Here is a 106,239-nt window from a genome sequence, read left to right on the forward strand (position 1 = left end):
TAGTCTTTTTTATATATAATATACTGCTTGTTATAACAGTTATGGAGAGGAGAACACAGCTTATATATATTAGCTTGTTGTAGCAGATGCTTTGGCAAAACCTGAGTATATATTGTCAGATGTGACAATAGAATTGTATAATATCTGCCAGATTATGACCAAGATAGGCGAGTAGGAAATAATATAAGATATAAATATATTAGATATAATACAAATAAAACCGCACAAGCAATTGAATGAAAAGCACAAATGTTTGACTGGTGAAGAGATAATATAAAGGATGACTGGCAGTCACAGACATCGATATGCATAGATGCTGTTTGGAACACCGAACGAACGGTAAGCTGTAGTCATATCTGGTAGATAACGACAGAGCCTATATGTTTGTTTTTCATCACCTACAATCCAATAACAAGATTTAATTGTAGCTCATGGGCTGAACGTTGCAACAACTGAATGTTAGTAAGCATGAACTGACCACTATTGGCAGCAGAGCTAATGACTGCCTTGAGCAGAGTATACATACACGTACGCATATAAGCAACCCGTACGCATATAAGCAACCCGTACGCATATAAGCAACCCGTACGCATATAAGCAACCCGTACGCCTATAAGCAACCCGTACGCCTATAAGCAACCCGTACGCGTATAAGCAACCGGAGTAATTTGAATGTTCATTTGTCATATGCACTTAGTAAAGAAACCAATTAAATGCTATTAGAGGAATGCGGCTCCTAGCCAGGAATTGCCAGAAATCTTCTGCGCTATGCATAAATTCACACTTTCCTCTAGCGATGTATATTATTCACCTGAATAGAGGTTAGTTTTTAGTTATCAAAGAAAAAACCTAGTATCCATTCCATACTATTCGTTTGTTAACTTTGACGTGTACAGAGAATGTAATACATGACTGTTTTTATTGTCTTCATTGATCATTATTCTAATGACAATATAATAAATTATCTTCTTTTAAAAAGAGTCACTTAATTGTAATGGAATTAACTTTTTAAATCTGGAAGCAAGCATTTTATTGAAATAGCTAGTAACACGAAGTGCCCAAAGGGCTCCCAGAAAACTAATAGAAAAACAACATCAATGAGATCTGCTGACTAATCTCCTGCAGACTAGTAACTGTTACACACAGGAGACAAAGCATAGGCTCTGGAGCAGTAGGACATACCTAATATATCTCAAACTCAGAGTTTTAAAAAAACACCTATAGTAGCCTATATGTTCCTACAACATAAATAATCCATTCCGGGAGCGTTTACATTATAGGGATTTTATATATATAAAATCCCTATAATGTGATAACATCCCAGTTATCAGTTATCCCTGTAAACAGTGATAACTGTTCATAAATATGATATATATATATATATGAACAGTAAAATACAAATAAATTGCCTAATCCGTGTTCAGATCTGCAAAACTCACCCATTTGAAACCTTCAAAAAGGAAAAAACTGGACTTAACTTTTTAAATTAATGATTATACAGTAACTGTGGTATTATTGGTTTGTATTGTCAACTTTTCTCCTTTTTCTTATCACTCTCACTTGGTTTATGGTCGATGATTGCAGCAATTTTACAATAAGTTAAGGGGAGCACACACCTCTAACGTCAACTTGCAATTATTTGTTCATGTTTTTTCTAGACGGCGAGGTCAATTCTGCAAATTTTTTTTTCATATGTGTACAATAAAATAAAACAAATTGTATTTTACTATAATAACAGCGGTGTCTATCTGTCTGTCGATTCATCTCCAGGATTCAAGGCTAGGATAAAAGATCGCTTTCGACGATACTCTAACTTATGACATTCAGATTGGTCCCATGACATTCAGATTGGTCAACCAATACTCTAATATTTTTGCAACAATTTTGAATAATTGTCTGGCTACTGAATCTCTGCGCTTTATTGACACCACTGACATTCTCCCACGGTGAACTAGACAGCTGCTCGGTTGCCGAGTATATATAATATAGATCTATGTCATCTTCTCTCGCAAGATCGGCAAGAGAGAAGACTATATTTTTAAAGCTGACTATGAGATGCTCATTATTCAAATTGAATTTGAGACCTTCCGCTGACTTAACGCTTTACATTGTATGTGCATACTTTCTATCATTTATTACGTAGTAACAAGCAAAAACTTACAAAACATAAAGACTTTACATTGTGTGGAGTTTACGTTATAGGAGCGTCTGCTTTAGGTTATAACATCAGACCACCAAAGAACATACACTGTTTTTACATGAACTGCTTAAGGTCTTGCATTTCATACACTAAACCTCAATCAAAACTACTAATATGTTGCGTAGGGTGTCTCATCTGAGTGGCAGGAGTTGTCCACATTTTCGTTATAAAATTATTCGTATCGTAAATGCAATAGCTGCGAGTTGGTATGCGAATAGAAGGTTGAACAGCGCTGCTACTTTCAGTTGGCTGTACGCTGTGCAACTGCAAACACTTTTGTAAATTAAACACAATTAAATTTTTTAACAATTAAATACAATTGTTAACATTTCGTGCCAAGGTTGACAGTGAAACGTATTCTCGAGTGTTACTCAAGCATTTAAATAAAAAGATAAAACTTGCTTTGAGTTATATGAGTTCACCAGATATTCAGCTTCTTATTTCAACTTACAATATTCCTCTGTACAAATTCCCAAACACCTACCAAGTTGACTAAGATAGTTACCACTCTGCGCTAAATGGACAGTGAAAATTATGTCGAGTACTGAATAAGTACTTTTAAAGGAAAGTCTTAACCTATAGCTGGATGAGTGAATGTTTGTTGACTGATTTAATTGTTTTTGTTTTATGCAAAATTTTCAACTCGGCCGAACTGATTAAAGTTTCGATGTTTCATTCAAGTTTAACAGTAAAATTAATGTCAAGCGCTGTCGGAGTTTCGTACAAAGAAACAAATTTAATTTTTTGAATTCAACCCAAGTTTGTGCCAAGTTACTTTAAAGTAGGTAGTAAAATATTGCAAACATAATTTCCATTCATGGTGACTTTCCACCAAAGTAAGGTATATGGAATTGTCAATAACTTGAAGGGTTGCATTTGTAGCTTCAAAAAGAGGCAATCTTCAGCTGAAAAAAGGCAGTATTATAATCATACGAACAGCGGCGTACATGACTTTTCTTTTTGCACATGAGTCACGGCTGATGGGGGGGGGGGGGGGCGGGGGTGGGCGGGGGGGGGGGTGGGCGGGTTGGGGGGGGGGGTGGGGGGCGATGGGGCTGGAAGTGATCTATTTAAGGGATTGCTTATGAAGTGTTAGCTAAAATTTCAGTTTTACCCCTATCCAGGGTAGTAATCCAGGGAAGCGAGTCATGGAAACATAGTGATTCACTATGTTTTCATGACTCGCTTAATCCGCATGATTCTCATTCACTATGTTTCCATGACTCGCTTAATCCGCATGATTCTCATAATTCGAACGATCCGCAAGTTGAGTTACTTAGCAATCGAGCGTTTCAATGAACACCTGGCGATGCGGATTTAACACCAGTACTTGACCCCGTAGGTCAAGTATTAGCCTAATTAATGACTATTAATAGCTAAGCAGTCTTGTCACGCTTAGCTTAGCAGCGATCGTTCGGAACGTTGGCGCATTGAGACTGCTGAAATCGAAATAAAAACGACTGAAGCGTGAAAATGTTTTTAATGTAATAGCCAACGATAATCAAATGCGCATTAATCGCAAGTACCGTTTCCATGATTCGCAAGCATGATGGATTCGATAAAGTTTTGCGGATCGCAAAACTCGCTTAGCTTGCAAATTTATGCGGATAGCTTGCGGATTTATGCCGTTTCCATGACGCGGTTATCTTGCGGATTGGCTCTAATTTGCGAATTATGTGGGTCATGGAAACGCAGTGATAATTCGAATGATCCGCAAGTTGAGTTGCTTAGCAATCGAGCGTTTCAATGAACACCTGGCGATGCGGATTTAACACCAGTACTTGACCCCGTAGGTCAAGTATTAGCCTAATTAATGACTCTATTAATAGCTAAGCAGTCTTGTCACGCTTAGCTTAGCAGCGATCGTTCGGAACGTTGGCGCATTGAGACTGCTGAAATCGAAATAAAAACGACTGAAGCGTGAAAATGTTTTTAATGTAATAGCCAACGATAATCAAATGCGCATTAATCGCAAGTACCGTTTCCATGATTCGCAAGCATGATGGATTCGATAAAGTTTTGCGGATCGCAAAACTCGCTTAGCTTGCGAATTTATGCGGATAGCTTGCGGATTTATGCCGTTTCCATGACGCGGTTATCTTGCGGATTGGCTCTAATTTGCGAATTATGCGGGTCATGGAAACGCAGTGAATGACAATTAGTAAATTAGTTATCGACAATAAAGGCGCAAAGTTAATCATGTTCGCACAAGCGGAACCAGGTAAAGCTCGCAATATTCTGCAGGCAGGTGGCAGGCAGGTGAGTAAACATCACGGGCTTTGACAGAGCTAGCCAGATGTCCTTAATTAAACAGGCATCAGCAAGTAGGAAGATGAGAATGCCAGATCCACTAGCAGTCAATTAATGCCCTTATCCAACTGATCAAACAAATATATCACGAACCTTGAGAACAAATTGCAACAGCAGAGTAATTAAACCAAACGAGTTTTAAATGATGCCGAAAGATTTGACCAGATTTGCGGAAGATGAAATCAAAACAGAAAAGTATTGCCAGTGTCAGTGCCAGTGTAGTATATGCTTAACATTAAGCTATACCTTAAATAGTTGAAGTATTGTATCAGCTTCTCAAGCACGTCCAGCAAGCTCACCGTCCTAGACAAGAAGGCCTTTCCGATATCTCCGTCAGCTGTCGACTAGCTTCGCCAGCACTTCGTGATCTTCCGTTAGGGTCAATGCCGTTCTCACGATACCCTACACCTCCCCTTCAAGCTTCCTTCCGGGGTGCCCTCACACCCTCTCTACAAACATAAATACCAACAACCAGCAGTAACTTTGTTTTTTTATCCTTTATTTTATTTATTTTATATATACATATGTACAACTCTATTTAGATGAACCTCCTCCTTAATCTTTCCATATTAATTGTGTTCACCCTCCTTATTTCTCTGGCCCAATCTCTAGTTATATCTCTCGTTGGGTGAACACCATCCCTCAACAGTTGTGGTCTGAATCTATACGTGTGGTTCCTTCTAGTGAAAATTCTTCTATGCATATAGGGGGTTGCCATATTTCTAGCCATATTAAAATCAATGATCAGTCTGTTCTCGACGACGACCATCCCTCTCACCATCCTAGTATACCGTTCATTGTCATTTCTTACACTCCTCTCTCTACTCCTAGCCCTTATAGCTAGCTGATTGTTATAAATGGCAAAGGTCATGGGATAGATTGTACAAATAACTATTATATGTCATTTCTGAACATCCGTATCCTATAAGGCTCATATATCTCATCCAAACTACAATTATTGGGTCTATCTAAACTACACTGTCTTACATTACCCAAATAATTAATCCTACTAAACCTTACAGGCCCTACATGAACATAGATAATAGAACCGCGGAACCTTCCAAAGTCTGATGTTATATATTGTAACGCCTCGCTCCACGTCAGACCAGGTATTGATATAGTTTCAAATGAGGAGTCCTCCAACTCTCTCACAATAGAGTTTCCCAGAACAAAAGTTTTCATGACTGTAACAAATTATAACAGTTAAATAACAACACATTTACAATAATAAGGAAATCAGATAATTATAAATCAAACATCTTTGGAGGTTTCGATTGCCTTCCTGATTTTGTGACGTATACTGGTTTGGGGTCACTCTGCTGTTTACTAGATCTTCTTCCTTGAGGCGAAAACTGTGTCTGTCCTTGTGGTTCCTCCCTTTCTTGCAGAGCTTAATGTCTCAGAAGAATTGGGCTCTGATGTCTTGATATGCATCTATTTACCGGACTGTTTCCTGCCGACAACTCCCTCTCCTGCCTATTGTCACTAGTATGTGTTTCCTGAGTAACCTCTCTATCATCTCCCTGTCCTCTTTCTGTATGGCCTTCATGTGATATCCTTGACTCTTCGGAAAATCCTGATGCTGTTTTCTCTCTTTCTTTTAGCAGTTCTGGAGAAGCCTGCACTTCTTCCGACTCTGTATTCGCTTCACCTCTTCCTACTACGTGAGCCCGATTCCTCCTAAAAAGTGTATCACTGGAAGTTCTAGCTACTACTTCCCTACCTCTAGTAGCAACTACTCGAGCTGGAACACTCTGACCTCCTGGATTATTTATGACCACTGGCTGATTTATCGTTAAATCCGATCTTGGTTTTGTCGCATGTCGTTTGTTATACCACAAGTCTCTTTTAGCTCGAATTTGGGACTCTTTATTCTTCAGCTTTTTTAAGTCAATTCTGCCCTCGGGCATAATGCCCATCGAATTCATTGATCTATTGAACAATAATTGGGCTGGTGAATAACCATTTGACAGTGGTGTGTCCCTATACATACACAACGCTGCTTGTAAGTTGGTATTCTTGTTCATCAGGCCTTTTACTGTTCTTACTGCCCTTTCGGCTTCACCATTACTTCGAGGATAACGTGGCGCACTGGTAATGTGTTCAATGTCCCATTTTCTGAAAAAACTTTTCATTTCTTCCGAAACAAACTGTGGGCCATTGTCACTGACCATAGTGTTCGGAATTCCTATGGTACAAAATAATTCTTCCAGAGTCCTTACGATTACCGATGAGCTGGACGAGTCCTTCAACTCGTGCACCGTAACAAATCTGCTAAAGTAATCTATCACCAACAAATATTCTTTTTCATTCTTTTCAAATATATCCATTGCCAATCTCCACCAGGGTCTCTCTGGTATCGGAGTAGTTAGCAATGGTTCCCTTGGTTTCAACCGAAACTGTTCACATTTGTCACAGTTCTTGACCATTGTTCTAATTTCTGCTGTCATACCCGGCCACCAGACTATCTCTGTTGCTCTTCGGATGCTTTTTGTTTCTCCTTGATGTCCCTTATGTATGTCTTCTAATACTCTCTGCCTTTCCAGCAATGGAATAAATACGCGATTGTTGTACAGAATGATCCCATCAACGTATGTCAGAAAATCTCTAAATGTATAACACGGTTTAGCTTCCTCCGGTAATCTCTTCCAGTCCGGCCATCCATCTGCAATGTATTTACTTAACAACACTCCTAAGTCATCTTCTAGTAGTGTTGCTTTGATTCTGTTTAATCTGTTCGTGGCAATTGGCATAGCTGCTATTATTTCCAATACCATCTTCGAGTCCTTCAACTCGTCTACGTCATTTTCTATCTCTTCTACTGGTGCCCTTGACAAAGCATCAGCCAGGACCAACTTTTTGCCAGGTGTATAAATGATTGAGTACCTATATGCCATCATTCGTAGTCGGAAACGTTGCACTCTAACTGGTAGCTTGGCCAGCTCTTTGTTACCTAGTACCGCTAGCAGTGGCTTGTGATCAGTCTCTATTGTAGTCTCTTCCAGCCACGTAATAGTTGAACTTGTCGCATGCCCAGGCTATAGCCAGGGCTTCCTTTTCTATTTGTGCATAGTGTTTTTCTGCTGATGTGAGGGCCCTCGAAGCATAAGCTACCGGTCTCCACTCTTCATTGACTTTTTGTAGTACGGCTGCGCCTAATCCATAGGACGACGAGTCCGCGCTGATCATCGTGTCGGCAGACAGAGCATATGGAACCAATACTGGGGTATTTGTTAAAATTTCTTTGACATTTTTGAATTGTTCATCATGTAATTCTCCCCATGCCCAATCACAGTCTTTGCCTAACAGCTGGCGTAAATGATGAGTCCTATCCGCTAATAGCGGAGTAAATTTTCCCAAGTAATTGACCATTCCAAAAAAACGTTTCAATTCTGTTCTGTTGGATGGTTTTGGAAAGTTTGTTACTGCTTTGGTTTTCTCCGGATCAGCTCTGATTCCATTTTCGTCAATTATGTGGCCTATAAATTTAGTTTTATTCACTTCAAACTCACATTTATCTGAATTAAGGGTAATACCTGCTTTTTCCAACCTATCGAGAACTTTCCTCAGTCTCGTATCATGTTCTTCTTTAGAGGTGCCGTGAATCAAGATGTCATCCATTTGACAAATAACCCCTTCAAGACCGAGTAATACTTTCTGCATTTCTCTTTGGAATATTTCTGGGGCAGAACTTATTCCAAACGGCAATCTTTTACAAAAAAATCTACCAAACGGTGTAATGAATGTTGTCATCTTCTGTGACTCGGGGTGTAATTCTAACTGCCAATAACCACAATTGGCATCTAATTTACTGAACACTTTGGAGTTTCCTAACTCCGCCAGTGTCTCTTCTGAAGTCGGAAGTGGGTGGTATTCTCTTCTAACTGCTCTGTTCAGGTTAGTGAAATCTATACAGACGCGAAGCTTTCCATTTTTCTCTGGCACTGCGATGCAAGGGGCACACCATTCTGTTGGCTCTTCAATTTTCTCAATTACTTTGAGTCGCTCCATCCTTTGCAGTTCTTCTTCCAGTGGTTTTCTTCGCGCTGCTGCAACCCTCCGAGGGACACTCTGGACAAACGGATCAATTTTTTTATTTATTGATATTTTCACTTTAGTGTCTAATGATCCTAACCCTACAAACATTTTAGAATACTTCTTTTTCCAATCATTTCTTTTAGCTTCTACAGTTCCTACAAACTGTATCAACCCTAACTTTGCTATTGCTGGCTTTCCCAACAATGGTGAAACTAGATTATCTACAAAGTACACTGTTTCCTCAACTTGTCTACCTCCTTTAGACAACTTTACAACTGCCTGACCAATCCACAACCAACTCGTGGTTTCCTGCTCCTCTTAATTTTTTATTCGAACATTTTGTATTTCTAACATATTTTCTGAGTTCCGATGGAATGGCTGTTACTGCTGCTCCCGTATCTATTTTGAATTTAATTATTCGAGTATTTACTTTAATATCTACTAACCAAGCTTTTGACGTTTCGGTGAGTGATTCGGACACTCCATTTAGTCATTCGGAGTTGCCCAAAAACAGACCTTCTAGTTCATCACACTCAACTTCCTCAGCTCTATTTCTGTAGCCTACTTTACAGACCTTAGCCCGTGCCCAATGTCCACGACCTTTGCACATGTGACAAATAGAGTTTCGGGCCGGACATCTATCTTTTGGATGGGCTGGTTTGTTGCAAAAGTCACACTTGGGTCTTTCTTTGCTATTAATGGGTCCATGTCTTTTCTGACTACCAAATCTATCTTGCCGATAATCATCAACTGACCTTGCTTGATATCCTGTCCTATATTGTCTAACTATATCCAAGCTTTGGGACTGTTTGACTGTATCTAAATTTTCCGTACCCATCTCCTGACTTGTCATTTTTGATACCTGAGCATGGTGACTTACATACTGTTTCGCTTTAGTTATGCATTTATTCAGGTCTAGGTCCTCTACGTCTATTAGATATTCTCTAAGTTTATCGTCAGCAACTCCTACAACTATCCTATCCCTCACCATTTCATCACGAATTGTTCCATAGTCACAATTGTCTGCCTGTGATTGTATTTGTGTAATAAATTGATGGATAGACTGAGTTCCTTGCTTGATACTGTTAAACCGCACTCGTTCAAAAATAACATTTTTTACCGGTTCAAAATGTCGATCAAACATGGCTATTACATTGTCTAATGTCTTGGTTCTTCCTTCTTCTGTGGCATGAAATGTGAATTGATTGTATATCGGCACACTATCAGATCCCATCAAGAGTAGCAAATTGGCAATCTGTTGATCAGCGTCCATATCTGAATACTTCTTAACAATTTTCAATATATCAAAATGAGCTTTAAAGACTTTCCAATTGAGTGCTAAATTTTCTCCTTTAAAATTTAATCTTTGCACAAAACGATCTTCTCTACTTTCAGCCATTTCAATTTCTTGTACAACTCCAATCGATATGATTTATAATTACCAGAGTTCCTACAAACTCTTTATAATCGAATTCCTACAAATTCGCTATTAAAACCCCAACGGAAACAATGGCAGCTCAATACAATGTGCTAATGTTAACGACAGAAGTTCTTACAAACTTTCTGATGACTTGAATCTTAAATATACCACGAATTCCTACAAATTCGCTAACTAGGCTTCTAGTAGTTAACTTCTGACACCATGTAGTATATGCTTAACATTAAGCTATACCTTAAATAGTTGAAGTATTGTATCAGCTTCTCAAGCACGTCCAGCAAGCTCACCGTCCTAGACAAGAAGGCCTTTCCGATATCTCCGTCAGCTGTCGACTAGCTTCGCCAGCACTTCGTGATCTTCCGTTAGGGTCAATGCCGTTCTCACGATACCCTACAGCCATGCTTTCAAGCGATTCATACGGTAATCATCCAACATGCACAGATTAATGACAAATGTGCATAATTGTAGTTAGATATCTGTAGCTGACCATCTACTTGACTAACTAAAAAAGTTAAAGGTTAACTAACAGCCTTGTAAAATTACATCTATTCACTTTCAAAATCATTGCTGAAAAACATAACATCACAGTCATATTGTTATATGGCCTGATATTACATTTTTCAGCAATGATCTTTTTAACTGATAAATGGTTTTTGATTTTGATGTTATAATAACGAAAAACCGGTTTTGGAGACAAAAACACTCGTGACGCATTCTGCCAGCTGGAGGTTATTTGTTCTGCAAAACATAGACATATGATATATATACGAGGTTAATGCCAACGATTAATCAAGGCGAGCACACGAGACGAAACTTCTGCTATGAGCCCGCTAATCTAATCCATTTTTCCAATCTAGTGGCCACGCTACATGTTTTGGTTACCCAACATGGGAGTTAATTCTAACGCAAGGTAGAAGCATATTCTACAAATCCCAAACGTCTTTGTCGTATTTCTGCAGCCCGCATTAACTTTAGAGCTGTGGTTATAGAATCACACCAATCAGCTAGTGGGTATAGCTTATGGAGTGTGCGAGCACAAAACTTTTCCTTCACACAAATAGGAAATTGCAAAAATTAACCATAAAAATTAGCTATTCTCGGAAGTCACTTGTTTAAGACCTTTTTATGCATTCTCTGCTTTCATGAACAAGGACTCTGATTGAACAATTTTTAGATAGTCTTGTAGAAAAAAATGAGCATTGTAGATCTGTATATATAAATCTCAGTGTGTGTGGGTCTGTTTGTCTGTTATTCTGTGATTCCGTGTGTCCAGCTATAGCTATTATGGTGCGTTTACACTGGCCGACACCGACTCCGATTAGGTGCCAATACCCCGACTCAGACAGGTACCTCAGACATTTCACGTATGGGTGCCGACACCGACTCCCCCTTTACATTGCAACGATCAAACGATTTTGGTCATACCAACAGCCAATCACAGCGCTTCGCCGTTCTGACCTTCACCCGACCACGCGAAGACGAGTACACATAAAAATCAACGCGCTTGATGTGGAAAATTATATACTAGTACTACACTACTACTACTACTGCTTCTACTACTACCGCTAGAAGCGACTACTAAATGCCGAGCAATGAATGAATGATGAGGCAATGAAAGTCTGAGCAAAGAACTGTACGTACAGTTAATTATTATTATTATACGTCCGAGTAATTATAATAAATAAAATGAATAATGAAGAAGATTGAATGGTGAATGTATATTTGTGGTAGTAGTAGTGTGGTGGACGCCGGGCCAACACTTTACACTTCTTGTAATTATATGTTTGTATATATTTTATGTCTGTATATATTTTATTATATGGGTTTTCCTTTTTATTCTCTTTTTATTGTTGGCCTTGTTACTCGTTACGCTATCAATTGTCGTCGTTTATGTTGTCATATCAACGCACTAGCGGGCCTAATTCTTGGCCATTAACATTGTTAGCCGGTGTTCTCACTCGGTCCCGTTAGCCGGACACAAAACACATTATACAAAACACTTTTCTCATGATATGTAGTTTGAAAATTAGAATGGCAAATGTTGTTATATATGTTAAATACAAACCAATTTTCTGACCAAAGACTTTTTATTACCTAGGCAACGCCGGGTAGCACAGCTAGTAATAATATATATTGAACTGGCTTCATTGCATTGTTGAAATTCTCCGTGACGTCATAATACAACAACGCATACCATATTCATGTGAGCAGAGTAATGAACTGGCTGTTTTATTCTCCAAGATAAGAAAGGGGATGTCGGCAGCAAACAATTAGATATATAAAACTGGCTGCTGGATTCATAGCCAGAAATATGAAGATGTTAGAAGATGGCAGCTTTTACATACTCAAAGATATGAAGATACCTGAAACTGGCTGCCGACTTCATTCTAAAAGATGAGAAGAGGATGTTCAAAGCTGACGGCCATTTCGATCCACGATGATGAGAATGGGACATTAAAACTAGCTGCCGGCTTCACATCATATGGATAGAAAAGGATGTCAGAAGCTGGAAGCCCAGCGCTGTACCCAAAGAGAAGAAGATATTGTCTGAAACCGGCTGCCCGCTTCTTTCTTAAAGATAAAAAGATGATGTCCAAAGGCAGTGACCGGTTCAACACCCATGGATGATTTGAGGACATTTAAAACTGCCAGCTTCATAGCCAAAAATAAGAATTTATTGGAAACTGGTGACTGGTTTCAGAACCGGTGATGAGATGTTAGAATCTGATGTTCAGTTCCACATCCGAAATCAGGAGAGACATCTGCAAGTAGTCGCTCGCTTGACAATAAATTTCACATTGCTCCACATCATTACTTACAATTGCTGCATGTTTCTTGAAATTTCAGCCATGGTTAGATCTGCAAGTACTTCTAAATGCATGATGTATATACAGTATAGAGTATAGAACTGGGTTTGCTATCAATATGTTTCTTTCTGCATGTGCATTCAATGTTTAAATAATATATGCTTACATTAAACTGATCATACCTTTTCTACCGTGTAGCTCCTATTTACTACTTCAGCACCTTGTCCAACTCAGTTTCTTTCCGTATTCAGTGTACAACCACCAGTTATTTCACAATGCATTAATTTGCTGACAGATCTTAGTAAAACAATTGTGTTCGGCAAAATACAAAATTACACCACAATTTACTATGTTCATCAAAATGCATACAGAGTAATGAGATGCCTATGGTTCCCTCTGGCTGTATTCCATCACAACCGATTTTCAGAATCTCTAACTTTGCATAAAAAGAACACAAATTAAAATATTGCATTGAGCTCTACAGTGACACAGAGAGTTCCAAGATGACATTATGTTGCGCTCTCCTTACGCAGCACTTTGGTGGCAAATGAATTTTGGTGGTTCGTGTCTGGTGGAGCTAAAGTTTTTGTTTTACACGACTTGTAATACTGGCTGTAGTCATAGGACCTGAACTCAAGATTCTTATCTTCAAGCATACCTGTAACATACCAACAGTCTATGAACAATTCATCATATCTACTACATAACATACCTGTAGCATACCACTGGTCTAAAAATAATTCATCATATCTACTACATAACATACCTGTAACATAGCAACAGTCTAAGAATAATTCATCATATCTTCTACATAACATACCTGTAACATAGCAACAGTCTATGAACAATTCATCATATCTACTCCATAACATACATGTAGCACACCCCAAGTCAATGTACAAATCACAAAATCTATTTCATAACACGCCGGTGATATATCTATATACATGTATTTTAACTCATGGATTGGACACTACCTATTTTATATCACCATATGCATAGAGGTATTCTGTGTAAACCATAGTCTATTAGTTAAGTTCCCATGATATCATGTTGTATCAAAGATTGTCACTGTATGGAAATGTACCAGTACATTTAAGAAAGTCCACCAACTTGCTATAGATCTTTGACTGAGGTCTGTCTATATACTATATGATACAGTGATATATATACAACTTATATTACACACCACATGTACCGTGTATAACATACCCTATATAGTCTGTGTTACATACCCAGCACAACATTTTAATAATACTATAAATTAATTTGCATACATAACAATTGATAACATGTTACATGCCGCAAAAAACATATACTAGAAATTCCACTGTCATACAGCCCACGACCAAAGAGATATTGGAAAAAAAGAAAGGGTACTGATGGTTAAGAAATGCAATATTTGCAGTCAAAATGGCACTGCAGTGCAATAGGATAATTGCAATGGTAGCTGTAATGTACTGGGTGTGGGTGTTATTATATACAACAAACAGCAATAATGACAGGAAAAGATAATATGTGTCGCGGTCACAGAAACCATGGTTAAGTCGCAAATCACGAAGTTGAGTTATCCGACTTTGAAGTTGCACCAACTGAATTTATAATATTGGTAACGATTTTTGTAACGCGTGCATATGGACCAATCAAAAAGTGATCTTTCTGAATCTGAAGTCAGTTTAGCCAATAGAAGTCTTCAACCCTCGGAAAAACCCTCTTAAAACCGTTGCTAAGCTAAACAGGAAGTACTGAAAAATGGCGTCCGATAAATATAATCGTTTCTTTTTTGCCGATTTTAAAGATAACTCTGACATTTTGGACACTTATAATCAGTACTTTGGTGTTCCAACTGATGTCAAAAGCAGTAAAAGTAAAGGGAATTACGATGATAATTTCCTAACAATTCTTAAAAGATTATTACATTATTTAATCATAAGAATAATTATTCAATTTTATAGGATTATTATCAGATTTAATTATAAGAATAATTATTCGAATTTCCAAGATCGAAGTATATAGTGACCGATAGTGTGCAATATGTTACTGTTGTTACTTTTTTAAAGATTTTGTTGATGATTTGGCTGTGCCCGATATCGCGGTACTGCCAAGCCGTTTTAAATATCTACAAAATTAAGTAATACATTTTCTTATAAATATACAGCTATTTCTGTGACAACCAGCTAAAATCTGTTTAGATTTTTGAATTCAGCATAATTTTTTGAATAGAAACACAGAAATCTAGATGAATATCTGAACCTTTTGATATTGGTTGCTAGGACGTTTTGAAATGTAAACAAAATTGGGCATTGGTTTTCGTTTTTCAAACTTAAACACCAGTTTTCTCCGAACTATGTTTTCGCACTAATGGTAAACGCGCATTCAGTTTATTGACCATAAAATTTGCTGTAATTAAGCTAGAATCAAATTTTTGCAAAATAACTGAGAATTTTTTCTTCCTGCTAATGTAGATAACTCCAAATCTTACAATCCCGACTTAACCATGGTTTCTGTGATCATGACCCATATGTTTATATCTCTCCCCCTGCAATAGGAGAAATGCAATATTGGCCAATATTAGAAATAAAATGCACTGATATTATTAGAATAACAAATATTATTAATATAGTAATAATATAAAACCAATGCACAATTTTGTTTACATTTCAAAACGTCATAGCTAGCAATATCAAGAAGTTGTGATATTTATATAGATTTTTAGAAAATCTGTACTACGTAGTCATTGTTCTGTAGTCATCCAAACTTATAATTAAATATTGTAATAACCGTATAAGAATCATTAGAAAAAATCATCGTCATTTCCTTTACTTACACTGCGTTGGACATCAGTTAGAATACCAAAGCACTCAAGAGTGTCTAAAATGTCAGTTACTTTGAAATCGGCAAAAACGAAACTTTCATGAAATGATTTCAATACTCCTACGTTAATTACAGAAACCTTCGGCAATTTGACAATGCTATAGACTGGTGAAATGTGCACATTATTTTTCTGTGAAATGCGCTCGACTTAATCGTTCTATTCTTTGTCGCTCGGCTTTTCAATTTCCGGTCTTAACTTTTATTAAACCAAGCTTGTCAAGCGTTTTGTGATGAATTTCAGCCAAATTAATTTGTCTATTTGTGTATAATCCGATCAGATGGGTAAGTTTTAAGATAATGCCGACGGTGTACAAAGACTTGGTAATATATTTAAACAGGCTTATATGTGTTTTGTATCGTTATTATATTTTAACGACTACAAAACGATGGTTAAATTTGTTGATGAGATTTCAAGACACGGGTTCGTCTCATTGTTGATGAATAATTTTCGTAAGTTGTATGCACATGCATTTATCATAAAAACTCTCAAACTTCGCATCCGCTCGTTTGGTCGTGGGATTAGGTACCACAGACCCCAAGTTCCTGGAGAGCCGACAATACGCAACACACCAGAGAAATTATATAGCTATACCTCCTACTTGGCGGAGGTTTACATTTCAGACCAACTAGCGTAATAGATAATGGTTTTTTATGTATTAGCCATAATTTTAGCACTTACAAAAACTTACAATGTTATTAAACTTGTACAACTGCTATACATGGTAATACATGTACATACAGTAGACTTGTACCACTGCTATACATGGTAATACATGTACATACAGTAGACTTGTACCACTGCTATACATGGTAATACATGTACATACAGTAGACTTGTACCACTGCTATACATGGTAATACATGTACATACAGTAGACTTGTACCTTGATTTACAAGCTTAATGCATTTCAAGAGCGAGCTGGTATGTCAATTTTTTCGTATCCCACAGTAAGATTTCATATATAAAACTAGAAATTCCCCTGTCATACAGCCCACGACCTGATAATGGAATAAGTGATAACGGAAAAAAGAAAGGGTAGTGCTGGTTGTTGAAAAAGTAGTTGTCAGCAGGAATTGACAGAGACTACTATCTCAAACCTATGTTTCACAACAATAAAATAAATATTAATTAAAGCTGTAGGCCTAACCTACTATAATGTATGTAATATGCAACAGCAAAAAGGAAATATGTTTATTATATCTCTGAAATCCAATATTAGAAGTAAAATGGCAAGCTGCTGTGCAATATACCGTAAGTCCTTATGCTCAAGCTGCGCGGCTTGTCATTGGGCGCGGCTTCTGATTCAAGGTCATAGACCTTTGGCTAAAGCCAAATTTTTAAAACTTACGGGGGACTCAAGAAGGCTTCTCGATAAATGCGGTCTCTGCTCAGTTCCGTGCTATAACCATAGAATCGCAGTCATGATACACTTTTATGTACGGGGTTTTGGCGACCTACTAGTTTATTTTCAAGGTCATGTTAATGGAATACTTTAGACTAAAGAAGAACTTATCGCTCTAATTCGATATAAATTTGTGACACACGAGTGAGAGATAAGCGGTTGGGAGCGTGTTAATACCTGCTGACATCGAAGCAGATAAAAATCTAGCTGAGACATGGCAAGTAAGTTCTTGATGCAAGGGTTCAAGAATCTTAATTCGGAATTGGAAGCAAAAAAAAATTATTTTCACATGTACTGATGTAGCATTGTTTTCTTATTTAAGATGACAGAGGTATAACGAAACCCGCCTCAACACTCTAGCTCCCAGAGGAGTCATGGACGACAAAACCTCAGTCGTTAGCCGCGGTCTGTGGGCATATGCAGCTTGTTGGTAAGGGCGGCTAGATACCTCAGGTCGCTTGTTGGAGGATTATTTTTTCTTTCGTGAGTCATCTGTTTTTGAGCACAAGCCACGCGGTTTGACCAAGAAGACTTACGGTACACAGTTTGAAAGTTGGTTGTGTTGAATGTAGAATGGTTTTGATAGCGATCTTTAACAGAAAGCAAGTATGAGCATTCACGCGTCTGGAAGTTTTCTGCAAACTGGAGCAAAATGAAAAAATGCTCTCGTCATAAAGGGGCTTTGTAGTTCGGCCCTAGCTTGTACATAAGATGTAAAGAATTTTGGCTAACGTTTTAAATACTTTAATGAAACCTTCGGTAGTTGGACAAAAAAAACATAAGCTGATAAACTGTGTACCACAATTTCGTACCTGTAAATCGGTCTACGCCTCAAACGGTCTGCGTTTATCACAGAAACCTTTGGATAAATAAATTCGAATTATTGTTCTTATAATTAAATCTTATAATAATTTTATGAAATCAAATAATTATTCTTATAATTAAATATTTTTGCAAGATATGAAAAACGGAAAAATATTAGAAACCTTCGGCAATTATACAATGCCATAGACTGGTGAAATGAGCACGTTTTCCTCATGAATTGCGCACTGCTTAATAGTTCTACTATCTGTCGCACAGCTTTATAGGCGTATCGTTGGCCGGTCTTAATTTTGATTATTAAAAAAGCTTGTCAAGTTTTTTATTGCGATTTTAGGCCAAATTAATCTGTCTATTTGTGTATAATCCAATCAGATGGGTAAGGTTTAGGATATTGTCTACAAATAACATAATTGGTAACATATTGGTAACATATTTAAATAGGTTTATATGTGTTTTATATCGTTATTATACTTAACAACTCCATGAAAAATGGTTAAACTTGTTGATGAGATTTCGGTACAAGGGTTTGCGACGGTGTTGATGAATAATTTTCGTGAGTTGTGTGCACATATGCATTTATCATAAATCTCCCAAACAATCGTTTCGCTCGTGTTTGGTCGTGGGATAACTCAATACAAATTAATCCATTCTCATCCTCTCAAAAACCATTTAAAAATAGAAAACTATGATGGAAAAATGTGTTTTTGTTTCAATTCACTTCCTACACACCATGTAACAAATACCTATCTAGTGGTTATAGTCTACAATATAATTGAACTTTTTTATGTGCAGTACTGTATGAAGTTCTTTCAAGACAGACGTGGCGGCTGACGGTCGTTGAAACAGACTTGATGGCAACAGGTTCGTATGCTACAATTTTGTGATGGTACGTAACGTAACATTAATTTAAATAAAATGGATTTAGCTTACTAAATGAAAAATAAGTTTTATTTCTACACTAAACTCTAATTTTGTCTTCGCTTTAATTTTTTATTTTCTTCTATTGTCTTGGTGCTATTTGACTCACTTTCACGTTCACTTTTCACTGGCCTTTGCAAAACATAATTAAACTGATCCGGTGAGAAAAACCGAGCGATATTATCAGTGACTTCAACCAGCTCTTGGGAAAGGACTGTCATATCGATAGACTGAGTGCTCTGAACTCAATCCTTAACTACAGACACTGACAGTGTATTACTATAAATGTCCGAACAAAAGCCACCACCAGTAGAAAACACTCAGGAGTCACATAAAGACGATAAACTGAACTCTGTCCACTATATTGATTATTCAAATTATTCACTTCAAACCAAGAAAATAACTACGATTTTTAAACATGTTTAATTATTATCAAAAGTTGACTTGCAACAAAATTCACATTACAGTTATTTGGTATCAAAAGATTCACCATGTCTTACTCTGTTGTGTTGTATGTGCCAAATATGTGGAAATGTTATTACAAGCTCTTAAAAGCTAAAAAACGAACAGTTAATCGCCGCCATCACGAGACTGCCGTAGATTAGAATCTCTTTCCAAAACAGCTCAAATGGGACGTAGTTGTACAAGATGACTTCTGTTTACACTTTCATGCAACCTCATTCGTCGAAATATTTTCACAAATATACTTCACGCATTCAATAAAATGATGTCTATTGTTCTTACGTGTCTATTTTATCGTCAATGTAATGCTGTCACTTTCAGCACTGATATCTTATAACCTGCCGTAAGAATTCGTTTAATACTTTAACCTTAGCTCGAAGGAGTACATATCATTGTCTGATAAACAAGACGAGCCTGTTGGTCACCTATGATAATCGAAAAATACTGCAGAAATTCTTCGCGAAGTATGGGTCACATGAACAGATTACGACTAGACGATTAGACCAAGCCGAAACAAAACTGTAAAGTTGCGAGCATCTATATTTGATACAAGGTCTTCGGTAAAACCCGAAGTGTTTGTCATAAACTGCTGCTACGATAAGTTGTATATTGAGCCTTTGTATTGCCCTTTCAATTCACGTGAGAACATCTCGTGACAAAACAACAACCAAACTGTAATGAATACGTCATCGAAATAAAGAGATTCCAATCTACGGCGGCTTTTCGTTTTTGAGCTTTTAAGAGCTTGTAATCACATTTCCACATATTTGGCACCTACAACACAACAGAGTAAGACATGGTGAATCTTTTGATACCAAATAACTGTAATGTAAATTTTGTTGCAAGTCAACCTTTAAATGAAAATGAAGAAACTCCAGTGGCAGCGACACCTGTGCTAGAGCGATGCCATGATAGATGAAGCTGCTAAGTAGGAGAGTTTAGTGTACATCTCATACCTGACTCCTTAGCCTTCTCCAGGGCTATGAGAAGCTTTTTATGTTGCATCTGGCAGATTTCTACAAGTAAACACATCAGTCATGTACATTAAGGTTGACTAACACATCAGATTTCTACAAGTGAACACATCAGTCATGTACATTAAGGTTGACTAACACATCAGATTTCTACAAGTAAACACATCAGTCATGTACAGTAAGGTTGACTAACACATCAGATTTCTACAAGTAAACACATCAGTCATGTACATTAAGGTTGACTAACACATCAGATTTCTACAAGTAAACACATCAGTCATGTACAGTAAGGTTGACTAACACATCAGATTCTACAAGTAAACACATTAGTCATGTACATTAAGGTTGACTAACACATCAGATTCTACAAGTAAACACATCAGCCATATACATTAAGGTTGACTAACACATCAGATTCTACAAGTAAACACATCAGCCATGTACATTAAGGTTGACTAACACATCAGATTTCTACAAGTGAACACATCAGTCATGTACATTAAGGTTGACTAACACATCAGATTCTACAAGTGAACACATCAGCCATATACATTAAGGTTGACTAACACATCAGATTCTACAAGTAAACACATCAGCCATATACATTAAGGTTGACTAACACATCAGATTCTACAAGTAAACACATCAGCCATATACATTAAGGTTGACTAACACATCAGATTTCTACAAGTGAACACATCAGTCATGTACATTAAGGTTGACTAACACATCAGATTTCTACAAGTGAACACATCAGTCATGTACATTAAGGTTGACTAACACATCAGATTCTACAAGTAAACACATCAGCCATATACATTAAGGTTGACTAACACATCAGATTCTACAAGTAAACACATCAGTCATGTACATTAAGGTTGACTAACACATCAGATTTCTACAAGTGAACACATCAGTCATGTACATTAAGGTTGACTAACACATCAGATTCTACAAGTGAACACATCAGTCATGTACATTAAGGTTGACTAACACATCAGATTCTACAAGTGAACACATCAGTCATGTACATTAAGGTTGACTAACACATCAGATTTCTACAAGTAAACACATCAGCCATATACATTAAGGTTGACTAACACATCAGATTTCTACAAGTAAACACATCAGTCATGTACATTAAGGTTGACTAACACATCAGATTTCTACAAGTAAACACATCAGTCATGTACAGTAAGGTTGACTAACACATCAGATTCTACAAGTGAACACATCAGTCATGTACATTAAGGTTGACTAACACATCAGATTATACAAGTGAACACATCAGCCATGTACATTAAGGTTGACTAACACATCAGATTCTACAAGTAAACACATCAGCCATGTACATTAAGGTTGACTAACACATCAGATTTCTACAAGTGAACACATCAGTCATGTACATTAAGGTTGACTAACACATCAGATTCTACAAGTGAACACATCAGCCATATACATTAAGGTTGACTAACACATCAGATTCTACAAGTGAACACATCAGCCATATACACTAAGGTTGACTGACACATCAGATTCTACGAAAGCTACACATTAAAATATTACGGCTGACTGCAGTATCACACGGACTTGCGTGACATCAAATCAGTACAGTAGAAGCTACATATGAACCTACATACTTACCTCTATTTATGAAGACTACATACTAAAATTCCCAATTATTAAATCTTTTTTAAGTCGGAAAAAAATTTTTGCTTCGACTTATGAATGATGTTTCGGGATATGAAAGACAAAAAGACCTTTCGTAGTTTGGTTTGTTTGTTTTGTATTTTTTGACCCTTTGCTTCCCATTGGTACGACATAATGTACAACGCATCTCATTCAGTTTTATTTGTTACTGAAAATCAGTAACGACAGTTGTTTTCATTAACTATATAATTTGGAGTTATCATATATCACATAAAAGTAGGATAACTTTTGTCTCCAGCAACTGACGTTCTGTATTTGTCAGTCTTTACCAATGTAAATGAAGCATTCTGCTTGCGTTCTTAAAAACATTTACAGTGCGCTCTCGGGTTACGATGACCAGTTATACGATTTTTTTGCCGCACGCAATGGAATGCAATACAGACGGTTCCCAACCTGCGAACAAGTTACGTTCCGAACGATTATTCGTAAGGTGAATTTGTTCCTAAGTTGCTTCAGTGCTATATTTTGTACTATAATTTATGTCCTATATGGCCTATTATGGCCTATTATGGTCCTGTTAAGGCCTATATAAGTATATTGAAGGTTTATATAAGTATATTTAAGGCTTGTATAAGTAACCTGTATTGGTTTGTACAGAAAAAAATATTTAATAAAATGGAGATAATACTTTGGTGGACGCCGAGCCATGACACTGCTTTTCTTATTTATTGTATGTCTTGTCCTTTTTATTATATTGTTGTTTTAATCGTTATGCTATCACTTATCGTTGTTGTCTTATTTTTTTGTATGTGTTGTCCTTTTATTATATCATTGTTTCACTTGTTATGCTATTGTTAAATCTGATATACTGTCATAACACTATCACTTATCGTCACTTATATTGTTGTCATACCAAAGCACGAGCGGTCCTATTTATTCAGCTTTTTAGCCGGTGTTCTTACCGTTTGCCGTTAGCCGAAACGGTTGATATTATTGTATATAAAGGAGCGCGCTCACTTAGTTGAGCAGAGCAGATAGCCGTACGCTCCTCAGCTAGTGAAATTTCCTTCGCTAATAAAAAGCTGAATGAAACTACACGCACTCTCTTCTCTTTATTTATTAGTCTAGACCGTGCCAAGTAAAGGCCGGCAAATCCCTTTACAATACGTACAGTAAAAATAAAAAAGTTCTTTGCGCACTGGAGATACGTTCACGCACTTATGCACTGCAACGAACTGGGCAGAGAAAGGTGGATGCAGGGTGGTGCTTCTGAGTAGTGCCTACGTGCAGACCTGTTTGTATGTACCGCTGTTCGTAACTCGCATGTTCGTAAGTAGGGAACCGTCTGTAATTTTTTGTCCTTGCCATATGAATCCTATTTCGCTATATAAATTTAGCAGAAATTTTGCTCAAAGTTCAAATTTGGCAGTCGGTGTGCTTATTACATCGAAACAGCAAATATGCCGATATGCTGTTCACCGACCTTCTCACAGCGCCTGAAGCAGATGCAATGACCGAGTTTTCTCAGTTTGACATTCCTCATGTAAAAAGGCATACATGATAATTTTCTTTCAAAACCAGTAGCAAAGTTGGAGTTGCAATCTCTGCAAACAAAACGCCAGTAGTCAGACAACTTCTCTTAACCTGCTAACGACAATCTACTTCATTATATATTAAACAGAACATTTTGGACAACAGCATCGCTTGGGCTCTCTTGGCGAATTAGGTTGAAAAAGGTTTCAATAAGGTCAGCTAAACTTTATAGCAAAAACGAAGCCGGAATGTGATAGGTGATAAAATTTTTGTGACAAAAACTTGAAGATCAGTAAAATAATTAAAAATACATAATAAAACTTAGCTTCAAGTGTGTGTTTTAAATAAGCTAAACTCATTTAAAGTGAGTTCAAAGTTTATGTTTTATGTACGTCTGTTTTGAAGGTAAAAACTCTCTTCGGTGCATACTTCACATAGCGCATTGTAATGTTACATTTTAATGCAGACCATAACCAATAAATACACTAAATAGACTAAAGTTACTGTAGGTAACTATAGTTATTAAGATTAACATACTATTTTGTAACTAATTTTTAATATGTACAGTAAGTACTTGTATAAAATTTTGATAATTCTTACCAGAGGATATTTGCATTATATAATTACTATGGATTTCTATACTCCTATCCAGATTAAAATCGTATGGTAAGAGCGCACTATATTCTGGGCAAGAGAAAAGCAAGACAACAATACAGCGGCCACTTCTTAACCTCCGCTGTCTTAACTTAGCCTTTTCTAGACGAGCAACTCCAAAGGTATACAAAGATATCGGTCGTAGTTTTCATTTGTTATTTCTCTGTTCCTCCCTCTTCCCATATGTAACTTTTCTACTTATTATGTAGGCTTATAATTCTAACATATGTGTGTCACAGGTTTTAACCAGTACATATATATATGTACTATATATGTTACGTATATATATATATATATATATATATATACATATACGTAACATATATGTATATATATATATATATATTCATGCTACAGACAGTACTGTTTCGGCTATTGAAGCCTCATCAGTGCAGCTCAGAGCTTAGGCAAGGGACACAAATCCCATTACCAATGAGAGTTGACTTCCTGCCACGAAACAACTAAGTTGCCTCGCAGACTTTAAGAAAGTCAATGTGCTGGCACCAGAGTGCTCAAATCACAAAAGTGATGAGCATTGCACAAAGGCTAATAGTGCCGCACCTCTCACAGAGTGCTCAACCAAACCAAAGTAAGGGAGCATATACTCATGCTACAGACAGTACTGTTACGGCTATTGAAGCCTCATCAGTGCAGCTCAGAGCTTAGGCAAGGGACACAAATCCCATTACCAATGAGAGTTGACTTCCTGCCACGAAACAACTAAGTTGCCTCGCAGACTTTAAGAAAGTCAATGTGCTGGCACCAGTGTGCTCAAATCACAAAAGTGATGAGCATTGCACATCTATATATATATATATATATATATATATATATATATATATATATATATATATATATATATATATATATATATATATACATGTATATATATAATTTATACAGATAATTATTACGGTATGTGCGAGCTTTGTTGGGGACTAAGATCAAATTAGGGCATTTATAAGGTTAAATCAGTTTCTAATTATGAATTTTTCTACTTATAAATCGGCTTCCAGAACGAATTAATTTGGTAATAGGTTCCACTGTATTTAACAATGTAGTTTCGGAATTTTCCATGGTACATGATTTTTGTTGTCCAAAAAGTGTCCGATAAATTTGAAGTTGATATGACAACTAGTATTACAAATTTGATATGACCACTAGTCTTATAAAGTTGATATGACCGCTAGTCTTATAAAGTTGATATGACAGCTAGTCTTATAAAGTTGATATGACCGCTAGTCTTATAAAGTTGATCTGACCGCTAGTCTTATAAAGTTGATATGACCGCTAGTATTATAAAGTTGATATGACAGCTAGTATTATAAAGGTTGATAGGACAGCTAGTATTATAAAGGTTGATATGACAGCTAGTATTATAAAGGTTGATATGACAGCTAGTATTATAAGGGTTGATATGACTACTAGTATTATAAAGGTTGATATGACAGCTAGTATTATAAAGGTTGATATGACAGCTAGTATTATAAGGGTTGATATGACTACTAGTATTATAAAGGTTGATATAACAGCTAGTATTATAAGGTTGATATGACTACTAGTATTATAAAGGTTGATATACCAGCTAGTATTATAAAGGTTGATATGACAGCTAGTATTATAAGGTTGATATGACTACTAGTATTATAAAGGTTGATATGACAGCTAGTATTATAAGGTTGATATGACTACTAGTATTATAAAGGTTGATATAACAGCTAGTATTATCAAGTTGATATGACAACTAGTATTATAAAGTTGATATGACAACTAGTATTATAAAGTTGATATGACAGCTAGTATTATAAAGTTGATATGACAACTAGTATTATAAAGTTGATATGACAACTAGTATTATAAAGTTGATATGACAGCTAGTATTATAAAGTTGATATGACAACTAGTATTATAAAGTTGATATGACAGCTAGTATTATAAAGTTGATATGACAGCTAGTAGTATAAAGTTGTTATGACAACTAGTTTTATAAAGTTGATATGACAACTAGTATTATAAAGTTGATATGACAGCTAGTATTATAAAGGTTGATATGACAGCTAGTATTATAAAGTTGATATGACAGCTAGTATTATAAAGTTGATCTGACAACTAGTAGTATAAAGTTGATCTGACAACTAGTAGTATAAAGGTTGATATGACAGCTAGTATTATAAAGTTGATATGACAGCTAGTATTATAAAGTTGATATGACCGCTAGTATTATAAAGGTTGATATGACCGCTAGTATTATAAGGTTGATATGACAACTAGTATTATAAGGGTTGATATGACTACTAGTATTATAAAGGTTGATATAACAGCTAGTATTATAAGGTTGATATGACTACTAGTATTATAAAGGTTGATATACCAGCTAGTATTATAAAGGTTGATATGACAGCTAGTATTATAAGGTTGATATGACTACTAGTATTATAAAGGTTGATATGACAGCTAGTATTATAAGGTTGATATGACTACTAGTATTATAAAGGTTGATATAACAGCTAGTATTATAAAGTTGATATGACAACTAGTATTATAAAGTTGATATGACCGCTAGTATTATAAAGTTGATATGACAGCTAGTATTATAAAGTTGATATGACAGCTAGTATTATAAAGTTGATATGACAGCTAGTATTATAAAGTTGTTATGACAACTAGTATTATAAAGTTGATATGACAACTAGTATTATAAAGTTGTTATGACAGCTAGTATTATAAAGTTGATATGACAGCTAGTATTATAAAGTTGATATGACAACTAGTATTATAAAGTTGTTATGACAGCTAGTATTATAAAGTTGATCTGACAACTAGTAGTATAAAGGTTGATATGACAGCTAGTATTATAAAGTTGATATGACAGCTAGTATTATAAAGTTGATATGACAACTAGTATTATAAAGTTGATATGACCGCTAGTATTATAAAGTTGTTATGACAACTAGTATTATAAAGTTGATATGACAACTAGTAGTATAAAGTTGATATGACAGCTAGTATTACAAATGTTGATATGACAGCTAGTATTATAAAGTTGATATGACAGCTAGTATTATAAAGTTGATATGACAGCTAGTATTATAAAGTTGATATGACCGCTAGTATTATAAAGTTGATATGACCGCTAGTATTATAAAGTTGTTATGACAGCTAGTATTATAAAGTTGATATGACAGCTAGTATTATAAAGTTGATATGACAACTAGTATTATAAAGTTGATATGACAGCTAGTATTATAAAGTTGATATGACAGCTAGTATTATAAAGTTGATATGACCGCTAGTATTATAAAGTTGATATGACAACTAGTATTATAAAGTTGATATGACAACTAGTATTATAAAGTTGATATGACCGCTAGTATTATAAAGTTGTTATGACAGCTAGTATTATAAAGTTGATATGACAGCTAGTATTATAAAGTTGATATGACAGCTAGTATTATAAAGTTGATATGACAGCTAGTATTATAAAGTTGATATGACAGCTAGTATTATAAAGTTGATATGACAGCTAGTATTATAAAGTTGATATGACAACTAGTATTATAAAGTTGATATGACAACTAGTATTATAAAGTTGATATGACCGCTAGTATTATAAAGTTGTTATGACAGCTAGTATTATAAAGTTGATATGACAGCTAGTATTATAAAGTTGATATGACAACTAGTATTATAAAGTTGATATGACAGCTAGTATTATAAAGTTGATATGACAGCTAGTATTATAAAGTTGATATGACCGCTAGTATTATAAAGTTGATATGACAACTAGTATTATAAAGTTGATATGACAACTAGTATTATAAAGTTGATATGACCGCTAGTATTATAAAGTTGTTATGACAGCTAGTATTATAAAGTTGATATGACAGCTAGTATTATAAAGTTGATATGACAGCTAGTATTATAAAGTTGATATGACAGCTAGTATTATAAAGTTGATATGACAGCTAGTATTATAAAGTTGATATGACAGCTAGTATTATAAAGTTGATATGACAGCTAGTATTATAAAGTTGATATGACAACTAGTATTATAAAGTTGATATGACCGCTAGTATTATAAAGGTTGATATGACCGCTAGTATTATAAGGTTGATATGACAGCTAGTATTATAAGGGTTGATATGACTACTAGTATTATAAAGGTTGATATAACAGCTAGTATTATAAGGTTGATATGACTACTAGTATTATAAAGGTTGATATACCAGCTAGTATTATAAAGGTTGATATGACAGCTAGTATTATAAGGTTGATATGACTACTAGTATTATAAAGGTTGATATGACAGCTAGTATTATAAGGTTGATATGACTACTAGTATTATAAAGGTTGATATAACAGCTAGTATTATAAAGTTGATATGACAACTAGTATTATAAAGTTGATATGACCGCTAGTATTATAAAGTTGATATGACAGCTAGTATTATAAAGTTGATATGACAGCTAGTATTATAAAGTTGATATGACAGCTAGTATTATAAAGTTGTTATGACAACTAGTATTATAAAGTTGATATGACAGCTAGTATTATAAAGGTTGATATGACCGCTAGTATTATAAGGTTGATATGACAACTAGTATTATAAAGTTGATATGACAACTAGTATTATAAAGTTGATATGACAGCTAGTATTATAAAGTTGATATGACAGCTAGCATTATAAAGTTGATATGACAGCTAGTATTATAAAGTTGATATGACAACTAGTATTATGAAGTTGATATGACAGCTAGTATTATAAAGTTGATATGACAGCTAGTATTATAAAGTTGATATGACAACTAGTATTATAAAGTTGATATGACAACTAGTATTATAAAGTTGATATGACCGCTAGTATTATAAAGTTGTTATGACAGCTAGTATTATAAAGTTGATATGACAGCTAGTATTATAAAGTTGATATGACAACTAGTATTATAAAGTTGATATGACAGCTAGTATTATAAAGTTGATATGACAGCTAGCATTATAAAGTTGATATGACAGCTAGTATTATAAAGTTGATATGACAACTAGTATTATGAAGTTGATATGACAGCTAGTATTATAAAGTTGATATGACAGCTAGTATTATAAAGTTGATATGACAACTAGTATTATAAAGTTGATATGACAACTAGTATTATAAAGTTGATATGACCGCTAGTATTATAAAGTTGTTATGACAGCTAGTATTATAAAGTTGATATGACAGCTAGTATTATAAAGTTGATATGACAACTAGTATTATAAAGTTGATATGACAACTAGTATTATAAAGTTGATATGACCGCTAGTATTATAAAGTTGTTATGACAGCTAGTATTATAAAGTTGATATGACAGCTAGTATTATAAAGTTGATATGACAACTAGTATTATAAAGTTGATATAACAGCTAGTATTATAAAGTTGATATGACAGCTAGTATTATAAAGTTGATATGACAACTAGTATTATAAAGTTGATATGACAGCTAGTATTATAAAGTTGATATGACAACTAGTATTATAAAGTTGATATAACAGCTAGTATTATAAAGTTGATATGACAACTAGTATTATAAAGTTGATATGACATCTAGTATTATAAAGTTGATATGACAACTAGTATTATAAAGTTGATATGACAACTAGTATTATAAAGTTGATATGACCGCTAGTATTATAAAGTTGTTATGACAACTAGTATTATAAAGTTGATATGACAACTAGTATTATAAAGTTGATATGACAGCTAGTATTATAAAGTTGATATGACAGCTAGTATTATAAAGTTGATATGACAGCTAGTATTATAAAGTTGATCTGACAACTAGTATTATAAAGTTGATATGACAACTAGTATTATAAAGTTGATATGACCGCTAGTATTATAAAGTTGTTATGACAGCTAGTATTATAAAGTTGATATGACAGCTAGTATTATAAAGTTGATATGACAACTAGTATTATAAAGTTGATATGACAGCTAGTATTATAAAGTTGATATGACAACTAGTATTATAAAGTTGATATGACAGCTAGTATTATAAAGTTGATATGACAACTAGTATTATAAAGTTGATATGACCGCTAGTATTATAAAGTTGTTATGACAGCTAGTATTATAAAGTTGATATGACAGCTAGTATTATAAAGTTGATATGACAACTAGTATTATAAAGTTGATATGACAGCTAGTATTATAAAGTTGATATGACAACTAGTATTATAAAGTTGATATGACAGCTAGTATTATAAAGTTGATATGACAGCTAGTATTATAAAGTTGATATGACAACTAGTATTATAAAGTTGATATGACAACTAGTATTATAAAGTTGATATGACCGCTAGTATTATAAAGTTGTTATGACAGCTAGTATTATAAAGTTGATATGACAGCTAGTATTATAAAGTTGATATGACAACTAGTATTATAAAGTTGTTATGACAGCTAGTATTATAAAGTTGATATGACAGCTAGTATTATAAAGTTGTTATGACAACTAGTATTATAAAGTTGATATGACAGCTAGTATTATAAAGTTGATATGACAACTAGTATTATAAAGTTGATATGACAGCTAGTATTATAAAGTTGATATGACAGCTAGTAGTATAAAGTTGTTATGACAACTAGTTTTATAAAGTTGATATGACAACTAGTATTATAAAGTTGATATGACAGCTAGTATTATAAAGGTTGATATGACAGCTAGTATTATAAAGTTGTTATGACAACTAGTATTATAAAGTTGATATGACAACTAGTATTATAAAGTTGTTATGACAACTAGTATTTTTAGCTTTCAATCGAGTAATTACCAATTACTTATATCAAGTTCGCAGTCAAGTACCTAGTAAGTACTTATCTCACAGTCAAGTACCTGGCAAGTACTTATATTTCAGGCAAGTATTTGGTAAATACTTACAAAAGGAGAAAGGTATGCTATACTTACGAGTCTTAAATGGAACGTGGATTGTCACTTCATTTGGGGTGAGAAACTGTTTTAATAGCTTTACATTCTACAATATGAAGAGTTATACAGGACGTTGTGTAACCGTCCCTTACCTCAGATAATATTAGAATTAACCGTCAGCACAATGGTTATGAGCTTCCACAGAGCACTTAAAGACTGTGGTCCCAAGTTACAAGGTCAGCCTTAATGATGTAACAATAGTAACTAACTAGTAGGTAATAACTTTCCTGCTATATAAAGTTGCTCTTAATATTTTTGTTTTCATAATCATTATTTTTATTATTACAGAACATGAAGAGAAAATTAAGTCTTCCAATAATAGCACTGGTCAGCCACAATTCTGCGGCGTGTGGTTGGCATCTTGATTGATGGCCAACCAGCGAGAGGACAGAAACAAACCAAGCGGAAAGAACTTACCCTGTAGTCCATTACGAGGTGGTCATCTCTGCATATCGGACAGGGCTGTCCAGTTGAGTAATGGCCACCTCTCTACAAAAGTAATTAATCTTGATTCCACACGGAAATCTTTAGCTGGGACTTTAATTTAATTAGTTTTGTTTAGTTTATAAATACAGTATATATAGTTTATAAATATTGAATGTTAAAAGACACCAACAAACGGTTTATGTCTTCTATAAAAATAACATATATAATTGAAGCTCCATTTCCAAATTAATTCACAAGCCATGATAGTGGCTTGTTAATTAATATGATGAATTAATGCTTGCTTTATGTGAAACCCTACTACCTTAGGTTATGTCTACATATCTCAAGTCTTTGACTTATGTTATGTCTACATATCTCAAGTCTTTGACTTATGTTATGCCTGCATATGTCAAGTCTTTGACTTATGTTATGCCTGCATATGTCAAGTCTTTGACTTATGTTATGTCTACATATCTCAAGTCTTTGACTTATGTTATGTCTACATATCTCAAGTCTTTGACTTATGTTATGTCTACATATCTCAAGTCTTTGACTTATGTTATGCCTGCATATGTCAAGTCTTCAAGGTTTCCGCAGGAATTAACATTCCAACCAACTATCATAATGATTGCATGACTCTATCTAGCTGATGTTTTCAACTTACAACACACGTCCGCCGGGTACGTTCCCTAGGCCGGCCTGTAGGATGGTTGGGACGAAAGTGAAACCAGACTGGTTGATCTCCATACGTCTCAGCATATGCATCACTCTCTAGATATTTTATGCTTGTCTCCACATCTACTGGTGTGTAGGATTGACCTACCAAGGATTGGACCGTGTGACAACATTCATGTAGTTCAAGGAGAATTCAGTTTGCAACTTCATGTCAACAGAAAGGTTTAAGAGAATAATGACCACACTGAATATAATGAGCACACTGAATATAATGAGCACACTGAATATAATGAGCACACTGAATATAATGAGCACACTGAATATAATGACCACACTGAATATAATGACCACGCTGAATATAATGAGCACGCTGAATATAATGATCACACTGAATATAATGATCACACTGAATATAATGAGCACACTGAATATAATGAGCACACTGAATATAATGAGCACACTGAATATAATGAGCACACTGAATATAATGAGCACACTGAATATAATGACCACACTGAATATAATGACCACGCTGAATATAATGAGCACGCTGAATATAATGATCACACTGAATATAATGAGCACACTGAATATAATGAGCACACTGAATATAATGAGCACACTGAATATAATGAGCACACTGAATATAATGAGCACACTGAATATAATGAGCACGCTGAATATAATGACCACGCTGAATATAATGACAACAATGAATATAATGACCACACTGAATATAATGAGCACACTGAATATAATGACCACACTGAATATAATGACCACACTGAATATAATGACCACACTGAATATAATGACAACACTGAATATAATGAGCACACTGAATATAATGACAACACTGAATATAATGAGCACACTGAATATAATGACAACACTGAATATAATGAGCACACTGACTATAATGATCACACTGAATATAATGAGCACACTGAATATAATGAGCACGCTGAATATAATGACCACACTGAATATAATGACAACAATGAATATAATGACCACACTGAATATAATGAGCACACTGAATATAATGAGCACACTGAATATAATGAGCACACTGAATATAATGACCACACTGAATATAATGAGCACACTGAATATAATGACAACACTGAATATAATGAGCACATTGAATATAATGAGCACACTGAATATAATGACAACACTGAATATAATGACAACACTGAATATAATGACCACACTGAATATAATGATCACACTGAATATAATGAGCACACTGAATATAATGATCACACTGAATATAATGAGCACACTGAATATAATGATCACACTGAATATAATGAGCACACTGAATATAATGACAACACTGAATATAATGACAACACTGAATATAATGAGCACATTGAATATAATGAGCACATTGAATATAATGACCACACTGAATATAATGACAACACTGAATATAATGACAACACTGAATATAATGACCACACTGAATATAATGACCACACTGAATATAATGAGCACACTGAATATAATGACCACACTGAATATAATGACCACACTGAATATAATGACAACACTGAATATAATGACCACACTGAATATAATGACAACACTGAATATAATGAGCACACTGAATATAATGACAACACTGAATATAATGAGCACACTGAATATAATGACAACACTGAATATAATGAGCACACTGACTATAATGATCACACTGAATATAATGAGCACACTGAATATAATGAGCACACTGAATATAATGACAACACTGAATATAATGACCACACTGAATATAATGAGCACACTGAATATAATGAGCACACTGAATATAATGAGCACACTGAATATAATGAGCACACTGAATATAATGACCACACTGAATATAATGACCACACTGAATATAATGAGCACGCTGAATATAATGAGCACACTGAATATAATGATCACACTGAATATAATGAGCACACTGAATATAATGAGCACACTGAATATAATGAGCACACTGAATATAATGATCACACTGAATATAATGAGCACGCTGAATATAATGAGCACGCTGAATATAATGAGCACACTGAATATAATGACAACACTGAATATAATGAGCACACTGAATATAATGAGCACACTGACTATAATGATCACACTGAATATAATGAGCACACTGAATATAATGACAACACTGAATATAAGGAGCACACTGAATATAATGACAACACTGAATATAATGAGCACACTGACTATAATGATCACACTGAATATAATGACAACACTGAATATAATGAGCACACTGAATATAATGAGCACACTGAATATAATGATCACACTGAATATAATGACCACACTGGATATAATGACCACACTGAATATAATGAGCACACTGAATATAATGAGCACACTGAATATAATGATCACACTGAATATAATGATCACACTGAATATAATGAGCACACTGAATATAATGAGCACACTGAATATAATGAGCACACTGAATATAATGACCACACTGAATATAATGAGCACACTGAATATAATGAGCACACTGACTATAATGATCACACTGAATATAATGAGCACACTGAATATAATGAGCACACTGAATATAATGACAACACTGAATATAATGACCACACTGAATATAATGAGCACACTGAATATAATGACAACACTGAATATAATGAGCACACTGAATATAATGACCACACTGAATATAATGAGCACACTGAATATAATGACCGCACTGAATATAATGACAACACTGAATATAATGAGCACACTGAATATAATGAGCACACTGAATATAATGACCACACTGAATATAATGAGCACACTGAATATAATGAGCACACTGAATATAATGACAACACTGAATATAATGACCACACTGAATATAATGAGCACACTGAATATAATGACCACACTGAATATAATGACCACACTGAATATAATGAGCACACTGACTATAATGATCACACTGAATATAATGAGCACACTGAATATAATGAGCACACTGAATATAATGAGCACACTGAATATAATGACAACACTGAATATAATGAGCACACTGAATATAATGACCACACTGAATATAATGAGCACACTGAATATAATGAGCACACTGAATATAATGACCACACTGAATATAATGAGCACATTGAATATAATGAGCACACTGAATATAATGACAACACTGAATATAATGACAACACTGAATATAATGACCACAATGAATATAATGACCACAATGAATATAATGAGCACACTGAATATAATGACCACACTGAATATAATGACCACACTGAATATAATGAGCACACTGAATATAATGAGCACACTGAATATAATGAGCACACTGAATATAATGACCACACTGAATATAATGACCACACTGAATATAATGAGCACACTGAATATAATGAGCACACTGAATATAATGACAACACTGAATATAATGACCACACTGAATATAATGAGCACACTGAATATAATGACCACACTGAATATAATGACCACACTGAATATAATGAGCACACTGACTATAATGATCACACTGAATATAATGAGCACACTGAATATAATGAGCACACTGAATATAATGACCACACTGAATATAATGACCACAATGAATATAATGAGCACACTGAATATAATGACCACACTGAATATAATGAGCACACTGAATATAATGAGCACACTGAATATAATGACCACACTGAATATAATGATCCCACTGAATATAATGAGCACGCTGAATATAATGACAACACTGAATATAATGAGCACATTGAATATAATGAGCACACTGAATATAATGACAACACTGAATATAATGACCACAATGAATATAATGAGCACGCTGAATATAATGACAACACTGAATATAATGAGCACATTGAATATAATGAGCACACTGAATATAATGACAACACTGAATATAATGACAACACTGAATATAATGAGCACACTGAATATAATGAGCACACTGAATATAATGAGCACACTGAATATAATGAGCACACTGAATATAATGACCACACTGAATATAATGATCACACTGAATATAATGAGCACACTGAATATAATGACCACACTGAATATAATGAGCACACTGAATATAATGAGCACACTGAATATAATGAGCACACTGAATATAATGAGCACACTGAATATAATGAGCACATTGAATATAATGACAACACTGAATATAATGAGCACACTGAATATAATGACAACACTGAATATAATGAGCACACTGAATATAATGACCACACTGAATATAATGACCACACTGAATATAATGACCACACTGAATATAATGAGCACACTGAATATAATGAGCACACTGAATATAATGAGCACATTGAATATAATGAGCACGCTGAATATAATGAGCACACTGAATATAATGAGCATACTGAATATAATGAGCACACTGAATATAATGAGCACATTGAATATAATGACAACACTGAATATAATGAGCACACTGAATATAATGACAACACTGAATATAATGAGCACACTGAATATAATGAGCACACTGAATATAATGAGCACACTGAATATAATGAGCACACTGAATATAATGAGCACATTGAATATAATGACAACACTGAATATAATGAGCACACTGAATATAATGACAACACTGAATATAATGAGCACACTGAATATAATGACCACACTGAATATAATGAGCACACTGAATATAATGACCACACTGAATATAATGAGCACACTGAATATAATGACCACACTGAATATAATGACCACACTGAATATAATGACCACACTGAATATAATGAGCACACTGAATATAATGAGCACACTGAATATAATGACCACACTGAATATAATGAGCACACTGAATATAATGAGCACACTGAATATAATGAGCACACTGAATATAATGAGCACACTGAATATAATGAGCACACTGAATATAATGACCACACTGAATTTAACGACCACACTGAATATAATGAGCACGCTGAATATAATGACCACAATGAATATAATGATTACACTGAATATAATGAGCACATTGAATATAATGAGCACGCTGAATATAATGAGCACACTGAATATAATGAGCACACTGAATATAATGAGCACACTGAATATAATGAGCACACTGAATATAATGAGCACACTGAATATAATGAGCACACTGAATATAATGACAACACTGAATATAATGAGCACACTGAATATAATGAGCACACTGAATATAATGACCACACTGAATATAATGAGCACACTGAATATAATGACCACACTGAATATAATGAGCACACTGAATATAATGAGCACACTGAATATAATGAGCACACTGAATATAATGAGCACACTGAATATAATGAGCACACTGAATATAATGAGCACACTGAATATAATGAGCACACTGAATATAATGACCACACTGAATATAATGACCACACTGAATATAATGAGCACACTGAATATAATGAGCACACTGAATTTAACGACCACACTGAATATAATGAGCACGCTGAATATAATGACCACAATGAATATAATGATTACACTGAATATAATGAGCACATTGAATATAATGAGCACGCTGAATATAATGACCACAATGAATATAATGATTACACTGAATATAATGAGCACATTGAATATAATGAGCACACTGAATATAATGAGCACACTGAATATAATGAGCACACTGAATATAATGAGCACACTGAATATAATGAGCACACTGAATATAATGAGCACACTGAATATAATGAGCACACTGAATATAATGAGCACACTGAATATAATGACCACACTGAATATAATGACCACACTGAATATAATGACCACACTGAATATAATGAGCACACTGAATATAATGACCACACTGAATATAATGAGCACACTGAATATAATGAGCACACTGAATATAATGACCACACTGAATATAATGACCACACTGAATATAATGAGCACACTGAATATAATGACCACACTGAATATGATGAGCACACTGAATATAATGAGCACACTGAATATAATGAGCACACTGAATATAATGAGCACACTGAATATAATGACCACACTGAATATAATGACCACACTGAATATAATGAGCACACTGAATATAATGACCACACTGAATATAATGAGCACACTGAATATAATGACCACATTGAATATAATGACCACACTGAATATAATGACCACACTGGATATAATGATCACACTTAATATAATGACCACACTGAATATAATGAGCACACTGAATATAATGATCACACTGAATATAATGAGCACACTGAATATAATGACCACACTGAATATAATGATCACACTGAATATAATGAGCACACTGAATATAATGACCCCACTGAATATAATGAGCACACTGAATGTAATGAGCACACTGAATATAATGAGCACACTGAATATAATGACAACACTGAATATAATGACAACACTGAATATAATGATTACACTGAATATAATGATTACACTGAATATAATGACCACACTGAATATAATGACCACACTGAATATAATGAGCACACTGAATATAATGAGCACACTGAATATAATGATCACACTGAATATAATGACCACACTGAATATAATGAGCACACTGAATATAATGGCCACACTGAATATAATGACCACACTGAATATAATGACCTCACTGAATATAATGACCACACTGAATGTAATGACCACACTGAATATAATGAGCACACTGAATATAATGATCACACTGAATATAATGAGCACACTGAATATAATGACCACACTGAATATAATGACCACACTGAATATAATGACCACACTGAATATAATGACAACACTGAATATAATGAGCACACTGAATATAATGAGCACACTGAATTTAATGAGCACACTGAATATAATGAGCACATTGAATATAATGAGCACAATGAATATAATGAGCACACTGAATATAATGACCACACTGAATATAATGAGCACACTGAATATAATGAGCACACTGAATATAATGAGCACACTGAATATAATGACCACACTGAATATAATGACCACACTGAATATAATGAGCACACTGAATATAATGAGCACACTGAATATAATGACAACACTGAATATCATGAGCACACTGAATATAATGAGCACACTGAATATAATGAGCACACTGAATATAATGACAACACTGAATATAATGAGCACACTGAATATAATGATCACACTGAATATAATGAGCACAATGAATATAATGATTACACTGAATATAATGACCACACTGAATATAATGACCACACTGAATATAATGACCACACTGAATATAATGATCCCACTGAATATAATGACCACACTGAATTTAACGACCACACTGAATATAATGACTCAAAGACATTGTTAGAACAGAAGTGCCCTTCTCCTTAAATTTCTAACATTATTGATAACAAAAATGGAAAAGCTTAAAAAATATATATACATGCGCATAGCTAAAACGTAACACAAATTGACCATTACATGTAGACTCTCACTACAAGTGCACCATGACCATATATTTACAGCCAGTGAACTCCTATACACACTAATAAAGAAGCAACTTTTTAAAAACAACCGGAATGAATCTCAGCTTTTTGCACCTACGTTTGTCTGTCACTTCAGTTGACTTGTCGACTTCATCCTCTTCAGTGCAATATGAGTGCCTCGGTTGGTAGGATAAGAGAGTACCACGGCTCTCTATAGAATTCACCTAAACGAGTAAAACAGCCAAGGTGATGAGAAGCATAGAGTAAACTCCAGCACCCAGGTCTAGCACTACATTGTCTCTCATTGAAACCCCTTCAAGATGTGGTCGAACAATTGTTTCTATCCACAATGCATGTCTTTCACCTAATCCAAGAGTAATTCATGAAAATATCAAAATATCGCTAATGTTTTGTAGTATGTGCACATCATCGCTTTTGTTTTGTAGCGCATGTGTGGTGCAGGCCAACCAGACAAGCCAGCTGGGCTCACTAACAAAATTAGCCAGCCGGCTAAGCCATCACTAATCAGCTGCACACATGTCAGCTAAGAGAGAAAGCTAAAGCTGACTTATCGCGGTTAAAGCCGGCTTATCACAGCTAATTTCGGCTTATCACAGATAAAGCCGGCTTATCACAGCTAAAGCAGTTTATCATGGCTAAAGCAAGGCTCATCACCGCCAAAGCCTGCTAATAGCAAGTGGTAGGCAACTCTCATCACTTCTCATTGTTTATAAGCGGATTTTTAATACCCGGGCAACACCGGGAAGCACACCTAGTATTTATATACAGTATTTGTGAAAACATATCAAGACTTATACTTTGAAACTGCTTTGGTTCTTTGTGGAGTAGTAAAAGGTTATGGCAGCTCCTTTACATATGCACACCGTCGCTTATATTTTGTAGTACACACATCATGGTTCATGTTTTGTAGTACACACATCATGGCTCATGTTTTGTAGTACACACATCATGGCCTATGTTTTGTAGTACACACATCATGGCTCATGTTTTGTAGTACACACATCATGGCCTATGTTTTGTAGTAACACTCATCATGGCTTATGTTTTGTAGTACACACATCATGGCTCATGTTTTGTAGTACACACATCATGGCTCATGTTTTGTAGTACACGCATCATGGCTCATGTTTTGTAGTAACACTCATCATGGCTTATGTTTTGTAGTACACACATCATGGCTCATGTTTTGTAGTACACACATCATGGCTCATGTTTTGTAGTACACGCATCATGGCTCATGTTTTGTAGTAACATGCATCATGGCTTGTTTTGTAGTACACATATCATGGCTAATTTTTTGTAGTACACACATCATGGCTTATGTTTTGTAGTACACGCATCATGGCTTATTATTTTGTAGTACACGCATCATGGCTTATGTTTTGTAGTAACACGCATCATGGCTTATGTTTTGTAGTAACACGCATCTTGGCTTATGTTTTGTAGTAACACGCATCATGGCTTATGTTTTGTAGTAACACGCATCTTGGCTTATTATTTTGTAGTACACGCATCATGGCTCATGTTTTGTAGTAACACGCATCATGGCTTATGTTTTGTAGTACACACATCATGGCCTATGTTTTGTAGTACACACATCATGGCTCATGTTTTGTAGTACACACATCATGGCTCATGTTTTGTAGTACACACATCATGGCTCATGTTTTGTAGTACACACATCATGGCCTATGTTTTGTAGTACACACATCATGGCTCATGTTTTGTAGTACACACATCATGGCCTATGTTTTGTAGTAACACTCATCATGGCTTATGTTTTGTAGTACACACATCATGGCTCATGTTTTGTAGTACACACATCATGGCTCATGTTTTGTAGTACACGCATCATGGCTCATGTTTTGTAGTAACACTCATCATGGCTTATGTTTTGTAGTACACACATCATGGCTCATGTTTTGTAGTACACACATCATGGCTCATGTTTTGTAGTACACGCATCATGGCTCATGTTTTGTAGTAACATGCATCATGGCTTGTTTTGTAGTACACATATCATGGCTAATTTTTTGTAGTACACACATCATGGCTTATGTTTTGTAGTACACGCATCATGGCTTATTATTTTGTAGTACACGCATCATGGCTTATGTTTTGTAGTAACACGCATCATGGCTTATGTTTTGTAGTAACACGCATCTTGGCTTATGTTTTGTAGTAACACGCATCATGGCTTATGTTTTGTAGTAACACGCATCTTGGCTTATTATTTTGTAGTACACGCATCATGGCTCATGTTTTGTAGTAACACGCATCATGGCTTATGTTTTGTAGTAACACGCATCATGGCTTATGTTTCGTAGTAACACGCATCATGGCTTATATTTTCTAGTACACACATCATGGCTTATGTTTTATAGTAACACGCATCATGGCTTATATTTCGTTTCAACCTCTTGCTGTATGCTGATGACAAACATTTACTCTTTGTTTGAGGTAAAAATGGGTTGATTAATATTTGCTATAAAAGTGCCCAAATATGGTTTTAAAGTTCACAACAAAAAAGTTATTCATGTTTGATGCCTCTGGTCTTTCAGATTGTAAAATAGACTACCACCGATGTTGTTTATACTGTACCGTGGTAAGAAGCATGTTAATAATCACCTTGTTTTCATTTTTCAATTTAAAATGGTTTTCATCAATAATGAAATTCGTTGGACTTTGATAAAATTAAATTTTTAAACTGCATCTCCTTTTAGCTTTGTACCAATGGCTCACAACCTGTGTTCTATTGAGCCCCAGGGATATGCTGAGGCAGTCTCACCAGTTCAAACAGTGAAGAGTTTGAGTGTACATTTATAACTGATTGGACTCAGTGCCTCTAACAAGGTTAAACCAATGCTACACAGAAATTGTACCTAGTTTACTATCAGCGTTCGGTAATATATAACTATAAAATCTGCCTCTTTTTTTGGGTAACAGCTAGACAAGGTATAAGTAAACATCTGCAAATGCAGCTTCGAGTGGTTCTAATGTTATTGTTCAATGTTATATGCAGACAGCTTGCAGTGGTGAAATAATAACTACAGTAACAATAGTTTACAAGAAAATGGTGTTGGAGACAGTAAAGGTCATTCAGTTGCTTTCCAAACAGGCTAAAATATCAATGTTTTCTGTTGAGTGTTTTTAATAGTTGCATACCTCTCAGAAAAATCCCTCAGCTAACGTATCGAATGAAATATGGACAGGTATTACAGGGTTTTTGATCAATAGTAATAGCCAGGCCTAAACTCACAACTAGTAATATTAGCCAAAATCTATTGGAGTTGTTTCATTAGATTTTTACTAACAACTAAAACAGACTCAAGTTGAAGGACAACTGAATATATCAAGCCTGATAGTTGAAAAGATTAGCTGCCCACAACAGTGAGTATTAAGGATAAATTACTACCTACAGCACATCACTATAAGAAGCAGACTTGAGGGAATTCAATGGCCAAGTTGTACATAGATCTATATAAACAGCTACACCTTTTACAATTTCATTGCAAAAGCCATGTTCCTTTTGGGTTAACTTTGTTTCCATCTGAATTTAAAAAAAGTGTAAAACAAAGTGAACTTAAAAATACGACCTAAGAGAGAAGTTTTGAAGCTATAATTTAGTACTGGCTTTATGTGTACAAAACCTTCTCTATACGAAGTTTCAGTTGTAGGCATCCTCTTCTTAACTTAGGTTATAATTTTGGCTGCCTCTGCTAGTTATATTTCAATCATTACAATGTATTACTATTTAGTAAATATAATCGTGGTGTATTATTGCATTATTATGTTAAAGATGGCTTCCAGAGTACAATAAAACCAATTCTAGGCACATTATAAAATACATGTATGAGATACCGAATGATGTTGACCACTAATCTCTTTCATGACTGATGGCTGTTTACTTGATGACAGTGCCTAGACATTAGTGCCAATGCCGTTCAGCTTCTATACAGTTTTTATTTAGGTTACCAGTTATGGTTTATAGTCCGAACCTCGACTGGTTTGAAACTCGACGAGTTTGTATATCGACAACGGTTGGCCCAATCTCGACAGCAGTTTTACTATTTTACCATCTACTATTTTCATAGTAAATGAGCGATTTATATGTAAAAGACTTATTTGCACAAAAATATCTTGTGATCCATTTGATGCAGCACTCCCCAGCTTATGTAGGCCTAACAATATTTTGCCCAACCTAAATATAGAACGAATGCTAAAACAAGTAACAACCATAAATATGGTTGACTGTTATGCTAGCAAAATGTTTTATTTGAAATCTAAACTTCAGTGAGTAGCTTTGATTTTTATTTTTTGAAGTGAGGATAGAACTGCAAAAAGACATTTATTATTTGTTGAAGATTAAATTATCGTAAAACTGCATCAGCCTTTGTCGATGTTCGGACCAACCTTTGTCTAGATTCGGACCAACCTCTGTCGAGATTGGGACTTGTCTAGGTTCGGACTTGTCGATGTTGGGACTGTTTCCCCCAGTTATACGAAAGTGAATAAAATATTGATTTCATATATCAGAATATGGCTTTAAATATAAGTAAAGTGATACAACAGAGCAACTAGGTTTTTCATATATATGCCTATTTGTCTACATACTTTTCAAATTTGTTAAATGTTTAAATTACATGCTCCTACGTAGCTTATTCGCAGTTCAGATGCAATGCAAAAACATACAATGGTCTAAATGGTAAAATTCATTTATTGTCACCAAAGAAAGGTAAAAATTTGAAGTTTAATTCTGTCTTTCTCCCACGTTGCTATACATTTTATAACAAAGAACCACATATGCACACTACAACACATTGCCAAAAATATATTCCCTTGCCAAACCTACCATAAATTCTTTGGCTCTAATTGCAATCTTTAATTTTTAATATTTTTACACCGTATTGAGTTATTAATGAGCAACGTTGTGTCAACTTTCTACTGAACCAACTAACTATGCTTACAACAGCAATATTTGCTTTTCTATAAACAAAAAACCTCAAATTCATTAATATTTCAGCAGAAACATTACGGCAAAACAGAATATTTTGTCTTAGGCATCCCCATTATGCAAACTGCCAAGTTGATTCCGTGCAAGGTAAACATTTCGACATAGTTCAGAGCACCATTTTAACATTACACTGAGTTCACGTAGCAATATGAGCACTTACAAACAAAGCTCGACATGTTTAACTTTGGTGTACACATGTCGATATCAGAGTATATGTAATGTAGTAAAGTACGTATGTGACTACAACTCTGTTGTGATTACCTGCTTATGTTCTTGGAATTTAATAAGATGTAAAGCACTCATGCGAGTTGAAAATGTTGTATAACAACTTGTTTGAATTACAGAAATATCAGCTAGCAAACTAGCTGCTCTAGCACATCTTCTCGCAATAACAAGTGCCATTTGTTTCTTGTAGAAACGAAAATGGTACGACAGATCACGTTGCTACTTTTGGTGTAACGGTGAAGGGGACAGCCCATGTTCCGCAGGCCCTATGTTCCGCAAGGCCCTATGTTCCGCAAATCGCTACGGCTCAATCAGTAAATTTATTGCTGTCTAGACGTTGCGGACGTAAAAGTGACTGATGATTCGTCTCAGCACATTAGCTCTGCCGATGTTTCTCACGCAAGAATACAATAAACAAGTTTATGTAGGAATGCGTACTGTATAAGTTGTCCAAGCGATTGTATTATAATTAAATTAGAAAAAACTAAAGCCTGTTTTCTGATTATTTGATTTTGTAAATATAATCAAAAAACGTATATTACTCGTTGATTGTTAATGAAATCATCAAAGCATATCTTCCTCACTGAATAATAACATCTATAAAATCATGGAGGCCTATGCTCCTCATTCAATATTGCGCAGTATACTCGCAAGGGCTGATGTTCATCACATAATATTTTGTAATGCACTCAGTAAGGTATATGTTTCTCACTCAAAAATATTACAAATATAATTCTATATTTGTAATTATTTTATTTAATATAATGTGATTAAATTTATAATTACAATATATTCTGTATTGTCTGTTGCGTGACGCCGAACTGTCTTTATTGAACACACCAAGATTCATGCGCAATATAAAATAGCACGCAAACATGAGTATAATACAACATTGTTGTATTGGAATACTTCAAAAACAAGATACCAGCAGGGAATGTAAAGAGACATTAAAAGATTAAACATCAATCTTGGAAACTGCTGCGTCAACACCACATCAACACCGCCAAAGGAATTTGGAATACAATTACATCTACCAACCATGACCAAGCACAACCAAAGATAACTGAGCTTACCCTGAGTCAGCACTTTTCCATTACATAACACAGCGCCAATCAATGTTATGCAATCCCAGTTTCAAGATACAGATATAGCGCTAATCAGATGACGGCTCAGAGACAGCGTTCCTTCCAGTAGACTTACTCCTACAACACAAAGATATAATACGAACATTATACGTACCATCCTCAGGCTATCCTGAATGCCTATAAAAGCTAACAATTTCTAGTAGCTCATCCTCTTTTGACAGTGACACTTGTAGACGTACAAGCCGAGCTTAAGAGCAGATACAGCTAGCTGTTGGCGTAAGAGATTATCTTTACTTAGTTCTATCGCTTTCTATCTATCTTATATTTTAGAATTTTGCTACTTGTGTATTAGGCTTTGGTTCATAATAATAAAAGATATTTTGATTGCTATACCAAACATCTGAGAGTTAGCACAGTTGAGGCTTGCACAAAGATCTGGGTCAAGTTCCATACTCATACTATTAGCAACCATTGAATAAACAATTAGGCTTACCTAGCCTAATTAACCACAACAAGCATAGTCTAGATTGAAGTAGAACTTGTGGTTATTAATCATTGATGTTAGTGTGGTATTCAAGTAAGTCAAATTACCTGAAAAACCATATAACATTTTTGGTGGAGGTGCCTTATCGGTCACCAACCTTTCGCATAGCTAAGTGGGTATCCCTCAAACGCTTTTAAATCTTTCGTAACACTTTCATAATATTTCGTAGCGCTTACCATAGATCTAACATCTCCATCTTTATTCATATCTGGTTGCTTGACTATCTAGAATATTTTATTTTGGTCACTATATTCTACTGGGCAGGTAGATAATTAACATATCTATTGTGGGACTAATTACAAAGTCCATGTTAGCTGAGGTTTGGTGACTAATCTAGGTATATCTTTTAGCCAAAGCATAACCTTTCGTAACACCTTCATTATACTTGCGCAGCGCTTAATTACAGCCTATATTGGGATTGACCACCCACTTACATACTACTTATAGGCTTGAGGATCCTAATCTATTTTAAGAAAATCTGAGGTCAGATTTACATTTGCCTAGGAGAAAACAACTAATTCATAATTTCTGACTGTTTCGGTTTGCAGGGAAATTACAATTACATATACGCGTTCATTTTATAATTTCTGACTGTTTCGGTTTGCAGGGGAATTATACATACCTTTATCTACCTTTCTGACTGTTTCGGTTTGCAGGGAAAGCATAGATCTGTTTAAACAATTTAATAAGCCGCGCGCCTTCACTTTACATTGCCATAGTGTCCATAATTTCTGACTGTTTCGGTTTGCAGGGAAATTACAATTACATATACGCGTTCATTTTATAATTTCTGACTGTTTCGGTTTGCAGGGGAATTATACATACCTTTATCTACCTTTCTGACTGTTTCGGTTTGCAGGGAAAGCATAGATCTGTTTAAACAATTTAATAAGCCGCGCGCCTTCACTTTACATTGCCATAGTGTCCATAATTTCTGACTGTTTCGGTTTGCAGGGAAATTACAATTACATAGCCGCGTGCCTTTCATAATTTCTGACTGTTTCGGTTTGCAGGGAAATTATAGCCGCGTGCCTATAACTTCTGACTGTTTCGGTTTGCAGGGAAGTTATACATACATAGTTCACAGCTGAGCACTGTTATCACTATACTATATGCTTCTGACTGTTTCGCTCCAGGGCAAACATAGATCAGAACTTCATACACGTACAATTTCACACATTTCTTAGGACACTCACTACCTTATCTACCTTTCTGACTGTTTCGGTTTGCAGGGAAAGCATAGATCTATTTATACATTGGCAACTTCTTATGTACGTGCAATTCTGCAGATTCATCCAGTCACACGCTCACACTCATTCTACCTATAACTTCTGACTGTTTCGGTTTGCAGGGAAGTTATACATATTAGTGACTGTAGATACACAAGAGCTCTAGGTTATTACACCTAACATTTACATACGTATAAGGCCTAACAATAATAATACACCGGTTATAAATAATTTACACCAGCTTGACTTATAGACAAGCACACTACCATCAGAAACTTAAAACTCGAGTATAAACTTTCAGTTAAATAATAATATAGTGCACAAACTACACAACTCTAGACATATTTCAGACAAGATACTGAACTGACAACTGCTAACTTATAACAGCGATTGACTGCATTTATATGCTTACAGTACTAATCCTGTACATTTTATTACGCTGTTTACTTTTATATAAACGTGACAGACTCATACTTGCGGTTGAGCTCCAACCATTTGGAAAACAACCCTCTCTATATAGAATAACTTTCTTGTTGACAGACATAATAGACTATCTTTTCTTCGTTACTTACTCGATACTTGTCTTAACATAAACACGATTTAATAATTAAACATCTGTCAACCACATACATATAAGAATATTCATAAATTTTAGAGCTCAGTACTCATAGGTTGCATATTAGCTGAGTTTGTTGTAGCAGACCAGATCCTACACGCACATATCCTTCACTACAACCAGGAGTCAAACCAGCAGCAACTATATAACAACCAAAAGGGAGCAGCCAAAGCTAGCGTTGAGCTACTCCCGCAGCTTGTATAAGCTAACCCAAGGCAACACAGCCGGACTGTAGAATGCCAAGGAAGAGAACTAATAAAACACCTTCTACGACAATAAGAAGCTTGAGAAGCCGAATCAAAGTTCCGGACCAGAGCCCACGAGGTGGACAACAAGACTCGGCTACCTCCGGACCCCGAGACCAGAGCCCACGAGGTCAACAACAAGACCCGGCTACCCCCGAACCACAAGAGCAGTGCCCACAAGGTGCGGACCCAAACGGGGACGACTCCGATAATTTCATAGAGTTCGACCCGTTCGCTAACGGAGCACCAAGGATGGCTGATGGACAACTGCTATTCCCACCACCTCGGGCCGGACCACCTGTCATCGGTATAATACCCAACACTGATATCATAGAGCCATACAGGGAAGGAGATAATTTTGAAGATTACCTTGAACGATGGGAAATATTGATGGCTCCATACAACTACGACAACAGACAGCTAGCACAAACTCTACCTGCTAAACTTGTTGGACCAGCATGGGAGTCCTATAGGAACGTCATAAAGCTTAAGCCAGCTTACGCGATAGATTACAACTCCTTGAAGAAGGAGCTGATATCTGCTTTTCGAGTCGATCAACCACTCCGAGAGAAGAACCTATGGAACATCACCCAAGGGAAGAAGTCGATTAACAATTTCTATTCCGAGATTGTGGCTGCAGGTCGATCAGTATTTAAAGATTTACCGGAAGTGAATCGCGACCAGGTAATAAAATCCGCATTCATAGGAGGCCTGAAGGAAAGCTATCAGAGATCGATCCTAAAACAAGAAAACATCAGTTTACAAGAAGCTCTAAAGGAAGCAAGAAACCTGGAAGCCATAGATATAGCAGTGACAAGAAATAAGACGATGAGTGTTAACCAAGTAGACACTGACTCCCTCGCACCATTAACAAGACAATTACAAGGATTAACCATGATAGTGAACGATCAGGCAAGACAAATAGAAGAAAATGAAGCAGAACTTTCGAGAAGAGAGAAACCATCAAGGAACTACCGAGTGGAAGATTTTGAATACTACGAATAGCCACAGTTCTCACCTACACAAATGGAACAAAATTTTGGACTAAACGGATTCTTTTTTTCAAGAATTAGCTTCACTCGGACTACGATTAAACGGAACAATACTAGACGAAATTTCACGAAAAATTTCTTCAACAACACGACACATATACCGGACTTTTGACAAGCTATAGAAGAAGTAAAAAAAAAAAAGTTCACTAAAAGAGAGTACATCCTCCATCAACACGACTAACCATCACATACTAATCATTTCTACACAGCATATCTGAGAAGAATAACTCACCACGTCAGAGATAACAGCGATCAAAATAAGAAACAACGGAGAAAGTAATGGCATGCTTAAGGTGGCATGTTTATTCTTGGCTTGTTATCTAAGAATGCTTACGGAATGCGAAAGTCCAACGCCAAATTAACACCGCGTACAGTCAAGCAATACCAAAGAACTTATCATTGAAGCTAGCCAGCCAACACAGCGCATGCCAATATACAAGCTCCGCCCATTTTCCAAATTCAACAGCTACACAAATTTCCCAAGCGACTACCGGACAAGATCGAATATTACCCACTTGCAGTACGCCTATAATCAACCCAAAGCCTGAAACCATCAGACCATAACAGCAACGTAAGTATGCGTTACTGCTACTAGCCTTTGGCTAGTAGCGCTTGCAATAATAATTATTCACGCTCTGACGCTAATAGTAACTGATCACTAGTAACTTGTCATAATGCTCACCACATGCTAACATCTATATTTCCTTGACAGGTACAGCGTGCCGTATCGTTTTTTCTAATCTCAGATAGTGGCTGATTGATTACCTACTTTGATCAAACGCATCATCCATTCGTTCATTTAACCTTGAAAAAAAAACTAAATGTAGCCACTGTAGAAAATAAATGGCGTGCTAACTTCATGTAATGAAAATTGACTTTTGAATTTTTTAGGATAGACTTTATTGTGAAATAGACACGGCACATACCAGAAAACGAACTCATTTAAAACTGTTAACTTCTATTGTGACTTCCTATTTTTTTAGGATAAGACAGGTTAGTGATGAACACAGATGTTTGGAATTTCTTTCTGTAGGTAGCTCCAGCATTGGAGAATGAAAAGGTTCTTACACACAACTGAGTCATGCATATTATAATATTTATTTTGAGATTTTAGAATTGCAAAAGGCACGCCAATTTTTTTTTTGCTACAATGTTATATGAAGTTTCTATTTCAAGATTTAGCTTTCTTTCCTGACCATGAAACCAATGACTACTCGCCACTTACAACCACCCATACGTACCGACATACGGGAGGACCCGTTTACTTTGCCAAGGGAGACGCAATACAAACACCAGTACAATAATACGCGATCCCGAAAGGACAATTGACACTCGCATACACAAGGCAAACTAACAACCATTTACTTCTACTACTAACACATACCTTATTGCTCTGAAAAAAAAAAATTTTTTTTTGCTCCGCTCTTAACATCTTTATGGTTTTGGTTTTACGAATTATTATATAATTTTTTTTTAACTCGGGTATATGGGTTTTAAATATCTTAATTCTAACTATAACTTTATAACTTCATTTTATATATTCTGCTTATTTTACTACCGTTATGCCAACAGCAACGTTACTACGGAATACCGATATGAGGACATATCGTTCTTTAACAGCGGGAGAAATGTTGTATTGGAATACTTCAAAAACAAGATACCAGCAGGGAATGTAAAGAGACATTAAAAGATTAAACATCAATCTTGGAAACTGCTGCGTCAACACCACATCAACACCGCCAAAGGAATTTGGAATACAATTACATCTACCAACCATGACCAAGCACAACCAAAGATAACTGAGCTTACCCTGAGTCAGCACTTTTCCATTACATAACACAGCGCCAATCAATGTTATGCAATCCCAGTTTCAAGATACAGATATAGCGCTAATCAGATGACGGCTCAGAGACAGCGTTCCTTCCAGTAGACTTACTCCTACAACACAAAGATATAATACGAACATTATACGTACCATCCTCAGGCTATCCTGAATGCCTATAAAAGCTAACAATTTCTAGTAGCTCATCCTCTTTTGACAGTGACACTTGTAGACGTACAAGCCGAGCTTAAGAGCAGATACAGCTAGCTGTTGGCGTAAGAGATTATCTTTACTTAGTTCTATCGCTTTCTATCTATCTTATATTTTAGAATTTTGCTACTTGTGTATTAGGCTTTGGTTCATAATAATAAAAGATATTTTGATTGCTATACCAAACATCTGAGAGTTAGCACAGTTGAGGCTTGCACAAAGATCTGGGTCAAGTTCCATACTCATACTATTAGCAACCATTGAATAAACAATTAGGCTTACCTAGCCTAATTAACCACAACAAGCATAGTCTAGATTGAAGTAGAACTTGTGGTTATTAATCATTGATGTTAGTGTGGTATTCAAGTAAGTCAAATTACCTGAAAAACCATATAACAACATCTCTCCTTCCCAACAGTGACTTAAGTGCAACGGGGATAATAATGGAACGTGTATGAAAGCTATGAACTGAGAAATAACACATCTAATACCTTTATCTGAAAAACCAGTAACATGACTCTACCGACGTAGATACCAATTCGGTTTGGAATATAAGTGAGATAAAATAGCATACGAGCCAGCTTAAGACATAAGCATGATAAAGGAGTATTCTCAAATGAGTACATGAGTATCGGGGGGGGGCATGTGGGTAGGAGTCAAGAGGTTACAGGTCAAGTTTTACTGGAGGTTTTACTTCGCGGCCAGAACGTGTCGTGTACTGGGGTACATCTGACTTGATGGGTGTATTACAACCTGCCTGGGGACTCTCTCTAGGCTCAACAACTACTTGACTAGATGAACTCAACTCACTATCCGGGACTACCTGCACCAGACTTTTACGATTACGCCTCAACTCCATGCCGTTAGCATCTCTGAGAACATAGGACCTAGGGGAAGTCGCCTGAGATACTTTGGCCTCTCTGTTTAAGTCTCTGATAACCACTCTGTCTCCAACCTTAAGGGGAGATAGCGGCACTGCTTTATGTCTCTGATCGAAACTGATCTTTGTCTGACTTCTTCTGTACTCCTCTCTTTCCCTGACTACAGACCTCTGCGGTGTCTGAGGGTCCAGCAACTTAGACAAGATGGGAACTGTGGTCCTGAGTTTTCTACCCATTAACAGCTCTGATGGGGACATCCCATTTTCCAAGGGTGAAGACCGGTATGCCAGCAAGGCCAGATACGGATCAGATTCCTTCTTGAGCAGCGCCTTAACCGTTTGAACTGCTCTCTCCGCAGCACCGTTTGCCTGGGGATGTTTTGGCGAGCTAGTAACATGCACAAACCCGTAAGACGAAACAAAATGCTTGAACTCTGAACTAGAATATTGAGAGCCATTGTCTGAAACCAACAGCTCTGGGATACCATGTCTGGCAAAAATACTACGCAAGTGATCCACAACTTCTCTACTACTGAGTTCGGACAGGGGGGCAACCTCCACAAACCTAGAATAGTAGTCTACTAGCACAAGATACCATCGGCTCTGGTGGTAAAACAAGTCACTGCCTAACTTCTCCCACGGTCTTTGGGGAAGTTCAGCTACCATCAAAGGCTCCTGGACTGTGTTGGCATGTAATCTGCAGGTATTACATTGACGCACCATCTCAGCGATCTGTTGGGATATTCCGGGCCACCAAACAGCCTGCTTTGCTCTAGCGCGGCACTTGGAGACTCCCAAATGACCTTGGTGGAGGGTCCTTAACACGCCAACTCTTTCAACTTGCGGGATAACAATGCGATCTCCTAAGACTAACAAACCATCTTGAATAGACAACCATGCTCTGGACTCAAAGTAGGGACGGAGAAGGACATCCTGGCTGGTCAAGTAAGCCGGCCATGACGTCTCAACAAACTGTATGACCTGGGACAAAACCTCATCTGCTTTTTGCAACTTGGCCAACTGAGCTAATTTTCCACTAGAAGCGAACATCTGATGGGCTTGTTTAGCAACAAGTTCCACCTCTTCAACAAAACACACTTCGTCAACTGTGGGCAACGCTTGAGAACGGGATAATGCATCTGCCAAGGTGTTGTCTTTCCCTGCCAAGTACTCGATCACGTACGAAAACCTCATCAGACGCATTCGAAATCTTTGAATGCGTGCTGTCAACTTGTCCAACTCGATGGTGCTAAGGAGTGGGATAAGGGGCTTATGATCGGTTTGAATTCGCACTGTCATACCCGTGATGTAATCCTTGAACTTGGTACATGCCCACACTACACCAAGTGCCTCCTGCTCTATTGTGGCATATCGTCTTTCAGTATCGGATAAAGAACGAGAGGCAGTTGCTACAACTCGTTTTGTACCATCAGGCTGAATCTGGAGCAATGCAGCCCCGATGCCATTTCGACAAGCATCAGATTGTACTATTGTTTCAGCTTTAGGGTCATACGCTGCAAGAACAAATTCTCTAGACAGTTCACCCTTGATCCGGGCAAAGGCTTTACTTTGGGAATCACCCCAAAACCACTGAGAGCCCTTACACAACAGATCTCTCAAGGGCCTGGACATTTCTGCCAAGTTTGGGGTAAATTTGCTAAACTGGTTAGCCATGCCCAGAAAACTACGCACATCTGAGACATTTTTCGGTGTAGTGAAATCCTGAATACCTTGCATTGTCTCAGGACTAGCTCTGATGCCCTCTTCCGATATCACGTGACCTAAGAACTTTATGGAGCTCTTAGAAAACTCACATTTGGAACTGTTTAACGTCATTCCTGCCTCCGCCATACGCTTCAGAACCAACCTCACTCGCTTATCATGTTCATCACTGGTGGAACCCCAGATGCAGACGTCGTCCATGTGGACAATAACTCCTTCAAGACCTGAAAGAACCTGGGAAACAACTTTGGCGTAGATCTCGGGACTAGAGGACAACCCAAAAGGAAGTCTATGATACGCAAACCTACCAAAGGGGGTCAGGAATGTAGTAAGCAGCTTGCTTTCCTTAGACAATGGAATTTGATAAAACCCGGAGTTAGCATCCAATTTACTGAATACCTTCCCACGACCTAGCTTTGCCAAACTAGCATCAACATGTGCCATAGGATACACTTCCCTCTTTACTACCAGGTTTAGTCGTGTATAGTCTACACAGATGCGAACTCGATTGTTGGGCTTGGGCACTACCACCATCGGAGAGCACCAATCCGTGGGCTCACTTACTGAAAATATAACTCCACAATCAACCATCTGCTTTAACTCATACTCTACTCTGTCTAACAAAGGGTAAGGGACAGACCGCGGCAAATTTATTGCAAAAGGAGTGGAACCCGGTTTCAACCTGACCTCAACCTCTTGACTCATTCTACCCAGCCCTGAAAACAGACTAGGGAACTCAGATTTAAACCTGTCAAAAGAACACGGTTCTGATACATAGTCAATGCTAGTATTACATGCAATCAAGCCTAGATCAACACATGCTTTTCTACTAAGCAAAGCTTTGTTATGCGCTACCACATAGAGTTTCTCTACTACCTTGCGATTGTTTACATACAAAGTGGTTTCAAACCATCCTAACACAGGTATTTCAGCATTACTAGGGCCAAACAAGGATTTGTCTGGTAAGTTCAATTGCACTGATCCACACAATTTACGGGGAATAATGGAGACATCTGCACCTGAGTCCAGTTTGAAGCGTACAGGTATGGGTATTTTGTCTACTTTCACTGTCTTAGTCCATTCAACATCAGCGGTCCGGTCGTTGATTTCTCCGAGGAAAAAATGTCCGGGATTATCAGAGGAACCTCTACTACTACTCGGCTGCTGATCCTGTTCCTCCAAGGCATGTACTGCACTAGGTTTGGATTTACATAAACGAGCAAAGTGCCCCTGCTTGTGGCATTTGTGGCATGTTGCATTCATGGCCGGACATTTTCCGAATGTGTGGGAGTTATGACCACATCGCCCACACTGTCTCACAGATGCTTGACCCGTTGGAGTTTTGCTACTACCACTATAAGTATCAGGTTTGGGTCGTTGCTGAGTATCACGATTATCGGTACCGCGCTTTACTGCATCCACTGCTTTGGTGTCACCGGCAGTTGCGTTTAGTTCACGTACGTTTCTATCGACTTGCTCGGCCTGTCTAGCCATTGCCACAGCTGTACTTTCAGTCAGTTTCTCAATGTCCATCTTCTGCATCTCTCTGCTCAAGTCCGTGTCAGTAATGCCGACTACCAGCCGGTCTCGTATCTGCTCTGACCGTTTTTCGCCAAAGTCACACTTGTCAGCGAGCTCATTAAGAGCACGTATATACTGTTCCACTGACTCACCCGGCATTTGGTCACGCTTAAAAAACTTCGCCCTTTCAAATATCACGTACTTCTTAGGAGAGAAGTACTGGTTGAATCCCTCTAGCACTTTCTTATAGTCCTTTTTATCGTCATCTGAAAGGCCTAAGCTGTTGAATATACTTTCGCTAGAAGGTCCCATACAATACAGCAAACTGTCAACTTGGACCTCTTGTTCATCTTGGTCTAGTTTGGAGATATTACGATATCTGCCCCACCTTCTAGACCACTCTGCCCATTTTTCCGGGAAAAAGTCGAACCCATCAGGGGGGTTAAATTTCGGCATCCCTCGAAATTAATTTTCACAACGCAAGCACAATTATTTCGTACTGACCACCATGTTGCGTGACGCCGAACTGTCTTTATTGAACACACCAAGATTCATGCGCAATACAAAATAGCACGCAAACATGAGTATAATACAACATTGTCTTGTATATAAACACTGCATATAAGTCTTGCCGTGAAGCAATTTCTGTTAGCTGCCAGTATGATTTTATTTTGCTACTTGTAATTACCCTCTCTACATAACCGTTTCGTTATTTACATCTGACAATCTCACCTACAGATGGGGAGTTTCCTTCTCATGAAATATAATTGAAGATATTTATTTTTGCCTGCAAATAGAAGCGCAAATAATATTATATTTGATATCAATATTATTTCAATGAAGATTAACTAACTACAAATATAATCATGAGGACCTATATTTCTCACTCGATAATAATATAAATATAATGATTGAAGCCTAAGTTTCTCACACAGTAATAGTATAAAAATCATCATGAGGACCATGTTTCTCACTCAATTATTTTATAAAAATAACCATGATGGCCTATATTTCCATTTCATATTGCGCAATGTAGTCAAAGGGCCTCACTCGATATTGTACAATACACTCGCTTCGGCCTATGTTCCTCGCTTCGTATTGCGCAATATAATCAAGGGGCCTATGTTCCTCACATCATAATGAGCATATTTTACTTGCTTGGGTCTATGTTCCACACTTGAGATTGCGCAATATATTCAAAGGGCCTATGTTCCTCACATCATAATGAGCATATTTTACTTGCTTGGGTCTATGTTCCTCACTCAAAATTGCGCAATATAATCAAAGGGCCTATATTCCTCACTTCATAATGAGCATATTTTACTTGCTTGGGCCTATGTTCCACACTTGAGATTGCGCAATATATTCAAAGGGCCTATGTTCCTCACATCATAATGAGCATATTTTACTTGCTTGGGTCTATGTTCCTCACTCAATATTGTGCAATATACACAAAGGGCCTATGTTCCGCACATCATAACGAGCATATTTTACTTGCTTGGGTCTATGTTCCACACTTGAGATTGCGCAATATATTCAAAGGGCCTATGTTCCTCACATCATAATGAGCATATTTTACTTGCTTGGGTCTATGTTCCTCACTCGAGATTGCGCAATATACACAAAGGGCCTATATTCCTCACATCATAACGAGCATATTTTACTTGCTTGGGCCTATGTTCCACACTTGAGATTGCGCAATATACACAAAGGGCCTATATAATTCCTCACATCATAATGAGCATACTTTACTTGCTTGGGTCTATGTTCCTCACTTGAGATTGAGCAATATATTCAAAAGGCCTATATTCCTCACATCATAACGAGCATATTTTACTTGCTTGGGCCTATGTTCCTCACTCAATATTGTGCAATATACACAAAGGGCCTATGTTCCTCACATCATAATGAGCATATTTTACTTGCTTGGGTCTATGTTCCTCACTCGAGATTGCGCAATATACACAAAGGGCCTATATTCCTCACATCATAACGAGCATATTTTACTTGCTTGGGTCTATGTTCCACACTTGAGATTGCGCAATATATTCAAAGGGCCTATGTTCCTCACATCATAATGAGCATATTTTACTTGCTTGGGTCTATGTTCCTCACTCGAGATTGCGCAATATACACAAAGGGCCTATATTCCTCACATCATAACGAGCATATTTTACTTGCTTGGGCCTATGTTCCACACTTGAGATTGCGCAATATATTCAAAGGGCCTATATAATTCCTCACATCATAATGAGCATACTTTACTTGCTTGGGCCTATGTTCCTCACTTGAGATTGCGCAATATACACAAAGGGCCTATATTCCTCACATCATAACGAGCATATTTTACTTGCTTGGGCCTATGTTCCACACTTGAGATTGCGCAATATATTCAAAGGGCCTATATTCCTCACATCATAATGAGCATATTTTACTTGCTTGGGTCTATGTTCCTCACTTGAGATTGCGCAATATATTCAAAGGGCCTATGTTCCTCACATCATAACGAGCATATTTTACTTGCTTGGGTCTATGTTCCACACTTGAGATTGCGCAATATATTCAAAGGGCCTATGTTCCTCACATCATAATGAGCATATTTTACTTGCTTGGGTCTATGTTCCTCACTCAATATTGCGCAATATACACAAAGGGCCTATATTCCTCACATCATAACGAGCATATTTTACTTGCTTGGGCCTATGTTCCACACTTGAGATTGCGCAATATATTCAAAGGGCCTATATTCCTCACATCATAACGAGTATATTTTACTTGCTTGGGCCTATGTTCCTCACTCAATATTGTGCAATATACACAAAGGGCCTATATTCCTCACATCATAACGAGCATATTTTACTTGCTTGGGCCTATGTTCCTCACTTGAGATTGCGCAATATACACAAAGGGCCTATATTCCTCACATCATAACGAGCATATTTTACTTGCTTGGGCCTATGTTCCACACTTGAGATTGCGCAATATATTCAAAGGGCCTATGTTCCTCACATCATAATGAGCATATTTTACTTGCTTGGGCCTATGTTCCACACTTGAGATTGCGCAATATATTCAAAGGGCCTATATTCCTCACATCATAATGAGCATATTTTACTTGCTTGGGTCTATGTTCCTCACTCAATATTGTGCAATATACACAAAGGGCCTATATTCCTCACATCATAACGAGCATATTTTACTTGCTTGGGCCTATGTTCCACACTTGAGATTGCGCAATATATTCAAAGGGCCTATATTCCTCACATCATAATGAGCATATTTTACTTGCTTGGGTCTATGTTCCACACTTGAGATTGCGCAATATATTCAAAGGGCCTATGTTCCTCACATCATAATGAGCATATTTTACTTGCTTGGGTCTATGTTCCTCACTCAATATTGTGCAATATACACAAAGGGCCTATATTCCTCACATCATAATAAGCATATTTTACTTGCTTGGGTCTATGTTCCTCACTCGAGATTGCACAATATACTCAAAGGGCCTATGTTCTGTACTAGGAGTAGGGCAATTCTACTTCATTGTATTCTATACAAAGGACAATGTTTTAATTGCTGATTATAGTTTCAACATTTATGCGTTTAAATGCTACCCTTAGTAGTTGAATATATTGGTGAAACACGAGTTTTATTCAAACCGCAATTTCGTGCTACTTTTTCATATTAAAAATTTTTTTTAACAACAATAGCATCAGAAGATGCAAAAATTTTTCTCAGTTTTGCAAAAATTTATGTGTTCTATATGAAAATTTGAGTGCTTTTATGGTTAAACTGAGATTTCATGGATCCATGTCCTAATCTGTAGATCATCTTGATATAATTGTACCTGAACGCAAAATTGGACTATGTAGTTGTACATGGTAGCTAGCCTTACAACTTGGCCTTATGAACGACCCTATCCTTCGTTTTTTTGTGACGTCATTCTATCGTTGTCGGCCATCCTTATAGACAACTTTTATCGTTAAAAACACCAAGCTTCTGCGATGGATTTTTGAAAACGGTTATTTTGTTTGCAATTTTTTATTATAGTGTGAAAACAACACAAAAAATACTATTAAATAAGAGAATGACAATCGTTTTCTACAAATATGGCGGCGTTTTCGTGAACAAGCGCGTGTGCAAACAGGGTGATGACGTCAAAACAACGATGGATGGCATAGGCTCTACCATGAGTGTTTTAAAACAATCTTCATATATGTGAAATTGTTAAAATAAACTGGATATTCGCGTGTTAAGAAGACTACCACATTAACCAAATTATTTGCAACAGAAAGATAAACGCCAGATGCATATAAACATGCATAAAAAGGCGTAATGATCTGCAGGGCAGAGTTTGTATTTCTCAAAATGTAATTTGGAGCCAATTTATAACACTTCACTCTCATTTGTTTTCAAGGCTATCAACTTTAGCCCTAGAACTCAATTAATTGTATACATAAATTAATTGGTAAATGTTTCTACATCTAATAGGCATTGTGACTCACAACATGTCATTGGTTGCGTCATTAAAGTTGATTTGGTTGGACAAGCCACACATAATTGCTTATGCTGTTAGTCTTTTAAATACTCTAGCCGAATGAATTGTTTGCAGGTTGGCAGAGTGTGACGTGATGCTGATTGATGAAATCAGCATCACGTCGGTCCACACTTTATTGTCATTATCTGCCATAATGCCAGATATTAAAAGAAATTCCTTGCCTCTAGGAGGAGTGCAGCGCATATTTGTTGGTGACCTCTTTCCTCTGGCTCCAGTTGCCAATCTGATCAATGGAGACATTGGCGAGCCTATATATAAGCATGTAAACATTTCTGCTTATATTCCTCAGAAAGCGAATTTAGTTGAGGTAGCATACAACTACTGACCACATCATAATGTAACCCAGTATTCTGCACTAAACTTCAATACAGTCAAACCTCAGCACTTACAGTAAATTCTTTCCAATATTCAGCTTTTTTCAAAATTCTTGTTGAAGCAAATGTTCTTACGAGAAGACATTTTTATTTGTTCAATTATTTTTTGAGCAAAAACCTCATGTAATTGGAATGCTGTTGCAAATAGTAAGAACAAGGGATATGATGTTAGCCAATGCTGTTAGAGAGACAAGTGATGGTTCAGTTTCGGCAGAAACCATGGAATTCTTGAAGTCCAAATGCAGACCTCTTCCATGTTCCGATCGAGACAAGACCGTTTTGTATGCGCGTAATTTTGATGCATGGGCTCATAATATTGCTTGTGTGAACCGATGGTCTGGGAAAATTTCAAAATATCTGGCTAAAGACTCAGGCTCTAAGGAAATACTACGCAGAAGCCCTGCTCATGAGGTGTGGCTACCGTATTTGAATACCGCAAAGTTAATAGTTGGTCTGCAGCTTTTAGCAGCGAAATTTTTGATTGTTTTATTCTAAGCAGCATTTTATTATTCAGTATTGCTTACATAATATGTTACGTAATATACTACATAATATTACTTATATAATATACTTACATAATATTACTTACATAATATATTTCTCTGTTTAATTGTTGTTCTGCTGCATTGCTTGAAGTGAGTTATCTTGCTTGTTGCTCAAAGTTTTTTGTTTACAATAGAAATATTTAGCTCAAATACATAAAAACTACCAATGAAACAGTGTCCTGTCTCCATGCGTATGGACAAAATAAAACGATGTAAAACAACCTCCGAACCAAACCTATGTTGGTTCGGCCATCGTGTGCCCACGACTTTATGGTACCCCGTGACTCAGTTGTTTAGCTTTTTTAGTTTATAATCACATTGTTTTGTTCGTAGTTTCAACCCCTCACGTCACATGACTAGCGGCTGCAGGTCACAGTTGCCTCTGTCATTAGCGTTTGCACTGACAGTCCACAAAGCCCAAGGAATTACGCTTGATATTATTGAAGTATGCTGCAACAATATGTTCAAGCCTGGACAATTGGCCGTAGCTCTAGAACTGCAAACGGGCTATGCATCCGGAACTTCCATCCTGAGCACATTGTACAATCCTCTGCAGAAAATTTGAGCCAGCTATCTAGCATGAGCTCTAAAAGCATAGTGGATGACTGTAAATGCTGCAACATGGTCATCTCTTCTTCTGCTTCATTGATCACTTATGACTCATTGGATGCCCTGGAAGAGTCTGACAGTTTGCTATCAAACCGCTAGAATGAGGAAATGGATGAAGTATAAAGTAAATGGGGGTAATTTTAAAATATTCAATTCACAGCATATTTTATTGCCCGCCAGTAGCTATTTATTGTTCGTTTTCCCTGCTCCAGCTGTCTCTTGAGCTTTTGAATCTGTTCCTCTAACTTCTATTATTTTTTCCGCCTGCGAACTATCAGTTTCTCTGAAATGAAAGTTATTGCATATAAATAAAAATGCATTTAAAAAGCATTTTGGGGTTTGTTATCGGTTCCACTATTCATATATATGAATAGTGGAATATATGAACACCTTTGTAAATTTGCCTAATTAAATGAGATTATCCCCCCTTATCAAGCTTTAACTTGGCTGATTATTATCCTATTGAATTCAGACTCGCTGTGTGCTTGTGGTTTGCGATAGTAATGAGTTTTAAAATATTTTTTACTTACATTTCTCAATGTTATCCATTGTTGTAGCTTGGTAAATTCTATGCCTATAAGAAATTCTATTTGACGCATACATACATATATACATGTATATATATACATGTATATATATATATATATATATATATATATATATATATATATATATATATATATATATATATATATATATATAGGCGGCCAATACAGAGTCGCTAATCATGCAGCCCAGGATACACATTTTTTCAGTTACACTTGGTAAATTCTATGCTTATAAGTAATTAAGTATTAAGCATAAATTGTGTCATAGAGCAATTATTGCTCTATGACACAATTTATACTCACTCAGCAATACAAATTAATCATCATGTCACACAAAGTCTGCCAAAGAAAGTAGATTACAATGGTAGTTCCCATATTCAGCAGCTGCTGCGGCTTGTTGTTTATACAATACTTCTTCGTCCTCTAAACACGAAATGAGAAGCTATATCGAAGGGTGCTTTTTCCAACCATGCATTGAAATGACTGTTCCAGGCTAGGCATTAAGGAAAAACACTTTGCTGAATAAGCTTATAATATGATTAAGCTATACGAATAATCTTTTTCAACCCAAAATTTTGGATGAAAATCGCATACAGTTTTTATTTTAACCTTGTGGAAGCTTGTTTCTGATTTACAGCAGATTGCTGTTAGCTCACTAGCCTTTTAGGATCTTAGCCTAAATACTGACGACTGCGCATTCGCACTGTTGTCTACATAAAATTTTATATGCACATATGCAGTAAAATATTTAAAAAAAAATTTTTTTCAAATATGAAAATCAATTCTTATCCATATAGCTCGTGTTCATACTATGCATAGTTACTAATTAACAAAATCTTGATGGCACGAGCATTGTGGATAAATAAAAAACAATTGTTTATGGTTGTTGAAGACGAAAGGCTTTCCAGCAAAAGCCGTTATTATTGAAACCCTTTCATAAATAGCAAATAGCAAATAAGCCAAATAGCAAATTTAATGGCGACGAAGCATGCACTTGTCTACGGATTCACAAACACTCATATTAATGATAGCTCAGCATATAAATGTTAAAGTTATTTCACAGAATTACCAGTATCAAATATCAGCGAAGATACCATATATATTTCTACTGAACATGCTTAGTACATCACTTTCAATCATAATATGGCAGGCGCTAATGTTATGCTGAACTACTACCGATCGGTTTTAAGTTTAACAAGTAATATATTCGGAAAACATTAGGCAAAATATTCCAACTGTAAATTCTAAATAGACTATAGATATGCACTGTTTGTTTTTTTACTACCTCCTGAGCAGCCCACACCCAATTGAGAACAGGCAATGCTTAACTTTTGTTTTAGCATGTGATCCATTCACAAACAATATCATAAGTGAGTCAACCAAAACCTTGTTTAAAACATGCCGATGAACTCTATTTATCATATCGAATAAAAAACTTTTGAAAGTTATATTTTTTTCGGATAGCAAAAATCGATACAGTTATAGTGCTTCTAAAATATTCTGGAATAGCGGGGTGATCTTATACATGAGTAATACTTATAATAATACAATTTTTGCCTTAAAAATGCCTATCCACTTGTAAAGAATTGCCATTTATACTAATGTAAGCGTTCATTTCATATATTTTTGTAAGATTCTATTAACCAAATGATTACTCTATGTAGAGCTAATCTTCCAGGCATAGAACTACATTGATTACTATAGCATTAAACAACTTCTACTGTAGTTTGCTTATTAATCAGTAAAATACTTTCCACTCTTGATTTGATCGTTAGTCCTATCACCACCATTTTTCGATAACCAGGTGTATTAACTTTTAAATAACTTTTTAATGCGCACAATTGCTGATCAGCTTTTGTTCAAATGTTTATCATGTCAAATAATATTCAAATGAAATTAATAAAATTGTATAACAACAAAAATCTACCTTACAATATTCATATTAATTTAATACAACTTACTCAATGCCCCGATCACGTGATGTGGCGAAAAAGATCCTATACTTGAGAGTGTTTGTACGATCTCTAGTCCATTACAATCTTTATTGTATGCCAATTTCAAACCAAAAGCTGCAACCTTTCAAGAAATACTTTGGGTGGTGTGAAAATAGCACCCACATACTTCTACATTGGGCCCTGCTGCTTTTATTGCTCGTGCAGACTGATCTCAAAGTCGCAAACAACCTCAAAGGCACTGAATTCTTCAGTGCCGTTGACTACCTTGAGCATCTACAAATGTATACAGTAAAGCCTTAATGCTTTATTATTTTTACTTGCCTTTTTATTTTAATTTGCAAAAAGAGAATGTTTTGAAAAACTCGACCTCATGTAATGTCATTACTTTGTGTGTTGAGACAAACACTTACTAAAAATTTCATGGTATGTTAAAGATATTGTACATAGCGGTGATGATAAACCTTATCAAAGTAAAAAAATTATTTTAAGAACTTAAACTTCTGACTTAAATTATTAAGTCAGACAATCAAACGGAGCAAATGTTTACGACTACATGTATATAAATGTGGCTGCAATAAGACACTTTTCTGACATACCCTCCAATAGCCTTAATTTTTATGAACACAAATAATAATGTCACAACATAACTTATGCTCAACTGCTGCTGGGCACAAGGAAAACTAAAAAAGTGAATAACAATTCTCAGGTTGATAAGCTGGCAGTTGTCAGTCCTGAATTAGTGCCCATATTCCCCCATAAGCCTGATTTATTCTGCTGGCTACGTGTTCAGTGGGATGATCAGTATAGGTGCTTTTATAAAAACACCATAGGCATAAGGAAACGGCTATCTACAGCCATCTCCTTTCTCGGTGGTCCCTGATGATCAGACTCAGAGTTACAGAGCCTGAGTGAGTATGAGTTGGCTGAAACATACCACATATTTATTGTTGCTGCGAGCATAACCTTCTGATGTGAAATATGATCTTTCAGCTTTATGAACACCACCCAGGGAGCCTGCATAAGCAAAGTTGAAATAGAGTAGAATGACAAACAGGACTCCCTGAATAACCTACATTTATAATAGGCCTAACATCACATAAGCATAGGCCCCAAACATACTTGCTGGTAGTTGTAAGATAAACTGCACCTCTTTGGTCAGTTGCAAATTTTTCCAAAGCTGCTTAAAATGCGCTGTTGATGGCTTGGTAGCAAGTAAACACAAATACATTATACATCGCTAAATTCAAAATCTCATCACTACTTGGAATACCTCATCACGCTATGGTTAGAATGCAATAAAATTGAATTTCCTGAACGTTCCCAAACCCAAGTTCCCAAAAGTTATTGATTAACTTTAGCATCATAAGGTTTCACCACAGGTTTCTGTATTCTAAAAGGAAAGAGTATAAATGTATTACTCCAAAATTTGAGTCTTGAGGTCATTTATAAAGGCATGTTTTGTATAATGCCAGAAAAAAGGTTTTTTTCTGTATACAGTATACATAACTGAATTGTCAGTTTCAGCATGGCTCACCCCAGTGAGCAACAGCGAGTTGTTTTACGCGAGAACAAGCAAGAAAAATCCGACTGGGCAGAGCCAGACATAGGGTCACACACATAGGCAATTTTTTTCTACCTTTTGTGATCATAATTTTCTGTCAATTAGTGAGTAAACATGTTCAGACATACAGAAACAAGAAAGTTTTTATAATGAAATAATCTCTCATGATGATATGGGGTATGCGAGTAGATTTTTCTGGTATGGTGTGTGACGGGCGGGACAATAGGTCATCTTTCTTAAAATTTTGCTATTCATTCTGAAATAAATTTTGCTTTTCTTTTATAATCAATACAAAAGTAGACTTTTAGCTTAGGTGTTTTTTCCTAACAAATGCAACTTTTTTTTACCATTCGGGTGAGCAAAGAATAGCTTGTTCCGCGTGTCGCAATTTTAGTGCATTTAGTTGCAGCCTGTTCTTCCTAAGCTATCTGAGGTAAAAATCTTTTATCTATAAAACGAGATTTGGCGAGAATTGGCGAGTTTGACCAGCCAAACTTGCTAATTAGCTGAAAATATAGCTAGTTTCGATTTTATGGGCACATGGAAGTATTTGTGACACGCCGAACAATTTTAATAATATGACGATGTCTGCCTTTGTTTGAGATTTCATTTTGATACCGTGCATGGGAAAACATCGCTGGATATTCCAAGGCAAAAAAGCCAGTTTCTTTGAGAGAAATAAAAAATTAGAATTAATTTACGATGTTTCGAACTCAAAACATGGAGTTGGTCAACATTACCCTACTGATACAAACACTTGGCGTGATGCCCGTCAAATTGTGAGGTAATCTTTGAACTGAATGTGTGTTTTTAATGTATGATTACAAAAATCACATCGCATGGCGAAGGTGTAATAGATAGTATTGAGGAAAAGCATCAAACAACAGGTGCTAATGGCAGTGTACCGGAAAAAAGTATGTCGTAAACTCTGCAGTCATTTGCGAAAGCTGCAACAACAATAACTTCCAAATCAGCGAAACCAATAAAGATATTCTCTATCTCAAAAAATAAGATTACTGAAACTGCGCAAATGTGCAAAGAACCCTGGTCCATGGTGCCTTTAATTCATGGCATTTGATCGTGCCATCACATAGCAATTAAAAAATAGTTATGTTGCTCTGATTGATTGATCCCACCTGGCAGCCAATTCCACACACACAGAGCAGCGAACCTAATCAAGAAGTTACCACAAGAGATACTTCACAAACATTAATGGAGTTTTCACCACAAATGCTGGTCGCATTGTTCTATGACTCTGAAGTCAACACGGGAGAAATTCTCATAGCAAAGGCCAATGAAAGTAGCTGAACTATAAAGTACATGCACAGTGCACGCAAGAAGTTCATGCAGCCAAACCCCAACGACAAAAGAACCACCCAGATGAACTTTCCTCTTAAAGTATCTCCAGTTATTGCACCAGGGGTAACTATCAGGTCACTGTGGTACTTTTTACTAAAAAATGAGAAAATGATAACGGCAGATTATGACGATTTTAAGAAAAAATTGTTTACTGCATAAAAGTCTCACAATCTTTGAATCGTATGTGTCTTATAATTCACGGTTAAATAAAATAAGTATAATATATACTAATTTTAAATTATTAGTTGGTTGACCACATTTATATGGGTAGATGTTGTAACTCCAAATCATGACAATTTGTTGTCTAAATACTACAAAACGTAGAGAAATTCTGGATTTTTCGTAGTGTTATTTTTGTCCCACGCGTCACAGTACCGCGCGTCACAGTTCCGCGCGTCACAGGTGGTAGTCTTCTTTCAAACCTCACAGAATCATTAAACTTGGTCCTAAAAAACAAAACAGTACATATTTTTAGTAGAAGGGTAGTAGAGATATGAGCTTGCTGAACAATAATGTCATGTGTCAAAAACTTCAGAAGATTTTTGCAATTGATCACAAATCAGTTTTTGGTGTCAAATTATGGTTATCACACCAGGTTTGATATTTAATAATTTTTCAATCCATTACATGACAAGGATGAAACCTCATTCAGTGATAGTTGGTGCCAAGTGCTGCCTAAAGCAGCATAAATGACAGCAAAAGTTCACATCTAGGCTGTAAAGTATGCGAGGGAGCATTCCAATGTGCTGCGCCTCACAATCATGCCAAAAATGGCCATGTCTGACTTTATGAGATCTTAAGAGCTTTATATGATCTAGCAAGACTAGCATGCAATATCAAGGAAAAACCTCGGCCATATGACTATTCATGATATAACAGAATGAAGAACACAGATCCTACTGATTGTATTTATATCAGGATTGAGTGACTAACATAGCCTCTTTGAGCATGTTCCGCATTACCAATTGAGGATTATAAGCCCAAGCAATCGAGTGAGAAACCTAGGCCCAAGGGAGTATATTGCCCAATATGAAGTGAGGAATATAGGCCCTTTGAGTATATTGCGCAATCTTGAGTGAGGAACATAGACCCAAGTGAGTATAACATGCTCATTATGAAGTGAGGAATATAGGCCCTTTGATTATATTGCGCAATTTTGAGTGAGGAACATAGACCCAAGTGAGTATAACATGCTCATTATGAAGTGAGGAATATAGGCCCTTTGATTATATTGCGCAATCTTGAGTAAGGAACATAGACCCAAGCAAATAAAATATGCTCATTATGAAGTGAGGAATATAGGCCCTTTAATTATATTGCCCAATTTCGAGTGAGGAACATAGACCCAAGGGATTATAATATGCTCATTATGAAGTGAGGAGTATAGGCCCTTTGAGTATATTGCGCAATCTTGAGTGAGGAGCATAGACCCAAGCAAGTGTAGTATGCTCGTTATGGAGTTAGGAATTTAGGCCCTAGTGAATACCTATATCGTAATATCTCGAGTGAGGAACATAGGCTCAAGCGAGTGCGCTGTACAATATCGAGTGTGGAACATAAGCCCTCATGATTATAATTATATTATAATTGAGTGAGGGACATAGGCCCTCATTATTATATTTATAATAAAATAGAGTGAGAAACAGAGACCTTCATGATTATATTTATATTATAATAGAATGAGGGACATATTATATTTATAATATAAATAACTATATATAGTTATGAGTGAGTAACTATATACGTAACTAGTAATAATATAACTAATTTAGGTAATAAAATATTAAAAATATAATATTGTTATAGTTATAATAAAATAGAGTGAGGAACATAGTCTTTCATTATTGTATTTATATTATAATTGAGCGAGGAACATAGGCCTTCATTATTATATTTATAACATGATAGAGTGAGGAACAGAGACCCTCATGATTACATTTATAATATAATAAAATGAAGAACATATTATTTTATAATATACATAACTATATACAGCTGATAATATAAATAATTTAACTAATAAAATATATATAATACAACATTGTTACATTTATAATAAAATAGAGTGACGAACAAAAACTCTCATGATTATGTATATATTATAATAAAATGAGAAACATAATATGTTTATAATATACGTAACTATACATAGCTAATAATATAAATAATTTAACTAATAAAATATTTATAATATAACATAATTATATTTATAATAAAGTATAGTGAGGAACATAGGCCTTTCACGGTTTTTATTTTTATGCTAATAGAATGAAGGACACAGGCCATCAGGGTTATCTTTATAACAGAGTGTAGACCATAGGCCATCACAATTATATTTATAATATATTAGGGTGATGAACATAGGCCCTCATGATTATATTTATAATATAATAGAGTTAAGAATATAGACCCTTATTACTATATTTATAATATAATCGAATGAGGAGCTTTGGCCCTACTTATTTTATTTATAATATAGTTGAGTGAGGAGTATAAACCTCATGATTATATTTATACAGTATTATAATTGAGTGAGGAACATAGCCTCATGATTACGTTTATTTACTATATCATTTAGTGTAGAGCATCGGTTTTCTTGGCATACAATATCATATGGTGGAACATTACGCCTAGAAGAAAAATTGTATAATATTACAGAGTACGTAACATAGGCTTACATGATTATGTTAATATTGTTATGGAGTGAGATATATAGAGTTTATGGCTTTTATAATTAGAAATGTAGGCTTACATGAACGCTTGTCTATAATTAAATAAAAAAATGAAGTAGCCTTTGAATTTATCTATATTACTTTAAAATAAAAATGACTGAAAAAGATGGTTTTTTTGCGTATTCTAATTTGATAATTCGTGAATTATCACTACTAATTTTTAGTGAACGTTCATTCGTCAGATCTTTTTATTTTCTCTCAAGTTCAGCAGAGCGGTTTGTATTTTCCCAACGGCGTGATTTCGCAACGACGGTTTTAATTTAAACAGCAGTAATTGCATTTGCTTTAGAAGTTGTCTGTCCTTTTCAGAAATTTTATCCGATTTTGCGGAAAAGTGCGGAACATAGGGCCTTGCGGAACATAGGGCGTGCGGAACATAGACCTGTCACCACGGTGAAAGCGACCTATCATAACACAATATTAAAAACTGGAGCCGTTACTGTCATAAATTGTAGTTTGAGAGCATAAAGTGTTAAAAGAACGGGTAGTCAGTAAGTTTTGAAGCGATACGGTTACAATCAGACAAGGGGCAACCAACGAGTCAAAGACGTCGTATACAGATTAAATTAGATGTTCGTTTACACCAGGCCGAACACAGTATGCAGCATTTCACAGATCTTGTGTCGATGTCTTGTGTCTGAGACAAGACAGTTTTTACAACCGATTTCAAGCCGACTTTATCGGAGTTTAAGCAACTCCGATAAATCGGCCTGGTGTAAACGCACCAAGTCTTATGGAGGTTTCGTTTATTAAAGAGGAAACAACTTGACAATATTGCACATGAACGTTTTACTGATTTTTCGTCTGCAATATTTCGCTACCATTGATATAGGAATCAAGTACAATCAACCGGGAATCAACAATTTTCTTCAATAAGGTAGATGGTCAATACCTTAGAAAGTTCTGAGCTACTGCTATAGCAACGCATACAGTCTACTTGCGGCACTAATGAGAGAGAGAAAAATTAGGCGCTACAAAGACAGATTTGTAATTGGCCTTTCTGATAGACCAGTAGCAAACCTGACCAACTTTTGTTGATCAGCTCTGCTTCCGTGGATGTAGAGCTGTAAAATCCAAAATTAGAACGCATGTAGTCTAAAATACGGTAACTCCTGATGTTTCTGAAACATTTTCAACAAAGCCACCATGCAAAAAGAGAGCAAAACCTACTTTGCGATTATAGTGAGTTTATATGGGCTTCTTATCTGTATGAGAAGAGCATGGTAAAAATGTAACTTTCCAATAGAAATACACAAAAAAAGATAGAACAATGTCTATTGTTTTTTTTATATATCTTTAAAGCTACTACCAGCAACACCGCCTTGTGTAATGCTACCTGTTAGACTTTTATAATATTATTACTCTTGCTCTAGCAGTCTAGTGTGCCGTGAGAGAACATCAGGTGTAATAACTATACGCACAATTATTCTAGAATGCAGCTGGCCAGTTGATTGGCGTTAGAGTGTCAGCTTACTATAGTGAAAGTCATCAGTCAGTCAGACATACAGTCATCAGACTGTATGGTACAATCATTTCTCCAGTCTTCAGTGGTGGTTTCAAGCAGACAGATAGACATAGCGCTTCTTATAGTAATGATGATGGGCGCAACCAGCTGTTTATTGTATCGAAAGTGCAATGTGTCATAAATGAAGCTCATCTTTTTATTATACGATTAGCCTTTATAGTTACCTTGATAGCAATATCACTTGAAACCATCTTCCTGGCTTGAAACTGTGTAGCTGAATATTCTAAACTGGTGAAATGTTTAGGTTCAGAGGTCATAGTTTAATGTATCTCGAGCCTGAGCAACTTTAACCAAAGATATACAGCTCAGCAGTGAGTGAGTTGGTTCTAGATGAGTTACCAATAGGCAGTGTGTAATGTAAAAAATATTTTGAGTTATAATCGTTTGGCCATAGGACTTTCATTGCTTCTCTTCAGAGTTTGGGTATTGCTAACACTTTTACATTATAGGTCCACTAGTACAGATGTCTATCAAGGTGATCAATTGGTATAGTTGGTAGTGTTTTGATTCACCAAGCTGAAAGTTTGAAGTTTGAATCCAGTCGAAAGCAATGTTTTTCCTAATCTATTAGCAGAACCTTGAAAATACAGACCCGATTAAACTGTGATAGAGTGACCTTTGAACCTATTTATTTTAAACCTGCTACACATTTAAAAATACAGTAAATGGAGCTTAACTTGTAGATCAGTGATGACTGAAACTCAGACACAGTTGAATTGCGTGCGTCTAATAGATTAGATATACTAAATGACGAGCCGTAACATTTCATCAACATTGAACGACCAATCAGCATTCAGTATTAAAATATGTAAATACTATACAGAGGCCTTCATTGATGATAACTAGGTAAGTACACAATGGCACTACTGTGAGTGATATATTGGTGCAGCTCCTTCTAAGGTAAATGTGAAGTGTCATAAACACTGGATAGCACACACAACCTCCTCAATAATTATGGCATAATATGAAAATTATTCATCAATAAGTAATTGTTAAAGGCAGAGGTTTAACAACATAGCATTGTCAAATAAGCGATGAGAGGACAATCACTGCGAGACTATTAATATTCTAGGAGTCTCAAATACTAGGTCTGCCCTAGTTACTACTAAAACTTCAAACTGCATCATTTTAGTTTATTAATGTTCTGTCATAGCAAGTGCAAACATCAGTAATTTTTACAAAATACTCATACTTTGATTTTAACTGAAAGCTATCAGACAATTAAATTAAAGGCTGATCCAGAACCGATACCGCAGACTAGTAGAAGTGCAAGTGCTATACACTTCTGTTTGTTGGTATTATATATGTATATTTATATGTATTTGTCACGTCTGTTTATATATATATATATGTATATATACTTCTATAATTATATTTATATATATATATGAATAAATACACTGTAGTCATGGAGTTCCTTTTAGTATCGCCAACATCAAACCTCTAGGATGAAGCAGATAATCTCAGTAACTGGTGACAATGACCTTCGGCTAAACTCTAAAAAAACTAAAGAGATAATTTTCATTAACCGTCGTGATAACCCTGCTGTCTACAATCTGGTCATAAACAACTCGACTATTGAGCAGGTGTCAGAATTCACCTAGCTTGGCAAAGTTCTGAACCAGAAACTAGACTTTAAAGCCAACACTGAAAGTGTGTATCCAAAGCTAGCAATAGACTACATCTTATGAGTAAACTGCAGCATCTGGGTATCAACGCTAGTCTCATCACATGCAATAAATCTTTTATCGAAAGTGTTCTGACTTACTATCTGGTAGTTGTCCTCTCCCATCTCACCAATTACTAAGAAGTTATTACAAAGGGTAATAAAAATCAGCTATAAAACTTAGTGGTGTCTCAAAGTTGCAGTCAGTCCAACAACTATATGACTGCTGCCTAGCCATAAAAATCATAAGGTTAATAACATCAGAAGCCACACCAACCGTAGTTTTGACAAAACTATCCTCAAAAAGTCTGTCTACAATAAAAATTAGAGTGAACTTACGCAAACACTGTTTTAGAAGTAGTATAGTGAGAGCAGATCTACACATAATAGGCGGAGCTTAGGGAGCAGGAAGTGACATCACATCAGGATCTGTTTGATTGACAGTTGGGGGGCGGAGCTAGGCGGTGTTGAGTCATGGTGTGAGTCATGGCGATCTGTGTGATTCGTGGTGCGAGTAATGGTGTGAGTTGGTTGGTGACGTCGCGGTGGTGGTGTCGGTGGCCGAGTGGTGAGTCGGGCCGCGAGACGATTCGCGGTTGTATTTGGGATTATCGGATTTCGTTGGCGTCCGGTAGAGGTCGCTCTTCCGTGCCGTTTCGGGGATTGACGGAGAGCTCGGTGGCGACGGGTTGACGGACGGTGGCGGATGGATTTCGAGATCGTCGGAGCTTGTATGTATTTTCTTTTTTTCGATCCCGAATGAGAATGATGTGTCTGCGAACGAATATTCATTTTGATTGTAAACTTCATAAATTCTGAAATTATCCATCGCTGTTATGGTTCCACTACTTTTTTAAAGATAATGTATAAATTGATGAAGTATTATTAGTTAGTGTTGATTGTTACTGGAGCTTCTGAGGAGTCAACTTCCAATAGTATGAATATCGACATTATTTCTGAAAGAACTTCCCAATTGAATATGAAACAAAGAGAGTATAGAAGACCAACCAAGTCTAGATTGAACAGAACTACGTCATTACGAAGATCATCAAGAAAAAGTTCGGTAGTAAAGCGGTTATTCGAATCCAAGGAAAATTATATGGAAGGAGATAAGAAAATTACGTCACATATTGCAACAGTTTTTAAAACCGAGGAAATGCAAGAACCATGGAAATGGATTGATCTAAAAGTTTTGGATATTCCAGCTTCGTTAGAAGTAATACAAGCAAATAAGTCTGAAGAAAATGACAATTGTGAGATTGCATTGCAATTCTTCGTTGAACGTAAGGGAGAGCGTGTGGTATTATGTTCGATCATCGAACCTCAAAAGTATAACATTCCCTCATCATTTCAATGGTTGACACCAGCTCTCATGATATTGGATCGAAGTGAGATTTACATGAACTCTATGTCTTCATCAGGATTAAAACTTTTCAGAATTGACGGAGCATGCAATCTGAAGGAATTCAGAGAGAAATTAAACAAAGATTATAAACTCTGTATATCAAGACAGTAATGAGTTAAGGAAATGATATTATGATTAAATTTTATATAGTTTATTTGATGATATATCATAGGGATTTAAACTTACTATCAATGGATATGTTATTGAATAAAAGTTTTGTATATAAAAATGCTAAAACATAATATAAAAAAGACTATTGAATTTCATTCAATCCCAATTTTCTTCTTCTTTCATTGTCGAATGAGAATGAACTGTCTACAATCAAAACATACATTATTTTTAGTGAGATATAGTAAAAGTAAGACATACAATCAGATTAGATGTACATATACTTATTATCTGTACTTTAATAACACTCCTGATGATCTCTTACTACACTTTATAATAATTGTACATATACTTATTCTCTGTACTTTATTAACACTCCTGATGATCTCTGACAGCACTTTATAATAATTGTACATATACTTATTCTCTGTACTTTATTAACACTCTTGATGATCTTTTACAGCACTTTAGAATAATTGTACATATACTTATTCTCTGTACTTTATTAATACTCCTGATGATCTCTTACAGCACTTTATAATAATTGTACACATACTTATTCTCAGTACTTTATTAACACTCCTGATGATTTTTTACAGCACTTTAGAATAATTGTACACATACTTATTCTCTGTACTTTATTAACACTCTTGATGATCTCTTACTACACTTTATAATAATTGTACACATACTTATTCTCTGTATTTTATTAACACTCTTGATGGACTTTTACTACACTTTATAATAATTGTACACATACTTATTCTCTGTACTTTTTTACCACACCTGATGATCTCTTACAGCACTTTATAATAATTGTACATATACTTATTCTCAGTACTTTATTAACACTCTTGATGATCTCTTACAGCACTTTATAATAATTGTACATATACTTATTCTCAGTACTTTATTAACACTCTTGATGATCTCTTACAGCACTTTATAATAATTGTACACATACTTATTCTCAGTACTTTATTAACACTCCTAATGATCTCTTACAGTACTTTATAATAATTGTACATATACTTATTCTCTGTACTTTATTAACACTCTTGATGATCTCTTACAGCACTTTATAATAATTGTACACATACTTATTCTCAGTACTTTATTAACACTCTTGATGATCTCTTACAGCACTTTATAATAATTGTACACATACTTATTCTCAGTACTTTATTAACACTCTTGATGATCTTTTACAGCACTTTATAATAATTGTACACATACTTATTCTCTGTATTTTATTAACACTCTTGATGGTCTTTTACTACACTTTATAATAATTGTACATATACTTATTCTCTGTACTTTTTTACCACACCTGATGATCTCTTAAGGCACTTTAGAATAATTGTACACATACTTATTCTCTGTACTTTATTAACACTCTTGATGATCTCTTACTACACTTTATAATAATTGTACACATACTTATTCTCAGTACTTTATTAACACTCCTGATGATCTCTTAATACACTTTATAATAATTGTACATATACTTATTCTCTGTACTTTTTTACCACACCTGATGATCTCTTACAGCACTTTAGAATAATTGTACACATACTTATTCTCTGTATTTTATTAACACTCTTGATGGTCTTTTACTACACTTTATAATAATTGTACACATACTTATTCTCTGTACTTTTTACCACACCTGATGATCTCTTACAGCACTTTATAATAATTGTACACATACTTATTCTCAGTACTTTATTAACACTCCTGATGATCTCTTAATACACTTTATAATAATTGTACATATACTTATTCTCTGTACTTTTTTACCACACCTGATGATCTCTTACAGCACTTTAGAATAATTGTACACATACTTATTCTCTGTACTTTATTAACACTCTTGATGATCTCTTACTACACTTTATAATAATTGTACACATACTTATTCTCAGTACTTTATTAACACTCCTGATGATCTCTTACAGCACTTTATAATAATTGTACATATACTTATTCTCAGTACATTATTAACACTCCTGATGATCTCTTACAGCACTTTATAATAATTGTACATATACTTATTCTCTGTACTTTATTAACACTCTTGATGATCTCTTAATACACTTTATAATAATTGTACATATACTTAATATCTGTACTTTATTAACACTCTTGATGAACTCTTACAGCACTTTATAATAATTGTACATATACTTATTCTCAGTACTTTATTAACACACCTGATGATCTCTTACAGCACTTTATAATAATTGTACACATACTTAATCTCTGTATTTTATTAACACTCTTGATGGACTTTTACTACACTTTATAATAATTGTACATATACTTATTCTCTGTACTTTATTAACACTCTTGATGATCTCTTACAGCACTTTATAATAATTGTACACATACTTATTCTCAGTACTTTATTAACACTCTTGATGATCTCTTACAGCACTTTATAATAATTGTACACATACTTATTCTCAGTACTTTATTAACACTCTTGATGATCTTTTACAGCACTTTATAATAATTGTACACATACTTATTCTCTGTATTTTATTAACACTCTTGATGGTCTTTTACTACACTTTATAATAATTGTACACATACTTATTCTCTGTACTTTTTTACCACACCTGATGATCTCTTACAGCACTTTAGAATAATTGTACATATACTTATTCTCAGTACTTTATTAACACTCCTAATGATCTCTTACAGTACTTTATAATAATTGTACATATACTTATTCTCTGTACTTTATTAACACTCTTGATGATCTCTTACAGCACTTTATAATAATTGTACACATACTTATTCTCAGTACTTTATTAACACTCCTGATGATCTCTTAATACACTTTATAATAATTGTACATATACTTATTATCTGTACTTTATTAACACTCTTGATGATCTCTTACTACACTTTATAATAATTGTACATATACTTATTCTCAGTACTTTATTAACACTCCTGATGATCTCTTACAGCACTTTATAATAATTGTACATATACTTATTCTCAGTACTTTATTAACACTCCTGATGATCTCTTAATACACTTTATAATAATTGTACATATACTTATTCTCTGTACTTTATTAACACTCTTGATGATCTCTTACTACACTTTATAATAATTGTACATATACTTATTCTCAGTACTTTATTAACACACCTGATGATCTCTGACAGCACTTTATAATAATTGTACATATACTTATTCTCAGTACTTTATTAACACTCTTGATGATCTCTTACAGTACTTTATAATAATTGTACATATACTTATTCTCAGTACTTTATTAACACTCTTGATGATCTCTTACAGCACTTTATAATAATTGTACATATACTTATTCTCTGTACTTTATTAACACTCCTGATGATCTCTTACAGCACTTTATAATAATTGTACATATACTTATTCTCTGTACTTTATTAACACTCCTGATGATCTTTTACAGCACTTTATAATAATTGTACATATACTTATTCTCTGTACTTTATTAACACTCCTGATGATTTCTTACAGCACTTTATAATAATTGTACATATACTTATTCTCTGTACTTTATTAACACTCTTGATGAACTCTTACAGAACTTTATAATAATTGTACATATACTTATTATCTGTACTTTAATAACACTCCTGATGATCTCTTACTACACTTTATAATAATTGTACATATACTTATTCTCAGTACTTTATTAACACTCTTGATGATCTCTTACAGCACTTTATAATAATTGTACATATACTTATTCTCTGTACTTTATTAACACTCTTGATGATCTCTTAATACACTTTATAATAATTGTACATATACTTATTCTCAGTACTTTATTAACACTCCTGATCATCTCTTACTACACTTTATAATAATTGTACATATACTTATTCTCTGTACTTTATTAACACTCCTGATGATCTCTTACAGCACTTTATAATAATTGTACATATACTTATTCTCTGTACTTTATTAACACTCCTGATGATCTCTTACAGCACTTTATAATAATTGTACATATACTTATTCTCTGTACTTTATTAACACTCCTGATGATCTCTTACAGCACTTTATAATAATTGTACATATACTTAATATCTGTACTTTATTAACACTCTTGATGATCTCTTACAGCACTTTATAATAATTGTACACATACTTATTATCTGTACTTTAATAACACTCCTGATGATCTCTTACTACACTTTATAATAATTGTACATATACTTATTCTCTGTACTTTATTAACAATCCTGATGATCTCTGACAGCACTTTATAATAATTGTACATATACTTATTCTCTGTACTTTATTAACAATCCTGATGATCTCTGACAGCACTTTATAATAATTGTACATATACTTATTCTCTGTACTTTATTAACACTCTTGATGATCTCTTACAGCACTTTATAATAATTGTACACATACTTATTCTCTGTACTTTATTAATACTCCTGATGTTCTCTTACAACACTTTATAATAATTGTACATATACTTATTCTCTGTACTTTATTAAAAATCCTGATGATCTCTGACAGCACTTTATAATAATTGTACATATACTTATTCTCTGTACTTTATTAACACTCTTGATGATCTCTTACTACACTTTATAATAATTGTACATATACTTATTATCTGTACTTTAATAACACTCCTGATGATCTCTTACTACACTTTATAATAATTGTACATATACTTATTCTCTGTACTTTATTAACAATCCTGATGATCTCTGACAGCACTTTATAATAATTGTACATATACTTATTCTCTGTACTTTATTAACACTCTTGATGATCTCTTACAGCACCTTATAATAATTGTACATATACTTATTCTCTGTACTTTATTAATACTCCTGATGTTCTCTTACAGCACTTTATAATAATTGTACATATACTTATTCTCTGTACTTTATTAATACTCCTGATGTTCTCTTACAACACTTTATAATAATTGTACATATACTTATTCTCTGTACTTTATTAACAATCCTGATGATCTCTGACAGCACTTTATAATAATTGTACATATACTTATTCTCTGTACTTTATTAACACTCTTGATGAACTCTTACAGCACTTTATAATAATTGTACATATGCTTATTCTCAGTACTTTATTAACACTCCTGATGATCTCTTACTACACTTTATAATAATTGTACATATACTTATTCTCTGTACTTTATTAACAATCCTGATGATCTCTGACAGCACTTTATAATAATTGTACATATACTTATTCTCTGTACTTTATTAACACTCTTGATGATCTCTTACAGCACTTTATAATAATTGTACATATACTTATTCTCAGTACTTTATTAACACTCTTGATGATCTCTTACAGTACTTTATAATAATTGTACATATACTTATTCTCTGTACTTTATTAACACTCTTGATGGTCTTTTACTACACTTTATAATAATTGTACACATACTTATTCTCCGTATTTTATTAACACTCTTGATGGTCTTTTACTACACTTTATAATAATTGTACACATACTTATTTTCTGTACTTTTTTACCACACCTGATGATCTCTTACAGCACTTTATAATAATTGTACATATACTTATTCTCAGTACTTTATTAACACTCTTGATGATCTCTTACAGCACTTTATAATAATTGCAAAACTAGGATTGTGCTAGGCCATGTTGATATACAAGTGAGCAATGATTATAAATGTATATATATTAATAAAATGTGAGTAAGATAAAAGCTAGGGTTGTGCTAGTCCATGTTAATGTACAAGTGAACAGTGATTATAAATGTATATATAATAATAAAATGTGAGTAAGATAAAAGCTACTCAAGATAGAATAAACAAAGCTAGGAATGTGCTAGTCCGTGTTAATATACAAGTGAGCAGTGATTATAAATGTATATATAATAATAAAATGTGAGTAAGATAAAAGCTACTCAAGATAGAATAAACAAAGCTAGGATTGTGCTAGTCCGTGTTAATATACAAGTGAGCAGTGATTATAAATGTATATATACTAATAAAATGTGAGTAAGATAAAAGTTACTGAAGATACAATAAACAGAGCTAGGATTGTGCTAGTCTATGTTAATATACAAGTGAGCAGCGAATATAAATGAATATATAATAATAAAACGTGAGTAAGATAAAAGATACTGAAGATACAATAAACAAAGTTAGGATTGTGCTAGGCCATGTTAATATACAAGTGAGCAGTGATTATAAATGTATACATAATAATAAAATGTGAGTAAGATAAAAGCTACTGAAGATACAATCAAAGCTAGGATTGTACTAGTCCATGATGATATACAAGGGAGCAGTGATTATAAATATATATAATAATAAAATGTGAGTAAGATAAAAGCTACTGAAGATACAATAAACAAAAACTAGGATTGTACTAGTCTATGTTGGTGTACAAGTGAGCAATGATTATAAATGTATATATAATAATAAAATGTGAGTAAGATAAAAGCTACTGAAGATACAATAAACAAAGCTAGGACTGTGCTAGTCCATGTTAATATACAAGTGAGCAGTGATTATAAATATATATAATAATAAAATGTATTATTATATATACTCACATTACTTACTCTCATTTTATTATTATATATATATTTATAATCACTGCTCACTTGTATATTAACATGGACTAGCACAGTCCTAGCTTTGTTTATTGTATCTTCAGTAGCTTTTATCTTACTCTCATTTTATTATTATATATACATTTATAATCATTGCCCACTTGTACATCAACATAGACTAGTACAATCCTGCTTTGATTATTGTATCTTCAGTAGCTTTTATCTTACTCACGATTTATTATATATATATATATATATTTATAATCACTGCTCCCTTGTATATCAACATGGACTAGCACAATCCTAGCTTTGTTTATTGTATCTTCAGTAGCTTTTATCTCACTCACATTTTATTATTATATATACATTTATAATCACTGCTCACTTGTATATTAACTCTTTCGCTACCACGTTAATTGTTGACCAAACGATTATTCTGCCCAAGTTAATTCAAACGGATTTTCTAAAAAACCCGATATACCGTTAGTATTTAAGCAATATCTCAAAAAATGAAAACATATATCGTTTTACTTTTAAATGTATCTTATTCAGAACAAAATTCTCCACAAGATAGGTGTAAAATTGTTTAGCAACTCTTACTCTCACAAAATTCCTGACGCTTTTCTTTGCGTTGAACAAACTCGGTGTGTTTCTTATTGTCATGACGATAACGGTATGGTTTTACCGTTTTTGAAAAAATAATTAGAAATGGAATTGTTGAACCAAAAATTTAGTTGCACGTCATTGGCAACAAGGTTGTTTCATTGGAAACAATTCTTTCAACAACATGTGGGGATTACTGTCTTCTCTTTGCAATATTTTGGAGCAGAGGATGTTCAATAGAAGATTTTCTAACAGTTATGCTAAAAATTTCTGAAACAGATACACGAGATCATGTAGTTCGAAAAACTATACTAGATAGATATGATTGGAATGAAAAAAAAAATTAGTAAAAGTCTTAATAACGAAGAAAATGAAGGTGTTGACAATGTACATATTCAAGGAACTTCCCAAATTGTTAAATTACTAGAAGATCTGACATAAAAAATTTTTTCTATATTTTACAATTGAATATACATATATACTTTATATCGAAATAAAGTTGGTAACAAATACAACCGAATATTATTTACTTTTTGATATAAGTTTTATATATTGATATACTCACACTGAGTTGGAGCTATCCTCAAAATAATCCACATATTAATCCATGTATGCCCCTTTACTAGTTCATCATCTTCATCTATTTACTGGTCGAGAAACTGTTATGGAATGGTTAAGCCAAACCAAACAGGAGAATTCCATAGGTAAACCTAGGAAAACAATCAAGTCGAATGCCAAGGCGCTTGTCCACACAACAGCCCCTGAAAACAGCGACACTCAACGAACTTAATCGCGAGTAGCCGGCTAACAGAATTCTAGCTGAAGCATACAAGCCTTATGGTATCAACACTCGATCGTCCCAAATTCTCAAATATAAGTAGGTATCAAGAGATGGTTAATGAGGCAGAATATTCCATCAGATTATACAACGCTTATATAGTGAATTGAAGAATGATGGGTGTGTCCAAAGGAATTAATGAAGCGAAAATAGTAAACAGATTTTCGCGAAATTGAATTTCGCGAAAGTGAAGTTCGCGAAATTGAATTTCGCGAAATTACACATTATATATATTATATAGTCAACTTTCGCGAATATGGATTTCGCGAAATTGGATTTCGCGAAATTACACATATATATTATATAGTCAACTTTCGCGAAATTGAATTTCGCGAAAGTGAATTTCGCGAAATTGGATTTCGCGAAATTGGATTTCGCGAAATTACACATATATATTATATAGTCAACTTTCGCGAAATTGAATTTCGCGAAAGTGAATTTCGCGAAATTGGATTTCGCGAAATTACACATATATATTATATAGTCAACTTTCGCGAAATTGAATTTCGCGAAAGTGAATTTCGCGAAAACTGTTTATATATATCATTAGATCACAAAATTATTGAACCGCGACAACACTTCTACTTGTTATAAAACCTTCGAGCAAATATGCCTTTTCAATTCAGTTCATAATTTCACAATGAGTACCAGAGACAACAGAAAAAGGAAATTTCAAGAACGATTACATTGTGTAGATAAATGTGTGAAGCGATGGGGTTACTGCTCTCATGGAATGGAAATAAGCGTTCGGAAGCGAAAAGCTTGTCGATTTCTCTTACGTGAAAAGTTCTATCAAGATCTCAACGAAAGATTACGGTTTACAGTAAGTACTACAAATTCAATCTAGATGTTATGTAGGAATGATACAATGAATCTTCTCTTCTGAGTAGTAACTATGTGTTCTAGGCTGATTGTATTCATTGCAATTGCAAACTCCAATATCTTAGCAAAGTGTATGTTATATCCCTACTCAGATTAAAACAGATTATTTTAACTGAATATCCTCCTCTGTCTGTGTGTCCTAGTCTGACTATGTGATGTAACATATTTGTTTTTCTTATTGTCTGTATGTCCTACTCTAGCTGATTGCATATCCTATTCTGTCTGCATTACATCTTGCATATCATTCTATGATTCGATGACTAATGCAATTGAAATTTACAATTTAAGTTGGAGTCCATTGTGAATGTAGAGTCTACTATCTCAGCAAGGATATAGTAAACCATCCTGACTGTAATCATTGCAATTGCAGGCTCCCGTATCTCAACAGGAAGATTCCATTCAGAAAAAGGATGGATCTTCTTCTTCTTCAGTAAGTATTACATTATATTTGATTTTTAGTTTGAATGAATGATCTAATCTGATTGTATGTCTTACTTTTACTATATCTCACTAAAAATAATGTATGTTTTGATTGTAGACAGTTCATGCTCATTCGACAATGAAAGAAGAAGAAGAAAATTGGGATTGAATGAAATTCAATAGTCTTTTTTATATTATGTTTTAGCATTTTTATATACAAAACTTTTATTCAATAACATATCCATTGATAGTAAGTTTAAATCCCTATGATATATCATCAAATAAACTATATAAAATTTAATCATAATATCATTTCCTTAACTCATTACTGTCTTGATATACAGAGTTTATAATCTTTGTTTTAATTTCTCTCTGAATTCCTTCAGATTGCATGCTCCGTCAATTCTGAAAAGTTTTAATCCTGATGAAGACTTAGAGGCGATAGATAATTTCAGAATTTATGAAGTTTACAATCAAAATGAATATTCGTTCGCAGACACATCATTCTCATTCGGGATCGGAAAAAAGAAAATACATACAAGCTCCGACGATCTCGAAATCCATCCGCCACCGTCCGTCAACCCGTCGCCACCGAGCTCTCCGTCAATCCCCGAAACGGCACGGAAGAGCGACCTCTACCGGACGCCAACGAAATCCGATAATCCCAAATACAACCGCGAATCGTCTCGCGGCCCGACTCACCACTCGGCCACCGACACCACCACCGCGACGTCACCAACCAACTCACACCATTACTCGCACCACGAATCACACAGATCGCCATGACTCACACCATGACTCAACACCGCCTAGCTCCGCCCCCCAACTGTCAATCAAACAGATCCTGATGTGATGTCACTTCCTGCTCCCTAAGCTCCGCCTATTATGTGTAGATCTGCTCTCACTAAACTACTTTTAGATCTAAGTGTATATCGTATCTTAATCACATTTTTACCAAGTAATAGGATTTTTAGGGTTTTACATTTTTATTTATATATTTTTTAGTCAGTATCAGATTTTTTTATGAGCATATATACAAACATTTTATTTCTCTTGCTGAGACAAATACATACACTTACTTCACATATAAATATATATATATTTATACTAGCTGTGTCACCCGGCGTTGCCCGGGTAATAGAAAAGTCTTTGGACAGAAAATTGATTTGTATTTAACATATAACAACATTTGCCATTCTAACTTTCAAACTACATATCATGAGAAAAGTGTTTTGTCTTATAAACAATGAGAAGTAGTGAGAGTTGCTCGCTATTAGTCCGTTTAATAATGTGAGCGAAATGCTTCTCATGACGTTATGCTATGACCTGCGTCGTACGCAAAGCAGTTAGGTATTTGCTCTGATATAATGACTTATATTGGCAGACTAGCAATTCGATTTCTGCAGTCTAGTGGGAAAGGCGTCAGAATGGTGATAGGCAGGGTCCGAGATCGAATCTTCTTCGGTACAGAATATTTATTCCAAGATTTTAAGATCTATAGCCGTACAATCATTCCTACAAACCTACATACAACAAACTTTGAGGAATATATAATTATATAGATATAGAAGATATAAATTAGCACATACATAAATTAATATATAAATTAGATAGTGTACTTATCTTTGTCAGCTACTATCAGTTTCATGCTTACGCAATCATCAGGCTGTAGGTCTCCATTGATGATTGCGGCCTGATATATTTAAGTTGTTAAAGTATCTAAAGTTGTTAAAATATTTACTAGAGTAATGGCTTGATTGTTTTATTAAATCCGTGATATTGTTGACACAAACAAACTGAGCATTTTTAACATAAAAGTACAATCAAGTTTTAATAAAACTGATAGATCAATGTTGTTGATCAATAACTCTTGTTCAATTATGATTATATGATATGCATCCCTACATGCATATCATATAATCTTGTTACTGTTTGTTCTTCCTGTTTGATACTATTTTTTATGTATATTTACTATAATAGGAGCCATTTCCTTCGTCAGTTTGAAGCCAAGCTTAAAGGTTAGGAAAAATTACCTCAGACTTGAATCAAATTGGCCCAAATTCATATATTCAGCTTAGCAGTCAAGCACACTACCAACTGCACCACACGACCACCTTGCTGTTTCACTGAATAATTATGCACATAATTATTACACATGATGATCTCTCAGGGAGCATGGCTGCACAGCATGTTAGTTTTCACAATAATAGGACCCGTGTTTGTCTGTCTGTCTGTCTGTCTGTCTGGAACGAAGATTGGAGGCTGAAAAAAGATTACACCGAATGGGAACAAATCTCTGAATACTTTTGCACATAGTTATTCTCTGCGCTCTTTTAGCACACCTGAGGATCTCTCATGACGCAAGAAACTGGCAGGGTATCAGTTTGTGTATTATAATCCTAATATATTTAGAATTCTATGAGACCAATAGACGTTGTAGCCATAATTTGAAAATTCTAATATGAATAATGAGTTTCCAAAGGTTTTAAAGATTTAAGTATTTGAAAAGCCCTCAGTTCACAGGCTTATAAATTGCGAAGAAAGATTAATTTAGTTATAACACCTGACGAAAAGACAACTCCAAAACAGTGAAAATAGCTGCTATGCTTGTAGCATTTGCCAGAGCCATCGAGTGTAATCGAGTTACACTCGATGGCTCTGAGCATTTGCATGCTTGTTGGTATGCTAACAAAATAACTCAAGCATGACTAGCTGACCTCTGGCAGTAAAACCAGACTAAAACCTCTGGCAGCGTTGTACCATTCATTCCTAGATAAGCCACCGCTGACACTAGTCAGCAAGTGAATGACATCAGAATGGCTCAAGATATCCGGGTGGGTAAACGCTTCAATATTATATTCAAAATAACTTGTTCAAATCAATTTTTACAAGCATTCTCTTGTCTTCTGGTTGTAGTTTACAAATTTTGCTTTTTTGAACAAAACACCTGTGAACTAGCCCACAGCTGTTAGTTGTGATATATGTACCCTTGACTGTCATAACTGTGTTACCTTCTGAAGCCTGCATGGGATAGGAGTTTACAATTGATAAATTTAATTATATAAATGATACAATTAGGTTTCATAGTTTGCATACAAATTCGTAAAATGTAGTTTCGGAACTTCGTGTTTAAGTTTTTAAGTTTAATAGTGGCTAGAGTGATGGGGTGAAAAAATGTGTTGGCAAAGTTCCGGAATTACCTGAAAATTTAGGTTAAATAATAAAAGACTTTTAAAAAATAAATTAAATTATTAAAGTAAGTCACATTCAGAACATTCAAAAGATTTTAGAAATTAATTAAAAGTTTTTCATCGTTCGTAATCCGCCGATAATTGATATAGAGCCATATATGGTAGTTATAATGCTTGCTCACCCTAGAGCTAAATAGCTATAATGCTAGCTTGTTTCATGGCTATATAGCTTTACCTGTAGCTCACCTCAGAGCTATACAGTTATACTAGTAGCTAACTTGCTTGCTAGGTCATCAACTGCCAGAAAATTTCATATTACCTAATAAGCACCATTCTTCAGCTGGAAGGTTTATTGGGTGTAACTTTTAATATGAGTAGAACCAGAGAGCAAATATGTGTTATGAAATTCTCCGGCAGCTAACTAATCCACAGTAGTCTGGTGGCCACAGGGCATTTTTGTGTCGTTTTTTTGCCAAGGTGGCACGACAATGGGGTATAACGAATCTTAGGTTTAATAGATAGAATAAATCATCTCATAACTTTTTTATTATACCTACCAAAATTATTCTTGTCAAGCAGTGATTATTTGTCATTAAAAGATGGGTAGAAATACATAAATGAGATTTCCCTTGCGCCATGCGCAATTAGCCAAATCAGCCAATCAGCTAGGTAAACATAAATCTATGCATTTGTTTAATACGGGGCGTATTTGCTTTCACTGGTAACATTTGTGCCCTTAGTCTGTTTCCGCTGTTCCCCGTTAGAAACTGGATCCTTAGAAACTGCCGTCTACGTTGGTTAGTAGTCGCAAATTTAGTATCTTCTATTTAAATTGATTACCACAGCTAGCTATTATCGGTTACATAATTCATTATAATCAAGTTTTACATGCTAAGAAGTCAACAAAGCTTTACTAACGGAAAAAAGCGATAATCAAAAGTTGTTATGAGATGTAGAGCACCATCTACAAACAGTCAGATCGCAGCTCGCAGTGTTAGTCGTATGTAAATGCCACACTGAATGCTTGAGGAAGATTGCTAGTGAGTCGAAATAACTAAGAGCTCAAGTTGCAAAGAATCTCAAACCCCTGAAAAAAAACCAAGGGAAGATGATAGCGAACTCATTTACTTAATATTTATGATTAATTAATCAAAGATTAAATGCATTGCTTTATTGAAAATATTGCGTTTCCTTCACTGTTTACTGTAGTCCGTTGGATCAATGAGTGATAGGTGTTGATTATAATGAATCAAACTCTCAAGTCAAACTTCTCAGTCCAGATTTTACATACTGGTTACAAACTATACAATAAACTACTCTCTGTCGTAGGTATTGTTGCTCTGTCTTTAGACACTCACTGTTTCATACACTCAATAGCTTAATTCAATTTGTTTAATTTTTAGGCTAAGACGGTAGCACTACATAACATTATAAGCTACTTATATTATTGGGCTTCATAAATAGAATACCTAGATTGGGTATTTTTTTAATAAACCAGTAATACTGGACTATTTGTAATATAGCATGCCTCTGCTGATTTTTGTTAAGACTTAGCTCGCCTATTTACAAAATTGGAGACTGTATTGATCTTTGAAGCGTCAAACCTATATCAACACAAAGTGTAGTACCTCCATGCAAATGTATGATTGTTATTTAACTGATGGTTTGGTTAGTTTTAAGCATAGATATAGTAAACCCTAGATTGGCGAATAGCTATCAATACAATGGAGCAAAAGTGAGGCCTATAATTGGCTGTTGTTTTCACGACGTTACGTCGTAGTGATGTGCATCACAGCATCAAAGCCTTCAATTGAGCAATAAGTTTAGTAGTGGAAGCACGCTTTGCATGCTAGTTTTTAAGTCATAAACATAACAATAAGACCAAATTCTTAGTGAAATGTCATCAGAAGAGACCACAACACCCCAGGTATATCCTGAATTGCCTATAACAAAACAGAACTTCAACTTAAAACGAGAAGTTCTCAACAATATCATAAGCTATCTATGCCGATTAAAGACACCAAGCTGAAAGCTGCTAGTGAAAAATAATAGGAAAATCATCATCATTTCGTCATTGGTTTCGAGTCAGCAGCCAAATCTATACATGAAATTGCTCAATATCTTTTCAGCAACTACCCTTACATCAACTACTTCCTAACCAACCAAGATCACACCAGGATCACATTGAGATTCTGTTTTCCACACTACGATCTAAGGGTGGCTATAACAATAACCCGGATGTGCAGTGCTTTAGATCTACACTTCGAGCACTGTTCATAAAAGCAGATATCACACCAAATCCCAATGTTAACTGTATTGATCTGGATGTGAGCAGGGCTGAAAAAACTGGCCAACTCCTGCTACATTCTCTGGCTAGAAAGAAAAAGAAAGAAGAGACAAAAGCTGAGGAAGGTGAAGATGAGGAGTTCGGTGATGAGGATTTTTTCTAACTCAAATGTGATGAGCGTATCAAGTTCTTGACCGATGTCGAAGTAGTGGGAAGTAGAAATACTGATGACATAACCCTAATCTCAGTTAAAAACAGAGAAGGATTGGTGACTAGATTGATAGGCCGAATATGAATTGCTGCAGAAAAGTGCCTACGTTCACACGTGGAGAGCTGTGGTATCACACAGAGAGCTTTTAAACAAGTAACATCACAGACAGTAACATATATGTTTTATTACATAACCTCCATCAAGGTTTTACATGTACAGTGCATGCCAACAGTCTACTCAAAACTATAGTAAATCGCTATACTAAAATCAGAAAACACTATGCCGCTTCAAAGCAGGAATCTAGCTCAACCAACCTTAGACAAAAACTATCTCGTCTAGTTATTTTAAGTCATGTCTAATGGGTGTTTAATACAGGGGTCCAGCGTAACTGCTTCTAAACCTCATTTGATTCATTAGTTTGTTATTAGTTTAATTTCTATTTGGTCACTCTTTGTATTATCAATGATATAGAAGCTTCTAAATCATTGGTATTATTCATTACCATGTGTGTAAGATTCTTGCTTTTCTCATCCAAAGTCATTACAGTCATACTTCGACTTACGAGCCTAATGCGTTCAGAGACTGAGCTCGTATGTCAATTTACTTGCATGTTGGTGCAATTTATTTATATATAGAACAATTAAATATATATTGATAGGTTTTCATACTTTGAAAATGCAAATAAAACACTCAAAACAATATATTGTAACAGAAAGAACATGTTGGTTATTGTCCTAACTTACCACATGCTTTCAAAAAGCAACAAATAAAAATAATGCAAGGAAATGTGATTAATTAAAATGTAAAATTAAATACACACAATAGCAGCTAACGCTAGCATTTGCCAGAGAGGGAGAGATAAGTTATCCTTCATTACAACAGTTGACTTAGATAAATTTAAATTTTATCCAAGTCTTAAAAGACAAACTTAAAAGCAAACCTAAAAGCAAACCTAAAAGCAAACTTTAATCTTTAACTTAACGCAATTAAAGTTTCTTCGGCGTTCATAGTTTTAAGTTTCTCGCTGGTTAGCTAATTTTTCTTTTGTTTCGCTCTCACGACCAGCCGGCCGTTTTAAGAGAAACCTATCTAAGGACGTTTGCCTTCGTCGCCCTTTCAACGTGTTGCGATCAGGACGAACACAGGTGTTGTCACCAAGGGTTAATGCACGACCGCTAGCCAACTTGTCCGAATGTCTATTTTTTATAGTCTTGATAGATAGCACCGGCCATTTTACGTAACATTATTTCAGTTACGCAGTCACCGGCCAGTTGTTTGTCTTTTATCCAAAACCTGAGCAGTCTCTCCATCAGTGGTCGTGAAGATCGCTGCATCGTTTAGAAACTATGGTTAGTCCTTTTGCAGACTAAATGCCTTGAATATAATCCTTGCGTTTGATAATTGTAGATGTATTTCTGTCATATTGTTGAGCAAGCTCAATCACGCATACATCTTTTGCATATTTTTCAATAATTTTCCATTTAATATCAATTGTTATCATTCGCTTTTTCTTTGCACTATCTATCCTTTTACTGGCAAACTTTCGGTCTACGCACGGTACTTTTAATTCACATAATTCTGCACTGAAAATCGCGCACAAAAAATATGGTACAAAAGTATAATCTGAGCAGTTGAAAAATACAGAGTGATGCTGTTCTCATAAAACACCTCCGACATACTTGGCAACTGTCTCATGTGCTCGTATCTCAAACATGGCTCGTATTTTAATGCTAAAACTTGCTTAAATGCTGGCTCGTGCCTAAAGTTTTTCGTACGTTAGGGCACTCGTAAGTTGAAGTATTACCGCATATAAGTTTTACATATTTTCAATAAAATATGCAGTCTCAGATGCACAAACTATGGAAAAATTGAGCAGTTTTTAGTGCTAAGTCAATAGGAGTTAATAGATCAGCTGATTCGCTTTGCACATCACCATGACGTTGCGTCATGCTAATTATAGGCCTCACTTGTTTTGATTATTCGCATATCTAGGGTTTACTATATCTATGGTTTTAAGTTACTATATTGTGTCATGCAGAACTTATCAGTACTGTATTATTGTGTTATTACACTATATTCTATTGTATTGTATTATAATAGCTGTATTATGTTGTATTGAACTGATTTGAATTGTGTTATAGGATTGATATGTGGCATTATGTTGTGTGATATTATATATAGTAATACATATTTTGTTGTATTTTAATCATTTGTATTGTTACAGCGCTCACATATCAATTATTACCTTACAGAAGTATGCGATATATGAGTTAACTAAGTATTGTTGTGGTTAAAGCTAAAGGGGGTACATCTATTACTTTTATGTAGGGCTATGCACATTGCGTACACGTTCAAATCAGTATTGTAGCTCTTCCTATTTTCAAGTTTTAAATTTATTGCTACATGCTTTGATAGATCGTTTTTTGGGTAGGTTATGATCGATAAATATTGCATCATAAATGTATGTCAGCTTTTATATGTCTATATGATCATTTTGTATTTTGAACTCATTGTCTGTAATGGATGCGATTCTTTACATTGTAGTCGGCCGCCAGGGACTCGATATGACAAACATTTCTCGCCATCACCTTAGCCACTGATCTGCCTGAAACCCTCTTCATACTCGTTAGATTGATACCTGTACAACTACTGATTGACAGGCTATACTGTATACCTCATTGGGTACACTAGTTGTGACGCAGTCTAACTAACGAATCTAATGTAAACATAATCTTTTAAATGAAATTATTGTATTGCTAGGCAGCACGTGACAAGCATAAAGTATTTATTATGCTTATCTTAGTACTTTCCGTTGATACATGTTATTTCTTTTTTATTTAACTGACATTTATATGCGAAATCTCTGGCTTAGCTTTAGATTTATTGTACTAGTAGCATGTTAAAACCATGCAGTATTTTGAAACCATGTATGGTTGAAATGCTGAATGTGACCAGTATGATGGAATGTATGGTGCAGTATGTTCGATGACAACCAACTTTCTGGATGATTAATTAATATCATGTCTTTGTATGGGTATCTTAGTACTTTGTATGATTATTATATAGCATGTTTACCAAAGTACATAGTCTGTTTATCATGATACATCAAAAACTGTTAATTGATTCTAGAAAGCATATTGCAAAGTATTTAATAAAACTATTACATAATTATAATCTTAAAGCTCATCATCACCATCTAATTAATTACCATCCTCAATCTCGTCAGTCATTTCATTACTGCACTCTACACAGCCGCATAGACTTATGCAAACTTTGTTTGCATGAGCAACTGGTCCATTGGACAAGCTGCCTAGGAATAGCTCTTTGCTCATCAGGAAAGCATTGCCCAGAAATCTCATCATCGTCTTTACTCCAGACAAGGTTTGTGGGATCTGGGGGCACCATTAATGGTTGAATTTTCCACTGCTGTATTGCTGCTTAGTAATTGACCCTCATTAAATGCTGACGGAGAGAACCCTCTTGGTGGAAGATTTTTTTCATAAGATGTCCTTGATGAGAACAACCTGTAGGGGTAACGGGGGCACAGTGGGCCGTTTTTTACCTTACTCAAGATTTCCCCGCTCATAGTCTATCAACTAAGTTTAAATTGATAGGAAAGCAACAGAAATATGTTCTCTAACATATCTGAAAGCCTTCTGGCTCTATGCCAATCCCTGTAAAAAATATTGCGCATTACATAAGATAAATATTTTGGACCACTGTGCCCCATGGCTGGGGCACAGTGGTCCATGACACGGGGTACGCTGGACATCACTTATATTCCGTCATAATGTTATCAAATCACGATGATTTTAATGTGATTATTTATCTTTGTGAGTTATATGAAATTTTATTTATTTTTTACTCGATAACAAGCAAGCGTGTGACAAGAAAAATCAATGTATTCAGCTAAATGTCACTCTCTGTGTCTTTTCAAGTACCCGTTTATTAAATCTTCCCCAGCACATTCGTTCTCATTCCATCTGGGAGGATAGCTACAATGGTTTTGTTTAGCATAGGCCGGGGGCCCATGCTAACTTTCTTAGTTGTTTCTCTATCAGCCCTCGATGATGCCTTAAAGCTGTGAGCAGGTATTCTTTCAGTAAAAGTTCTTGATGAACTGTAAAAACTGTTCTATTTGGTTCTTTTTAGAAAGGACTCAACATTATTTATTCCTTTGTCTTTTGCCTTATTTACATAACGAGTCATGGTAATTCTCAAGACCTTCAGGTTTTCATCGACCCTGTGCGCTGCTAGGCCTTCCTCAAGCACCATCTTTACGACAGTCCTAATTTCAGCAGCAGGGGTTCAATTTTTCTCATGGCCGTCAGCCATTTTCTTATATGTACGCACCATCTTTATCTTTTTTCAATAGCAGTATCAATCTTGATGCTTTTATTTAAAAATAACATAAACAAATGCCTTTTAAAACCTGTCTCACATATGAGGGAAAGTAAGTTTGAACAACTAAACTTAGTGGGTTGAGGAGATTATTATTGGTACAAATAGTGCTGGAGATCTGAGGGGAAAGCGTTTCAAAATTAGCCTATTTGTATTTTAGCTTAAAATTGCCTTTTTATTTCCCTTGTTTTGGTATAGGAGCATTGAGAATAAAGCGGGGTATAGTGAACCTTGTTCACTGTGCCCCACTTCAAATTGTTCACTGTGCCCCAACCATACCATGTGAGAAAAAATGAGCTGAAATTTTCACAGCTTCCATCCATTGTTTATGTTGAATATTGAAAAAAGAAGAGAACATTTATGCCTATCTTTGTTCACATTAAGAGATACATACCTATGACAGTGTAATGTATATATTCATTTTTAGCTTGCATGTCATACATTACTTTTACCATGAAAAATTACATTTTGCTTACCTGAGCTTTTCCTTTTTTAGCTATCTATTACCAAATAATAAAAGTAAACCCCTGCCATCATTTCCTATGAACTATAACTGGTGTGACAACACTCAACTAATTGTATCTCTGAAAAAAGAGGGGTGTTCACTGTGCCCCTATGTCTACTGTGCCCCCGTTACCCCTATCTGGCGTCGGCTTCACTTGTAGAATCAGACTTGTCATAAAGATGCAGTGTTGAACGTGTTAGTGCGTTGAACAACCTTTTATCTTAGAATGTGGTAGTTGATTATATTGAATTATGTAATCCATGACAGCTAGCTTTGGAAATCGGTATAATTAGTAAATTAAAGTTTTCAAACATTACTACAAACGCCGACGGTCGCTCGGCGAGACAGGAAACTGACTACAAACCTAAATGATATCGGGGTAATTTAATACCCCCATACTATAACATGACGTAAATGTTGGTCTACGGCTCTGATTAGCTGGACCGACTGACTGCACACCGCGTAAGAAAAAATTTATTTTTGTATAACAACTCACCATTTAATGGCCAATTACTCTTAGCTTATCAACTAAAATAGCGGTAGGAAACTAAATTAATAATGAATAAATTAGAAACATGTTAAAAGTGTCAAGCTACCATAGACCCCATCTTCTGCCACCTGTTGACACGATAATGCCCTATAGCCAGGCTTATATACTATACGGGCTATATACTTAAGGTAGAGTTTTAAGACCTCTGTATTCTATGCTGGAGAAACATATGACTTCAACACCGGTGTCACAGAACCTGCCAGAATCTCTAATACAAAACCTGGTAATCAGCACTATGCCTCACAATGTGGAACACAGGCCACAAGCACCACCTCAGATGAGAAATAATTTGCCAGCTGGTATGTCTCAGTTTAATCACAATTCTAGCAGAGATATTGGTATGTGTCTGTCTTGGTTTTTGTGTTGCAGTTTTCATGAGCATAGAATATAACCCTCATATAAATACAAAACATTTAAGTGTTACCAACATTTTGACTTTTAGTTAACCTTAAAAATATTGTTTTCTTTATCGCCACATTTGGGAAAGAAAATGACATACAAGGGTATCTCTGTTATATATCCTTGTGCCCGACAGTCTAGTGTACAGTGAGATATCATCAGGTGCCTTGATAAAGCAGAGAGAATAAGTAGGTGCACAATTATTCATAAATACCTAAAAGCTGTTGATTGGTGCAGGTGTTAGAGTGGAGGTCTACCATACCATAGGAAATTATGTGAAGTTTTTGCCTCGTATTATGTAAAAGATTCCTCATAACTTATAGCGTCCAGTCAGTGTAAGGTCTCAAATTCGATTTGAGACCTTACACTGACTGGATGCCTTACACTAACGGTTCAATGGTTAGCCTTAAAATGTTGTTTTTTCTTTTGGTGCATTTGGGGAAGAAAACCTCATAATATGAGGTTATATTATATATATTATACTATATATACTATATAGAGATACTATATATTATATAGTATCTCTATTATATATCCTAGTACCCAGCAGCCTAGTGTGCAGTGAGATATCATCAGGTGTGCAGATAAAGCACAGAGATAAGTAGGTGCATAATTATTCAGAAATAACTAAAGGTGGTTGATTGGTGCAGGCAGTGTCTGAAGTGGAGAGAGATTCTTGGGGGTACTCTCTGTCATGCCAGGAGGGTAGTGTCCAGGGCCAACGGCCCTGCTCGCCGCTCACAGGGTGCGTCTGAGAGGGGCGTGGCCCCTCTCAGTAGAGGGAGGTCCGGGGGTACTCCCCCGAAATTTTTTTAGCATGAATGCCCCTAAATTATGCCGTTTTCCATAACTTAAACTCCTGAGTTGTGTTCAGTAAGAAATTAAAAGTGGGCTTAGCTGCACAACCTGTGTGCTCTATGACTATGGAGACTCCAGGTTGTGATGTGAGTGAGTCAAAAAACCCTATGGACAGTCCACACAGACCCCAGACACAAGACAGTTCCATCTCCAAGCCACCATGAATATTATTATATGATAAGCTCAGTCACTCACTATTTTTTTAAATACAGACTCTAAATTCATGACAGTCACTAATTCTTACTCACCTTTAAAGAAGTTTATCTATTGGCCCACGCTGTTTCATTATGAATTGATAGAAAACTGATCGGTTCTCAGGTTTTTAATAAAACAATCTAGTTGATCGGCTATAATAGCAAAAAACTGACTGAAGAAGTTAAAGATCAGTAGCGTAATTCTCTCATCCCAGACACGTGCACTGTTTTCAGTGTAACGAACTCGAGCTAATATAAGTTCAGGAAGAAAAGGACAAAACGCGTGAACATTTCACTTCATTCCGGGTTTTACCGCATTTAATAAGATACTAGCTGTGCCACCTGGCGTTGCCCGTGTAATAGAAGAGTATTTGGACAGAAAATTGATTTGTATTTAACATATTACAACATTTGCCATTTTAACTTTCAAACTACATATCATGAGAAAAGTTTTTTGTCTTATAAACAATGAGAAGTAGTGAGAGTTTTGCTATTAGGCAGCGAGCGAACAGGTGAGCGAACAGGTGAGCGAACAGCTTATCGTGACGTTATGCTATGACCCACGTCAAACGTAAAGCAGTTAGGTATTGCTCTGATATAGTGCCTTATATTAGAAAACTAGCAATTTAATTTCCATGGTCCAGTGGGCTAGGCGTTAGACTTGTGTACGGCTGGGTCCGAGATCGAATCCGCTTCGGTACGGAATATGAGTTACAAGATTTTAAGATCTACAGCTGATTAACCAACATATACCGGTATACGATGCGACAACATACTTGAGAAATATATAGTAGATGAGCAACCTTATATGAGGGGGTACGCGTCCTGGGGAGTACCCCCACTAATTCTTCTTAGGGGTACGCCGTACCCCTGCGTACCCCCCCATTTCGAACACTGGGTGCAGGTGTTATAGTGTCAGTCTATCAATCTGAATGTCACGGGTTGGAGTCTCATTAAAACCTATATATTATCCTAATCTTTAACTCTGGCTTTGGATGAATGTACGATCAGACAGACAACATTCTTACTATTCTAAATATAGATCTTTGTTTTCCCTTTATTTTAGCCATGCATATTTTTTTTCTTCGCAGTATGGACCTTGCTGTCTAAAAAAGAGGGAAAAAATCAATTTACATTGTCGTTGAAGTTGTGCACTCTCCTTAACTCTTGGTAAAATTACCGTAGTCAACACTAAACCAATTAGAAGTGATAATAAAAATGTTAAAAATTCTCATTACATACAAATATTACCACAGTTACAGCATAGTCATTAAATTGAAACTAATTAAAACATTTAAGTTTTTTTCCAATTCAAAAGGCCAAAAAGGTGAGTTTGGAAAGATCTTGGTAGGGATTAGGCAATTTACATGTATTTTACTGTTCTTATAAGGTTGCATCTTTGTAACATCAAGTATTTTCAGAATAGACTATTTACATTTATAGCATCTACTGTATTTATGAAAACCATGTTGTAATATTGTCTGTCTGTTAGTCTGCACGAACGCATGCGTTTCCACATTTGTGGGTCAATTTCATCCAAACTTCAAGAGCTTATGTTCCATGCCTTCCACAAGGTTGTTAATAATATTTAGTTTTAAAATCTATTTGGTTCCTGAGGATCGGCCTCCTAAACACTCGCACGCAGGCTATCTGATACAAAATAAAAGAGATCTCAGGCTTACTGCTACTGATAAACCACTGCTATGTCATTTATTAGTGCAACAAAAATACTTAAAGTTGTTTCAATTGTTTCAATGAGACTATCTATATGCATTAAAAGTAAAGGGTTAACTTCTGATTTCATATGCTCTCTTAGAGCAGTCTCCCAAAAATTATATTTGTAGTTTATTACTAGCAGCAGGCCCGGTGATGCCCACAACTTTCTTTCATATTTAATCAGATATCTTGTAGGTGGACGTTTAATAGGCTGGTTCTCAGAAACCAAACCGAGTTTTGAAAGCAGGTGTTTTTCACAGGTGTCCTTTAGTGGGATATTGCCAAAGGTGAGGTGAAGCCAAAGGTGTAGGCGAGACGAAGCCGAGCCGTAAGCCATACCCACACACACAAAAACAACATTAACCCGATTATGGTTTGTTCTTGCATGCTTAAAGGGAAATTGAAAAGTTCGGGAGAACTTAGCTAGGCCCCAATAGCTACTAAGGTGTTGAAGCAGGACGCTAGGCTAGTAGCGACCATTTTGAAAACAGCAATCAGGCAGTCTCAGATTAATAAGGACTTGGGACAGGTTTTGAGAAACCATAAGGTGAGTTGTGCAAGATGTGACTTAAAACTTGGAATATTTTGACATGATGGATGATTGGTATAATTTTTGTGTGTGCTGCTCATCGGATTGGTAAGATATTTAGATGCAAACTTTATTTTTGCTCATAACTACGTTGACCTGTGCTGTTTTTGTGTGTGTAGACTACGGCTCAGCTTCGTTTCACCTACGGCTCAGTTTTACCTCACCTTCGGCAATATCCCACTAAAGGACACCTGTGCTGTTTTTAGTAACTTGGTGAAAGGCACGTAGCCTATTCTTGTGAAGTTAAAACAGAAATGGCCAAAAGATTTTGAAAACCTGTACGCACACCTTCGCATGTACACACAATAACAAGATGGCATTTATTAATATAGATTATGTTTACTGGGAGATAGTAACAGATAAGATAAGAGTAAAATTGTTTCTACATAGTTTTATTTTTGTTTTACATTACACATATTATATTATATTTATATTATATTATATTATATACCATAGAAACAACAGCCTTTCCACAATGCTAAACATTTTTCGATGTTGCAAATTTACAGGGTGAACAAACTTTTTTACTATTTGTATTTGGCAAAACATTACATTTAGTTAAAACAATAACTGAGAATTGTGTCTTTAGCAAACCAGTTTTTTCATTTATGTACTGTTTATCACCCCGAGTTATCAGTAATGTATTTGTATTACTAACGAGCTTCAGCCTCTCCTGTCATCTATCAATACCAATGATACTGTTCTAATCTCTCAATAACCAGCAAATGTTTAGTACTAGAGTGTGTAAAATAATGGCGACCACTGTGTTTGTTGTTGCTTGAAATATCATGTCATATTTCATCTCATCTCTAATTGTATAAATCAAGACATCATTTTAAAGCTTAAAGTGTACTCTTTTCATCTAATTAAAACAGAATTTTGGTTCCTGACTACAAATAGTTACAAGCTAAACTGAGCTCTAATACTAAAACTCAAAGCAAATTTGTCGATCTTTGCATATGGTATCAAAATAATGTTTTTTTAAAGGTTTGTAATCTATCCTTAGTCTTATTGCGTTACAAAGAAAGCAGGAAACATTTGAGAAATTTAGCAGCCAATCAGAAATATTTATAGACATGTGTAAATGTGGGTGTCTATAACATCTATATAGTTATAGGCTATAGACATGTGTAGATGTGGGTGTCTATAACATCTATATATATATAGAGGCTGTAGACATGTGTAGATGTGGGTGTCTATAACATTTATATAGATATAGGCTATAGATATGTGTAGATGTGGGTGTCTATAACATTTACATAGACATAGGCTATAGACATGTGTAGATATGGGTGTCTATAGCATCTATATAGATATAGGCTATAGACATGTGTAGATGTGGGTGTCTATAACATCTATATAGATATAGGCTATAGACACACGTCAGGTTTTTGTTGCATAAGAAGACTTGTTGAAATATAAAATTTCAATTATGAATAAAAATGATATATAGAATTGCCCAGTTTTGGTGATTTTTAGCACAGCAACCTAAAATGAAACATAACATATGTCATTTTGTTTAGAAGGTTGCCATAATTTTGCCCAGAACTAAACATAATCTTATTCTGTTTCTATCTAGCTTATCAATGTTGGAAAGTTTTTCTTTCTATGCCATGCATTAAGTCATCTCATGCAGTCTCAGAGTTTTTCAATATCACTCACACTCTTTCTCTTTCCGTGTTCCTGTTACATCTTGTAATAAGAAGCAAAAAGCAAATGTAACATTTCAATTAGATAGCTTTATTAGCAACTGAACCACAGTAGCACCAGTCAACTCAGCCCCGAACAAGGTCAACTGACCAGCTGGTAAGCCATAAGATGGGGGATGACTCATCCTAAGCTATTTATAGAGCACTAGCTGCACTTGTTCACGGGCAGTAACAAAAGTGAACTCTAGTGATAGTGCGTACATCAGTACTCACTCCACCAAAGTTGCACACCAGTGCTCCTTCTCAACACAGTACGAGGATGTGCTAATCTTGTTGCCAAGACCTGCCGGCTGTCTGGCTTTATTGGCAGCAATCCAGAATACAGTGCAGCTGCTCAGACATGTTGGTGCAGGTTTACGCACTGATCAACACCGGTGTTGTTTCTACTCCCCAGGGAAGTGTCAATTCTCTGCAGTAAGAATGAAGAGTTATGTAATTCAGCAGCGGTGCAAGGAAATTTTAGGCCACTGCCAGGAAATCTCTAGTTTAGTTTTTAACAAAGCAATAAAATTATCTGCAGATGTAATTTGTAACCAATCAACAACTGGAAGCACCATGAAAATTTTGAAAACTAATGTAAATTTAGAACTGCCTCCCTGGTCAGCCTTCTGGGCAATAGTTCATTTAGTGATCCGACTCCACATTTTTATTGCTGCATCTAAAAGGCTCCTACAAGCATATATAGCTAAATACTGGGATATATATTTCCTGTTTTATATTTTTAGTTCAGCTAAATCAAGAAATTTATATTTTATTTTCATAATCTTCAAGTAAAATAAGTAAATATATATTTAAATCTAAAGCAGTAGTGAATGTAACACTTGGGCATATTGTGATGCTGATATAACACGGCGTGTTAGTAAATTTAGATTCACGGACTGTGTGTAGCCTACTTATGGAAGTACACCGGACCCTGCCATACGAAATTAATTCATTCTGGTGTTGGCATCATAGGACGAAAATGTCGTATAAAGGGGTGTAGTAACCCGTAGTAATTATCTAATACAAACACGAGTGAAAAAATCTAAATTTTATACATGTACTGTACATATTCAAAATTAATAACAAAATAGTATGTTAATCTTAGTAACTATAGTTACCTACAGTAACTTTATCATATTCAGTACATTTAGTGTATTTAGTAGTGATGATCGGCAATAAAATGTATAACATTACAACGTATGTTACATTTTACTATGCAGTACATATCGTAAATAATTCTTACCTTCAAAACAGACGTACATAACATAAACTTTGAATTCAACTTAGAGTTGGCTTGCAACAAAATTCACATTACAGTTATTTGGTATCAAAAGGTTCACCATGTCTTACTCTGCTGTGTTGTACATGTAGGTACAAAATATATGGAAACGTGATTGCAAGCTCTTAAATGCTCAAAACCGAACAGATAATCGCAGCCATCACGAAAACGAAGTAGGTTAGAATCCCTTTATCTCGATGACGTACTCAACTCAATGTGGTTATTGTTTTGACAGGTGATGTTATCACGTCAATTGAAAGGCCAATAAAAGGCTCAATATAAAACATCTCGTAGCACTAGTTTATGATAAAACACTTCTAGTTTAACCGGAAAGCCCGTATCAAATATAGATGCTCGCTACTTTAGTTTTGTTTCAGCTTGGTCTAATCATCTAGTCGTAATCTGATCATGTGACCTATTTTTTTGGCCAAATGGCGCGAACAAAATCTGCAACATTTTTCGACAATCACAGGTGAACAACAGGCTACTCGTGTTTATCAGAGGATGATATGCACTCCTTCGAGCTAAGGTTATAAAATTACACTAATTTTTAGGCTAGGTTGTGAGATATAAGTGCTCAAAGTGACAGCATTACAATGATGATGATGATGAAATTGACGTGTAAGGACAATAGACATGGTTTTATTGAATGCGTGAAATATATTTGTGAAAATATTTCGACGAATGAAGTTGCATGAAAGTGTAAACAGAAACCATCATGTTCAGCTACGCCCCAATTGAGCCGTTTTGGAATGGGATTCTAATCTACAGCGGTTTTGTGATGGGGGCGATTAACTGTTCGTTTTTGAGCTTTCAAGAGCTTGTAATCACAGTTCCACATATTTTGCACCTACAACACAACAGAGTAAGATATGGTGGACTTGTTGATACCAAATAACTGCAATGTGGATTTTGTTGCAAGTCAACCTTTAAATCACTTATTATTATTATTATTCAGAGTACTGATTATTATTATTATTATTATTATTCAGAGTACTGAACAAGTACGCTAAATACTTTGCTTCAAGTACTACTTAGAGCAAAGTATTTAGTATGTATTTTACTAAACTTTAATTTTATTATCATCTAAAATTTTATTACCTGTTTCATTTTCACTAAAACCTATAATGAATAATACTGAACTGTGAGAGAGCGAGCTTCGTATCTCCTTCAGGGGTTGTAAAAGGGATTTCGACCCATAGCAAATCTTTCAAATATTTCGACCCAAATAGCATATCAAAATCTTTGTTATTTCGACGTATTCAGCATACTGACTGCCAAATTTGAATTTCGAGAGAAACTTTTGTTGTCATATGGTACAAACATATCGTATGAGATGGACAAAAAACATTGTGTGTGACAAAACCGTACAACAGGGAGATTAGAGGGTGCACTGTACTATACCTGCAGGATTAGAAGAACTTGCTCTTGGCTAATATTCTGTTATCTTTTGCAATGTCCTACAAAAATCTTTGATGACAAAAAATTTTGATATTTGATCGTAATTTTAAGATATCGATTATAGCAAATTAGGGCATGTGGCAAATAATAACGTCAGATGGGATATCAATGGTATTTAAAAAAGAAATTCTTAATAATAAAGAAATAAAAAAACTTCTATAGATGGGAGGGGCAAGATGCTTATATCAAGCGAATTCAGTGGTTTTGTTTGTGGGCATATCTAGGAAGCGGGAGGGTGGGTGTATGACATATGATATTCAAAAATATCGAAATTTCATGAAGCCCAAAGGCCTCCAATCGTTGGTATATTTATCTATGTAAGCTTATAAATAATGTGGCAAAGTGTTTTGTGTGGTTTTTCAGCTATAACATGATAATCAGCCACATGAGCAACAATAATAATAATGAGTGTTATTACTGATTTTGCAAAACACAACATGATTATAAACCTTTCATGATAATTTTCTCTGCATTAAAATATAATAATTAATACGGAAATCTTTAAAAAGAATGTTTTGAATAAACATTTCTGATATATAAGATTGAACAGGGACGGTATGTAAGTGCAGCACAATAAAAATGAAAACCATCCAACAAATAACAGTATGATATTTTCTGTTGTTAAGTCACCCTGTTGAATGCCGATTTTTGTCTTTTTGTTATAACAATGGTGAGCCACGGTTAGACGGCATTTCTTGATGAAACACGTTTAACATTTTCCATTGCATGGCAGATTACCATAACGAAGCCCTAAGCATACAGAACTGCTGTCAAAGTCGGTGATTGAAAACCGAGATCTGGAGAGCCTACTAGATACATAATAGAGCTCTAGGAAAATGTTTTATCCCACTTTCCCTAACCTAGTTGCATTTGGTTTATTATGCAGTCACTAATTCATAGGAATAGTGCAACTATTGTGTAGTGTATAGTGCTTCTGTAGTGTAGCGCATAGTGCCTCATTAGTGTAGTGCATAGTGCCTCATTAGTGTAGTGCATAGTACCTCATTAGTGTAGTGTATAGTGCCTTATTAGTGTATTGGAAAGCGCCACATTAGTGCAGTGCATAGTGCCTCATTAGTTTAAAGCATAGCTTTGTTAGTTTACTACATATTGTTTTGTTAGTTCAATGTATCCCACCATATTGGTTTGAGGTTAATTACTTCAATCATGCAGTGCATATCCCCTGCCTAGTATAATGGGTTCCATAGTGTCATGCAAATCATTTGAGATATTAGGTTCTACAAACGAAAATTTTCTGGCTCAAGTTTTCAATAAGATGTCAATGATTCTTGGGTGTATTTCAGGAAGACGTTGTAATTTCTGCCAACGAAATGGTGAGACTGCCTCTGTTTACAAATCCCATAACTTGCGAGAAAATGGAATTCTCTGCTGCCCTGTGCTCAGGGCACATATCTGTCCAACATGTGGTGCTACAGGTTAGTGCCTAAAGTTTTGTATTTTTCACAGGGGTGGTTTTCACTTTATTAACTTTGACTATTTACGCATTCAGATCAGAGCCCAAACTGTATCCAATGCAGTTGGAGTACAATCACCATGCTGCAATTGAAGTGCTTTAACCTTAGACCCTGACGGTTGGTATTACGGCATTGCATAGCGTGTGTCAGAAACCCTGGCAGACGGTTTACCACGTTTTAAATGGCTCTGTTTCCAAATGCTGTTTCCAAGTAACAGCTCGAACCAATCAAATTAATTCTCACATAGAGCATTAGATGGCAAATTTAACTTTTATTTTTATCGGTTTTGAATGTCTTCACCAAATTTTTTTTATTACTATAACAATTTTAGTGTGACGGTATGGCAAAAAGATTTGATACGACTCAGGTGTTGCATGCGATAGATGATGGTGATACAAATAAAGAGTTATGTGATACTAACCATAATTTCACTGATAATTTTGAGTCAGAAAATGATGTTTGTTTGATTTAATGACAGTTTCTAATTTTTTTAGTAATTGTTTTCCATTATTTTATCAGAGTTTGTTAGGTTTTCAAAATTTCTATTTTCAATTTTTTTATGCAAATATTTTTTTTTGTTTTTTTTATTTGGTGACACTTACACATTGTGGAAATATTTACAAAAGCCTTTGACGTTATTTCTTTGATCCCTTGTGCCTGCCTGCTGACGGCTAATACGACTTGACGAGCTTTTTGTTGTGCCATCATGCCCTCCGACCAATGAATAAGCTATTCAAACTTATGAGAAGTACGCCGCTGAAATTTGACAGTTTCATACCTGCGCAAGATGGAAATTACGATCGCAAAAGATGCATGAGAAAATGCCGAGCAAGCTAATCTATTTTAAACATTTTCCATAATTCAGTTATCCTTAGTTCGATTTGACCAGGGAAGTGTGCTGGTAAGCGAGACAGGAGTGCGCCGCTCTGACCTACACATAGTATTTTATTGTTTAACAAAGCGCCTGCCTTAATCAGCAACATGCAAATGTTCATTGAAAAACTTCGGGTGCACACAATTCCAAATTCGCATCATCCACAAAATAAGACCATAGTCATAGAAAACCCTGAAAGCATCAAGATTTATGACTAAGTTTTTATTTTTTAACGGCCAATCAGCCAAAGCTGTGTTCCCACCGGCCGTTTCCATGCCGATTAACCCACTGACCGAGAATCGCATCATGGGAAAAGAGGAAAGGGGCCCGAGACCGATTTTGTCCAGAGAAAATTTTTATCGGCTGTGCTTTGTCAGTGGATGGCTTTGGGCTGAATTTCAATTTCGCTAGCCAATGAAACCACTTTCACAGCGAATCACACATTTTCATTTAATG

The 106,239-nt window shown here is 35.3% G+C and overlaps 2 protein-coding genes across 2 annotated transcripts; both read right to left on the minus strand.

Moving 5' to 3' along the window:
* Positions 1 to 13,007: 13,007 nt before the first annotated feature.
* Positions 13,008 to 70,504, minus strand: LOC137387826 (small ribosomal subunit protein mS40-like). Its single transcript, XM_068074338.1, has 8 exons — positions 70,447 to 70,504; positions 44,934 to 45,119; positions 39,756 to 39,861; positions 32,143 to 32,297; positions 31,470 to 31,541; positions 31,032 to 31,098; positions 20,229 to 20,288; positions 13,008 to 13,451 (listed from the first exon to the last, which is right to left on the minus strand). The coding sequence occupies exons 2-8, from the start codon at positions 45,072 to 45,074 to the stop codon at positions 13,303 to 13,305; spliced, it is 750 nt and encodes a 249-aa protein (XP_067930439.1). The 5' UTR covers positions 45,075 to 45,119; positions 70,447 to 70,504; the 3' UTR covers positions 13,008 to 13,302.
* On the minus strand, positions 55,045 to 56,279 carry LOC137388207 (uncharacterized). The gene is made up of 2 exons (XM_068074711.1): positions 55,158 to 56,279; positions 55,045 to 55,050 (listed from the first exon to the last, which is right to left on the minus strand). Exons 1-2 carry the CDS (start codon positions 56,277 to 56,279, stop codon positions 55,045 to 55,047), a joined length of 1,128 nt encoding a protein of 375 aa, XP_067930812.1.
* Positions 70,505 to 106,239: the final 35,735 nt, after the last annotated feature.

The sequence above is a fragment of the Watersipora subatra genome, chromosome 2 (genome assembly GCF_963576615.1).
Source record: "Watersipora subatra chromosome 2, tzWatSuba1.1, whole genome shotgun sequence".
In the NCBI taxonomy this organism is placed as follows: domain Eukaryota; kingdom Metazoa; phylum Bryozoa; class Gymnolaemata; order Cheilostomatida; family Watersiporidae; genus Watersipora; species Watersipora subatra.

Coding starts and splice junctions, on each gene's coding strand:
- LOC137387826 (XM_068074338.1), bottom strand. CDS start 45,074: ATGGCACTTGTTATTGCGAGAAGATGTGCTAGAGCAGCTAGTTTGCTA. Junction 39,862..44,933: donor AATTCCAAGAACATAAGCAG/GTAATCACAACA, acceptor TTACTCGTTTAG/GTGAATTCTATAGAGAGCCG. Junction 13,452..20,228: donor GGAGAAGGCTAAGGAGTCAG/GTATGAGATGTA, acceptor GGTATGTTACAG/GTATGCTTGAAGATAAGAAT.
- LOC137388207 (XM_068074711.1), bottom strand. CDS start 56,279: ATGCCGAAATTTAACCCCCCTGATGGGTTCGACTTTTTCCCGGAAAAA.